The following is a 144,179-nucleotide window of genomic DNA, read 5'->3' on the forward strand; positions in this document are numbered from 1 at the left end:
AAGCCAAGCCCTGCACCTTTCATCCTTCATTGTTGCACTAAGTACTTGTAGTCTCGAATGGCAAAGGGGAAGATAGACAATCACCTGTGGGGATTGTGCACAACTTGGACATGCCACAGAAGTGTCTTGTATGCACTGGCATCTGTATGTGTGATAGTGAAACACAGTTGAGAAACCCAGTGCTAAAGATCTGGGTACTTCCTGCACCAGCCCATGTTGCTCTGTGGCCACGGGCCTCTGGGGCTTGTGGCTGGGCTTGCAGCCCACAGACTGGGTGCCCTCCCTTGATGAGGCTCCAGGGCCAGAAACTACTGCATAACTGATGTCAATAAACTTACGCTTATTCAAAGCATACTCCTTCCACTGACCTCTGGACAGTCGGTAACTTCATCTCCAAAAACTTCTCATGCATACATGTCACCTCTTCACCATACTCCTTTCCAGAGCCCCGGCACCATTCCTAGCTACTGTTTTTCGTCCCAAAGCAGACAAAGCTCTTTCCTCCTTACATGTACTAAATTTTCTTCTCATCTTGAGAAGAGCTGGTAAACTAATTTTCCCTGGTGTGCCCAGTAACAGCCAAGAGTGTCTGACCTAGAGTCCCTCCTGAGGAAATATCAGACTGTTAGATGCAGCCACATGGTATTTGGGAGCTTTCTCAAGTTGGAAAAACTTAGGGATCCTCTAATCCCAACTGGTTTTGCAGATTTAGGAGGCTAAAGCTCAGGCAGGAAGAGGGATTTTCCCAAGGACACACAACTGGAAAATGACTGTCCGTTAGTGCTGCTCAACAAAACAGCCCCAAACTTAAGGACCTAAAAGCAACAATCATGTATTTCGTTCACAATTCTTTGGACTGGAAATTTAGGTGAGCTCAGCTGGGATGACTCATGCAGTCTGGGACCACTTGCAGGTCAGCAAGGCGGCTCTTTTTCTGGGTTTGACGGTCAACTGGGTGGTGGAGACAGTTGGGCCGTGTATCTTTCACCATCTCAGCCAGTCAGCTGGTCTGGGTGGCAGCAGGGAGGCAGGCAAGCCTTCTGAGGACTAGGCTTGGGGCTGGTACGTCATCACTTCTGCCATATTCTATTGGTCCAAGTGAGTCACAGGGGAGCCCATATTTGAGGAGGATAGACATAGACCCCACCACTTGATGAGGAGAGCTGGGATGTCACACTGCAAGGACTGGGGGCACTACGGGGAGGAATAAAGGATTGCAAGCACTTCTTACAAACTTGAGTCAAGACCGGAACCCAAATCCGCTGAGTCCTTGCTCAAAGTATAGCAGCTCCTTCGGATCCCATCTGCATAACTCTTCTCTACTGAACATGCCAGTCTCCTCCTCTACAATTCAGAAACATCCTCAGTGCTAGAAGAAGAAAAAAAAAAATCCAGCATTGGATAGAGAGTCAAGCTCTTCTATGTCCTTGAGGAGAAACCATAGGAGCACAGCTTCTATGTAACTAAACCAACATCCCCTCAATGCATCCATCACTCCCAACTCCCACCTCCTCCAGGACACAGGCCAGAGTCCCCCTCCCTCTACCCTCAGCAAAGCCTCAGATCCCAGATTCCATTTTTTTTTTTGCAACTCTCCCACATCACTATAAGCTCTCCTCTGTTCCATCGTCCTGGAGCGGGAGATGGCAGCCAATTTTCCAACACTGAATAAGCTAGCCCCTAGAGTCACTTTTGAAACACCAACAAGGTGGTATGCCAACTTCTTTTCTGGGGGAGAACAAAAGCTATTTTTCTCTCTTTTCTTCCCTTGATGGAGAGAACCAAGACCCCTTTATGAATTCAACTTTCTCTTCTCTGGCATCAAAAAAAAAAAAATTTAAAAACAAATCTGTCAAAATTCCCACCCTGCTTTCCTAGTTATATTTTTTAATTCAGCTGGCTCCATGTGGGGGAGTCTTCTATTAATAGGTATACCAGGAGGCTTAGCAACTCAGGCAGAAGAGTACCTAGGAGAAGGCTGCAGAGGGCTGACACCGGAACAGTGAGCAGGAATCAAACGGGGCTTAATTAGGAAAACATGACTTCCCTATTAACGCCCCTGTCCATGTGATGCTGCCACTAGAAAAAAAAAAATTCCAAGAAGCTTATTTGTTTTGCAATTATGGATGAAATAAAAAATTACTTGGTCTAATTGGACCTCTTTTACTAAAAGAAGCGTGTAAAATAACCTCAGTTTCATTAGCAACTCAAAATGCACTACTCGGTGTGCTACATATGTTTAAGTGAAATGTGGAGGGTCAATTTGCTATGTAAATTTCCACAAATTTGGCTAAACTAAAACGATTAACCTAATGTGTATGCAAATTAACTTAATTGATAACGACTTTTCTCTAGGAACTTTAAAAGGGGGGAAAATATATTCCAATTCTAACAATCCTCCCAAGTGTTCCGTCACCCAATAGCGAAATGATATCTTGACAAATTAAAGAGAATATAATGAAATCAGATTAATTAATGCCAAGACCAATTAGCACATGCAAAGAAACAAATCTCACTAATAGACAAATCCAGCAATCATTTGAATGAGATTTTGAACGCTTTCCCTATTTGTCAATTTGTGTGTGTGTGTGTGTGTGTGTGTGTGTGTGTAATTCCACCTCTGAAATGTTCCCTTTTGTTTAGGGTATAGAATGTAAGCGGAAACAGACCACACACTCTGAAACCTCCACTTGGATTAAGAAACTGAGTCTCAAAGAGATGAATTTATTTGTTCAGTGTGGAATGGGCACATTGGCATTAGAACCCCTGTCTTTCTTCTTCTTTAGCACCCTGTCTGCAAGCAACACCCTCGAATGTAGGAAAACATTCCATCCATTGTCCCTTCCCAGGAAGGCCTTGCTCTGCAGAAAAGCATTCACACCCTTATTTTCCCCAGGATATGGTTGGCTTCCCAGGCCAGAAGACAGGGAAAACATTCTAGAAGGCCCCTTCAGCTCTGGGATTACCTGATCCTATAGTCTACAGTGGAATGTTTACCATATTAGAATGCAGTCTACATTAGAATATACCTATATATTTAAGAATTGAGGGGATTTTCATGTTGAGTCTCTTTTCTCTGACTCAGGCCACCTTTTTTTCACACCAAAAGCAATCATGGTAACAAGCTGCAGAGCTAACCTCAGTTCCCGCTGGGCTTGCCTTAAACCCCTGAGCAGTTAACAGTGAATTCTCCAGGCTGGTCATTTAGCTGGGAAAGTTTCAGCCCCTCTCTCTCCTTCCCCACTTTCCCATAGTCAAGGACTATAGGCCAACAGGCAGAGCTCCGACTTGGGTTTATTATTTTTATTTATTTTTTTCTTGTTATTCCAGATGGTTATTGCTGAAAGATTGAAGTCTGAATTACTTCCAGTGGGATCCTCCGACAATGGCAGAGTGGAAGGAGAAGCAACTCAGGATGCTGCCGGCGCACCAGGGAGCAGTTAAGCCTCTATCAAGCAGCCAGAGGCGGCAGGAACAATACCAACAGCGCCCACTGGGCTCATTCCATGGACTCAGACAACAGGCTGCCTCCTTTGGTCAGCTCCCAGCCTTGAGGTTCAGTTCTTGCCAGGACTTAGGCAGGGCGATGGCATGGCAAACCAGAAGAATAAGAGCAAGAGAAGAGAAACTGGCTGGGGAGCCCGGAGACCCATCACCAGGCCACTGGCCTCGCCCAAGCCGTCTCCCCTCTCTGGCTGTCAACTTCCTCCTCTGAGAAACAGCAATAGGGAAATAGATGCACAATCTCTTTTGGCTCTGACTCTAAGCACAGCATTAGGCTCAAAAAGGACATCCACCTCATAGAGTTGTTAAGGGGATTCATGACTATATACATAAAGTGCTTAGAATTGTGCATGGGACACAGTAAGTGATCAATAAATGTTAACTTGCACTATTTTTATCCAGCCAAGCGGTCCTTGCCTCTTTGCTTGAACACTAGTGAAAAGGATTGCTGCACAGTGGTGTGTGGGTAAATATTTAACGACCAGTGGAGGTTGTTAGTGGGACTCAACTTTGTCAAGTTTGCCAACTGCCTCAGTGTACATAATCCCACTATGGCTGAATGCTAGCTATAAACATTGAGTTAAACAGCTCACAAGATTTCTGAAAATTTAACAGTTTGTTTTTGCACGCCAGTATGAAATAGCTCCGGGGCTTCCCAGGTGGCACTAGTAGTAAAGAACCCACCTGCCAATGCAGGAGACATAAGGGACACAGTTTCGATCCCTGGGTTGCAAAGATCCCCTGGAGGAGGGCATGGCAACCCACTTCAGTATTCTTGATAGAGAATCCCACGGACAGAGGAGCCTGGCAGGCTGCCATCCACAGAGTCGCATAGAGTTGGACACGGCTGACGCGACTTTAGCACGCATGCACACATGAGACAGCTCCAGGGCCTTCCCTGGTGGCTCAGTGGTAAAGAATCCACCCGCACATCCACCTGCCAATCATAAACAATCCTATCCCTGGGTCAGGAAGATTCCTTGGAGGAGGAAACAGCAACCCACTCCAGTATTCTTGTCTGGAGAATCCCATGGACAGAGAAGCCTGGTGGGCTACAGTCCATGGGGAAGCAAAGAGTCAGACACAACTCATGTGTGTGAGCAAATGATTGCACACACACACGAGACAGCTCCAGAGCACTACTGAGATGCAATACCTCCCATCCTCGTTCTATTTAAACAATGATCTGCCTATTGCCCATCCTGCTCTTGGAGAGACTAGATGATAATTAAATAAAAGGTACTGGTGGCTATCCTCCCATATGGCCCTCTTGGGGGCCACCTCAACCTCAAATTTCCTCCCCATCTACCCACTCCCACCTCCTCCCCTCAACCCTCCAAGCCAAGCAGTCTCTGTGTGTACTCTGGAAGCATCAACTCACATTATCATTAATCTAAGCCAAGCATCATTGAGAAAGTAAATCTGCTGAAAAGAAACATTTATTCATTTTTAAATTTTGATGATGTACATATTAATCACTGTTGACGATTATCCTTTCTACACCCCCTTGGATGAGTCACCTTGTCCCCATCCCCTCTGTCCTCTGCCTTTGACCCCAGCCTCAATTCTCACCATCATAGCCTCTCTTTTGGGGATGGTTTCACCTAGATCCCAAACTTGACATTCCTCCTGCTCCCAGGAAGTTGGTTATTTACCGACTGAAAATGGAGAATTAAAAGTAGAAAAATAAAACACCCTTCCCAGCGGGGGCCATAAAAGGCTCATGAAGTCATAAAGACAATTACTGGCAGGCCTATATGGAATACCCTCTGCGAGTCATCTGTCTTCTGCTGGCAATAAAGACACGCAGCAAATTAACCATGAGGGAGGCCCGCTCACTTACCCTGTAATTAGACAGAGCTGCAAGATGCTTCCTTTCAAACTTCACGTGGGAGGGTCTGTTCCGGCTCCAGGCCGCCCTCCTCCCAGCCCAGCCAGGCCTGGGCTCCTTTGGCAGCTGCACACATGACCAGGCTTGGAGCGATGGAGGCAAAGGACAAGGCAACAGCCTCCCATAAAGGGGGCCTCCCCTCAAGGCCCTGGCGGTCTATTTAGGGAGGTGGGCAGAGTGCAAAGATTCAGAGAGGTGACCATAAGCTTCTCTAAGTGGCAGAAATACCTTTCTTTCCCACCACAGCTTTCACCACATACTCTCAGGCAATATGTATTTCAGCCACGTGAAAGGGCCTGTTTCTCAAGTTCACCATCTGCCTTCTGGCCTCCAGACTTTTGAATGTCCTGTTCCCTCTGCCTGGAATGCCCCAGTCCCTACAAGGTCTCGTCTTCCAGACAGACAGTGTTAGTCATTCAGTCGTGTCCGACTCTTTGTGACCCCCATGGACTGTAGCCCTCTAAGCTCCTCTGTCCATGGAATTCTCCAGGCAAGAATACTGGAGTGGGTAGCCATTCCCTTCTCCAGGGGATCTTCCTGACTCAGAGATTGAACCTGGGTCTCCCGCATAAAAGGCAGATTCTTGACCCTCTGAGCCACCAGGGTGCCCCCATCTTCCAGAGGCTGAATGCAAATCACAAGTCCTCCACAAAGCCTTCCCCAACCCAATCTCTGAGCAAATTAACAAACTCTTCTCTCCCTGCCCACCTTTGTGCTAAACTTTTACTTTGTACTCAACCCATCGATTATAAAACCACATTTTGAAATTGTTTTCTTCACCCCAGATTGTGACTGGGGGCATGGAGAAGGCTGACTAATGTCTTGAAATCCCATTTGTCATCCTACCCCTAATCCCAGCTCCCAGCCCTATGCTCTCACCCAAGTATGTGCCCAATAAATATTAACCAGAAGAATAAAGTACACACACACAAAAACTACCAGCTGAGTCTATGATGTATTGAGAAGAAGGGGTAAGAGCCAAGTCAAGACCATGGGGGGACGGTTGGAGCTACAAGCCTGGTCCCTGTGTTTGGCGGAGACAGCATCCATTCCACACCCTGTGTTCTTGGTTCTAAGGTCCTTCCTCTCCACTCTGGACCCTGCTTTTTTGCAATCATCACCTCAATTCTGGCTCTGCATTGAAAAGAGGAAAATGAGAAGTGGTCAGGGAGCATCCTTGCATCTCAGGACAATCATCTAAGACGTTCAGCTCCCAAGGGCAGAGTCTGACATGCAGATGAGCATTGGCCCATGGGCCCTACGCTGAAAATAAATCTGCTGGAAGCAAGATGAGTTATTGGTTAAAAATAAAAGTTAAGGTGGTGCTGATGCTGTGTTTTCCTGAGTCCAGTGCATAGGCAGCCAGAACCTTCTTCTCCCAGGATGCTGGTGAGTGGGCAAAGAGCAAAGAATCATAGGGAAGAGGAGAGAATTTGCAGTCTGGTGGTTGGGCTCTTTGGGGAAGGAGGAGAGGAGAGGGAGGAGCAGAAGATCCAGGTGCCCAGGTGAGCATTTTCACCCTAGTGCCTTTGGTGGATTTCCACCATTCCACCACTTCTGCCCTTTCAAAAGGGCTATTGCAACTTAGAGAATGAACTTACAGTTGTCAGGGGGAAGGAGGAGAGGAAGGGATTGTTAGGGAGTTTGGGATGGACGTGTACACACTGCTAAATTTAAAATCTGCTATATTTAAAATCAACAAGGTCCTTCTGTATAGCAAATGGAACTCTGCTCAGTGTTATGGGGCAGCCTGGATGGGAGGGGAGTTTGGGGGAGAATAGGTACATGTATATGAATGGCTGAGTCCCTTTGCTGTTCACCTGAAACTATCACAACATTGTTAATCAGCTATACTACAATACAAATAGAAAGTTTTTTTTTAAAAAAGGCTGTTGCCAAGTCTTGCCCCAAACTTCCTGCTGGACCAGCAAATCAAAAGGCCTTTCAGTCCAGCAACGAATATTTATTTATCAGGTGTCCACCATGTGCCAGGCACTGCTCCAAATGTTACAGATACCAAGGTAAACAATATAGCCCCAGCCCTCATGGAGTTTTAGTCCAGGCATGGGGTAGGGGAAGGCGGCAGCATGGCAGATACACAAGTATCTAGTGAAACTGCCTAGAATGACTGTCTGTCACCATAGTGTGTGATGGGGCCCTGTTCCAATCTGAGAGGCCAGGAAAGGCCACCTTGAGGAAATAACATTTACGTAGAGGCCAGTGGTTGGATGGCATCACCAACTCAATGAACATGAGTTTGAGCAAGCTCTGGGAGATGGTGAAGGACGGGGAAGCCTGGCGTGCTGCAGTCCATGGGGTCACAAAGAGTAGGACACGACTGAGCAACTGAACAACAACAACTGAAACCAATAGGGGTGGGTGGGAGCCAGTACAGAAGGCTCTGGCCAGCAAGGACACCTGAATGAACCGGTGTGGCCACCGTGGGTGGGAGGGGAGGCTGCTGGTGGCTAAAACCAGTGGTTGCAGACCATGCTGAGGAATTAGACTTTCCAAGGGGACTGATGGGGACTGAAGTCCCATCCACTCTCCACTCCCCAAGCCTGCATCCCGGCACAGGGCGGCGTTCCCCAGGGGAGGGTGTCTTTTCGAGCTTCATGAAGGCATCATCTGGGACCAAGCCTGCAGCACTGAGACCACCCAGAGGAGTACCAGCTCAAATCCACACATTTGGGCACTGGGCGCTGGTGAGTGTTAGACCAGGCATCTCTGAGGCCCCTCCCACACTTGCCTTCTGTAAGTCCTTGAAAGAAGGGGGCAATTGTATCACAGGGGAGGGACCTGTGAGGGAAGAGACCTCAAACCTGAAGAGCCTTCCATCTGGACCACCCAGCAGACCTCCAATGGTTTCCTCACTGTCCAAAGCCTTGTGGAGGGGAGGGAGCTGATGGGAGAGCTGAGCAGGACTCGGGCCGGGGCTGCTGCAGGAAGGGACATCTTGCACAAGCAGCCTCTGCGGGCCGGGTCTTGCAGGCTCTGTGCTCTCGCTTCCTTCAGAGGACAGCTCAGGGAGCAGAGTCCTTGGGGAGAAGGCACTGTTTGCACAAACTGTCTGTCATTGCCCGAGGCCTGCAGATCCCCTGGACATGGTCCCCAGCTGGCTGGCACTCATCTTCCCTGCGCTGGGAGGATGGAGGGTGCTCTGTCAGATCCCATCCGTCAGGGTGTCGTGGGGGCACTGCAGGCACTGGCCCAGGGCTCTGCCTCCAGCCCCAGTGCCTGGGGAGGAGAGGAGGCTTCTTCCCTTTCGCTGCTCTATGGTCCTGCAGCAGCTGCCCCCAGCCTCCTTCCCCATCCACGTCTCACCCCAGCAGCAGATACCCAAGCTCAAACTTCTGACATCTTCCCCTCCTACCCCCACCTCATCTTGGCAGGCTGAGCCTCTCAAAACCACCCCCTGGATTCAGTTGCTGGCATTCCAGTAATAATAACTGTGTCCCTCTCTGGATGCTATCAGTGGCAGGCCCTGTCCCAGGGGGACAAACAGAGCAGGGGAGGAGTCCATGAACAGACATATCCTTGCCTGCCCCCAGCATTGTTTAAAATGATGTGACATCCTACTGTATAGCACAAGGAACTATATTCAATATCCTGGGATAAACCGTATGGAAAAGAATATATATATATATAAGAATATATATATATATTATATATATATATACACACATGTGCTGTGTGCTGTGCTTAGTCGCTCAGTCATGTCCGACTCTTTGTGACCCCATGGAGTGTAACTCGCCAGGCTCCTCTGTCCCTAGGATTCTCCAGGCAAAAATACTGGAGTGGGTTGCCATGCCCTCTTCCAGTGGGTCTTCCCAATCCAGGGATTGAACCCAGGTTCTGCATTGCATTGCAATCCTGTATCGCAAGTGGATTCTTTACCATCTGAGCCACCAGGGAAGCCCATGTATATATGTATGTATACATGTATAATGGAATCATTTTACTCTCCAGCAGAAACTAATACAACATTGTTAATCAACTATACTTCAATAAAATAAATCTGAAAAAAAAAATCTATGTTACATTTGACAACGATGTAACATGCTGAGCCTCAGTTTCCTCATTTATAAAAAGTGTAAGGGATTATGGAGAGAAACTGATGAGATTAACATGGAAATAACTTCATATGGTGCCTCATGCAAAGTGAATCATCAATAAATATTAACTATTACCACTGTGCTGTGCTCAGTTGCCCAGTCGCGTCCAACTCTTTGCAACCCCGTGTACTGGAGCCCGCCAGGCTCTTCTCCATGGGATTTCCCAGGCAACTATACTGGAGTGGGTGGTCATTTCCTGCTCCAGGGGATCTTCACAACCCAAGGATTGAACCTGCATCTCTTGTGCCTTCTGCATTAGCAGGCAGATTATTTACCACTGCGTCACCTGGGAAACCCCAACTATTACCATTAGCTACTATTTATTGGGCATCTCTGGTTGCCCAGCTGTGTGCTATAGGATTTACACACATGACATTTGCTCTGCTTCACAACTGGGCCAGGTGTGTGACAGTAGCCCACGTCACACAGGTGGAGACAAAAGCACAGGGAGTAGGATTTAATCTCTCTGGAGTCTGTGTGACTCCAGCACACCACTGAGCTGTACTGCCCATTAGGTCTGGGACCCCAAGGGCCCCATCTGTTTTCTGGGGTGGCATTCTTTCACTCAAGTTCTCTTAGCAATTCCTGAGAGAGAGCTTCAGGAAGGGGAAAAGAGACCAAGGAACCCCAGGCTTCCCAATCAATACCAAGGGCAAGAGCTGTGACTTTGAAATGTTTGGGGTGGACCTGGGATGCTAACCTTGTCTGCATCTAAACCAATGGGAGGCAAAGAGAGAGGCTGGAAATGGCAAGAAACTGGAATTCAAAGTGCATAGCCTAGGCCCACCATTTATTAACCATGTGACCTCGAGCCTCATAAGAAATATCTCTGATACGTGCTTCCCCATCTGTGAAATGGGCTAACATAACACCTGTTTTCTCAGAGATACTCCGAGGATGGAATGAAACATTATCTGTGAAAGTGATCTTTCTCTACCATAAAGTGATGGTCAGTTATAAAGAATTGTCATTGAGGCACACTGGCTTAGAAGGAATAAGTCAAATTGTAAGAGGACTTTGGTTAAATTTAACACATGAATACTGAGCTGTATCGAAAGCATCTATTCAAATTCAAAGATGAGACCAAGGAAATGAATATACTGTCTTATAGTGTTCTATGGGGCTCACAGACCAAGTTCAGAATAGGGGCAGAATTTCCTGGAGGAATGTTTGCACACTGAGCTTTTGAGAGAAGAATGAGAAGGATGTTGATGCTGAAGGAAGCTGCTCCAGCAGAATACAGATCGATCAAAGGCAGAGGTGGAGAAACCAGAAACAGGCAGAGTCCAGGGTGACTGGACTGCTGTGTACCCATAAGAGAGCATAGGAGAGAGGCTGTGAAGGGGGCACATTGAACAGATGGAGAAACAGGCTCAGAGCAGTCATAGAATTCATACAGCAAGTGAATGTGGTTGCAGTCAGCCAGGGGTCTGGCTCCATGTTCTTAACTATAATCTCAGGGTGGGGCCGTGGGAAGAAAGTGAACAAGGGGCCCTGCAGATGTCTGGGCACTGTGTGGGATGAAAAGATGAAAAAGGAGTTGGGAGGTTGGAGTTATTGGGAAACTTAGGTGAATGAGACCCTTGATAAGAACCAGTCATCCCAAGTCTGGCCAAATGTTGCTGAGGCCTTTTCTAGCCTGCGTTGTCTAAAACCCCTCCAAGTGCCTGCTGGGCAGGGGTCAGGAGGGCAGATGATACTATTACACCCCAGGCCCCAGCGGTAAAAGCACCCCTGGGAGGGTCTCATGACCCTGGGCCACAAGTTTTGGTGTCCAGATGCCCTCCTCACTCTTGACCTTTTAAGATGGCAGCCTCCCTCAAATTCCTGCTCTATCTTTGCTCTGCAGGTTGGACCAGGTGTAGCCCTGCCACATCTCTGTGCACTTTATCCAGGATGGGCCACATTCCTTCTAAGAGGATATAGCAACCTGGCCTTCTCACTTACTGAGCACAGGAGGTGCACAGACAGAGGGGCATAATGGGGAGAACTTGCATTTTGGAGGCAGACCAACACCAGACTTGAATCCTGGATGTGCAACTCACAAGCAGTGAGACCTGGAGAAAACTCCCTTAGTTTCTGTGGGTCCCAGTTTCCTAGTTTGTAAAATGGGGGCAAATGATACCTACCACGCAGAATGGAGAAGCACAAAGGTTAATTAGTGCCTATCCCAAAGGGAACTCTGTAAATGCCAGGCCTCTTTGATAACCACTCTTACAGGCCAGTGTTTAAAGAACCCACTCAGTGGCATTTACTCTTTGCCCAGAGCACCAGCCCAGATAAAGACAAGTAGCTCTAGGCCCTGCCCCCAAAAGGCACAAACGGAGGGGTCTCCTGGCTACCTCAGAAGATAACTCCATCACCAGTTCCTACAGAAGCCCTTTGATGTGGATACGATCCAGGCCTGCAGCCTCATTGCTTATGAAGACGCTGGTGAAAGATTTATAGAGGAGCTCCATGGGGGACACAGCAAGAGGAGGGCAAGCTGGAAAGCGAGAAAGTGCAGGTGCCTGGGGACAGAGCATCTGAGAGACGTGATTACAGACCCGTCCGTGTTAACGGAGATGTGAGCAGGGCTACTGTGCACACCGGCTGGCAGGCTGCTCTCAGGAAGAGGACGAAACAAACTCCAGGTGTGCAAGGCCCCTTCCGTAGGTTGGCTCATTCGATCCTCACAGATCCTGCCCTGTAGGCAGGTGAGCAAACTGAGGCCAGAGAGGTTAAATAACTTGCCTGGTGCCACACAACATCACAGACACCAAAAAGAAGGTGGCATTTGGGCTGGGCCATGAAAAACGTGTAGGGTTTGTACAAACAGGAGGCTGACCTGGGAGGGGACTGCCCTCTGAGCAGGGTCATCACATGGGCAGAGGGCATAAAATGAGCAAAGACGGGAGGGTGACACAAACTAGGTGCTGCTCGGGACAGGGGGCTTGCTGGGAGCACATGTCTGGTGGGGAGCCTATACATATTAGGCATTCTTGGGATCTAAGAAATTTGCTCACGCCCATACAGCTAGTGAGTGATAGAGATGTCAAAATTTATCTCTTTGGGCTTTTTTACTAAGCCAAATATGACTTACTCTACCTGAAGAAACAAGATATCAATGCAATGCAAAAGATAAAAAAGAACTAAAAATACCCAGTTTAGAGAAGAGAAGACTGAAGTATGAGATGGTAAGAAATGTCATCAAAGCTGGTGACCAAAGGCTCCCATCCTTCCTCCCCAGAGACAGGAAGGGGGAGATGGTAGAAGTAGATAGTAGAAATGGTCCAGGCCTGACTTCACCTCACTGCCCACTGGCTTAGGCCCGAACTCCATAGCCTGACCCTTTAAGCATCTCCTTACTCACCTGGCCCCACACTCGCTCCAAGGCCTAATTGCCGCCTGTTCCCCAACATGCTCTTGCTTTAAGCAGAGTTCTCACCATCCCCTGAATCTCCAAGCCCTTCCTCCAGACACTCTCCATCCTTGGCTAACCCCTCTTCCTCTTCATTTACAAAATGCAACCAATACCAGCTACCTCACAAGACTGTCTCAGGATTCCATGAGATGACTCATTCTCAGAATCCATGGATATTTTTTGAGAATATTGAGCACCGAGATTTCCCTGGTGATCGAGTGGTTAAGAATCCGTGTTCCCAATGCAGGGTGCTCAGGTTCTGGTCAAGGAACTAAGATCCCCCATTTCACGGTCCAAAAAAAAAAAAGCAAAGCTGTGTTTTAAAATATATTAAAAAAAAAAAAAAAAAAAGAATATCAATCACCTGCTACATGCCAAGCACTGGGCTAAGCACTGGGGACCCTAGGGAGCAAAACCTGAGTCCTTGCCCTGAGGTGCTCGTGGTCTGGTGGGGAACAGAACAGTACCTCAACCGCTCAAGAGCACTGACACTCCAGAAATGCCTTGGTGGGATTAGGGGAGGTTTGCTGGAGAGAGTGACAGCTAAGCTGAGACTTGAAGGATCAGCAGAAGTTGGCAAAGGGCAAGAGTGTAGAAAGCAGAAGGAGCAGCATTTGCAAAGGCCATGAAGAGCATGACATTTGGAGAAAGTGTCTGCAGCTTAGTGTGGAGTCACTGGGAGCAGGTGGTTGGGGGCGGCCAGAGATGAAGCCAAAGGGTGAAGCAGGGGCTACATCCAAGAGGCTTGAAGACAGCAGTCCTTAATCTTTTGGGGTATCATGGACCCCTTGGAAAGCCTGGTGAGGCATTTGGACCTCTTCCCAGAATAATATCTTTAAATGCATAAAATAAAATACTTGGGATTACATAGGAAATAAATTATACTGAAATGCAGTTAAAGAAATATTTTTTAAAAACTAATTTGTAATATAGTAATGTATGAGATTTTTATTAATGCCGTAAATAATCAGATCTAGTGGCAAGTCTAATTACATAATTTTGAAGTAGTGCTGGGAGAAAACAATATTTCAAGATTAAGTGTAATAACTATAATATGATATAAAAATATCTGTGATTTCCATTGATGACAAAGTCACGGTACCGCCAAAATTGCTATGGATTAGATGCTATGCATGGTGCTTACATGTATAATTAAAGGAAATGTTAACTTCAGTGAGAGTTTAGTAGAATTGAAGATTTTTTTCTTCTCATCCATGTTTATAATCCCTTGGCTTTAAAGACTTGTTAAGGAGCATTCCCTTGACCCCTAGCTCTTGAAAAGTCCCTGCCATGGCCACAGTCACTTGTCTAGTCCTCATCTCCTGCCACCTGTCTGATAGATCCCTCCTTTTCAGCTGATCAGACTCCTTGCTGTCCCCTGAACATCCCAAGCAGACAGCTGCCTCAGGGCTTTTGCACATGCTGTTCTCTGCTTGGACTGCTGCCCTCCAAAATATGGACGTGAATCCCTTTCTCCTTTCTTTTAGGACTCCACTCAAACGTCACCTTATCAGAGAAGCCTTCCCTGGCCACCCTATGAAAACAGCAACACTACTTGCCCCCCTGTACTCATATCCTCCATTCTCTGCTTTATTTTTCTCAATCATATTTACATTATCTGGTGTTTGTAAGGTTTTGTTTCTTGTCTTCTTCACCCCACTAGAATGGAAGCTGCATAATAACACAGGCTCTATTTTGCTCACTGTTGTCTCCCTAGCATTTGGAGCAGTTTACACTAGGAGACTTTTAGCCCCCACTACCTTCTACTCATCCAAATCCTTCAAAGTCCACCAAGGCCCACCAGCAATGTGAAGCCCCCACTGCTACTCCAGCCTTCTCTGGATACCTACTCTTAGGGAGACAAGACTATTGAGGATGGAAACCACACCCTGTGGTTTCTGCATCTCCCCCACCCAGCATGCCCGGGTATGGAACAGAACATTATGTGCCATAAAGAAAATGTGGGGTGTGTGTGTATGTGTGTATATATATATATAATTGAATATTACTCAGCCATAACAAGGGATGAAATTGAGTTATTTGTAGTGATATGGATGAACCTAGAGTCTGTCATACAGAGTGAAGTAAGTCAGAAAGAGGAAAACAAATAATGTATATTAATGCATATATATGGAATCTAGAAAAATGATATTAATGAACCTATTTTCAGGGCAGGAACAGAGATGCAGACACAGAGAATGAACTTGGGGACACAAAGGAGGAAGAAGAGGGCGGGAGGAACTGAGGGAGTAGCACTGACATATACACACTACCATGTGTAAAACAGAGAGCCAGTGGGAAGCTGCTGCATAGCACAGAGAACTCAGCCTGGTGCTCTGTGATGACCTAGAGAGGTGGGATGGGGATGGGGGTGGGAGGGAGGCTCAAGAAGGGAGGATATATGTATACATATAGCTGATTCACCTTGATGTACATTAGAAACTAAATCAACACAGCATTGTAAAGCAATTATACTTCAATAGTAACAATAAAAATTTAAAAAATGCATGCACTAGCCAGCCTAGGCAGTTTCATGAATGAATGGAGCTGGCCGGAGGAGACTGTGGAATCCCATCCATAGTAGGCTGAATGGTCACCCCCAAAGATATATGTTCATGTCATAACCTCCAGAACCTATGAGTGCTACCTTATTTGGAAAAAGTGTCTTGGTAGATGTAATCAGGGTAAGGATCCTGAGAAACACAGACGATCTTGGATGATCAGTATGGGCCCTCAGTGTTATCACAAGTGTCATTCTAAGAAAGAAGCAAAAGGAGATGGCATAGATGCTTAGAGGGGAAAGTGATGTGAGGATGGAGGCAGACAGAGGTTGGAGTGATGCAGCCGCAGGTCTAGGGATGCCAGGGCGGCCACCAGAAGCCAGAAGAGATGAGGGGTGCATTCTCCCCTCAGGCCCTCAGAGGAACTGCAGGCTTGCTGGATTTTGGAGTTTGGGCTGCCAGAACTGCAGGGGAATAAATGTCTGTTGTTTTAAGCCACCCAAGTAGTGGTAATTTACTAGAGCAATCACTGAGGAAACAATGCCCCATCTATAGGCCTGCTATAGGGAAACACAGACTAACACTAGGTCTTAAAAGAACCTGAAAATTCAACCTTTAATGTACAAGCTCCTGGTTTCTATGTCTGGGTTTTTGTTGCAGAAGCCAACTCTGGCTAACATGAGCTAACATGAATGCTGTATTAGAAGGAGTTGGATGAGCTCACAGAACTGAAAAGAGGAAACAAAACCTGGAAAATGTGCAGGATCCAAGGGAGACCTGTGGTTTCCAGACCGCGGTGACATCTGATGGTACTGGTCATTCATAACCACAGCACTGGCGACCACCAGACTCCAACCCCGAGGTCACAAGGAAAACATGGGGAGTGGGCTACAAAACCAGGCAGTCGGACTCCAGAGCCTGCACCCTTCCCCATGCACAAGGAGCCCACTGAGGGAAGCTCCGTCAAAGGACAATTACCTGAGAGATGGGCACTCCCTGTGGGAGCAGCTTTTAGACTTGCTGTTTAGGACCCACAAGAAGAAATGCATTTTAGATCACAGACCAGCATAGAAACACATCACATATAAACTTGAAATAATATTTACCTTACTGTGCACAATTCCTGAAGACAGCCTTCTTTCCTCTTTTCACTTCTTTTCTTTTATTTCTTCTTTTCTGTCTCCTCTCTCCCATCTCATCCCATCCCATCCTATCCTCCTCATTCTGTTCTATTTTCATTCCCAGAGTGATGTTCATTTCTGAAAGGAAGAGAAAATATTTCCCATGCACTGAAATACTCAGAACAGATAACCACTTAAAAATTTACTTAGAGATAAATTTTTCCCCAAATCAAAATTTAAGAATGAGCAACTTGGGATCCCTCTAAGCTGATTTCAAGATCAGCTAAGGGATCATAAACCACAGTTTCAAAAACACTGCACCAGAGCAACTAATTCTATTGAGAAGAAAATTCAAAATACAAACAAACTAAAACAATAAACAACCAACAGTATTGAAAGTGAAAGTCGCTCAGTCATATCCGACTCTTTGTGGACCCATGGACTATACAGTCCCATGGAATTCTCCAGGCCAGAATACTGGAGTGGGTAGTCTTTCCCTTCTCCACGGGATCCTCCCAACCCAAGGGTCGAACCCAGGTCTCCTGCATTGCAGGCAGATTCTTTACCAGCTGAGCCACAATGGATGCCCAAGAATACTGAAGTGGGTAGCCTATCCCTTCTCCAGGGGGTCTTCCTGATCCAGGAATCGAGCTGGGGTCTCCTGCATTGCAGGTGAATTCTTTACCAACAGGGCTATCAGGGAAGCCTCAAAAGTATTGGGGACAAATAAAAAATGGTTTTGAGCTGGAAACAGTCATGGGCTGCCAGTTTATGGCCCTTTCATTAAAATCTTGATCTATTGATCAATGGATTGATTGATTCAACTGTAGTAAGATAATGTGGGGAGAGCTCTCTTTGGCTTAGAGTTTATAATGACAGCTTTAAGCATCTAGCACAAGCCTGGCACACAATAGGTGCTCAATAAATATTTAAGTTCTATAGAGGAAAAGAATTGAATACACACACACATACATGTATAGCCACTTTCCCAGGTGGCACAATGGTAAAGAATCTACCTGCCAGTCTGAAGGAGAAGCAAGAGACCTGGGCTTGATCTCTGGATCAGGAAGATCCCCTAGAAGAGAGCATGCCACCCACTCCAGTATTCTTGCTTGGAGAATCCCATGCACAGAGGAGCCTGGAGGGCTACAGTCCATGGGGTTGCAAAGAGTCTGACACGACTGAGTGGCTGAGTGCACACACACACATTCACACACACACACACACATATATATAATTCACTTTGATGGACACCTCAAATTAACACAACTTTGTAAATCAAGTGTACTTAAATTGTTTAAAAGGAAGGAAAAAACAAAATAAGTATTTAAGTGCAACTGAAAACAGATCTCAGTTCCCTTGTCCTGTAGCATGTCCGGCTGGAGTTTGGGTGTGGCCATGGGCAGAAACGGACCCACATCCACAGGTGGCCCAGAGCCCAGAAGCACCTCCAGGCTTGGTGCCTGCCTGTCGCTCCTTCCCAGGCTCCATTTGTCACCATCCTCATAAACACTCAGCCAGAGGAGTGCTTTGTTTCACAACAACCAGCATCATCCTCCCCTCCCCCTCTCCTTCTCGCATCTCTGTTTTGGCAGTGCTATTTGTTAAACTGTAAAAAAAAACAACACCGAACGATGCTCTGTGGTTACAGGGCAGGAGAAGAGCAGGGGATGGGACAGGCGGAGAGGAAAGAGGTGCTTTTTCAACTTTGCCTCTAATGTCTTCGTTAATTGAACTCATCAGCTAAAATCATTTGTAGAAATTTAAAAAAAAAAAAGGAGAGAGAGAAAAGGAACTGATCATATGCAGGAGAAATAATTCAGATGTGAAAATCCTTCAGACTGGGAGATTGCACTATTTATTCACCCAAGTGTCCTGCTGTGTCTCTGAAATGCAGTGATTTAATGAGGTGCTGCAAAGGTATTTGTTATTAAGAAATTCTGTCTCTGCTTATTCTCCTCCGTGTGATTAGGACGGAGCCGGCGGAAGCTCCTCACCGGCACGCTATTAAAGATTTAGGAGGCTGTTGCTCTCCCCCTGCTCCCCTCTTACAAGCGCCTTTTGAAATGGTTCCAAAATTAAATATTGTACAAGCCGATCAGCCTTGTTTAACGCAGATGCTGAGTGAGATTTAAAAAGAAATTAGAAAAGCATTTGTGTTAACAGATGTTCTTCCTTTTCTCTCTTGGAGCTGAGATGATTGGGGCTGGGTTCCTCCCGAGCCATGCAAGAGCCAAGAGGGATAAGCCCCAGTTTGCACAGGGGCAGAGAGGAGACACCTGGGTTCTCGATCCCTCTGTTGGTGAGGACCTGGGGGCTCTGCAGGAAGGAGAAAAGCAAGCCGCTGACCTGGCAGACTCTTGCCCAAAGTTCCTGTATCCTCCCAGAGCCTCTTCCAAGGCCAGGTTCTGCAGGTGCTTGCTGGAACTCTGCAGCCATGCAAACACCATAACCCAGAGCTTCAGAAAATCAGCAAGTGGACAGAAATCTCTGTCCCCGGACTCATCCAACTATTGCCTTTGATGTTAGACACAGTCTTCTTAGAGTCTCTAATCCAGACCTTTCATCCAGGCAATGCCAGCTGTGGCCAGCCCCTCAGTAAGTTAGACGCCCTGCTTCCCCAGAGTCACACTGTTTCCTCCCTTGACGTCCGGTTAGATAGACCATGCTAACTTGGTAAGCTCTGGCTGGCATCTTAAATCTCTCTTCAACAGACTTTCTGCTCTGTCCTTAGTTAAAACTAATGGGGGCCATCTCTTGAATAAGTAAAACCATCCAAGCAGATAGCAAGCCGAGGCTTCTCAAAGTGCCTACCCTGCCCTGTAAATTGATCCCCACGCCCTCCCTCGAGGCATGAAGAAGAGGTTCAGTGACTTCAGCGATGGGGGTACTAGTAAGTGGCAGACCTGGATCTAGTGCCAGGCCCCCCAAACTTAGTCAACTGTCTCGTCTGATATGCCACAGAGATGGAGAAACAAAGGGCTTCTTTGCAGATGTACGTGTTTGTTTATTGTTGTTGGGGAAATGCAAGGCACAGAGAGACAGTGACTTGCTCACAACCCCACAGAAGCATCAGGGACAGAATTAGGCAAGAATCTGCCTCCCAAGGTCCAATTGAGTGTTTCCCCATCGGTCAGTCCATTGTACCATCTACAAATGTTTGTTTAGTGACTGCTGCTTGCCGAGCTCTGTGCAAGGCTCTAAAGACATTTAGGGGAGGGGGTGAGGGGAGGAGCAAACCAGAGCCTCAGGAGGAAATAGACATTGAGCAAATTATTGCAGATATGGACAAAAGAATTTGCAAGAAGGAGGATGGGGGCCATGGGACTATAAATGTAGAGAAGTAGAACCAGTCAGAACTCCACGGCTCCCAAAGAAAGACAACGAACAAACCAGAGCCAAGAAACCAAATGCAGGTCTGAGGTCGCCACTATCTCTCCATTTAACCCTGGGGTATCCTTCACTGCATTCAACTAGCTCCCCATGGCAGGATCCTGCTCAGTGGCTCCTGCCAACTCTCACGACATTAGTTGTGGAGCACTGCCCTTCTTTCTCCCATCCCCTCCAGCAACAAGGATGGCAGAGTAATAATCTCCACCCCACCATAACTCACCACTTCCTCTACGAAGTCCCAGCCCCACACACACACCCCAGAAGCAATATGAAAGACAAGTAAAAATGAGAACCAGGCAACTTCCTAATTAACTCTCTCAGAAACAGCCAGCCCTCCCCCGCACGCAATGAAGATCCCCGTTTAAAGACTGGGATGTGGACATCCACGTGGGGAATGAAGGTGTCTCTGGTGCCAGGAGAGGGGGTCAGGGAACAAACACAGTACTTGCTGTGACAAACTGAGGGGCGGGCCTGGACAAAGCTCCCCCCTGCTCTGGGTCCCTGTCTCCCCATCAGCAGGGGGCGGGTGGGGGAGGGCTGAGCCCAGTGCAACCTGAGGTCTGGTGGCCTCCTCCTCCTCTTGAGGTTCTCCTGTGGAACTCCCCTTTAACACCCTACAGCTCCCCTACCACCCAGGTCAGGGCATCGCTCACCTCCTCCCTTAACTCTGAATGTCCCATGTTACATCCAAATCACCCAGGGAGCTTTAAGAAGACAGACACCTAAGAACCACTCCTAGAGATTCTGGCTCAGCTGGTCTTTGTCGAGACCCAGGTAGTGTTGGGTTTATTTCAGGCACTCGAATGGCCAAGGATGCTGCTCAACAAGTTAGTTGAAACTAGAGCTCCTCCCTGGAGACAGAGGAGACCCTTCTAGGCTTTCCTTCTTTGGATCCTACTATCAAGCCCTTCAAATCCCAGTGACAACACCCAGGGCAGGGAGGTTTTAGCTTGTGTTATGACTCTAAGTCTGTCTGTGCCCTTCCTCTAAGCTAGGTTACCTCTCCCCTCAATCTCCATCTTCTTCAAAGACCCCACCACGGGGTCCTCCACAATCCCCCACCCCAGCCAATCAAGCTGCCCTCCACATCATCACTTAGTATCTGTGCAACACTTAGAGCCCAACGTCTGGCCTTACCGTTTGTTGCTGCTGATGCATCTATGGTCCTCTCTAGATGGCAAATTCTTTGAGAGGAACTGTGTTTTATTTATCCTTTTATCCTCCTCACACTAAAGCCTTGCCTAGTGCTTTGAAACATAATAGGGGTTCAGAGTCTTTAGTTGGGGAAACAATAGTAACACATGAAATGGCTAGAGAAGCGTATTAAATATGTATATTCAGAGAGGCAAAACAGCCTTAGTCTAAGAGTCAGAAAGGTGGGATCCTGGTTACAGCTCTGTATGTAGGTACGTATGTTAGTCACTCAGTCGTGTCCAACTCTTTGTGGTCACATGGACTGTAGCCCGCCAGGCTTCTCTGCCCATGGACTTCTCCAAGCAAGAATACTGGAGTGGGTTGCCATTTCCTCCTCCAGGGGATCTTCCCGCCCCAGGATTGAACCCCGGTCTCCTGCATTGCGGGCAGATTCTTTACCATCTGAGCCACCAATAACTTTGGGGCAAGCCTATAACATCTCTAGGTCTTGAGAGTTTTGTCCATAAAAGCAGGTGGTTGGAATCAACCGTCTCTAGGCTGTGAAGAGCCCCTAATTGCCTCCAGATACTCACAGAAGCAGCCCTGACTCCTCGTAACTTGAAGAACCAGCACAGAAGCAAAACCAGTATTTCATGCTTTTTCAGCCTGGGACATGATTGGCAAAACACCAGGACACGTAACAGTGGAGATTCCTTCCCCTCAAAAAATACGTGTCTGTACTTGCCACACTCATATACATCCCGTCTTCCTTATCCTCAACCTCTACCCTCATGTCTTACAAAATCCAGGAAGGCACCAAAGCAATGTTGCGCTTGAAGTGAACCAAAATAGACGTGTACCAAAGGCACTAGGCTAAGTGGCATTATATTAAAAAGTCTCATGATGCAAACTCTTTCAGAGCTAAGCGCCCGGACTTTATCTGGAAGAGGAAGGAGGAAAAACAACTTGTTTTTCTGCCAATCAAGATTTGCTGTTTCAGCTCCCCTCTCAGCTGGGAATTCCTAGAGCTACAGACTAGGAAGTACAGTAATGGCCTCCGGTTTAGAGACTAAGGAGCTGTAGTAAAGGCTGCTAGCTGCTTTCTGGTAGCCACTCCCTCCTGTTTTCTCAGGAATACAGAACGTCTGATTTTTCACTAGGAACCCAGCTAAAAGATGACATTTTCCAGCTTCCTATTGAACTAGTGTGACCATCAAGTAGTAAATAGTAGCCAGTGAGACAGAAGTACTGTGTGACACTTCCAGAAAGTCTCCTGAAAGGGAAGGGCCACCTCCTTCTAGCTACTGGGTGTAATGGCTGGAGCTCCAGATGCCATTTTGGACCATGAGTTAAACTTGGGAAAGAGGCCACACAGTAACAAAATGTCAAGATAGAGAAAGTCTTGGTCCCTAACTAATACTGTGGATCTGCCATACTTTCTTTTGATTGATCTTACATCGGATTTGCTTGCTTCTGATTTATTTTATATCAAGGAGGGAAGTCACTGTTTGCAGTGGTGTCTATTACAGCCAAATCTAATCCTAATTGATACCACAAAGTGGGCAGAACACTGGACTGAGAGGGAGGGGACAGGTTCTTGTCCTGAGTCTACTATTAGTAACTTTGGGCCAGTCCCTAAATTCTGTAGGCCTAAGCTTAATCTGTAAAATAGATCCAGATGAGAAAGGGAATGAATTACATAGTCTCAAAGGTCTGTTCAATTTTCAAACAAGACACTCCTGTTAAAATTTCCAGCTGTCCCGGTGACTTAGTATTGACCAGTTGGAGAATGAAGTCAAGAGTACACTGGGGAGTGTACCAGTGAGGGCATCTTTCATCAATGAGACACAACCAGGGTACTCAAAAAACCCAAGACCACAGACTTTGGAATTTGATAAGCAACTTCAAATCCCAGTGCCACAATTTCCTAACTCTGAGACCTTGGACAAGTCATCTATCCTCATCCTTAAAATGGGCAGACAATATCCAATGCTGCAGGGATGTTGAGTGGATTTGTGGGAATGTGAATGGCAACCCACTCTAGTATTCTTGCCTGGGGAATCCTATGGACAGAGGAGCCTGGTGGGCTATAGCCCATTGGTTCACAAAAGAGTTGGACACGACCTAGTGACTAAACAACAACAAACAACAAACATCAAGCTTACCCAGGGCACTAGAGTGGCACAGTTAATCTCTGTAGATTGTGCCAAAGTTAATTGGATGCCTGGGGAAGAGGCCAAACACCCTGAGCAAACATCCTCTGTCCTCCTGGGTCACCAGCATGGGAACCCCGATCCCCCCTAGGCCCATGCTGAGCCACGTGAACGAGGAAAGACAGCCAGGCCTCACTGCTCTCATGAAGGAAAGAGGGTGGGGATCACAAGAAGAGAAAGAAAGACAAAATTGAGGAGCTGAGGGTGTGTGAGCACTTCAGCAAGAAAACAAATATCTTTATTGGCTCTGGACAGTCTGCCAATCAGCCACGAAATTACCAGCTTCTCTCTCCTCCCAGAAGGGCCTCTGCGGCTGTACACAAAAGCTGCCAAAGGAACTTCGGGACCCAGAGAATAAAAGCCCCTCTCTGCCTGGTGCGGGCTGATTTGCAATGCATTGCTTCAGCATAATTTCCCAACTCTGCAGCCACACAAAGGCATTTCTGTCCCTATCTGCGAGTTTAATAATTTCTGTTTCCTACACCTTGCATTCATAATGCATCCACCCAACATGGGTTTGGGCTAGGCACTGGCCTCAGGCCTTGGCCATGTCAGATGCCCTCTCCAGGGCCCCAGGCTGGAAAAGCATATATTAGACAATTTAGCATCTTCGAAGGATATAGCAACAGAAGACAGATGGCCTGACCTCCGTGATATGTAGCTAAAATGTTGTCATCTGGCTCTTCATGGTCCTTTACCCCACTTCATTAATTTATTTATTCTATGCAGCAACTACTAATGGTAGACATTCTCCCGGACACACTAAGAACTGGTTTCCTATCACGGATAGCACAGTACTGAGAAGGTGTGATGTATATACGGGGTAGGCGTGATTTGATGTAAGTACACTTGCCCGTAGGGCTTCCCAGGTGGCACTGGTGGTAAAGAATCTGCCTCCCAATACAGGAGACATAAGAGATGCGGGTTCGATCCCTGGGTTGGAAAGATCCCCTGGAGAAGGGCATGGTAACCCACTCCAGTATTCTTGCCTGCAGAATCCCATGGACAGAGGAGCCTGGTGGGCTACAGTTCATAGGGTCACACAGAGTCAGCCACAACTTAAGTGACTTATCACACACACATGCTCTTGACCATAACTCTGGGAAGGTTGGCACCATGTCCATTCAAGTTCATTCTTGATATCTTTAGCACTTGACAATATCTGCACATAATAAGTGCTCAATTCTATTTGATTAATATTGAGTGGAAATGTAAATGACTATCAAGATATGTAAGTATAATGAAAAGAGATTTTGTTCTTTAGGTCTTGCTCTGTTTGGCATGACAGGGTGGGAGTGGGGAACTGCAGGAGGGTACTGGTCACAGGACATCTAAATGCCAGAGTCGCTGTGGAGATGACCCTGGAGGAGAGCAGAAGTGTGCTTTCACAGAAAGAGGCACAGGTGAGAGAAGTCGCTCCCTGCCGGGGGAAAGAGGCTGCGGAAGCAAGAAGAACATTATGAGTTTGGGGTGGAACGGTAGGCCCGCCAGCTGAAGGAGTAGGTTGGCCCCAGTGATCTAAGGCCTCACTCACAGGCCAAATTAGGAATGATATCAGACAAACTCAAGCTTGGGTAGGTCCCAGCTTCATAGTTTATCAGCAGTGAGATATCCATCATGACCTCTCACCTTGGGTTTCCCTGGTGACTCAGCAGTAAAGAATCCACCTGCCAATGCAGGAGACACGGGTTCAGTCCCTGATCCAGGAAGATCCCACATGTCTCAGAGCAACTAAGCCCGTGTGCCACAACTATTAAGCCTGTGCTCTAAGAGCCCAGAAACTGCAACTACTGAGTCCACAGGCCACAATTACTGAAACCCACGCACCCTAGAGCCCATGCCGGCAAGAATAGAAGCCACCACAGTGAGAAGCCTGCGCACCACAACTAGAGAGCAACCCTCGCTTGCTGCAACCAGAGAAAAGCCCGCACACCAACAAAGATCCAGTGCAGCCAAAAATAATAAATAAATAAATTACATATATACATATATGCACATATACATATATAAAGACCTCTCACCTCCATGTTCTTTTCTGATAAGTATTATCATTGCAAATCCCTCCCTTCTATCATTGCCATGAAGCTGAAAAGCAGTGGTCCTGCACGTAAGGCAGGGAGCATGGCCAGTTCATGAGGTTTGGGTGGAATTCATATCTGCTTTTCACAGGGATCCTGACACTTCTGATTCAGGCAGAATCTGAGCCTCTCATGCACTCCCAAGCTCCCCTCTCCTCTCTGTTTGGGAAATGCCACAAGAGCACTGTGCCCCCACCCCTGCAGGGAGAGCTAATTCCATCAAGTAGAGTGAGAGGCACAGAGGGCATGATGGGCTGGAGCAAGCCATCTGCAGCTGACTCTGGTCACAGAGGGGTTAGGTGAGTGGCTGATGGGGGACCATGTGTCCCCCAGATGCTTCCCTGAGCAGGTGGCACTCGCTATATGCTCATTCCTGCAGACAGTGAAGGAGAGCCCTCCTCTTCCTCTTGCCCTCCACCAGCCATATCATGGATGCCTTTCTCTCTGACTCTAGCTTTTGTGCACCTTCCCCTGCAGGATACCTATGCCAGTACTGAGTTCAGAGTAATATCAAAAGGGTTAGATTTGGAATGGATCCTTATCCCCACCAGCATTTCACATATGAGAAGACTGAGGCCCAGAAAGGTAATGAGACCTGCCCAAAGTCACACTGAGTCAATAGTGGAGGCAGTGGCAACTGAGTGCACACACACTGGCTGACTGTTTCTGCCTATACAAGTTAGGAAACTTCTAGTTGCAAGTAATAGAATGCCTAGCCCCAAAGAGCTTAACAATGAGACTATGTATTACCTGATATAACAATGAAAGTGCAAGTGAAAGTCACTCATTTGTGTCTAACTCTTTGTGACCCCATGGACTATTCAGTCCATGGAATTCTGCAGGCCAGAATACTGAAGTGGGTAGCCTTTCCCTTCTCCAGGGGATCTTCCCAACCCAGAGATCAAACCCAGGTCTCCCGCATTGCAGGTGGATTCTTTACCAGCTGAGCCACCAAGGAAGCTCAAGAATACTGGAGTGGGTAGCCAGTCCCTTCTCCAGTGGATCTTCCCAACCCAGGAATCAAACCAGGGTCTCCTGCATTGCAGGCGGATTCTTACCCAGCTGAGCTACCAGGGATATAACAATAGGTACTCTTAATTCAGTTGATCAATATCAAGAGCTGGTTCTTCTGCTCTCTCTGCTCTGACATGCCCAGCATGTTGGCAGTTGTCCTCAAGCTTATCTCCTCACGGTGATAAAGTGGCTGCAGCAGCTCTCAGCATGTGCCCTCACAAAATAATACCCCCCAAAAATAAAATGCCCCTCTTTTGTGCTCAATTCAGGGTGAGAAATCCAAGAACCCCTGCAGGCTCTATTGTGTCTCCTTGGTTAGAACTGCAAGGCGAATGAAGTGAAAGTCACTCAGTCATGTCCAACTCTTTTCGACCCCATGGACTGTACAGTCCATGGCGATTAGACTGAGTGTAATTGCCTGGCTGCCTGTATGACTCACCCCCCCGGGCCTGGGAGAAGCTAGCTTTCCCTGAGGTGCACAGGTACAAGAGACCTAGACAAAGTAAAGTTCTGCCAGTAAAGAACAATGTGGAGGCTGAACAGAGTGCAGGCAACCAATATCTGGCCACGCTGCCCATGTGTGATGCTAATCTTCAGCCTCCCAGGGACAGTGAGGAGACAGTTTTCACAGGAATGCAAGAGTCCGTCAACATTTGTTGCAGCATAAGTCTCTGCTTTGCTCCTCTTTAAACTCAGTCACAGGGCTAAGCACCCAGGATTGAATCCGTACTAGCCCTCTGAGATAAAACGACCAGCTTATCAATGAAGCTTCAATTCACTCAGACACTTGAGAGCAGGAGCTGTACTCCTCAGCTCTGCACCCCAACATTTACCCTCACACCCCGACACATAGGAGATGCTCACAAAATGTTGCTGAGCAAATGAATAAAATCTGTAAGTCTAGGATAATTATCTCTTGTACAAGGCTGTAATTGGAATCCAGTGTAATAACATAGAAAAAAAAGGCATTTTGTTAAAAGTACAAGTGTTACTATTTTCATTATTCCCTTCTCCTCTCTCCCCTCTCTTTTCCTCTCAGAAAAATCTGACTCTATACACAAAGTTCGCCCACTGGAAGGCTTGAGGATGTGTGCAGAGAACGTGAGAAAACAAGTGCCTAATTCAAGGTCTGTGTGAGTCAGCTCAGGGTCCATAACAGAGCAGCACAGACTGGGGATTGGGGTGGGTAGAGCAACTGAAATCTACTTCTTACTGTTTTGGAGGCTGGAAGTCCAAGACCAAAATTCCGTCAGGGTTGGGCTCTGGTGAGCCCTGTCTTTCTGACTTGCAGACAGTCACCTTCTCGCTGTGACCTCACATGGCCTTTTCTCTGTGTACCTGTGGACACAGAGAGAGCACTGGCATCTCTTCCTCTTCTTATAACTATACCAGTTTTACTGGATTAGGGTCCCACCCATATGATCTCATTTAACATTAATTAGTGCTGGTGTTAGTCACTCAGTCGTGTCTGACTCTTTGCGATCCCATGGACTGTAGCCCACCAGGTTTGTCTGTCCATGGAATTCTCCAGGCAAGAATATTGGAGTGGATTGCCATTCCCTTCTCCATGGGATCTTCTCAACCCAGGAACTGAACCCAGGTCTCCTCCTTTGCAGGTGGATTCTTTACCAGCTGAGCCACCAGGGAAGTATTAACATTAGTTACCTACCTCTAAATACAGTAGGTTAGGAGGTTAGGACTCCAACATACGAATTTTGGAGATGGGACACATTTCAGTCTGCAAGTTCTGAGGAGTGTTCTGGAATTGTTCCTCTGGTTTTAGGAACCAAACTTCAACATACCCTGCCCTTCATGATCTGTGTCACAGCAGAATGTCAGAGTAACTGTGGCATCTGTTCTGGTACATTCTCGGATCTCATCAGCTGATTCCACCATTCTTAGTATCACTCTCAGACTCAGCCAGCCCATTGTCACTTCTTTCCCTGCCTAGGTCATAGGCACAAAGGCCTAACAACCCATTCGGACTCCAGTTTCTGGTTTGCTAACCCTGGCCTTCCTTTAAAGCTAAAAGACCTGCACACGTGTTTGATTCTGGCATCATTCATCAGGATCGATAAAATCAATTGTTGCAAACAATTCCAAAACCACAATCACTTAAGAGATTTATTTCTCACTAATCTACATGCTCAATGCTGTTGGGCATGGGACTCTGCTCCAGACAGCCACTCAGGGACCCAGGCAGATGTAGGTTCCTCCAGACTGTGATATCACCACCTCAGGATTTTCTAAAGAGAGAGAGAAAAAAAAAACCATGGAGAAAAATGCACACCAACTCTTAAATGCTCACAGGTCATTTCTGGTTACACTCCATTGTTAAAACTGGTCACATAATAGGGATTAACTCATTCATGCGACAGAGAAGGCAATGGCACCCCACTCCAGTACTCTTGCTTGGAAAATCCCATAGACGGAGGAGCCTGGTAGGCTACAGTCCACGGGGTCTCTAAGAGTCGGACACGACTGAGTGACTTCATTTTCACTTTTCCCTTTCGTGCACTGAAGAAGGAAATGGCAACCCACTCCAGTATTCTTGCCTGGAGAATCCCAGGGACGGGGGAGCCTGGTGGGCTACCGTCTATGGGGTCGCAGAGAGTCGGACACGACTGAAGCGACTTAGCAGCAGCAGCAGCAGCATTCATGCAAAATGGAAAGGAAAGAGATTTTGAAATATGAGCAAGAGTAATGTCTGTCAAACTCACTCCCTCAAATAACCATGACTTCCCCCTAGCCAGGAAAGTCCACATGTTCCCTTCTTCCCCTCGAGGGTACAGAATATATATGTACTTACATATTCTCAACATATGCACCCAACAATAGGCAAAGGGTCACCAATTATTTCTGAGTTAATAATTTCAACATTTTTCTACTAAAGTCCCCAGAAATGGGAAAGGATGACTCTCTAGCTTTCATCTGCTCAGAAACTCACGGTGCCTCTGCCCACCCACACAGACTGCCCTGCGCTCTCCTATAGCAAGGTATTCAGGACTGATATCATCATTAGCCCACCGCGGCTCCCAACCCCCATGCTGGGCTGTGCTGGAGAGCACTTACAAGCACCCAGTGCTCCCCCTCCCCCGATGGCCCTAGTCCAACCCAAAGATAAATAATTCAAGACAAGACATTCGACCGTGCTGCTGCCGTGCCAGGAATTTAGTGTGTATGCTCCTTTTGCTGCCACAAGAAAAATTACAAATTGATCCACAGGACCTGACTCCCTGCTCATACTTCTCCCGGGCTGCCACTGATGCTTCTCTCTAGAAGTAATGGCTGGACTGGTGACAGCAGGATTTAAGTCTGGTGTTGGGGGGTGAAGGAGGTGCTGGGGGTGGTAAGCTGAGACAGTGAGAAGGGTGGACCGTGGGAGGAGAGGCTGGGCCTTGACAATGATAAAAAATGCTAGATGTCTTCACCTAGAGCCCCTATGGGGACATAATACAAGCCCTTTGCAACTCAGTAGGCAGGATCTTTGTCTTCTGTCTCCTTTAGAGTAAGGACCAAAAATACTAACACAAGCCACCAGTTCTTGAACCTTTATTATGCGCTAAGCACTAAGTACTTCATATGCGGCAATTCATTAGAATTAGGCTCAGCTTGAAGTGGCAGTAAACCCAAAATAACAGTAGTTTAGGTAAGATGTTTATTTTAGCTTCCGAGGTGAGCTGTCCAGGGATAGTATGCACATCACAGTATTCAAAACCCAGGTTCTTTCTGTCTTGTTGCTCTGCTTGCCTAACCTCCACTTCCAAAGTTGCTTTATGCCCCAAAATGACTGTTCCAGTTCTAGCCACTGTGCCTGAATTCCTGCCAAGGATAGGATAAGGGGAGAATAACAGCTTGACACCTCTCTTGAAGGGCATATCCTAGAAATCACTCATATTACTTCTACTTGAATTCCATTGGCCCAACCTTAGTCATGCAAAGGAGGCTGGGAAATGTAGTCTTGATTTCAGGCAGCCATGTGTTCCAGGCAGCTTGAGTCTGAGCAAACTCCAGGAGATAGTGAAGGACAGGGAAGCCAGGTATGCTACAGTCCATGGGTTCACAAAGAGTCAGACACAACTGAGCAACTGAACTGAACTCAACTGTACAACTCCCAAATGTTGTTGCTATTGTTCAGTCACTCAGTCATGTCTGACTCTTTGTGAATGCATGAGCTACAGCATGCCAGGCTTCCCTGTCTATCACCAACTCCCGGAGCTTGCTCAAACTCATGTCCATTGAGTTGGTGATGCCATCCAACCATCTCATCCTCTGTCATCCCCTTCTCCTCCTACATTCAATCTTTTCCAGCACCAGGGTCTTTTCCAATGAGTCAGTTCTTCGCAACAGATGGCCAAAGTAATGGAGTTTCAACTTCAGCATCAGGCCTTCCAATGATTATTCAGGACTGATTTCTTTTAGGATTGACAGGTTTGATCTCCTTGCTGTCCCAGGGACTCTCAAGAGTCCTCTCCAACACCACAGCTCAAAATCTCCAACACCACAGTTCAAAAGCATCAATTCTTCGGCACTCAGCTTTCTTTATGGTCCAACTCTCACATCGATACGTGACTACTGGAAACACCATAGCTTTGACTATACGGACCTTTGTCAGTAATGTCTCTGCTTTTTAGCACGCTGTCTAGGTTAGTCATAGCTTTTCTTCCAAGGAGCAAGCAAGACACAAGACCAGGAGCTGACAGTGGCTCAGATCATGAACTCCTTATTGCCAAATTCAACTTAAATTGAAGAAAGTAGGGAAAACCACTAGACCATTCAGGTATGACCTAGATCAAATAGCTTACGATTATACAGTGGAAGTGACAAATAGATTCAAGGGATTATATCTGACAGACAGAGTGCCTGAAAAACTATGGACGGAGGTTCATAACATTGTACAGGAGGCAGTGATCAAAACCATCCCCCCGAAAAAGAAATGCTAAAAGGCAAAATGGTTGTCTGAGGAGGCCTTACAAATATGAGAAAAGAAGAGAAGCTAAAGGCAAAGGAGAAAAGGAAAGATATATCCATCTGAATGCAGAGTTCCAAAGAATAGCAAGGAAAGATAAGAAAGCCTTCCTCAGTGATCAGTGCAAAGAAATAGAGGAAAACAATAGAATGGGAAAGACTAGAGATCTCTTCAAGAAAATTAAGCAATACCAAGGGAACATTTCATGCAAAGATGGGCATGATAAAGGACAGAAACAGTATGGACCTAACAGAAGCAGAAGATATTAAGAAGAGGTGGCAAGAATACACAGGCAATATACAAAAAAGATCTTAATGACCCAGATAACCACAATGGTATGATCACTCACCTAGAGCCAGACATCCTGGAATGCAAAGTGAAGTGGGCCTTAGGAAGCATCACTACAAACAAAGCTAGTGGAGGTAATGGAATGGAGGTGATGGAATTCCAGCTGAGCTATTTCAAATCCTAAAAGATGATGCTGTGAAAGTGCTGCACTCAATATGCCAGCAAATTTGAAAAAATCAGCAGTGGCCACAGGACTGGAAAAGGTCAGTTTTCATTCTAATCCCAAAGAAAGGCAATGCCAAAGAATGTTCAAACTACCACACAATTGCACTCATCTCACATGCTAGCAAAGCAATTACTGTACAAGAAGGAGAGAAAAGTGACTGAGGGACCATTAGCAGCATCAGTCACATCATTCATCTCACATCAATTTCTTGAGGCAGTACTGTTGTTAAATGTCTTTTTAATAAGGTAACTGGCATATAAAATTTTTGCATGAAACTCCCTGATCAAAATTATTCTTATCCTTCAAGTTACTTACCTTGTCAATGACCTTCCACTTCTCGTTAAGTGTTTATCTCTCAGGCCACACAAGAGGGGCTGTGTAACACCCTTGAAAGCAGGGCAGTATATTTAATTCATCTCTTTCTCCCTGATGCCTGATACCGTGCCTGGTATAAAGGGGACATTTAATAAACATTTGTGAAACTGGATCAAATGTAACTCTTTCCTTTGCTCTGTCATGATCAACCTTATTATCAAAAACCAATTAATTCACTGTAACACACACTTGGCACTCAATTCAAGATAAACAGATGTGGCATCCACTGCCCAAGAACTAATCGTCTAAATTCGGGAGAATCTGATATAGAAAGAATAATATCCACCTCTTCCCCCACCCTCTTATCTGGATGAGACACCCTGCTCTCCTGTTGGGAGGAGCCCTCATGGGCTTTTTGACCAAGAGGATAGAAACTCCTGCCTCCCCAGGGAAGAGACGCAAGGCTGCACCCAAGAATATGGAACTGCTGATCAGCAGCGTTTGCAGACACCCCCACCCCACCCCCGATGCTGACGAGGCTGAGCAGTTCAGGCAGAGTTCATCTCAAGCAACTCCATCACCGCCCCACTCTCAGCCCACTCTTCGCGGCATTTGCAATTTCTCTGCTCTGGGGGTCAAGTCTCCAGTGTGCCCTCCCTGAGTAATTGTGAAATTATTATGGTTGGTGATTTTAATTTAAATTGGATGGAGAAATGTCATACCGCGGTCGACTCATTTGCTATGGATTTTCACTTAACCAAATTGATTAGTCAACCAACTAGACTTAACTTGAGAGTTGTAATCATTCATTATTAGATCTCATTTTTTCCAACGCACTCAGATGATGTCAAGAAATTAAAACTGCAGCAAAAACTTCAGCAGTGTCTTCTCATCAAGGAAGTGGGGCCTGATTGAAAGTCTCTGGAGATGAAATAGGCTGTGGAAATCTGTGGGGTGCCCCCAGGGCCAAACTCCTCAGTGTTGCCCCAGAATGGCCAGAAGAAATGAATTGGGAATTCACAGGGGAGGAAGCCAGGCTATCAGAAACTGGGTTTCCCTTCTTCCCTCTCCTGTGTGTCAAACTTCTAGTCATCCTTCCAGAGTCATCTCAAACACTACCTCATCTTTGAAGCCTTCCATAACTTTCCAGGTAGAGTAATTTGCCATCTTATCCACTCCTGTATACATCTCTATTACAAGAACCAGTACATTTTCATGTAATTATTGTTTAAATATATTTTATCCTCTAAATTAAAACTCTTTTAAGGCCAGGGTAAAGTTTTAGCCAATACTGTATCCTGCCTAAAAAAGAATAAATAGACATGTTTAACCAAATCATTTTGCTATACACCTAAAACATTGAAAATCAACTATACTTCAACTTTTAAAAAAAATATGGTGTGTAAAATATTGTATTCTGACTCCTATCACTGTACTAAGCACATAGTGGGCCCTCAGTAAATATTCCTCTGTGGATTGAACCAGTAAATAAGTATACTGCCTAAAAGACAATGCCCATATTCAAGCACCAGGAAAGATCCTTATTTAACTTATATGCAGTACATCATGAGAAACGCTGGGCTGGATAAAGCACAAGCTGGAATCAAGATTGCCGGGAGAAATATCAATAACCTCAGATATGCGGATGACACCACATTTATGGCAGAAAGGGAAGAACTAAAGAGCCTCTTGATGAAAGTGAAAGAGGAGAGTGAAAAAGTTGGCTTAAAGCTCAACATTCAGAAAACTAAGATCATGGCATCGGGTCCTATCACTTCATGGCAAATAGATGGGGAAACAGTAGAAATAGTGATAGACTTTATTTTGGGGGGCTCCAAAATCACTGCAGATGGTGATTGCAGCCATGAAATTAAAAGACGCTTGCTCCTTGGAAGAAAAGTTATGACCAACCTAGATAGCACATTAAAAAGCAGAGACATTACTTTGCCAACAAAGGTCCATCTAGTCAAAGCTATGGTTTTTCCAGTAGTCAGGTACGGATGTGAGAGTTGGACTTTAAAGAAAGCTGAGCACAGAAGAATTGATGCTTTTGAACTGTGGTGTTGGAGAAGACTCTTGAGAGTCCCTTGGACTGCAAGGAGATCCAACCAGACCATCCTAAAGGAAATCAGTCCTGAATATTCATTGGAAGGACTGATGTTGAAGCTGAAACTCCAATACTTTGGGCACCTTATGCAAAGAACTGGCTCTTTTGAAAAGACCTTGATGCTGGGAAAGATTAAGGCAGGAGGAGTAGGGTACGACAAAGGATGAGATGGTTGGATGCCATCACTGACTCAATAGACATGAGTCTGAGTAAACTCCGGGAGTTGGTGATGGACAGGGAGGCCTAGCGTGCTGCAGTCCATGGGGTCGCAAAAGAGTCGGACACGACTGAGCAACTGAACTCAACTCAACTGGGAAGGATCCTGTGTGGGCAAAGCAAAATTCATCACTGTGGATTCTTGCTACGGCCCACAAGTGGGAAGGAGATGGCTCAGCTGCTACAGGTAGGATTCAAACCTAGAGATTAGAGTGGACAACGTGCTGAGTGTGACTCACCTGTATGCTCTGACTGCCAATAAAGCTAACGTGATCAATCAATTGCTTCAACAACACTGGAGGATACATCTAGAAAAAAAGGTGATAGTCACTATGCTTCTGCCCTGAAGAGTCTAGTCCTAGAACATCTCTTAGAAGGACACTTCAGACTGATATCTGGGAAAAGAGGTACCATATGTTTGGGGCTGGCTTCATGGGGCTATAACCCTGAGCTTGTTTTAACCCTACCTACTGTCACCATCTTGAAATTCTTAGTCATTTTTGAACAAAGGGCCCCACATTTTTACTTTGCCCTGGAGACCCAGGCAAAGTATGTAGCTAGTCTTCACATAGGGGAGGAAACCATGGTCTATGAAAAATAGCTAAAGCACCTAGGGTGTTTTGCCTGGAGAAGGGAAGCCTCAGGGAGTGTAGACATCCTAATTATCTTCAAATGTCTAAAGACAGTCATGGAGAAGAAGAATGAGACTATTTCTGTGCTGACCCAGAGGACAGGACTGGGACCACAGGGCTGAGGCTCATTTAGGCTTGGGGTTGGTGTCGGCAGGCAAGGGGCAGGGGCACTCTGACTTGACTAGAACTATCTAATGGCAAAAGACTCCTGCGAGATGACAGTCCATGAGTTATTCAACTTGCAACTACATTTGGCATAGATCATTGTAGAAGCAAATGAGGAAGCATCAGGGTGGGGCTGGATGGAAGGATTCATTAATCCCTCCCAGTACTTTGATCCTATGCTTCCAGGGCTAGGCAATCACCTCTTTAAAGCAGTGTGGAGAGGAGCAGAAGGGAGTGAAAGAGAGAGAATTGCTGTCTGGGTTAAGTGGATGCAGACCATGACCCTGGACTTAGAAGAGCTGCAGCCACAGGTGAAGAGAGACTTCACAAGTGACCCTCCTCTAAGTCCCAGCAGCCTTCCCCCCTGTTGCTGGTGGAGGAGGTTTAGTTGCCAGGGGCAGCGTTGTCTGGGCAACTGGTCAGCATCCTCTCTCCCCCATGGCCAACACCCTTCCCCTCCCCAAATGGATTTAATCACCCACCCAGGGTGTATCTGAGGGCTAAGAAGGTAGGAGTGACTAATGAGGAGTTAACTTCATGATCAACCCTTCAAGTGGACCTAAGAGGCTTTGATCTAGAAAGATCCAGGGAGTCTCAACACATGAAAAATAAGTTCCAGGCCAATTGCTTCCTTCCTGGCTCCTGGAATCATTTTTCCAGCTGTGCTGTCTACATACCCCATGGGAGCTATTCATTAATAAGGGTGAGAAATGCCTAAGTTATGCCTCTGGTTCATGTCCAACTCATTCAGAAGGTAAGAAAGTGAGATAACTCACTCCTGCACCATTTCAACCATTATCATCAAGTCATTTCCCTTCAGCACAGAGAGGCCATTGACCAAGAGACCCAAACCGGCACACTCTCCCCCTCATTTCTGCATCTCACAGCAGACCCCAGGGCCCCTCCTTTCCTTTGCTATTTTCTTCATCAATGGAAACTTTGTTTTCCTTTCTCTCTGCCCCTACCTGGACACCTGATCTTATCTGTCTCTGTCTGGTTTTGAAAGTAACCACATCGAACCCTTTCAAGGTTCTCTTCCCTGGAGAGGTGCAGTTTTACTCTCCCACTCGATGCAAGGGATTGGCAGGGCAACGGGTCCCCTCCTCTACTCCCCATCCCACCCGCCCACCACCACCTCCAACTTCAGATGGGCTCTGCAAACTGCCACCACTTGGGGGAGAGCAGAAGGCAGAGAGTAAAGGGCGCCGAACAAAGGCTTTATTCAAACTCTTGCATGCTAACATCTCCAAAAAGCTTTTAACAGAGGCCATCATTTCCCTCCAAGAATCAATGCATTTTAATTCATACGAAGATATTTGTCTGCTGCTCCGTTCCTTCGAGGCGTAGAGACACGTTTAACAAAACAAGTCAGCCTCGCGTGGAGACGAATGCGCCAGCTTCTCCCTGAAATTACTGGAAGTTCATTTTCAAAAGCCGTCCTGTTTTCTGGGAATCAATGCATATCAACTAAAATCAATACTTCTCTGTGCGGATGGGCTGAGACACCAAACTGATCTAGCGTTCCAGTGCATTTGTATCCAAATCTAGACGTTCTCAACAAGTCAATGAATTTAAGCGTCTGCCAGTGTCTTTTCACTTAAAACTAATCTGTTTGCTGATCGGACTGCACATTTCCAGAGCGTGCAGTAATATACTCTGTCTGTTTACCAGATCCAATGTACATTAGCTCGAATAAAAATATTTCCACTTAACTTAAAATCGAGTTTGTCCGAACTTTAGCAGTGCTCATGGGAATGAACTCCAGCCAATCAGCCGGCTCACCCAGCTCTCCTGGAGAACAAAGCTCCCTCTCCTCCACCTGGCACCAAGGATGTGGTCCCTCTGTGTATTCTGGAATAATGTCCTTCCTGCTTCTGGGGACCATCAATTCCAGGACTAGGAGGAGCACCAAAGGACTTGTTCGGTCACCCTTGCTCCCAAACTGGAGAGTTCCCCTAAGCCACTCTGCAAAAGAGGGTCCCTCTTCGGTCCCTAGAAATCACCCAAGAGTGTAGCTCTGCACTCACTCATTCCTGCATGGCATGATGCACAACCAAGGACCAACAGGTTACTACAGAATATTGACATTGCTGTACACTTGAAACTAACACAACATTGCACATCAACTATATTCTAATATAAAATAAGAAATCAATTCAAGGAAAGGATCATTCTCTAATGAGTCACTTATTGGGCACCTACTATGTACAAGACTGAATGAAGATTCAAAGAAATGAAAGAGTGACTGCAGTCTAGAAACCAACAGTCTCAGATGGAGGGGCTGTGATCCGTGTGCAGATGGTCAGTCAGTAGATGTTTCCGGAGCTTCACACTGTCCAGATTCCATGCTAAGCACAGGGAGACAGTGATGGACATATCAGACAAAGCCCATTGCCTGCAAACTCCCCAAGAGAAAAATCAAGCGAATCAGTACAAGAAACCAATGATTAATTATATGTATGCACAAAGCACTGCTGGGGAAAATACAGGCTGCTGGGAAGCGAAGAAGGGATGACAGAGGATGAGATGGTTGGATGGCATCACCGACTCAATGGACATAAGTCTGAGTGAACTCCGGGAGTTGGTGTTGGACAGGGAGGCCTGGCATGCTGCAGTCCATGGGGTCGCAAGGAGCCGGACACGACTGAGTGACTGAACTGAACTGGGAAGCAAACAGCAGTATCTAAACTAGTGGTGGGAGAGAGGCAGCCGGTAGCGGCCACACCTGCCACTCTCTATACCAGCATTTCATTTACCTCATTTCATCCTCACAAGTTGATAAGGAGTTACAAGCATCCCCAGTTTGCAGATGAAGAAATCGAGGCTCACAGGTTGCTTATCAGCAATGGGAGAAAATCAGCAAGTGGCAGAGGCAGGATTCAAGCCCAGGACTGTCAGAGGCTGGACCCGTTCCTCCCCCACTGCCTTCCCTGCCCCTCACATGCAAAGTGATTAACAACACAAGCCATTATGTGTTCCTAGGAGCGAGCTAGACCCAGAGAGGCAGTGGGTGTCTGGATTTAGAAGAAGGGGAGAGCCCTGGGGGTTGAGGCTTGTATCAGGGAAGGCTTCCCAGAGAAGGTGACTCTGGAACCAAGTCAGAAAATTACTGAGGAAGAGAAAGGTCCCGGACAAGAGGCACAGCTGGAGAAAATACTCAGAGGTGGGAATAAATACTGGTTTTTCCAGGGGGATTGGGGAATGAGGAGACCAGAACAGGCTTATGTACCAGTTCGTGTAGAGGAGTCATAGGGGATGAACCTACATGGGGAAAATGAAACCAGATTCTAGGAGACCTTGAATGTCACAGTCCAGGTGTGTTCCTTACTGGATCTCAGGTTCCAAAGCTGCTGCTGGTCTTAAAGAAGCCGAAGGTCAAGAATACACATACCCAGTGTCCAGGCCAACCCCATCTAGACCTCCTTTGATCCCATGGGGTCCCTCTCCCCACCCATCTCTGATACTAGCAGCTCAGGGAACGCTGCTGAGGGAGGCTGGTCCCCAGCTCTGAGAAGCCTCAAGGCATCACCATGGCGACGCTACAGGCCGCCAGCCACACAAAAGGAGCTGTGAGCTCCCAGTTCACCTGGGACTTGGAGCTAATGAGGAGGTGGCAAAAGTGTTTCATTTTCTCTCTTCTTCTTGCTCTCTCTCAAAAAGAAGAGGCAATTCACATAGGCAAACAAACCCCACCCTGCCCTGAAAGGAAGCTGCTCAGTCTACCCTTCCATGGTGGCTGGCCTCCTTCTGAGAAAGGAAGGGGGAACCCTGTATCTGAGGGACTGCAACAGAAGGTCCCTGGGAGAGAAAGATGCTGGAAGGACCAACAGGAAACCTAGGGCTGTTCACCTTTTCTCCTACCTGTATGGACGGGCAACTCAGCCATGAGTGTAAATGTAAGTTGATATCTTCCAGTTCATTGGCTTTGGGGTTCTGAACTGCAGACAACCTCTATACTTGCCTACAAGCCTGGGATCCTCTATATCAGGGTAATTCAAGGAAACTGGATGCACTGGAGTGGTTTCCACAGCATCCTCACTCAAGAGCTGCCTCTTGGATTATACATCCCACTGCAGCCTGTCCCCATTTAGCAGCCCAGGGAATCCTGCCTGTGCACAGAAGGGCAGGAGGACAAGAGGGCAGAAGGGATGGAGGTGCTGAGATACCCAAAGCGGGATGGGGAAAGGAAGGCTTTTGCTTCTGAGTTGGGAAGGGAGGAGACCGGAGCATCTCCAGCCAGGAAGCAATCTTCACACATGCATTGTCGTTTTCGTCTGCAAAGGGGTGAGAAGAGGGGAGGGAGTAAGTGGCAGCAAGAGGGGGAGCAGGCGGGAGAGGTGAGAAATCCAGCATCTTCAGACCTGCCCACACTGCTGGCTTCTCTGCTGTGTGCAGTACCTCATCTCACAGTCATTAGAGAGCCCACGGGAAGGGTGGAAGCCGGATGCCCCGAAGAGTGGGAAAATAGAGAGAAGGAATGCTCACACAGAGACATGTGCCTGGACCTCTTGGAGAGAAGGCCCCGGAGCCTGAAGCCGTCCCAGCCCCCAAACTCCCAGAATCCTTAGAACACCAAACGGACCTTAGAACAGCAAACACTCTGGTCACTCCAAAAGCCCCAGGAGTACCCAGTGGGCAGAGGCCCCATGTCTGATCCACACTGTTCCTCTCTCCTTGCCTTCCTCTGGAGCAAAAAGGGTCTCAGCTTTCCCTCCAGTCTGGCAGAGCCCCTTCCAGCTCACGAGCAGAGAGCAGTAAACTGGAAGGCTGGAGAGGGGAACGGTCCCCAGAATAGCCCTGGCAGGACAGGACGAGCACTTGCTACTGAAAGGACAGGTCAGCTCCCGGCACCCCTCTCCTCAGAGCTTCCCATGGCTTCCAACTCCCTCAGGGTAAAAGCTAAAGCTCCTACATAAACGCCCTGAGTAATCTCACCCCTCCAACCCACAACTTTTATGAACTCCCCCCGAGCATTGCCTCTCACCTGCTCTGACCAAGTTCACAGCATCTCCTTCTCCCTCTCCAAACACATAAGATGCCCTTTGGGCCTCAGGGCCTTTGTACTTGCTGTTTCCCCTGCCCAGAACATTTTCTTTCTTTCTTTCTTTTTTCAGTCAAAGATTTTTGTTTGTTTGTTTGTTTTTTAATTATTTGGCTTCTCAAGGTCTTAGCTGCAGCATGTGGGATCAAGTTCCTTGACCAGGATTGGACCCAGGCCCTGTGCACTGGGAGCAGAGTCTCAATCACTGGACCACTAGGGAAGTCCTGTAAAACATTTTACTTAGATGTGTTCACATCTTACTCTCTCAGGCCTGAATTTCAACATTACTTTCTCAATGAGTCTTCTCAGTGCCTCTCTCTAGATATCCAGCCATCCCAACACTCCCCACTCCTTTTCCCAGTTTTACTTCATCTCACCTTTTATCTGAAGCTGAAACTCCAGTATCTTGGTCATCTGATGCAAACAGTTGACTCATTGGAAAAGTCCCTGATGCTGGGAAAGATTGAGGGCAGAAGGAGAAGAGGGCATCAAAGGATGAGATGGCTGGATAACATCACCAATGCAATGGACATGAATTTGGGCAAACTTCGGGAGATGGTGAGGGCCAGAGAAGCCTGGCATGCTGCAGTCCATGGGGCTGCGAACAGTCAGACACGGCTGGGCAACTGAACACCACCACCACCTTTTATGATCATCTTCCCTGGTGGCTCAGATGGTGCAGAATCTGCCTGCAATGCAAGAGACCTGGGTTCAATTCCTGGGTCGGGAAGATCTCCTGAAGAAGGGAATGGCAACCCACTCCAGTATTCTTGCCTGGAGAATTCCATGGACAGAGGAGCCTGGTGGGCGATAGTCTACGGGGGTCACAAAGAGTCATCAGACATGACTGAGCGACTAACACTTCCACTTTAATTGCAGTACAAATTCATCTAGTTCATTGTCAGGATCCTTCACGGGAGTGCACATTCCATTCCGTGAAGGCAGGAAGTTTTGACTGTTTTATTTTCTATTGTATCCTCAGCACCTAGAAGCATCTTGGCAGATGGTGGGTCCTCAATAGCTATTCACTAAAGGAAGGAAACATCCCTATGCTGTCAGCTCCTCCCACTCCCCCGGAAGTGCCTGCAGCAATGTTTCTTCCAAATACCTCTGAAAACACTCACCCTCTTAGCAAATCACTTGTTCTTTGGACTCAGACTGAGACTGCCAGGAGAAGGAGGGCAGGGAAGAACAGAATGGGGATTTCTGCCAGGTCCAGAGTGGGCAGGATATGGGCAAAAGGACATGGTTCTGGGTGGGAAATGCCCTGATCACCATGGCCCCAGTGCAAAGTCACCATGATCTCTAGCCTCTCCTTTGGTGAGGACATACCACACACACACACACACACACACACACACACACCCTGGTTTCCTCCCCCAGTCATTGACGTTTGAGAAAAAGAGCTCCAGAGACAGAAGATGGATTCCATTCCCTGCTGTCACCGTCAGGCTCTGCAGAATTTAGTGTCTACAGTCACCTCACCAAGCTGCTGAGACAGAGTACCCTTCCCTGTTAAATGGGGACCAGAAGTGCTCCTCCTCCTACCTGCTCATCATGAGTGAGGTGAGGGTCTCAGGTGTGGCCACCTTTGTAAATACCATCCTACTGAAAAGCATCCTCAGTACTCACACAACGTTTGTTGCTTTCTACCTACAGTTGATGAGGGTGAGGCAGGGGAGGCTGAAGAAACAAAAGCAAAGGATGAAAACTGATGCCCCTGTCGCAGGCTGTTAGGCAAAGCACCAAACCGTTCCAGCCAAGTTCATTTTCCGCTGGAGGAAAGGCCTTTTGCAAGTTTGTGTGCTGAGTCACTTCAGTCGTGTCTGACTCTGAGACCCCATGGACTGTAGCCTGCCAAGCTCCTCTGTCCATGGGATTCTCCAGGCAAGAACACTGGAGTGGGTAGTCATTCCCTCCTCCAGGGGATCTTCCCAACCCAGGAATCAAACCTGGGTCTCCTGCATTGCAGGCAGATGCTTTACCATCTGAACCACCAGGGAAGCCCGTTTGCAAGTTTAGACTAACAGTGAGAATCACAGACAACCAGGTAGCTCTCGGGTACCAAAAGATCCCTGTCTGCCCACCCTGATCTGGGCAGGTGGGACCCAGGGCAAAGCACACACTTTTCAGGCAGACCAGCCAGGTGCCCATGACACTGTAAAGGTGGTTTGGGACTGGAAGGCACTGGTCTGGGAGAGGCAGCCTGGCTGTTGCAGCCGGCGTCCTGGCCCCAGCTTGATGAGCCCGTCATCATTTATAATTGAACTTATCGCGGGCCGTCCTCACTGTCGCTGTCGCTTGAGCCATTGATGTCGTTGAGCCTTTGGAAAAAGGAGAGGGATGGGAGGGAAGAGGCAAAGGCAGGAGAAACAAAAGGGGTTTCGTAACAGGACTTCAAAAAAGCCAAGTGTTTGAAAAGATCTTTGCTAAGGTTCTGACCTACTTTACATGCGGATAAGCCATCTCCTTCGCTTGCAAAGGAAAAGAAAAAAAAAAAAAACCCGCACAAAGTGGTCGCAGCTCTGTTCAGCAGAGCCCAGGCTGCATTGCAGACAGGGGCTTTAGTGCTGTAATCAGAGGCCATTTAGGAGCCATGATTTGGGTATTGTATAAGATTTCAACCTCTCTGATGTAACCCTGGAACAAGGGGCTGCCAGAGAGGGACGGCTGGGGCTGAGAGAGGAGGTATCCAACAAGTACAGCTGTAGGGAGCAAATCTCTTCACTCTGGAACACTGTTACACCCTACCCCAGGTGCACACCTGGGCTCTGACCACACCCCTCCCAGCCAGGTAACCTTGTGTTTTCTCCCTGTGCTTACACCTCAGATCATGAGTCGGGGCAGCCAAGAGTGAAGGTTCCTGATCTAGCACCTGGCCCATAGCAGGTACTCAGTCATGGTGACTCTCTTCTCTGTTTCTAGAATGAGTTGGGAGGAATCATCCCATCCTGCTCACAGATTCTTGGGACCCATGAATGCCATCCGGGGCCTCCAGAACCCAGTGATTAGGACATACACATGAAGAGTCAGGCCCACCACGTGAGGGGCCAGCTCAAAAGCTGGAGATGCCCAGCCTTCAGAGGGCACCAGGGAGAAGGCAATGGCAACCCACTCCAGTACTCTTGCCTGGAAAATCCCATGGATGGAAGAGCCTGGTAGGCTGCACTCCATGGGGTCGCGAAGAGTCGGACACGACTGAGCGACTTCACTTTCATGCATTGGAGAAGGAAATGGCAACCCACTCCAGTGTTCTTGCCTGGAGAATCCCAGGGACGGCAGAGGCTGGTGGGCTGCAGTCTATGGGTTCACACAGAGTCGGACATGACTGAAGTGACTTAGCAGCAGAGGGCACCAGGCCATCTGAAATCAGAGCAAAGGGGACACAGAAGGGGCAGGACAAGAAGCACAGGACATGGGGCTGGAGGAACAAGGGATGCTCTGCAGAGAACAGACAGGGACGGTGGCCGTGCTCCTTCACCCGCCACCTTGCCCCACGGTTTCAGAGCCCCATTGGTCTAGAGGGTACCACACCCTGACCTTGGTCCCCAAGAGAGAGAAGAAAGCATGATGTGGGGGACATTCTAGGACAGCTACAGTGTTTAAGAGAAATGGGTCAAGCTGGGAGAGCTATCAGAAGGAAGAGAAGGAGAAACTCAGAAGTTGGGCTGTTTGTTGTCATTAAAATAACAGATGTTATTAATGATTTTATTATATCGTCCTCACATCAGTCCTATGAGGTTGGTGCTTCTAGGGAGCAGAGCTTCCCCAGCAGTTCAGCAGTAAAGAACCCACCTGCAGTGCAGGAGATGTGCGAGATGTGGGTTCAATCCCTGGGTGGGGAAGATCCCCTGGAGGAGGAAATAGCAACCCACTCCAATATTCTTGCCTGGAGAATCCCCATGGACAGAGGGGCCTGGAAGGCTGCAGCCCATGGGGTCACCAAGAGTCAGACACTGAGCATGCATGCATGCACCTACTGTTAGGGAGCATTAAGACCCCCATTTTAGAAATGAGACGACTGAAGTCCTTTAATATTTATGTATTCTTTTGGCTGCTCTGGGTCTTAGCTGTGGCACTTGGGATCTTTCTTGTGGCATGTAGGATTTTTTTTTTTTTTTTTTAAGCTGCAGCATGCATCTTGTTCTCTGACCAGGGATCGAACCCAGGCCCCTTGCATTGGGAGAGCAGAGTCTCAGCCACTGGACCACAAGGGAAGTCCTAAGAGAAACTCTAAACTGTTCAGAATCTCAGAGATAGTCTGTGAGTCTGTCTGAATCAAAAGTCTGGGCTCTCAAGTTACTTGATATTGCCGCCAAAGCTTTTGTATTCATTCAATAAATATGTAATAAGCACCCACTGTGGATGTCAGGCTCTGATCCAGGCTCCAGAGATACAGCAATATACACAAACAAATAAGCCTGCGACCACACGGCACCCACACAGGTCAGACCTGTGGGTTTCGACATCACACCCCTCCTTATCCCTGCTTGAGGAGGGATACTCCAGGAATGTACACAAGGGAGGAAAATAAACCCTTTTGATCTCAGTCAAATTCAGGCATCTAAGGGTAGGTCAGTGTCTTTTGAAAATCTAATCATTTTGTGAATTCCAAACAAAGACAAAATTAATTGTGGATTATCCTTTGGCTTCAGGTTGCCCTCTGAATGCAGTTCGCCAGCAAGTGAGCCACCGTTGGCTCCCTGGGCCTCAGTCATCAGGGCTTTGAGGATTCAAGTGCCCAGTGCCTCCTCCAGCTCCCTCCTCCAGGTCCCTCTTCCTCCAGGTCACATTGACTGACTGGTCTAGTGGTGGGGGTGGGCATCCTTTGCCTCTCACCCCATTGCTGTTCATCTGTGGGCCATCTAATCCAAGGGCATGACAAAAAGGCCACAGCTCAGCCAATCTCTAGCCCTCCCAATTCAGGCAGGACTAAACTCCCAGACAAAGAATGCTCCAACATCTCAGCTCAGGGCAAATGTGCAGAGATCTCACAAGCTAAGAAATGCACATGCTTTTTGTTCTCATGTACCACTCAAGGCAGAGAAGGAAATGGCAACCCACTCCAGTATTCTTGCCTGGAGAATCCCAGGGACAGAGGAGCCTGGTGGGCTGCCGTCTATGGGGTCACACAGAGTCGGACATGACTGAAGTGACTTAGCAGCAGCAGCAACAGCAGCACTAGTCAAGGCATTATCACATATAATCTTTACACATTCTGCACAAAGACATATGCCTAAGGATGTCTGATTCAGCCTTGTTTATGATAATAAAAATGAAAGCTCATATATACATATATACAAAGTATATATATATATACAAAGGAATAATGAAATACACCATAGTACAGCCATGCTGTGGAATACTATATATCTGGCAAAAGAAATCAAGTGGAAAAATAGACACTGCCATGAAAGATGCAAACACATTCAGTAAAAAAGCAAGCCACAGGGACTCCCCTGGTGGTCCAGTGGTTAAGAATCCCCCTTCCAGTGCAGGGAACCCAGGTTCGATCACCGGTTTGGGAACTAAGACGCCACATGCCTCGGGTGAACGAAGCCCACACACAGCAGCCACTGAGCCCACATAATCTGGAGCCCACAAGCCATGACTAGAGAAGCCCACAAGCTGCAACAAAAGATTCCACATACCACAGCCAGGACCCAAAACAGCCAAATAATTTTGTTTTTAAAAAAAGGCAAGCTACAGGACAATGTGTATGATATTTGTTGTTGTTGTTCAGTCACTCAGTCATGTCCGACTCTGCAACTCCATGGACTGCAGCACGCCAGGCTTCCCTGTCCTTCACCATCTCCCAGAGCTTGCTCATGTCCATTGAGTCAGTGATACTATCCAACCATCTTGTCCTCTGTTGTCCCCTTCTCCTCCTGCCTTCAATCTTTCCCAGTGAGTCAGCTCATCGTTATCAGGTGGCCTAAGTATTTAGTCCTATATTTTGTAAAAACCTGTGTGCCTGTTGGTGGGGTACACAATTTCAAATAAGATAATGCATATATAAAACTTTAGCACATTGTCTTGCATATAGCAAGTTCTAAATATATTTGGTTATTATTTCCAAATACATTATTAAAGGTGGGGCATAAGGAAAGACCTACACCAGGCTCCCAGCTGGTGCTTGCCTCTGGGGACGGGAGTGAGATGCGGATGGTTCTGAAATACAGCGTCCACCATAGGCTGTTCTCAGTGTATTGTCTGAATGCCTCACGTCAGCATGCATACTTTTTGCAACTTTCAAAACATAAAAGGGGGAGCTTGAGCTTCATTTTCCCAAATACTGTCAGAAGAGGAGTTTTCCTTGATCCTAGGTCCTTTGGTCTTTGAAAGTTCTTTCTGGTGTGCTCTCTGAGCGCCTTCTGAGCAGCTTCAGGCCATGACTTTGCTTATACCCGCCTTTGCAGAGGAACTGAGAATGCCTCACCATGCCTCGGAGCTTCAGCCACTCAGAGCCCGCCCCCCAACCTCCGCCGCCCGGGATGCTCAGTATCACACTGGACACTGGACCACAAGGGGCCAAGTGGTGTGAGCTCTTCCCTTCCCCCAGTTCAGGCCATCAGTTTGGTTGAGAAGCCTTTACTTTGTCTCCTGGGTTTTTGCCTGTGTCCTGACTCTCTTACTTTCTCTCATCCTCACCGTTCCTTTCAACTCCAGCTTCTCTGCTTCTTCCTGACACATCCACCCCGGCTCATAAACACACCTCTACAGAGGAATCCATGCAGAGCCTTTTGACCATCACTTCCTTGGTCCAGGGGTCTCTTTGCCTAAAGATGGTGGAGAGGGTCAGGCAATTCTGAGAGAAGGGGATTACCTGGGCTGTAACCCTTTACAATGAATGACCCAGTCCTGGTCACTCCAGCCCCCTGACCTCTTCACCTGGAGAGGGTTGAGAGTTGGGGAGTGAGGGTAGGAAGAGAGAATGGGAAGGCAGGCAGTCCCAAGCAACCAGCCCACTCCAGCCTCCTGCCCACTGGGAAAAGCTCCCTGCCTGAAGGATGCTCCCTGCTGCCTCAGAAGCCTCTCCCGACCTTGCAGACTTGGCCCCACCCAACTCCAAGCATCCATGAGAATCGGGGTGTTTGGGATGACGCTCAGCCATTGAGTGCAGTCCTCAGCAGCTCAGGGGCTTCCTATGTGGCACAGCAGTCAAGAATCCACCTGCCAAGCAGGAGACAGGAGTTCAGTCCCTGGGTCAGGAAACAGCAACCCACTCCAGTAGTCTGGCCTGGAGAATTTCATGGACAGAGGAGTCTGGGGGGCTACAGTCCACAGATAGGGTCGCTGAGCAACTAACACTTCCACTTTCCACTTCCACTCAGCAGCTCAGACCCCCAGGAGACCCAGAAATGGATAAAGCAGATGGATAAGTGGATAAATAGATAAATGGATAAACTAGTCATCCTTTGGAAGCTGCCTGGAGTTGGGGAGGGGGAGAATCTTGGAAGGCGCCTGCCGTGTGTGCAGTCCCAGCTTCAGCCCCGGTCCACCAGGACCCTGAGTGGGTGAGAAGACGCAGGTCCTGGCTCAGGGACATGGCAGGATCCGTTCCCAGATGATCTACCCAGACAGGGGAGACCCAGGACCTGTGCCAGCCTGTCTCTGCCCGCTCTTCCCTTTCTAACTGGGAGTCAAAGGAACAGTGGGCCTTTAGTCACTGTGAACCAACACAGAATTTTCAACATTTCCAAAACCTTACTATCATCTTCACTGGCTCTGAGTGAGTTATTTCAGGTAAATGCAATGTTCCCATTTTACAGAAGAGAAATAGATGTCACAGTTGCAGTCAGTCACACAAGAGTCAAGGCGGGACCAATGACCAATTCTCCTGACTCCCAACCTCCTTCCATCAGACCGAGCTGGCCTCTGGTGAGCTTGCCTCATCTGACCCTTGAAGCCAGGCCCTCCACCAGGGTCACCTGTACCTACCACCCAAGGGGTCAAACCATAGACATCCATTAGAAAAACTTCTCCAAAGGCTTAGAATCATAGCCTACTAGAGATTTTCTGATCCTTATTTTACATGTGAGGGAGGTGGGATCCAGAGAGGGGAAGTGCTTTGTCCAAGGCCACACAGCAAGGCAGAGCTAGGATTCGCCCACCAGCTGGACCCAGGGACTCGCCAGTCTCAGGGTGAGTCCACCCTTGCCCGCCTCTCCCGGCAGAGCCTGGGCGGGCTGGGGCAGACGGTGTTTTCTTGCGCTGTAGTATATGGGGGATTTCAAGGGCGAGGCGACTCTGCACTTCCCTTGCTCCTCTCACTTGCATCACAGAGACCATGAAGGATTTTCATCCAGAAGATTGTAAGCGTCTCCAGCTGCTCTTGTGATGAACCTCACCTACCCTGACTCCAGGCAGAGCCGCCCCAGGAAAATGCCAGGATGTAGGGACCCCTGGGAGGTATCACAGCTGCTGCCCACAATCTGGGTGCCCTGGAGGCGGGACTGAAACTCAGGTCCCACTTTAGCCTCTGTGTCATTGGTTCATCATACATTAGCCTAAACTGAAAACTAAAAGCTTTTCTCTGCCTCCTGAGCAGAGAAAGCTCTGGAGTGGGAGTCCAGAGGCCTGGATCCAGCCTCAGCTCTGAACTAACTTCCGAGATGCCTTGGGCAAGTCTCCTACACATTCTGGGTGTTGCGGCCCCACCTGTGCAGTGAGGACATCAGGCCAGATTATCTCTGGCGTCCCTCTAGCTCTGCCAGGCCCAGCTCCGTGGTTTAGGAAGCAGTGAAGAGTTGAGTAAAACCATTAGGAGTAGCGAAGAGATGGGGGTTGAGTAACAGTCATAATGCAATTTTCCGCAAACAGGGACTATGTTCTAGGAACTCACCTAGGGGCTGGACACCTGTTCTTCCTTTTGATCCTCACAAGGATTTTTCAGATCCTACTATAATCTTATTTCATAAATGAGTCAACTGAGGCTCAGAGAGATTAGGTAATTGTCTGAAGTCACACAGTCTGTAATCAGTGAGGTCAGAACTGTCTGACTTTTCTCCCTCACTTTCCCCCCACCACACACACACCCCCAGGGGGTGGCAGCCTCGGTTCTCAGGGCCTGTCTCTCCAAATCGGCTCTAGGGTTAGTGGGGCCTCCATCTCCCTCCTGTGATGTCATCATCACAGCCCTAACTTTCCAGCACTTTCTCAATGTCAAAGACTCTTGTCAGACCACAAGTCCCAAATTTTGGTCTAGAGAAAATGGCTCTATCCCACCTCTCATTCAAGCCCTTACTGTTTTTTGCCCCCAGTTTACCCTCCCCTCTTTGAGGTCCCTGCCCATGACTCATCCCCAGCCCCTTTCCCAGGGACCCCACATTGCCTAACTCCTGTGACTTTAATTCCTCCCCAGCTGCTTTTCTCAGCTTTGGGGCTCATGGTTTCTGGGGCAGGGGTGTATCCAGCCTGCCTCTTTCCTGTGCATCTTCTCAAAGTTATCCGGTATCAGGCTGGGTGCAGGAGTGAAGGGCAGGTGCCTGGATGTCCACAGGTGAGATCACAGCAGAAGACAGAGGAGACACCCCGATGGGCTCTACTGCAAGGGATTTGTGATAGCACCCGGTGCCAAGGAGAGGACCTATGAGTCACTGACGCTGCTCAAGGTGGAGGAGAGTAGGCTAGCCCCCGGGCGTACCCCAGGGAACAGAGGGGAGGGAAAACTGGAAGGAAAAAGCCAGAGGACTTGCTGACTCATTATAACCTGGAAGACCAGAAGAGGGAGCAACAGAGGATGGCACCAAGGCTTAGGGAAAACGGGGTGAAGGGAGAGGTGTGGTGAGCCATCTAGAAATCGAGTTGTTAGGAGAAAAATGTGTGTGTGTGTGTGACTGTGTGAGTCTGTGTTTGTGTGTGTGTGTGTGTGTGTGTGTGGTGGGGCAGGAGACGGTGGAGATCTTGTTTCAAATACTGGTTTTGAAATGACAGAGGGATTTTCAAGTGGAAATGCCTATTGAGTGATTAGAAAAACAGGACCCAGAGCAGCAGGGAAGGCAAGGGGCAGATCATATAATTACTGTGCCCTGAACTCTAAGCTGAGCGTGGGGGCCCCAGGCTGTCCCCTCCCCGGACACACCTGCCCCACCTGGAGCCTGAGTCAGCCAGCCTCAGTGGAAATTTGATGAGTGAAGCCAGGTGACAGCATCCTGAGAGTGACCCTATAGAGATGATCGCACCTGAAGGCAGCCAGGGCGTGTGGTGTCCACAGCAGCCTGCACTGCAGGGAACAAAGGGAACGAGGAAAGCCAGGAAATCTGTGGCTGTGAGAGGAGGTGAGCCTGCAGAGGATCAGATGGGCTGGTGGGGGTGGGGGGCAACACTGGGTTTAGGGGAGAGAGAGGGGGAAAGGTGGGTAAGCTAGAAGGGGGAGTTGGGTAGGTCAAGACTGGTCCTCTGTTCCAGTCAACAGCGTGGATGCTGGGGGGGACCTGGGTGTGGATCAAGGCCCTGTCTGAGGAGGTGGAGGTGTGGAGGGTGTGGGGAGAGGAGCTGTGCGCCCGGCAGTGACAGTACCAGGAGGCAGGGGCTTTCACCAAGACAGGGAGGAGTTTCACTCTTGAAACGGGGGCTGTGTGCACATCGGGGGAAAAAGAGACGGACTAAAGATGGCCACACAGGTCCTGGGAGGGAGGGGGTCCCAGTGGTGCCTGGAGACTCAGGTCTCTGGAGACCACAGCCTCCTCTGGCCAGAATCACAGCTTTCAGACAACGCAGCAGCGTCTAAGACTTCAGGCGTTCGGGAACGCAGGCAGAAGCAGGAGTGTGCCCAACATTCTAGCTGTCTCTTCCGGTCCAGTGAATTCTGGTGTCCCTCTGGTGTCCCCCCTCCAACACACACACACACACACACACACACACACACACACACACACACACACACACACACACACCCAGAGTCCCTTCTGCTTTCAGCAAAGGCCACGCAGCAAGTCACTCTCTGAATCGAGGAGGAGTGGCCAGCACCCCCTTGAGAAGATATTCCCCAGATGGGTAGGGAGGAAGGGACCAGATCCCCCAGGGAGCTGCCTTCACTCAGACCCCCCAGAGCTTCCATCCCTCTCCTAAAGGCACCTTCCCTTCCCTGGCCTTTTCCAAAATCAATCCCGACATCTCCTTAAATCGAAGTCAGCCACAATGAAAGGGTGGTGCGGAATTTTGTTTACCAATCCTGGCATCTAATTAAAATTAGCTGATGGTTCTTCTAGTTGGTTTTTTTGTTCTGACTATTTTTAAGCTGAAGCTGCTAGATCAGTGCAGCCACTAGTAAGCTGTCAAATCAAATTTTCAAAAGCAAATTGCTTTTATAATTAATTTAATTATTATTACGGCTCCCAGTTTTGTGTTACCTTAATGAACACAAGCAGGTTTCACCCTCTGCTTCTCCCCCACACACTCACTTAGCACCCCTTTGCTTCCCCAGACCCACCTCCCACCTCTCCAATCCAAGTTTTGCAAATGGAAAGGCAAGAAGAAAAGCAGACACACATGCCCAGTCCCCCTCCGTGACCACCCGCCCCCCAGCAGCTACCTCTCTGACTCACGCCCTCACCCTCAGAGTGAGTAATTAAAGTTCTGCTCCCTGTTATGGAATAAATGGTACATGTTTTAATTACCCCGAGCCTACCCAGGCATCCTCACACCCCCGCCTAAGACTGTGAATCTGGTGGAGTGGGGGGAGGGGTGGGGGGACAGTTCGGAGAAAGAGAAAGAGCTTCTGTGACAGTGACAGCGGTCTGTCACCCGGGGTCTGAAATTCACTGGGGAACCGTCAGTTACTAAGGAAACTAGGAGGAAGAAAAGAAGGGAGAAAGGCGGTTGGATCCAATTTTGGGCGACAAGTGTGAGGCATAAAGACGTTGGACCCTCTGCGCATCCTAGGCTCAGTGGCAGTGTCTTCGGGGGTGGGCGGGGGCAGGTCATCAGAGAGGGGTCACCTGGAGGCCACACCCTTCTCAGGGGCCCAAGGCAGGTCAAGGGCCTGGAGACACAAAGGCAGGAGCAGCAATGGGCCGGGACAGTGACCAGAAGCTGTGTGTGTGTGTGTATCCACCCACAAGCACACAACCATTCACACCCATGCACATGTTTGTGCATGTCCATGTTTTTATCCTTTTCGGTCTTTTGGGTATTTTCTTTTTGTTTTCCTCCTTCCTCAGTTTGCAACTTATCTCATTTCCATCTTTTCTCCTTTTTCTGGCAAGCATGGTTCTGTCCCCTTCTTTTCTTTCTCTCCTCTCTCCGTCTCTCTGTCTTCATGTCTGTCTTTCGCTTCCCCTGCTTCTCCATCTGCCACCCTACCCTGCATCCCCCAGTATCTCTTTCTCTGCTTGTCTAGTTAACCCCCTCCCAGGACCTCCCTCTCTGCTTCTCTTTTCCTGTCTCTGTGTCTGTCGGACTCTGGCTCCGATGTGACCCTGTGAACTGTAAGGGCAGGAGACCTAGGGACACTGGGGCATCCCTGCCTGCCTTGACTCCCCTCCCAGGCATGGCTGATTCCTCCCACCCCAAGGAGCCACAGCACCCAGGGCATCATCCAATCAGCTCTCAAAATCCGATGCTGTGGGGAGGGAGGAACTTGGCCCATACAAGTCCCCATTGTTTCTGAAATGGAAGCAGAGACCAGGAGAGAACGGAAGGGCTAGGGGTGGGCCCTGAACCAGCCCAAACAAGGGGAAGGGGGAGCTGCGGCCAGGTGAAGGAGACAGGGTTTATTTCTGGGGTTTTGAGCTGAAGGACAGACAGGAAGCTGCACAGAATGAAGGATGTGAGTCACCAGTGCAGTGGGGCTTGGGCCTGGCTGGTGGCAGGGCATTCTGGAAGCCACTCAGGAATCCCACGAGCATGCCAGGTCCTGGGGAGAACCTGTCATTCCCCCGAAAAAGCCATTCCAGGTGAGGCTGGGCCCTCCTTCATCCTCTGATGGGCAGGGGGGAGCCACACCCTTTCTCCAGGAAGCCTGGGCCTGGACTTCTGCGGCCTCACTCCTGCTGCAGGGCCGGCTCCTTCTCCACCTGTCTTCTCATCTCTTCTCCACCTGTCTTCTCATCTCTTCTCCTCGGTGTGCAGCTGACCCAGGCTTGGATCCTTTCCTGTTCCCCCTCCTGGTAAAGAGAGGGCCCAAGTTCCGTGTGGCCTGACGCCTGGCTCCCAGGGTCCCTCAGGGAGAGCCCAGTGCTCCGGAGGGATGGAGCCCCGCACCCCACATCCCCCAAACCCCCACACCAGCTGCTCAGAGGGGCCAGCAGGGGTGGAGGACCACTCAGGCTGCCCTGCCCGGAGCAGGAATAGCCTAAGAGGCGGGTTACCTTTCTCTCCTGAACCAAGACTTTGGGAGGCCTGGGAAGATAAGAGGTCGATTTCTGTCCCACCTACATATCCTTACACACACACACACACACACACACACACTCACTCGAAGGGTGGCAACTCAGCCCTCTCTACTCTAGGGGGCACTCTCAAGTCAGATGCCTAACAGCCGCCTGGAGGCACTTCCAGAAGACCAAGGTCCTCTTTGAGCTAGAATCTCAGCAGAAGTCCAAGGCCAAGGTGAAAGGCCTCAGCCCTGCTTCTGAAGCCACCCACAAAGGCCTCGACACTGCGGGCCACAGGCTGATTTGGCATCCTCAGACACACCTCGCCATTGCCAGGCAAATGCTCCAGCCAAGGCATGTGTGTAGAGCAAGCCTGCCACCTGGTGGTGAGGCCACTCAACTACAGACCAGGGCTCTTGAGGGGGTTCGGTGGGCATGGGGCCCCCAGTCTGTGGCCCCTCTAGGGCTGATTCCTGAGGCAGTGCTGCCATGTGGAGGCTACGTGGAGCCCTTTCCAGAGCCCTTCCAGAGGAGCTCATGGGGGCAGAAAAGCAGAAACCAGGGGTGGGGTGGGTTCAAGAGCTAAGGCAGGGGACCCAAGGGCCAGGCCTGAATGGACTCAGAGGAGAAGAGATTTCATGTGTCTCTGCCCTGAGGAAGCAGCAGCCTAGGGCACTGGGAAGCTCGAAAATCCAGGTTTCTCTCCTGGTCCACCAGCACCCAGCTCTCAGGTTGATGGTGGGCCTCTGCATGGGGGACCCGGCAAGACACAGCCCTGCTCTTGAGGAGCTCATGGGCTTGAAGCAATTCACACCACAAGCCAGGAGCTGACAGTTTGGAGATCAGCTGCGATTAGGACAGGAAGAACCTCAGGGGTCAGCCGGCCCAACAGAGGCTGCAGGACAGGTTTTGTGAGCCCCTGCCCCCACATGCAAAAACGTCCATAATAAAATTGCACTTTATTACTTTGGTATAAAGATGAATATATTTATACTACACAAGTGGTTCAGCAGTAAAGAATCTGCCTACGAGGGGGGAGCCACAAGAGACCAGAGTTTGATCCCTGGGTGGGGAAGATCTCCTGGAGGAGGGCATGACCACCCACTCCAGTATTCCAGAGAATTCTCTAGATAAGTATGGCGAGCTCCAGCCCATGGAGTTGAAAAGAGTCAGAGTCAGACACGACTGAAGCGACTTAGCACACATACACACACACCCTATAACATTTCTACAGCCTAAATTTTGGGGGTTTTTTCCTTCTGAATTTAGAAGAAATTAAAACCTTTCCAGATGCCTAATGGAAACATGAGCCCTGAGTCCAACCTCTTCATCTTGCTGATGATACAGAAGCCCAGAGGGGGACAAGGTCTGCCCGCCATCACACAGCAGGCACTGGCTGGGCTGAGGGCCACAAGTCAGTCCTCTAAGCCAGACTAGGGTTTTCTTCATTACCCATTTAACCTCTTTCAGGAGACAGAAGAATCCCTGCTACCTACACTGCAAGCCAAGGAAGAGACCCCTTGCCCAGCCCCTCCAGGCCCCTTCGATTGCCCACCACGTAGAGAGACACTGGTTGGGTTCTACCCACTCCTCCCTGCCCTCCCAGCAGAAGCTTTCCCTCCCTCAGTCCTGGCCAGGCAGCCATGTCACCACCACCACCACAGCTCTTTGGCCTGCTGTCTTATTAATTCCTAATTTCTAATTTGCAAGAAGAGAGAGCCTTAAACCTCCATCTCACCAGCCCAGCAATCACACAGATGTACCAAGTATCTCTGGACAGCCTTTAATTTATCTCCCAGCACACACGGGCACTGCTGAGAGACTTGATGGCACCAGCTTAAACATAATAAATTACTCAAGTACCAGAGATTAGTTAATAAAGCTCCAGGCTCCCTCCAAGCCCCTGCTGACTTGGTTGATGACACCAAAGTTTCCTTTGATGCTGCCCAGTGTGGGGGAGGGGGCCTGTGATAGGTGTCCCCTGCTCTGAGCCAGCTGTCCAGTCCTCCTCAGGACCCTTGTTTCCAGGCAGAAGTGGTGACGTGGTAGAGAGGCAGGGGCCCCAAGAAACGCCAGGGCAGACTCAGGCATTTCCGACTCCAGGCCTCAGTATATCAATGGGGTCATTATCAAATGGTGGCAAGTCTGACCCTTGCTTGGGCACAGCTTGGAAGACCAGGAGTCAGAGGATGCCCAAGAATGAAGCAAGATGTCGGCTACCTTTGGAGCCAGGTGAAGGGAATGGAAATGTTTTCCTTGAAGACACAAAAGGCTAGAGATAGTCTTTAAGCATTTGAAGGTCCATCCCTGCCCCTCACTCCAGGTACCTGCCAGGTGTGTCTTCACCGGGCCTCGCATCCATACCATATCCCATCTTTTCATCCCCGACCACACAGTAGTCCTCCAACAGTTCTGCCTTGTCCATATGGACATAGTCCACCCCCTCTCTCCACCAGCATGATCTTTATATAACCCAGCTCTAGCCACATCACTCCTCTGATTACAATGCGTGATGATCTTCCGTTGCCTACCTAATAAAACTGACTCCATACCTTGGAATGCATTGTCTTCTCCTGTTGGTCATGAAAATTATCAGACTGGGAAAGATGCTCGAGGGAGAGGGTGCAGCTCACCTTCAAGGTGAGATGCTCATTTATCAGGTGGTTCCGCAAATTCCTGCAAGAGACAAAGAAATGGGCAAAAACACTCACAATTAGTTCCTAGACCAAGATACTGGGAAAAGGGCTTCCAAGGAGGGTAGGGGGTATGAAAAGTCTATCTGTAAAGTGCTAAGCATTGCCAGAACCCTGAGCTATCTTGGAAAACCCCTCTTCCTTAAGAATCTCTCCCATTAGTCTCAGCTGAGGCATCCCAAGCCCCAAATGATATCGAGAAGGATAAACCAAATAACTACATCTTCTTCATTTCTCCTGATACCAAAGCCAGAGCTCCTGGCTCCCAGGCCCCACCCACCCCAGGCTCCCGCTAGGGTCCCCCTTGGTCCCAAGTCAGACCCGAGAGCAGGGAGTGGGACTTCTTCCCCAGTCCCCTGGCACTGAGATGCTCTTGAAGCTATTAAAAAAAAAAAAAAAAAATTGTGATCCATAGCCATCTTTGTTTCCAGGCACTAGTATTACTCATTGTTATCAGCAATAAAAACCTCTTTGGTATCTCTAATTCTTTCCTTCCATAATGCTTAAAATACTGTCTACACATGCTCTTGTTTATGCAGAGATGGCCTCCCTCACACAATAGGTGGTGGCTGAATATGGGGCAAATTGAATCACATTATAAATGTGCAAGGGAATCCTAACATGAATCCTTTAATAAAGAGAATAATCACCCCTTAATTTTTCATTAGTGTAAACCCAGGTGTTCCCAGAATGAGTATGTTGGATGTGAACAGAACCTATGTGTGTACACACACACACACACACACACCTGGGGAGTGCAACCCACTATGCCCAGAATAGCCCCAGGCCCAAAGCAGTCTTAATATTAATAACAACCTGATAGAGATACCGAGAGTATATTTTTTATAGTGACACTGGTGAACAGGAACACCAAAGATGATATAAAATGATATAAGATTGCTTCCCCTTAAGGAAAAAGGAAACTGAGGCCCAGGAAGGAGCAATGCTTTTACTGCTGTCATCCACCTCCATAGAGAGACGTTCCAAGTGTTTATAAAAATTTCTGCATCCCTATAGCACAGAGAACTCTGCTCAATGCTATGTGGAAGCCTGGATAGGAGGGAGTTTGGGGGAGAATGGATCCATGTATATGTATGGCTGAGTCCCTTCACTGTTTGCCTGAAACTATCACAGCATTGTTAAACAGCTTTGTCACTGTCGCTGTCGTATCCACTCAGTCGTGTCCGACTCTTTGCAAGCCCATGGATTGTAGCCCACCAGGCTCCTCTGTCCATGGAATTCTCCAGGCAAAAATACTGGAGTGGGTTGCCATTCCCTTTTCCAGGGGATCTTCAAAACCCAGGGAATGAACCCAGGTCTCCTGCTATACCCCAATACAAAATTAAAAGTTTAATAAAAAATAAAAATGAAAAGAGCATGATGATACTTAAAATTTTTAGAAAAAGAACTTCTGGGTCCCAAGAAGATGGTATATGCTAGAATTAATTTATTAATGCTATCATTATTATGGAACTAGAAAGGAAAAGGCTTTTTACTCTCAGCCTGGAAACTGGGATGAAGAGAACTCTCCCAGACCTCTCTCACCCACAACTGATTCAGATAATCCCAACTTTCATCCCACAAACCTAGTGGTTGATATCTAGATCCTCAAGCCACTGGCCACTGTTTTATGTGTGGCTCAGATGTCAGCCGAAGACTTGCCTTTCCCTCCTCCATATCAGTAAACCTGACCCCAAATCCTCAGCCTGTGGGAATCCAGAGCCTCTGATTTTCACGTGTCCCCCATGTCTGGTTAATCCCCATTCTCACTGTCTTTGGCCTGCGTTCACACTGACCACCTCCATCCCGCTCTGAGCACCCAGGACACAAAGCTCAGGCTCTCTGCAGGGGGTTCACAAAGGGCACATGTGCACCAAGCGCTCCCCGGTTTGGAATCGTTCCTGGGAATGTGCATCCAGCAGAGGGGCCCCGAGGGACAGCACAGCATTCTGGGGTCTTGCTGGCTCTCTCATCCCTCACTTCCCTGTCCTCCTGAAAAAATAGCTTATTCTTCTCCTTGGTCTGCACGAAACAGTTTCTTTAATACTCAGGTTCCTTAGAGTCTCAGCTTCTCTCCTTTCAAAGCCTAAGAAAATAAAATACCTCAGTGACACAGCTGAGAAAGAGCTCAACCCAACCCAACTGTAAGCCCCATGAGGTCAAGGATTGGGTCTTGAGATGGACTGTAAGTAGCCCAGAGTTCACTTTAATAAATGCCACCATTACAGCCAATTCTCATGACCCACAGTAGTCATGTTCCATGAAATCAGCTCAAACACTGAATTAGCAAATGCTAAACCTTTGTCCCAAAGGGAAATACAGGGGTAGGTTTTGTGAGCCTTTGGTCACATTTTCATCAACTGATCAACACACCACCTTTTTTAAAGCTCATTTCTGTTTAAAGACACCTTATTTAACATCATTGTTGATTCATTAACATTGAACTCACGGCCAATGGCGCTATAACTCATGCCTGATCAGAGCTTATCTAACACGTGTTTTCTCCATAAGGCACTTCACAGCCTTCTGCGCTCGGGACACCAGACAGCACTGTAGCACCACACGTGGGGGCCATTTTGCAAGATCACCAAAAAAGCACACCAAAAAATGTAGAAAAAGGTGGCACAAAAGAGCCCACGAGAAACACTTGTTTACAGGCTGAGAACTGAAACAAGAAGGCAAAGTGTCGCCTTGTGAGACCTCCACTGAGAATGTGCGCATCAAGCAATTCCAATTTCTCACCATTCTGCACATGTCTGTGAGTACCCTAGAAAGCACCATGAGGATCCATGGGGGAGTCGTGCATTTTAGCAAGCAGGTGAATTTGCAAACACAGAATGCACCCACAATGAGGATGAACTGTCCCTGTGTGCTGGGGAGTACTACCCAGCCATAAAAAGGAACAAACAGTGGGTGCAGGCAGCTGCCCGGATGGCTCAGAGGCCAGGCTCAAAGGCTCCATGCCATACGGTTCCACTTATGCGATACTATTGAAAAGCCAAAACTGTAGCAATGGAGAATGGATCTGTGGGTGCCAGAAGACAGAAGTGCGAGGCAAGTGTGGCTTAAGTTAAAGGATATAGCTCAAGGGAATTGGGGAGGGGGTGTGATGAAACTATTCTGTATCCTGATGGTAGCGGCGGTAATGCAAATCTCTGCATGTATTAAAATTCATGAACTGTACATCAAGAGAAAAAAGGTCATGCTACTGTATGGTGATTTAACAAATAAAATAAATATGTAAGCAAATATCATAATAAGGATAACCAGAGAGGCGACACCACGGCTGCCTTGCTGCAGGGAATAGGCCCTCAGGAGAAGGTGCATGTGGCCATGTAAGGCCCTTCCTAGTGGCCTTGCTGGAGGAAAGAAAGTAACCATGCATGCCTGGGTTGTGGTCTCCTGCCCCATGCAGGTGACTCCTACGGCCTGCTAGTCAGCAAAAGAGGGTTGCCAGGTCTGGAGGCTTCTCAGCCTCGTTCCATGCATGGGCTCCTCTGAGAGAGGACCCCACTCCTCCAGGGTCCCCAGGGCATTGGCTTCATATCCACACGCAGAGATTCCCCCTCAGAAGTTAGTGTTGCCCCTAGCAACCAGCTCTCTCTCCAAAATGCTTTGAATACAGACTGCCTTAGGAAGACTGCTCCTCAGAACTGATTTCTAAAAGACCTCCTATCACTATGTGAACAAAACATTTTTAAACAGAAAATTTAACAAGGTTTTAAAACAAAGATTCATCCTTTTCATCCTCTTCTGACTATGTGGTTGCTGAGTGGCTTGGGGGAAACGGGGGATTTGCTGTTCTTCCCAAAGAAGAGGGAGTGATGGTGGCAGACTGTCAAATGCTACCTGTTCTGGGAGACCGATGAGAGGTAAAATAGAGATAGTGTGATGTCTGTCCAAAATCTGATAGTACAGGTCTTAGCACTAGTAGGTGCTTAGTAAGTCCCAGAAAATCAAGACGAATCCCCAAGAATAACAGAGCTGTACAGTACAATGGTTAAAACACAGACATGCCTATTGAATATCATCAATAAACACTGCTGGTATCCAGTAAAGAGCTCACAACAAAGATGGGTTTCAGTGAATAAATAAGATATGGCCCACATCTTCCGAGGTCTCCAGGTCTAGTGGAGAGAAAGATATGCATAAATAATTGTACTATCAGGCAGAGACGCTTGATGCTAGAATAAAATAAAAGATCATGCCATGGGAAAATGGATAGGGAGGAGAGTATTAATCAAGGTTCTTTGGTTGCAAGTGACAAAGTATCAACTTAAATGAACAGAAACAAAACAGCCAATGCATTGGTTCACATAATTGGAGAAGACCTGAGTGTATCCAGAGACTCAAATGTTGATGTTGATAGAACGATAGGCTGTTAATAGAAAATTCAGCTTTTCTGCAATCCTTTGTCCTCTGCCTTCACGAAAGAGGTCTTCAGTTTAGAAATGAATCTGGGTTGAATCCCAACTCTACAATTTACTAGCCTGAGCTTTTCTGAGCTTCAGCTTCTTCATTTGTAAAGTGGGAATAATAATACCTACCTCACAGATGGTAGTTGAGGGTTAAAGATAAACTATAACTGTAATTTTTGTTGTCGAACAAATCCTGTATCCCCTTTTCAGCGCAATGATCTTATCTTCTAATCCCAAGTACCCATTCATCCATTCATCCATCCATCCATCCATTCATCCATCCACTCAATATGTATTAAACACCTGCTCTGTTCCAGGCAATATGCTATACACTGAGATTAATATGCCTACCCTGATATTAATAAGGCAGGCTCCCCTACCCTCCAGTTACTTACAGGTAAGTGAGACTGATAAGACGAACACAAAAATGTGAGGAAGCGCATAGGATGAGTGCAAACAATCCCTAACATCTGTATAGTGCTTTTCATTCTTAAAGAATACTGTTATATTCAGTCACTCCACTAAAGTCTCATAAGAATCTCATGAGATACATTATCATTCCATCTTGCTAATGAGAAAGCTGGGGCAAGTTTTCAGCGATATGACTAAAATGCTCTTAGTGGGTGGGAGGCAGGAAAAAGTTCTCCTTTCTGTGATGTTATATTCATGTGGAACATAAAAGGTTTACTGGGAGAAGAGAAAAAAAAAGATTTGTTTTAACATTATTTTGAAATATAGTGACCAATAAAGAAGCCGTAACCAGACATCAGAGAACTGAGGATAGAATGAGCCATATGACACAAATACCACCAGCGTGAACGAGGGGGAAAGGGCTGAGGCATGAGCACAAGCAGTTTGCCATCTGGGTAGAAATGTCTAGATCAGAGCATGAGAAGTGGAATCACACCAAAGTGTTCACACTTTTCTTTTCAATCTTGAGAGAAATCTTGCAGGACCATAGAGCTCTAGGCACTGGTGGTAAAGAACCCACTGCCAATGCAGGAGACGTAAGCGACACGGGTTTGATCCCTGGGTCAGAAGATCCCCTGGAGGAGGACATGGCAACCCACTCCAGTATTCTTGCCTGGAGAATCTCACAGACAGAGGAGCCTGGCAGGCTACAGTCCATAGGGTCACAAAGAGTTGGACACGACTGAAGTGACTTAGCATGCACACACAGAACTCTGAGAACTCTGATGCAATACGGACCCTGTGTCTATTGCATCTTCAGATTTCCATATCATCTTTTAGGGACATTAAGATGATCTTTGGCTTCCATCTTCTCAGTCTCCATATTACCTTTATTGGACACAGATACTGTAAGTATTTGCCCAAGGTGATACGGTGAGCAGGCCGAAAACCTGGAAGTTGAACCCAAGTCTTGAGATCTCAGTTCTGGTGGCTAGTTGGTCACATGAGGCTGCTCCCTGTACCAGATGCCAGAGGGAGAAAAGGACTCCTGAGCGTCTCTGTGCCCCACCTGGATCTGACCTGCCTCGAAGAATTTCCCGTCGTGATCTGAACCATTTCCCCTTCTTTCCTTTTCTCCCACCAGGGTGAAACTGACCCACTTCTTCAGGTCCCTTAACTCACAGGTGATGTATACCTCCCCATTGTGTTGGATCAGCAAGGGAGAGACTTGGGTGGGGACTTGGATCCCCCAAAAGTCTACCTGCTCCACCTGTAGGCAGAATGACGTCTGCTGGCCATGATCAGAACACTTCCTGCCAGCGAGTGAGGCAGCCACCACCTGGACTGAGGGTGGGGCTTGGAGGGTTGGACTAGTGCAGCACTTTGGAGTCAGTTACCTGGGTTTGAATCTTGGCTCTGCTACTTCCGAGATGTATGATCTCAGCAAGTCCCTTAATTTTTCTAGACCTCAGTTTTCTCATCCACAAAATGGGGATGCTAAGAGTGATATCAATAATAACATTTGTGCTACAGGATTATTGTAAGGCACAAAAGAGTTTATCATGCAAATGTATTTCTTCAGTCTTGCATGTGTGCCTGCTTGCTTAGTCATGGACGGTATGACTTGGTGACCCTATGGACAGTAGCCTGCCAGGTTCCTCTGTCCACGGAATTTTCCAGGCAAGAATACTGCAGTGGGTTGCCATTTCCTACTCCAGGGAATCTCCCCCAATGCCTTATGGGTATGTAAATTCTTACTTTTGTTACCTTTGTTTTACTGCTGACAGGTGAGTGTCAGGGAGGAGAGCGTGAGTGTTCCCAGAGATCCCACTAGGAACTTCCAGAAATTTCCTGGGGTACAAAGAGCAGGAAAACTTTGCACAAAGTAAAATCATAGAGTCCTGTAACCAGGGGCAGCGGAAAATTTGGGTCTTTAGGCTTGCTTTTTTTTTTTAATCCCAGAAAAAATATAAAATAGTTGTAGAAGAAAGAGTAGATAAAATGGAAGAGTAAATGGGACATTTTCCCAGCTGGGCAGGAGGGTGCTGATTGAGTACAATCAATGCCACCAGCCTGCTAACGAGACCCAATCAGGCGGGGCGATTAGAGATATTCTTCAGGGAAAGAAGCCTGACAGCTGCAGGAAAGTTTCAGCTTTTCTAGAAAAGGGAGAGTGGGAGAGACAGGCAGAGTGGTGTAGCAGGAGCGGGTGGAGGGGTGGGGGGGAAGCAAGAAGAGGGAGTCAACAAAGCATTGGCACCACCCAGTCCTTTCTTGAAGTCGAAGAAGAAAGAAGGCAAAGACAAGAGAGGAGGATAAAGGTTTTAGGGAGAATCTGCCACTGCCTCCATTTTTTCAGAGGTTGATTTTCACAGTCGTTCCAACTAACTTCCCTCCTCTTGCTGGACTAGAGAGTCCTGGGCTAAATAATCATATGCATTGAGATGGCCGTGGCTTGAGTTCTTAGCAAAGATCACAGCTCACATCTGCAAAACCTATTACATGTTACAAAGCTCCTTCATGTACAGAATCTCATTTTGACCTCACAGAAACCTTTGAAGGAGGGTTTTTTTTTTTTAATTAGTTTATTTATTTTTAGTTTTGGCTGCACTTGGTTTTCATTGCTGTGTGCAGGCTTTGTCTAGTTGTGGTGAGTGGGGGCTACTCTCTAGCTGTAGTGCACAGGCTTCTCATTGCGCTGGCTTCTCTTGTTGCAGGGCTCTAGGGTACACCGGCTTCAATAGTTGTGGTGCATGGGCTTAGTTGCCCCAAGGCATGTGGGATCTTCCAGGGCCAGGGATAAAAACCATATCCTTTGCATTGGCAGATGGATTCTTAACCACTGGACTACCAGGGAAGCCCCCAAAGGATCTATTTTTAATAAATTCCTCACTTAAGGGTGACTTTAGTATAGTTCATTTTATATGTATTTATTGAGCATCTACTTTGCATGCAGTATTGGTATTAGCTTGAATAAAATAGTGCCTGCTTTCAGGGAGCTCTTAGTCTGGTAAGAGAGACACATATCATTTCAATTAAGTCTGGCAGCTATTCTTTTCAGCAGAATGATAACTAATAGATGCAGGAGGAATTGCTCATTTAAAAATCATTATTTTGCAAATTTCAAAAGAATAATTAAAATTTTAGGCAAGAACCACTGGGATGTTAAAACCATGGAGTAAAAATTTGGTGAGGACTAGGATATTGACTGGAGAAGGTCTATGGGGTCGCACAGAATCGGACATGACTGAAGCGACTTAGCAGCAGGATATTGACAATCTTAAAGTGTCTCCCCACAGATTACTTATTAATTACAAATGAGGAAATGATAAACTTCCAGTAGATAAATTTGGAAGGTAACACTTGACAAAGTAATCAAATTAAACAAAACCAAAAACAGGACAAAGAGGCACCCTGTGCCTCTTGATATAGTGCACTGAAATGGATGCAACAGAATTTATGTAATACACCTGCCAGAAATGTTTACTCTGAAGTTAACCAGGAAGAAACCATCACACATATCCAAACAGAAGGGCATTCTACACACCAGCTGTCCTGCACTCTTCAAAACTGTCAAGGTCACGAAAGATAAAGAAAGGCTAAAGAACTACTGTTCCAGATTAAAGGAACAGAAGCGATCTCACAACTGAATGCAATGTGTGACAATGGCTTGGGTCCTGTATCAGAAAAAGAATTCCTCTAAAGGACATTTTGAGTATAATTTGGTGACATTTGAATAGGGCTATACAAGAGCAGAAGCCTATTGAGAGTGGGTAGATAAGTGAGTGGCAGAATTCAACTGCCTACTTGACATCCACACAATGATGTCTAAAAGATTTCTCATCATTAGTTCTTGATTCTTCCCACCCCCAAACCTGTAACTATCATATTTTCCATGTGAGTTAATGTCACCAGCATCTACCCAGATGATCAAGCCAAACATCCAGAAGACATCTGTTTCTTTCTGCTACCTTCACAACCAATCTAGCAGCAATTCCTGTTGACTGTACATTCAAAGTATATCCCACACTGACCCACTGCTTCTCACCTCTACTGCTGCAACTCTGCTCCAACCCACTACCATCTTATGGGAGGACTACAACAATAACTTCCTCATTTTATCCTACAAGTCCTCTTTAACACAGGGGCTAAAGAAATTTTCTTTGCTTATAAGTCAATACATGCCACCACCTTGCCTTAACCTCTCCAAAGCACCTATTGAGCTTAGAACAAAATCCAGGAACATTCTATCTCCTCCCTGAAAGAAACCCTTATCTCCTATATTCTCTGTGCTGAGCTTTCTGAAAATCAAACCCAGAGTGGTATCCTGTGAGTGGTTGAATTACTGTACAAATTGTATTCCCAACCTTGCAGGGCATCCTATGGTAAAACCAGGACATGGATTGAGAAGAAATGAGATTCTGAAAAATGGACTGGAGACATATGAGAAGTTCCCAGTGAAGTTAAGGGTCCCTACATTCTGTGAAGTTTTCCCTGTAGAAGCAATTCTTACATTTCCTCCTTACATTAAGAAGGTCTGCTGGGTTTTTGTCTGAAGAACCCACAATGGTCTTTCCTAATGTAGTTGCCTTGCAAGGCAATGATGATTCTCCTTAGGACCCCTGCCAACCCTCTTTTCTCTCAAACCTATAACCAGTCAATCCTAAAGGAAATCAACCCTGAATATTCATTGAAGGACTGATGCTGAAGTTGAAGTTCCAATACTTTGGCCACCTCATGTGAAGCACTGACTCATTGGAAAAGACCTTGATGCTGGGAAAGATTGAGGGCAGGAGGAGAAGGGGGCAACAGAGGATGAGGGGTTGGATGGCATCACCAACTAGATGGACATGAGTTTGAGAAAACTCTGGGAGACAGTGAAGGACAGGGAAGCCTGGCATGCTGCAGGCCGTGAAGTCGCAAAGCGTTGGACACAACATAGCAACTGAACCATAGAAATCTGGAGGATATGTGTGGAAATGAATATTATGTGTGGGAGCAAGGTGAAAGGAACATAAAAGTTGGGTCAGGACAAATTTATTGATTTGAGCCCACTAAGCAGAAATTCTGGATTCTATGCTAGCTTGAAAGGCTAGGAAGGACTCTGTCAGTTTGTTTGGTTAGTTGACTTAAACATGGACGCAAACATCAGTTCAGTTCAGTCGCTCAGTCGTGTCCGACTCTTTGCGACCCCATGAATTGCAGCACGCCAGGCCTCTCTGTCCATCACCAACTCCCAGAGTCTACCCAAACCCATGTTCATCGAGTCGGTTCTGCCATCCAACCATCTCATCCTCTGTCATCCCCTTCTCCTCCCGCCCCCAATCCTACCCAGCATTAGGGTCTTTTCCAATGAGTCAACCCTTCGCATGAGGTGGCCAAAGTATTGGAGTTTCAGCTTCAACATCAGACCTTCCAATGAACACCCAGGATTGATCTCTTTTAGGATGGATTGATTGGATCTCCTTGAAGTCCAAGGGACTCTCAAGAGTCTTCTCCAACACCACAGTTCAAAAGCATCAATTCTTTGGCGCTCAGCTTTCTTCACCGTCCAACTCTTACATCCATACATGACCACTGGAAAAACCATAGCCTTGACTAGATGGACTTTTGTTGGCAAAGTAATGTCTCTGCTTTTAAATATGCTATCTAGGTTGGCCATAACCTTCCTTCCAAGGAGTAAGCGGCTTTTAATTTCATGGCTGCAATCACCATCAGCGGTGATTTTGGAGCCCAAAAAAATAAAGTCTGACACTGTTTCCACTGTTTCCCCATCTATTTCCCATGAAGTGATGGGACCAGATGCCATGATCTTAGTTTTCTGAACGTTGAGCTTTAAGCCAGCTTTTTCACTCTCCTCCTTCACCTTCATCAAGAGGCTCTTTAGTTCTTCTTCACTTTCTGCCATAAGGGTGGTGTCATCCGCATATCTGAGGTTATTGATGTTTCTCCCGGCAATCTTGATTCCAGCTTGTGTTTCTTCCAGCCCAGCGTTTCTCATGATGTACTCTGCATATAAGTTAAATAAGCAGGGTGACAATATACAGCCTTGACGGACTCTTTTTCCTATTTGGAACCAGTCTGTTGTTCCATGTCCAGTTCTAACTGTTGCTTCCTGACCTGCATACAGCTTTCTCAAGAGACAGGTCAGATGGTCTGGTATTCCTGTCTCTTTCAGAATTTTCCACAGTTTATTGTGATCCACACAGTCAAAGGCTTTGGCATAGTCAATAAAGCAGAAATAGATGTTTTTCTGGAACTCTCTTGCTTTTTCGATGATCCAGCGGATATTGGCAATTTGATCTCTGGTTCCTCTGCCTTTTCTAAAACCAGCTTGAACATCTGGAAGTTCACGCAAACATGCAAACATGGCATACATTAAATTAAGCTGAAATACCAAAACTGCCTTAGTATACAGTAAAGTATCTAAAGACTTAAGGATATAGGAATATTAAAGTGGATTTATTGAAGTGGCAAAAAAATTCATTTGGGTTTTTTTGGTAAGATGTTACAGAAAAACCCTAATGAATTTTTGGCCAACCCCAAATTATGTAAGACCTATTCACCCACCCTAGGATGGTCTAAAGGACATGCCTTTCCCCACAACTATGAGAAATCCATTTATGAGAAAATCCCAGTCTCATTAAAGAGTTCATTAGTCACCCTTCTCTGTGGGTTGGAAATTACAACGAGAACTGGTACTGTTTAACAAGGATCTCTAAATGGAATGGATATAATGGAATACTGGGTGGCAGGGCCAAAGCAGGGGCATTAATTGCCAGAGACCAGGCAGGCATTGTTACTGTGATGGACAGCAGAGTCAAAGCACTAATCAGAATATTTCTGACTCTCAGAGACCCATGGCATTGACTAGTTGATCATGATGCCCCTAGAAGAGAAACATATATAGACCATTAAATTCTTATAAGCAGAGGAGTTCTAGGTCTATGAAGTTTAATATGAAAGAAACATGGTCACAGCCCCTCAGTCAATCCCAGACTTGAGTCAGTTTATAGACTTAGAATACTTTGAATAAAAGGGAGCCTGGGTCCACTTTGTTTCCTTGCCAAAAACCTAGACTGTTAGTCTTCCTCCCAGTCTTCTCCAAAGAGATCTATAGACATTTACCTGAGTAACTGTGCTTTGGAGGAAGAGAAATAATTGTATCTTTTAGAAACTGCTAGATATTGGCTCTAAATTGACACTAATTCCTAGAGACCCCAAACGTGTGGCCCACCAGTCAGTGTAAGAGCTTATCCATGGAAGTTTAGTTCAGGTCCCTCTCATAGAGGGACCAGTGGGTCTTTGAAGGCTCAGTGAATCCTTGAACCCAGTCTGTGGTTATTTCCCCATCTTTGGACTGCACAACTGGAATCCAAGCTCAATAACTGACAAAACCCCCATATTGGCTCCATATAGAGAGAGGGTTTTTCTAGCAGGAAATGCCTAGGGGAAGCCACTAGTACTGCCTCTACCTACACAAATAGTGAACCAAAAGTAAGACAGCATCCCTGAAGGAAACGCTGAGATGAATGCTACCATTAAGGACTTGAATGATGCAGGTGTAGTGATTCCCACCCCATCCCCATTTAACTTACCTAAGCAGAAAACAGATGGATCTTGGAGAATGACAGTGGATTATCATAAACTTAGTCAGGTGATGACTCCAATTGCAATTGCTCTTCCAGATGTGGTTTTGCTGCTTGAGCAAATTAATATATCCCCTGGTACCTGGTATGTAGCTATTGAGCTGGCAAAGGCTTTTTTCTCTATCCCTGTTAGTAAGGACCACCAGAAGCAATTTTCTTTCAGCTGGTGTAGGCCAGTCATATACATTTACTGTCCCACCACATGGGTGTAACAACTCTCCAGGAATATGTCATAATTTAGTTCACAGTGAATTTGATCACCCTTCCCTTCCATAGGACATTAAACTGGTCAATTACATTGACTATATTAATAGACCTGGTGAACAGGAAGTAGCAACTCTCCTAGACATATTGGTAAGATATTTGCATGTCAGAAGATGGGAAATAGGGACTTTCCTGGTGGTGCAGTGGATAAGAATCCTCCTGCCAATACAAGGGACATGGGGTCAATCCCTGGTCTGGGAAGATTCCACATGCTGTGGAGTAGCTAAGCCCATGTGCCACAACTACCGAAACTGTGCTCCAGGGCCTGCGAGCCACAACTACTGAGCCTGTGTACCACAACTAATGAAGCCTTTGCCCCTAGAGCCTGTGCTCCATAACAAGAGAAGCCACCACAGTGAGAAGCCCATGCAACGTTAATGAAGAGTAGCTCCTGCTCACAGCAACTAGAAAAAGTCTGCATGTAGCAATGAAGACCAAGCGTAGCCAATGAATAAAATAAAAATTTCAAAACAGAACATGAGAAATAAATCCCACAAAAATTCAGAAGTTTTTCTACCAGTAAAATTTCTATGGGTCCAGTACTGTGGGGCATGTCTACACATCCCTTCTGAAGCAAAGGAGAAATTGTTGCATCTGAACCCTTCTACCACACACACACACACAAAAAAACTGGCATAACATCTAGCAGGTCTCTGGATTTTGGAGCCAAAGTATCCCTCATTTGGGAATGCTTTTCTAACCCTCTAACCAAGTGACCCAAACATCCACTAGTTTTGAGTGGACCCAGAAGAAAGGAAGACTCTACCACAGATCCAAGCTCTTCTGCAGATTGAGCCACACGATCCAGAAGAGCCAATGGAGGCTGAAATGTCAGTAGGGGACAGAGATACTGTTTGAAACCTTTGATGGGTATCTGTAAGAGCCTTAATATTATGAAGCAAAGCCATGACATCTTTTAAGAATAACTGCTGTCCTTTTGAGAAATCCCTTTTGGCTTCTTACTGAGCCTCAGTAAAGATTGAGCACCTGACCATGGGCCACCAGAATAACCGTGGGTTATTACGCATGCCGCCTGAGCTGCCATGATGAACTGGGTGTTACCTGACTCACCACGCCATAAAGTTGGGTGTGCCCACTAGCACTCTATTACCAAATAGAAATGGTGTATATGAGATCAGGCTCAAGCAGGTCAGAAAGTCAAAAGTAAGTTGCATGAGGTTGTGTCCCAAGTGCCCATGGCCCCTACTCCTTCTACATAAATTTCTTTCCCTGGGCCTGCACCTTGGCTGCATGGGGAGTATTCCTTGGCCAGCTGAGAAAGAGAAAACGCAACCTAGACTACAGATGATTTTGCATGATATACAAGCACTGCCTCAGAATAGACAGGTGTAGTATGAAATGCCCTTTTCTGGAACATTACAGAAGGACAGTGGTGAGAAGTCCTCCCAGTGGGCAGAACTTTGCACCTGATTGTTCATGTTGCCTGGAAATAGAAATGGTCAGAGGTACAAGTCTATGCCCAGTCTTGGGCTGTGGTCAATGATTTGGTTGGGTGGTCAGTGACCTGGAAGTAACACAATTGGAAAATTAATGACAAGGAGGTTTGGGAAATAAGTGTGTGAATAGATCTCTCTGAATGGGAGATAATGTGAAGTTATATGAGTGCTCACCAAAAGGTAACCTCGGCAGAGGACATTTTAATAATTTAGTAGATGGGATGACCGCTCCACAGATACCAGCAAGCTTCTTTCCTCATTGCTAAACAGCTCATGAACCAAGTGGTCATCATTCAGGGATGGAGGTGATGCATGCCCTCAGCAACATGGGCTTCATTCACTGAGGCTGACAAGACTACAGCCACTGCTGAGTGCCCCATCTGCCATCAGCAAAGACTAACACGAGTGTTTGATATGGCACCATTCACCAGGATAATCAGCCAGTTGCCTAGTGGCAGATTAATGACATTGGGCCACTTTCACTATGCAAGGTGCACCTTTTGTTCTTACTGGAACAGACCCTTACTCTGGACAAGGATTTACTTTCTCTGCCCCCAATGCTTCTAACAAAACTACCATTCATGGATTTATAAAATTCTTACTTACCATCATGGTATTGTACACAGCACTGCTTATCAAGGAACTCACTTCACAGCAAATTAAGTGCAGTAATGGACCTGCACTCATGGAATTCACTAGTCTTACCATGTTCTGCATTGTCCTGAAGCATCTGACTTGATAAAACTGTGGAAGAGTCAAGGTGCAAGCTAAGTGGAAAGACCTTGTGGGGCTGGAGCAAAGGTCTCCAGAAGGCTGTATGTGCTGTAAATCAACATCTAGTATATGGTGCTGGTTCTCCCATTGTGAGGCTTTATGGATCTAGGAAGCAAAGAATGGAAATAGGACTGGTTCTATTAGCTATTACCCCTAGTAACAAGACTCCACTAGGAGATGCAACAATGATTCCACTGAACTGGACTACTCAGGCACTTGGGGCTCCTCACGTCTCTGAATCAACAAGCACAGAAGTGGGTCACCATACTAATGGGATGATTGATCCTAACTATTAGGAAGAACTAGGTTGCCACTACAATAATGGTGAAAGTATGTCTGGGATACAGGAAATCCTTTAGGGCTCTCTTAGTACTCCCATGTGCTGTGATTAAATTCAGTGGAAAACTGCCATAACTTAGTTCAAGCAGGACTGCTAATGGCCTAGACACTTCAGGGATGAAGATTTGGGTCACCTCATGAGGCAAAGAAGTCCGACAAGCTAAAGCGCTTGTTAAGGACAAAAGGAAAGTAAAATGAGTAGAAGAAGGAAGTTAATATACCACTTGTGAGCATATGACCAGTTTTAGAAACAAACATTATTAACATTCATAAGTGTTTCTTCCTTATTTTGTTATGAAATATATATAATACTTGCACAAAATATTTTAATATAGATATTTAACTTTACAATTAATGTATTATATTTATAATAAATTGTTGTTCAGTCACTAAGTCATGTCCAACTCTGCAATCCCATGGACTACAGCATGCCAGGCTTCCCTGTTCTTCTCTTGAAGTTTGCTCAAATTCATGCCCCTTCAGTCAGTGATGCTATCTATGTTGCATCAATATATACTACATTGCACCAATGCATACTACATTGATTCAATTCATACTACACTGAACCATTTCATCCTCTGCCCTCTCTTCTCCTTTTGCCTTCAATCATTCCCAACATCAGGGTCTTTTCCAATAAGTCGGTTCTTCGCATCAGGTGGCCAAGTATTGGAGATTCAGCTTCAGCAGCAGTCCTTCCAATGAATATTCAGGGTTGATTTCCTTTAGGATTGACTGGTTTGGTCTCCTTGCTGTCCAAGGTGCTCTCAAGAGTCTTCTCCAGCACCATTTGAAACCATTATTCTTCAGCACTTAGGCTTCTTTATGGTCCAGCCCTCACATCCACATATGACTAGTGGAAAACCATAGCTTTGACTATGCAGACAGACCTTTGCCAGCAAAGTGATGTCTCTGCGTTTTAATATGCTGTCTACCTTTGTCATAGCTTTCCTTCCAAGGAGTAAGTGTCTTTTAATTTCATTGCTACAGTCACCATCTGCAGTGACTTTGGAGCCCAAGAAAAGAAAATCTGTCACTGCCTTCTACTTTTTCCTCTTCTCTTTGCCATAAAGTGATATTTTTATAATGAACTTGGGCAAACTCCAGGAGATGGTGAGGGGCAGGGAGGCCTGGCATGATGCAGTCCATGGGGTCGCAAAGAGTCAGACATGACTGCGTGACTGAACAACAATATGTAATATATAATTTATATGTAATGTATATATAATATATAAACAACCATACAATATATAAATTATATATATTTATAATATGTTATGATAAATATAAATATGGATATAACTACATAAATATGGCATATAATATTTTCTCTTATTCCTTTATCTCATCTAACATCAGATATATTAATAGTAGTTAACTTTATACGTCAATATGTAAGATACAAGACAAAGAATGGTGAATACCATGCAAGGGCTTTGAAATTTCTTCTGGGGAAAATACTGGTATGTTTTTGTTTCTTCTCAGGATAGTTCTTTCATATTAGACAGAAGTAGGACATCATTATTATCTTTATTTGGATATTAGGTTTGAGGAGCTGTGTATGGGTACCAAGTTGGTAGGGGGTGGTCTGTGATGGTCATCTCAACATGTCAGCTTGGCTAGGCTGCAGTCCCCAGTTATCTAGAAGTTGGTGCAAAGATATTTTGTGGATATGATTAAAGTCCATCATCAGTAGCCTTTAAATAAGAAAGATTATCCTAGATAATCAGAGTAGTTTTAATTTAATCAGTTGAAAGGCTTTAAAAGCAGGACTGAGGCTTCCCTGAGAGAAGAAGGAATTCCGCTTGTAGATGGCAGCTTTAGCTCATGGCTGAGAGTTCCAGCCTACCTTTCCTGATATCATCCCTATGGATTTCAGACTTGCCTAGCCAGCCCCCACGATCAGGTGTGCCGACTCCTTATGATAAATCTCTTGCTATGCATTTCCTCTTATTCAGCTTCTCTGACTGAACCTTCACTAATACAATTAGGGGGTCATGGGATTTTATATGTCATAGGACAAGTATCAGCACTTAAACGTCAACAGCAAAATGGATGTAATTACCAAAAGAATTTGCAAGGTCCGAAGCCTTTGGGGTAGGGGAAGTAGTGGGGGGAGCGTTGAATAGCAGGGATCTATGGTATTAGTTAACTGATCATGAAGAAAAAGGAAGTTCCCCATGGTACCATGCTGCCTTTATAATTTTTTTTAATCAAGTGTTGGAAAGCAGAAGGCTGTCATCAGCTATCACAGTGGAAATTTCTCAGCCTTCACCCCACTTTTAGACTGGGCAGACCCAAAACCATAGATGAAGTGAAGTCTATATTATATTGTGGAAAGATCCTAGAAGTGGAGTCTATATTATATTGTGGAAAGATCCTACAGTGTCATCACAAGTATATACTGTCTGCACTACACCAATCCTTCCCCAGAGTGACATGAGGCATTTACCAGGATGATCGTACCCCAGGGAAAAGGAAATATCTTAACTGTTCAAGGACCATTAGATGTAGGATTTGAGCTGACTCTGATACTAGGGAATTCAAAATGCCATCAAAATCCGCTGATTAGAGTAGAGGTTTTGGGGGTGGGGTGGGGGCCCAGATGGCAGAGTAGGAAGATCGTGAGCTTACCTCCTCCTGCAGACTCACCGAAATTACAACTATTAACAGAGCACTTATTGATGAGAAAGACCTGAAGAGTAGCAGAAAAAAAATCTTCTACAACTAAAGATATAAAGAAGGAACCACAACAAGCTGGGTAGAAGGAATGGAAATGAGGTATAGTCAAGACCCAGAGTCCCAGGTTAAAAACCCACAATGGGAGGATAATTATGATTGCAGAGGCTCTGCCTAGCCCAGGGGTCCTACAACAGGAAGATGAGCCCTCAGAACCTTTGATTTGAAGGACAGCAGGGCTTACTTTGGGGAGAGCCAGGGGACTGTAGGAAATAAAGACTCCACTCTTAAAGAGTGCACACAAAATCTCATGTTCCAAGACCCAGGACAGAAGCAGTAACTTGAAAGGAGTCTGGGTCAGACCCACCTGCTGATCTTGGAGAAACTCCCAAGGAGGCAGGAAGTAACTGGCTCACCCTGGGGACATAGACACTGGCTTAAGCCTTTGGGGGGGAGTTTCTTCTACCGTAAGAACACTGGTGCTGGCAAGTACCATTTTGGAATTCTCCTTCTAGCTTAATATCACTAGGATTTGGCCCAACCCACCAGCCTATCAGCACCTGTCAGTACTAGGACACGTCATACCAACCAGGTAACTGGAGGTGGGGAACACAGCCCCACCCACCAGCAAGCAGGCTGCTTTAGAAAATCTGAATTCCCAACCATCAGTGGGCCAATGCCAAATCCAGTACCCTGGGGCCCTGAAACCACAGGCTCCAGAATGCAACTTCACCCACGAGTGAGCTGGCACTAGGTCCAGGACCCCTTTGACCCCTCCCCTGACCACCACTGGGTCAACACCAGCCCTGGGACTCCCAGGGCCTTGCAACCACCCAGCCCAGGACCCAGCGCCACATACTAGAGGGCCAGCAACAGTCCCAGAACACCTGGAGCTCTATAGTCAGTTGCCTTATGACCCAGCCCTGTCCGTTAGTAGCCAGCAGCCTCAGCACAAAACAAAGCTTGGCAACCAACCAGACCAGGAGCCAGCCATGCCCAGAGTAGTCAGCCCACCACAACAGAAGGGGCCACACAGCCCACATAGAGGGCAATCCTAGAGCATATAGCTCAAGTTGCCAGAGGGGAGTGCACTGCTAGGACCCATAGGACATCTCATACAGAAGCCATTTCTCCAAGATCAGGAAGTATAATCAACTTTCCAAATACATAGAAATAAATAGCTAGTTAGGCAAAATGAGGTGACAGAGGAATATGTTCCAAATGAAGGAACAAGATAAACCACAAAAGAACTAAGTGGAAAAAGCAACCTAATAAAGAGTTCAAGAAAATGATCATAAATATGCTTAAATAATTCAAGAGAAAAATGGATAATAGAGTGAGAAGTTTGAAATTTTTAACAGAGTTTGAAAATATAAATAAGAACCAAGTAGAGCTGAAGAATGCAATAACTGAAATAAAAACTACACTAGAAGGAATAAACAGTAGATTGGATGATTCGGAAGAATAGATCAACGAAACGAACTGGAGGACAAGTTGTCAAAACCACTGAAGCTGAATGGAGAAAAGAACTTAAAAAATGAGAACTCTAAAAGATACAGTCAAGGGCCTCTGGGATACCATCAGGTGTACTATATTTATATTATATAAGTCCCAGAAGGAGAAAAGAAGGGGAAAGGGGAGCAGAAAACATACTTGAAGAGATAATAGCTGAAAACTTCCCTAACGTGGGAGGGGAAACAGGCATCTAGGCCTAGGAATCACAGAGAGTCCCAAACAGGATCAACTCAAAGAGAATCACATCAAGACACAATTGTAATTAAAATGGAAAGATCTAAATGTAAATAGAGAATATTAAAAGCAGCAAGGGAAAAGCAACAAATTATGTACCAAGGAACTCTCATAACTCTATCAGCTGACTTCTCAACAGAAGCTCTGCAGGCCATAAAGAAGTGACATGATGTATTTAAAGTGATGAACGGGGAAAACCTACAACCAAGTATATTCTACCTACTAAAGCTTTCATTCAGATTTGAAGAAGAGATTCAAAGTTTTACACACAAGCATAAGCTAAAAGAATTCAGCACCACCAAACCAACTTTACAAGAAATGTTAAATTTATCTGAGTGGAAAAGGAAAGGCCACAACTAGAAATAATAAAATTATGAAAGGGAAAAAAATCTCATTAGAAAAGACAAATACACAATAAAAGTAATAAATTAACCACATATAAAGCTAGTTGGAAGGTTAAAAGACAAAAGTAATAAAAATCATCTATGTCCACAATAAGTAGTTAAGGGATACACAAAACAAATGTAAAACATGATGTCAAAAACAATAAACAGATAGAGGAGGTACCTGTGAGGTAGAGGAGTAAATATGAAGGGCTGTTAAAATACACCCAAACTTAAGAGATTAGCAACTTAATCATATACATGTAAACTGCTACATATAAATCTCAGGGAAACCACAAACCAAAAATCTATAATACATATAAAAGGGAGAGGAATTCAAACATAATGCTAAAGAGTCACCAAATCACAAAGGAAGAGAGCAAAATAAAAAGAAGGAACAAAAAAGATACAAAAACAATCCACCATAATTAACAAACTGGCAATAAGCACATACTTATCAATAATTACTCTACATGTAAATGGACTAAGTGCTCCAATCAAAAGATATAGAGGAGCTGAATGGATACAAAAACAAAACCCACATATATGCCACCTACAAAAGTCAGATCTAAAAACACACACAGTCTGAAGGTGAGGGGATGGGAAAGAGTATTCCATGCAATCATTTCATGAAGTATGTAAGTCACATCATTATGCTGTATACCTTAAACTTATAGAGTGATATGTATCGATTATATAATCAATAAAACTGGAAGAAAAAGAGTAGAGGTTTTGGAGGACAGATGATGAAAGGAGTTTAGGCTCAAGTCCACCCACGGTGAGTTCATTGAGCCTATCAAGTCATTCTGTGGTTATTTTGACATCTGGCAGAACCCTTATATTGTTTCCCTGGCCTATGGATTAAAGGTTATTAAGATGGGGGGAAGGAATCAAGTGGAAACCCATGACTCTCACCTTTAATAAATATAGTATATCAGAAATAGTGCCGTAACTGGGGTATTGCAGAAGTTCCCACCACCATCAAAGGTATGAAGGTGATAGTCCACATCCTATTCCTTTTCAATTACCTATCTCAGCCCTGTGAAAACATGGCTGATCACGACAGATAATGGTTGGTGACTAAACTTAACAAGGTGGTAGCCCCAATTGCAGCTGATGTGGCAGATATGGTATGTATCCAAGATTAGATCAATCCAGTTTGGACTAGAGGTTTTGGAGGACAGATGATGAACAGAGTTTAGGCTCAAGTCTACCCACAGTGAATCCACTGAGCCTATCAAGTCATTCTGTGGTTATTTTGGCATCTGGCAGAACACATAGCTAATGATTTGGCAAATGTATTCTTGACCCCCGTCAGTAGGAAAGATGAAAAAATAGTGTGCATTTACATGGTCAGTGCAGCAATACACAGACATTATATTTCCAAAGGGTTTTATTAACTCTTTGCTAAAGTGTAGTGCCTTGGAAGCGAACAGAGATCATTCTGTCGTTTTTGAGATTGCATCCAAGTACTGCATTTTGGACTCTTTTGTTGACCATGATGGCTACTCCATTTCTTCTAAGGGATTCTTGCCCACAGTAGTAGATATAATGGTCATCTGAGTTAAATTCACCCATTCCAGTCCATCTTAGTTCGCTGATTCCTAGAATGTCAACGTTCACTCTTGCCATCTCCTGTTTGACCACTTCCAGTTTGCCTTGATTCATGGACCTAACATTCCAGGTTCCTATGCAATATTGCTCTTTACAGCATCGGACTTTGCGTCTATCACCAGTCACATCCACAGTTGGGTATCGTTTTTGCTTTGGCTCCATCCCATCATTCTTTCTGGAGTTATTTCTCCACTGATCTCCTTTAGCATATTGGGCACCTACGGATTATCACGGTAATCCAAGTCTATGCCCCGACTAGTAACGCCGAAGAAGCTGAAGTTGAACGATTCTATGAAGACCTACAAGACCTTCTAGAACTAACACCCCAAAAAAGATGTCCTTTTCATTATAGGGGACTGGAATGCAAAAGTAGGAAGTCAAGAAACACCTGGCGTAACAGGCAGGTTTGGCCTTGGAGTACAGAATGAAGCAGGCCAAAGGCTAATAGAGTTTTGCCACGAGAACGCACTGGTAATAGCAAACACCCTATTCCAACAACACAAGAGAAGACTCTACACGTGGACATCACCAGATGGTCAACACCGAAATCAGATTGATTATATTCTTTGCAGCCAAAGATGGAGAAGCTCTATACAGTCAGCAAAACAAGACCGGGAGCAGACTGTGGCTCAGATCATGAACTGCTTATTGCCAAATTCAGACTTAAATTGAAGAAAGTAGGGAAAACCACTAGACCATTCAGGTATGACCTAGATCAGATCCCTTATGAGTATACAGTGGAAGTGACAAATAGATTTAAGGGACTAGACCAGATAGACAGAATGCCTGATGAACTATGGACAGAGGTTCGTGACATTGTACAGGAGACAGGGATCAAGAAAATCCCCATGGAAAAGAAATGCAAAAAAGCAAAATGGCTGTCTGAGGAGGCCTTACAGATAGCTGGGAAGAGAAGAGAAGCGAAAAGCAAAGGAGAAAAGGAAAGATATTCTCATCTGAATGCAGAGTTCCAAAGAATAGCAAGGAGAGATAAGAAAGCCTTCCTCAGCGATCAGTGCAAACAAATAGAGGAAAACAACAGATTGGGAAAGACTAGAGACCTCTTCAAGAAAATTAGAGATACCAAGGGAACATTTCATGCAAAGATAGGCTCGATAAAGGACAGAAATGGTATGGACCTAACAGAAGCAGAAGATATTAAGAAGAGGTGGCAAGAATACACAAAAGAACTGTACAAAAAAGATCTTCACGACCCAGATAATCACGATGGTGTGATCACTCACCTAGAGCCAGACATCTTGGAATGTGAAGTCAAGTGGGCCTTAGAAAGCATCACTACGAACAAAGCTAGTGGAGGTGATGGAATTCCAGTTGAGCTATTTCAAATCCTCAAAGGTGATGCTGTGAAAGTGCTGCACTCGATATGCCAGCAAATTTGGAAAACTCAGCAGTGGCCACAGGACTGGAAGAGGTCAGTCTTCGTTCCAATCCCAAAGAAAGGCAATGCCAAAGAATGCTCAAACTACCGCACAATTGCACTCATCTCACATGCTAGTAAAGTAATGCTCAAAATTCTCCAAGCCAGGCTTCAGCAATACATGAACCGTGAACTTCCAGATGTTCAAGCTGGTTTTAGAAAAGGCAGAGGAGCCAGAGATCAAATTGCCAATATCCGCTGGATCATCGAAAAAGCAAGAGAGTTCCAGAAAAACATCTATTTCTGCTTTATTGACTATGCCAAAGCCTTTGACTGTGTGGATCACAATAAACTGTGGAAAATTCTGAAAGAGATGGGCATACCAGACCATCTGACCTGTCTCTTGAGAAACCTGTATGCAGGTCAGGAAGCAACAGTTAGAACTGGACATGGAACAACAGACTGGTTCCAAATAGGAAAAGGACTACGTCAAGGCTGTATATTGTCACCCTGCTTATTTAACTTATATGCAGAGTACATCATGAGAAATGCTGGGCTGGAAGAAACACAAGCTGGAATCAAGATTGCCGGGAGAAGTATCAATAACCTCAGATATGCAGATGACACCACCCTTATGGCAGAAAGTGAAGAAGAACTAAAGAGCCTCTTGATGAAGGTGAAGGAGGAGAGTGAAAAAGTTGGCTTAAAGCTCAACGTTCAGAAAACTAAGATCATGGCATCTGGTCCCATCACTTCATGGGAAATAGATGGGGAAACAGTGGAAACAGTGTCAGACTTTACTTTTTTGGGCTCCAGAATCACTGCTGATGGTGACTGCAGCCATGAAATTAAAAGATGCTTACTCCTTGGAAGGAAGGTTATGGCCAACCTAGATAGTATGTTTAAAAGCAGAGACATTACTTTGCCAACAAAAGTCCGTCTAGTCAAGACTATGGTTTTTCCAGTGGTCATGTATGGATGTGATAGTTGGACGGTGAAGAAAGCTGAGCGCCAAAGAATTGATGCTTTTGAACTGTGGTGTTGGAGAAGACTCTTGAGAGTCCCTTGGACTGCAAGGAGATCCAATCAATCCATCCTAAAAGAGATCAATCCTGGGTGTTCATTGGAAGGTCTGATGTTGAAGCTGAAGCTCCAATACTTTGGCCACCTCATGCGAAGGGTTGACTCATTGGAAAAGACCCTAATGCTGGGTAGGATTGGGGGCAGGAGGAGAAGGGGATGACAGAGGATGAGATGGTTGGATGGCATCACCGACTCGATGAACATGGGTTTGGGTAGACTCCGGGAGTTGGTGATGGACAGAGAGGCCTGGCGTGATGCAATTCATGGGGTCGCAGAGAGTCGGACACGACTGAGCGACTGAACTGAACTGAAAGTGTAGTGCACGAGGCCCATGCTCACCTTGACATTCCACAGACTTTCATGGTGGTCTACTATCTTAATTATACTTGGTGAGTTAAAGCAGCAAGTATCCTAGATGTATTCTAGATGAGTGCTTTCCAAAAAATCTGTGAAGAGCCTTTTTTTTTAATTCATCGCATCACACTGAATTTTATAAACTTCAGTAAAAATGAATTACCAGGAAAACAAAATAAAATACATACAAAAGAGTTTTAATTACCAGATTCAATAGACACAAAAGCACATTTCAACAAATATATAATCAAAAAAATACATAGGGAAAAGGAATTACAAAGCTTGTACACAAGTTCATTGAAAATGTACTTTAGATTATTAATACAAAAAATTACTGCTTCCCTGGTGGCTCAGATGGTAAAGCGTCTGCCTGCAATACGGGAGACCCAGCCTTGATCGCTGGGTCAGGAAGACCCCCTGGAGAAGGAAAAGGCAACCCACTCCAGTACTCTTGCCTGGAAAATCCCATGGACAGAGGAGCCTGGTAGGTTACAGTCAATGGGGTCGTAAAGAGTCAGACACGACTGAGCGACTTCACTTTCCACTTTCAAAACTTTTTGTCATTCTTCAAATGACAAATCTTTCTTCTTTATAACTAAATAAAAGGTAAGAGTGAATACTGATTCCCTATATTAAATACCTTTATGCTTACTTCCTTCTTACTTGTAAAATTATGTGAACTAGGTTGGATTGATTATAACCCTGCTTGAAGGAATAAAATATTTCTAAACCATTTCTACCTCTGGTGGTTCAGCGGTAAAGAATCTGCCTGCAATGCAGGAGACACAAGAGACCCAGGTTCAATCCCTGGGTCAGGAAGATCCCCTGGAGAAGGAAATGGCAACCCACTCCAGTATTCTTGCCTGAGAAACCCCACAGACAAAAGAACCTAGCAGGCTCCTATAAACCATTTCTATAATTTATTTAATTGTACAACCCATAGCAAAGGAACCAATTTTACAGAGGCTTTTGGCCAGAAATGAAAGAAGAGATTTTTAAATCATTTCAAGCAAGCTCAGGGTATTTATTTTTAATTTTTCTTCAATATGAAATAAGTGATGCCGTACTTTCAAGATCACTCTTCAGCTCTTCATGATGCAACCCCAATATTCTAATCCCATAAAATTATACTTAAACTGAGATTATCTTTTAATAAAAGAAATACATTTATGATTTATACACAGGGATTACAATTGACTAACTTAAAATATTATAAACCATATACACAAGTTTGTGTGAGTTCAAAAACACCCACACTGGTCTAACCTGGTAAAATAAAACACTCTACCAATCATGAACTTAGATATCACAGAAATGTCAAATTGTTGTAGAATTCTCTAAAAGCAGACCTCTCAATATCTGTGTCTATCTAGTTGCATAGCAGTAATAGACAGTTCACAAACTAGCACCAGCCCACACATTTTCAGTAGCCCTACTGTAGATGGCCTAAGGAAAAAATGTGTGGAATAAATAAGAAATTCCATGAAGATTAAGGATTCTACCTTAATCCTTATATTAAAGTTTTTAATATTAAAGTTTTTAGGATGCTGGTGGTCTGGGGCAGGTTGACACATTTTCTCTGAGATAAATGATATATTCTTGTATCTCATTCCTCCTACCATTTGCATTGGTATAAGAACTGCCCTTAGGAATACTGCTTTGATCCATTATCAGGTGACTTTTAAGGCTTTCAAAAAGAAAAAAGACTGTGGGTACAGGTTGTCGTGTCACTTAGACCATATAAACCAGAGGCAAAGAGAGGTATCCGTAGTGTATAGGGGTATTTAGTGGAATCTTCCGCAAGCCCCACCTGGTGAGACATCTGACATGTTCTTATCTTCCCTCATAGCTCAGTTGGTAAAGAATCTGCCTGCAGTGCAGGAGACCTGGGTTCGATTCCTGGGTCAGGAAGATCTGCTGGAAAAGGAAATGGCAACCCACTCCAGTATTCCTGCCTGGAGAATCCCATGGACAGAGGAGCCTGGCGGGCTACAGTCTATGGGGTCACAAGAGTCGGACATGACTGAGCGACTAAGCACAGTGGAGACTGAATCCACATGAAATCAAGGAACTGTGTAATCTGAGCTGCCCATTGTGGCATGAGTATTATCAGAGCCACCAAGTTATAAGGTTGAGTGGGCATAACCACAATCTATCATGCAATGCAAATGGCACGTTTCAGAATGAAGCAGAGCAGGTCCAGAAAATACAAGTCAATTATACTAGGTGAGTCAGACTGCCATGTCTCTGGACTGAACCTATGTTCACTGATTCCCTACTCTAATTCATGTGTATCACCTCACGGGGCAGAAGAGTTCTTAAACTAACCAAGGGAAAAAAATAAAAAGACCTCAAGCTGGTTTGTAAAAAGTATAGTATGATAGTACTAGCCAAAACTTGCTGTGGCATTAAAGCCCTACTCAAGAGTGACTAAAGGAAATTTTCTCAGTGGTAAATACTCCCAGTGGGCACACAAGGAATATTATGCTTCATCATTTACTGTGGGTGAAGAAAAAGAAACCTTGGCTGTATATATACATGGCTCCTGGGTAGCAGATGGCTTGATTGGAAGGAGCCTGGAAGAAAAACAATTGGAAAATCTGAGACAAGGAGGTCTAGTGAAAAGATACATAAACAGACCCATGGGCACATAGGTGGGCACAAAAGATGCAGATCTTTGCATCTCCTCATGTTCAAATGGTCATCTGCTATAGAAGCAACCCTTAACAGTCAAGTCCTGTGAAATCAGCCAACTCATCTCCTCATCCAGCCAGTGCTGATGCAATGATCTCATGAACAGAGAGTGTGTGGTGAAAATGGAAAGGACACAGGGTCCCCAAAGCATAGGCTTCCTCTCATCATGATTGATTTACCTGGTCTCAGTGATGCCTGCCTGGCATGCCAGCAGCAGAGACCTGTCTGAACCCTTAATATAGCACAGTTTCTGAAGGAGATCAGCCAGTTACTTGGAGACCCTCAATTACATCAGATTTCTTGCACTCTGGAGGCGATAGCAATTTGTCTTCACCAAAATTTATACTCTTCATATGTGCACCTCATGCCTATAAAATCCCCACTGGCACTACTATCCAAGGGTTCACAGTAGGCCTAACCTAACATGGTCTCCCATATAGCACTGCCTTGGACCAAAGCTCCTATTTTATGTCAAACAAGGTGCACCAATGGACACATGACCATGATCATGGGATGTACTGGTTTAACCAGGTACTGCATCACCCAGCCAGTCCAATAAAGTAGTAGATTAGTCTTTAATGCTCCAGCTAAGATGCCAGTTTAGGGTATCTTACGGATTGAGATTAATGTATATTCTATATGTTAAAATAATGACCTACATACATGTCTGTTCAGTCACTAAGTCTATTCTTACTGTTAGCAACCCCATGGAGCTCACTAGGCTCCTCTGTCCATGGGATTTCCCAACCAAGAATACTAGAGTGGGTTGTCATTTCTTTCTCCGGGGGATCTTCCCGACCAAGGGATGGAACCTGCATCTCTTGCATGCAATGGCAGGTGGATTCTTTACCACTGAGCCACTAGGGAAGTCTAAAGACTTACATAGAGTGTTGTAATAGCTAGAATTTATGGGTTGGGAATCAGGTAGAAGTCGTCACTTTCTCCATCACTTCCAGTGATCCACATACAGGATTTGTCCTTCCCAACTTCACAACATTACACTAGCTAAATTAGAGGTCTGGATTCCCAGGGGCAGAAAACTTTTGTCAGGGATCACAGTAAGGATTCCACTGAACTGAAAGTCATGAATTTGGCCATTTTGAGTTCCTCATGTCAATGAACTAACAAGCAAAGAAAAGTGTCAGTATGATGGCAAGGAGACTTACCTTGATTATCATGAGAAGTTAGAGTTACTGCTACACAATAAGGGCAAGGAGGAGGATATTTGGTAACCAAGGTATTTGCAGGTATGTCATTTGGTGCTTTTATGCCCAGATAATGCTTAATATGCAATTAAAGAAAACCACAACCCAACAAGGGTCACCAAGGGTTAAGACACCTCATGGATGAATGGCTGGGTGAATACTAGGAAAATCTAGAACAGTTAGTAGGAAAGGAAGATGATGAATATCAATTACAACTTTGGGACCAACTAAACAATAGCAGTTTCCTTTACTAACTGCTTGCTTTGAGTCTTTTCAGAGATTGTGACTAGCCTCTATTTTGAAGGGAACTCTGTAACTTATTGGACTTGTATCTCATCTCACGTAAGAAAGAAGACATCTTTTTTCATTAAAATGGAGAAGGTTCAGAATGAGCAAGGCATCCAATTAACATCAAGCAACTGTATGTTGATCAAGAAGAATATGTGATGGGGAGTGTGCTAAGACTTGTCTAAGGTCACATGGAGAAGAAGCCGAAGAGGAAGCCTCAAACCTGGGGCTTCTCATCTTAAATATCAAACTTTTCCATGCACCTTTCTATTTACTCCACTGAGTAAGAGCCACAGAGTGCGTCTCCAGTGATGTCAAGATGTTCTCACTATGGTTTCTACCCTCAAGTACTAATTTAAACTTGTCTTTAAGCATATATTTTCGAGTAAAGAATAACACAAGGCAGCCAGAGCTAAGTGCCAAAGACATTAATTATACAGTCAGATAGTACCACAGAGACTCTGGGGGAAAAAATACCTCCCCAAGAAGAGCCAGGTGGGCAGACCTCATCTACTGAGCTTGAACCCAGCTTTACCAATTCCCACTTAGACGCAGAGGTTGGGGGGGGCTCTTCTTGCCAATGCAGTGAACTTTTACTCGGGGTGGCCCTTGTGCTGACTCTGAGGCTAAGAGGATATTTGTATGCTATATCAACAATCACACTTACTCTTCCCCAGCCCCCCTAGGGCTTGCTCAGTTGACCTAGGTACAAAGTGGACCTGCTGGCATGGATAGAGGCTACTCATGGGATTGGCCACATCTACTTTGTGTCACCAAGGCTGATCTGCTTGTCACTCTTGCTGTGTCCAATTTGCCAAAAGCAGAGACCAACACTGAGCCTCCTGTGTGGCATCATTTCCCAGGGAGATCAGTGGCAGTTTGAATAACTGAACCCCTTCCATCATGGAGGGGACAAAGAGCTGTCCTCACTGGGATAGACACATATTCTGGGTCTGGATTTGTCATCCTTGCTTGTAACACTTCTGCTAGCACCATCATCCATGTGCTTCTAAAATGCCTTATTCACCATCATGGTATTCCTCACAACATTGCTTCTAATCAAGGAATTCATTTCTCAGCAAAAGAAGTGTGGCAATGGACTCAAGCCCATGGAATTCATTCTTATTACACAGCCCGTCAGCCAGAAACAACTGATTCCAAAGAATCTTGGAATGATCTCCTAGAGCCTCAGCTGTGGTTCAAGCTGGGAGATGACCCTCTGAAAAAAATAATAGGGTCTGTCTTACAGAATGCAATATGTACTTTGACTCAGTGACCAACATATGGTGCTACATAGAAAGCCGGGCTTCCCAGGTAGCTCAGTGGTAAAGAATCCACCTGCAATGCAGGAGACACAGGTTCGATCCCTGAGTCAGGAAGATCCCCTGGAGAAAGAAATGGCAACCCACTTCAGTATTCTTATCTGGGAAATCCCATGGACAGAGGAACCTGGCAGGCTACAGTCCACGGAGTCCCTAAAGAGTCAGACATGACTTAGTGACTGAAAAACAACAAAAAAATAGAAATCTTCTGTAACCAGGATGCAGAGATGTTAGACTTGAGGGCAAGAAGTGGGATTAGCTCCTCTCACTCTGACAACTAAAAACTCTCAGAATTTTTGCTTCCAGTCTGTGCAACTTTGAGCTCTGCTAGTTTGAAGTCTTGGTTTCCAAGAAAGCAACACCAGTGGCTCCACTGAATTAAAATCTGAGACTCCCCCCTGGCCGTTCTGAGGCCCTTATGCCATGGAAAGTGAAAGTGAAAGTCACTCAGTTGTGTCTGACAGTTTGCAATCCCACGGACTATACAGTCCATGGAATTCTCCAGGCCAGGATACTGGAGTGGGTAGCCTTTCCCTTCTTCAGGGGATCTTCTCAACCCAGGAATCAAACCAGGGTCTCCTGCATTGCAGGCAGATTCTTTACCAACTGAGCTATCAGGGAAGCCCATGGAAGCAATGGGAAAAAAAACTTGGGAGAAGGAATTACTCTACTATTGGAGTGATTAATACCAAAAGGGAATTTAATGGCAGAGAAGATTGTGTCTGGAGCCTAGGGGATTCTCAGGAATCCTTCAATACTTTTGTGTCCAAGAGTAAAGAGTAAATGGAAAGTCACAGCAACCACAAAAAGGTAGAATCCCTAAGAACTTGGAATCTTTGGGAATGAAGGTTTGGGTCACTCCAACACTCCACCAGGTGGTAAACACTGACCAGATAATACCCTAGATGAGGATGATGAAAACACAAAATATACGAACAGATAGTATATGAAATAATATATATATTAATATAATTCATTTATATGTAATGTATTTTTATAATTTACCCAGCCAGACATCCTAGAGTCTGAAGTCAAGTGGGCATTAGGAAGCATCATTACAAACAAAGCTAGTGGAGGTGATGGAATTCCAGCTGAGCTATTTCAAGTCCTAAAATATGATGCTGTTAAAGTGCTACACTCAATATGCCAGCAAATTTGGAAAACTCAGCAGTGGCCACAGAGCTAGAAAATGTCAGTTTTCATTCCAATCCCAAAGAAAGGTAATGCCAAAGAATGTTCAAACTACTGCACAATTGCACTCATCTTACACGCTAGCACGATTGAGCGACTTCACTTTCACTTTTCATTTTCATGCATTGGAGGAGGAAATGGCAACCCACTCCAGTGTTCTTGCCTGGAGAATCCTAGGGACAGGGGAGCCTGATGGGCTGCCATCTATGGGGTCGCACAGAGTCGGACACGACTGAAGCAACTTAGCAGCAGCAGCAGCACATGCTAGCAAAGTAATGCTCAAAATTCTCCAAGCCAGGCTTCAACAGTACATGAACCGAGAACTTCCAGATGTTAAGCTGGATTTAGAAAAGGCAGAGGAACCAGAGATCAAATTGCCAACATCCGATGGATCATCGAAAAAGCAAGAGAATTCCAGAAAAACATCTATTTCTGCTTTATTGACTATGCCAAAGCCTTTGACTGTGTGGATCACAATAAACTGTGGAAAATTCTGAAAGAGATGGGAATACCAGACCACCTGACCTGCCTCTTGAGAAACCTGTATGCAGGTCAGGAAGCAACAGTCAGAACTGGACATGGAACAACAGACTGGTTCCAAATAGGAAAAGGAGTACGTCAAGGCTGTATATTGTCACCCTGCTTATTTAACTTATATGCAGAGTACATCATGAGACATGATGGGCTGAAGCACAAGCTGGAATCAAGATTGCCAGGAGATATATCAATAACCTCAGATATGCAGATGACACCACCCTTATGGCAGAAAGTGAAGAAGAACTAAAGAGCCTCTTGATGAAAGTGCAAGAGGAGAGTGAAAAAGTTGGCTTAAACTTCAACATTCAGAAAACTAAGATCATGGCATCCAGTCCCATCACTTCAAGGCAGATAGATGGGGAAACAGTGGCAACAGTGGCTGACTTTATTTTTCTGGGCTCCAAAATCACTGCAGATGGTGATTGCAGCAATGAAATTAAAAGACGCTTACTCCTTGGAAGGAAAGTTATCACCAACCTAGACAGCATATTAAAAATCAGAGACATTACTTTGCCAACAAAGGTCCGTCTAGTCAAGGCTATGGTTTTTCCAGTGGTCATGTATGGATGTAAGAGTTGGACTATAAAGAAAGCTGAGCGCCAAAGAATTGATGCTTTTGAACTGTGGTATTGGAGAAGACTCTTGAGAGTCCCTTGGACTGCAAGGAGATCCAACCAGTCCATCCTAAAGGAGATCAGTCCTGGGTGTTCATTGGTAGGACTGATGTTGAAGCTGAAACTCCAGTACTTTGGCCACCTGATGCGAAGAGCTGACTCATTGGAAAAGACCCTGATGCTGGGAAAAATTGAGGGCAGGAGGAGAAGGGGACAACAGAGGATGAGATGGCTGGATGGCATCACCAACTCGATGGACATGGGTTTGGGTAGACTCAGGGAGTTAGTGATAGACAAGGAGGCCTGGTGTGCTGCGGTTCATAGGGTCGCAAAGAGTTGGACATGACTGAGCAACTGAACTGAACACAACACGAAGTGTTAAGTGCCTAAGAGATAAAGCAGTGTGAGAATATAAAAGACAGAAATTCCAATTAGCAGTAGGTGGGAAGGAGCCAGGAAAAGCTTCATGAAAAATAAGGCACTGGATCTGGGTTTGGAAATGTATTGGGTTGACCAAAAAAGTTTGTTCACGTTTTTCCTTAACACAGGCAATGTCTTACCAAAAAAATGCAAATGAACTGTTTGGCCAAATCAATAGGTAGAATTTGTACCTATTGGCAGGGGAGAAAGAAGGAAGGGCATGTAGGCAGGAAATGTGGCATAAGCAAAGGCCCAGAAGTGGAAAATCTTGGAGTATGGGTGGAGAAGAGTAAACAGAATTATTGGATGGAGCATCAGGTGACCAAGGGGATCTTCACCTCTTCATTTCCTCCCCCTGCAATCTTTCCTCCAGCCTCACTCCTTTTTGGAGCTCAGCTATCCCTCTAGCTCTTTCATCTAGTTACTTCCATTTCCCCATTCCTGCCCCCAGGGAGCCCTCTGTCAGAATGGAGGAATTTATGAGCAGTAACACTCCCTCACTCAGATCAATGGCCGAAGATCAATAGCTATAATGCAGAAAATTAATCCATATTCATTAGAGTTGAATCGAGCAAGTGATATTATAAAAAACTCCCTTGGAAATCCATGGAAGGGAATTAAAGAGAAAATTGTTCTAATGTCACTACAATCTGCCAAGTGACAGGTTTAAGAAATCAGGCAAAGGGAGCTCCTGTTAGTACTCAAAGGAAGATTCAAGATCACAGAAGGGCATAACTATATTGGCTACTTGAATGTAGAGAGTATGGAGATGGAAGAGATGTTTTCCTTCACGTGAACTTGGGAGATCTAGGAAGTAAATAAATTCACCGGTCATCTCTAGTCCTAGAAACCTGTAACTCCTAGATTCCTCCCTGATGTGACAAGGAGTCACAGATGAGCTTCAGGATTGTCAAGTGCAATCATTAACTTAAGACAGTAGCCTTGAGGACTTCCCTGGTGGTACAGTGGATAACAATCTGCCTACCTATGCAGGGGACACGAGCTCAACCCCCAGCCCAGGAAGATTCCACATGGGCATCTGCTCAGTCATATAGTTGTGTCTTACTATTTGCAACCCCATGAACTATAGCCCACCAGTCTCCTCTGTCCATGGAATTTTCCAGACAAGAATACTGGAGTGGGTTGCCATTTCCTACTCCGGGGGATATTCCTGACCCAGGAATCGAACCCACGTCTCTTGCATCTCTTGCACTGGCAGGCAGATTTTTTACCATTTTGCCACCAGGAAAGCCCAGGAAGTGCAACCAAGCTGGTTCACTACAACTATTGAGTCCACGTGCTGCAACTGCTGAAGTCTGTGTGCCTAGAACCTGTGCTCCACAAAAAGAGAAGCCACCACAATGAGAAGCCCATGAACCACAGCAAAAAGTAGCCCCTGCTCACAGCAACTAAAGAAAGCCCGAACAAAGCAATGAAGACCCAGCAGAATCAAAAATAAATAAATAAATAATTTAAAAAGAAAATAACCTTGACTCCTGAAGACTAGGCTCCCTTCCGGTCCCCTCTCCTGTCCCAGGGGGTCTCTGGTCATTCCTACAGGCAGACCAACCCCCACCCCCAGTCTCTACCCACCATACATCTCACAAAACAAGAACAGATACAGATTCACAAGAAAATCAGTCTAATGCAGCTGTGGAAAATGGAGCAATCTCAAAGGGAAAGTACAAGCCTGGCCCGGTTTGCAGAGCTCAGGCAGAAGGACTGGTCTCCAGTTCTTACTAGCTAAGGACTGGACTTCACCTCTTACTAGCTATGGGAAAATGACAGAATTCTTTGAGGTTCAGTTTGTCAGCAGAATAAGGACAATAATATAATAATTCCTTCCTCAGCAGGATTACTATGAAGATTAATTAACACAATGCATGGTTAAAGTGCTTTACGAACTGCGAAATGCTATTCAAAAACTTCATTATATTATCCTAAAAGACTAGAGATGTGCTTCTGAGGCAGGTATCTTGTTAATGGAATCTATGATTCCACAAGGTCCATAAATGCCCTGAAATTGTATGCCAAATTGTCTATGTATGTATGTATGTGCATTTTGAGGGGGAAGAGGGCCATGGCTTTTAAGAGGTTCTCAGAGAAGTTTGTGACTCACAGAGATTAAGAATTAAGACCCCCCACCCCCCTCCCAGGACTTCCCTTGTGATCCAGGGGTTAAGAATCAGCCTTCCAATGCTAAGCACTCGGGTTTGATCCCTGGTTGGGAAACTAAGATCCCACATGTCATGGGGCAACTAAGCCTGCGAGCCACAACTACTGAGCCCGAATGCCACAGTGAAGATCCCACATGCCGCAATTAAGACCCAATACAGCCAAATAAATAAATAAACAGAATTAAGAAGTCCCAATTGGTAAAGAATCTGCCTGCAATGCAGGAGACCCAGGTTCGATCCCTGGGTCGGAAAGATCCCCTGGAGAAGAAAATGGCAACCCACTCCAGTATTCTTGCCTGGAGAATCCCACGGACAGAGGAGCCTAGCAGGCTACAGTCCATGGGGTCGCAAGAGTCGGACACAACTTAGCGACTAAACCATCACCAATAGAAGGAGACTGAGCAGAAGTGCCACATCTCTGTGAAGATGGGACCAGAGTCTTTTATGAATGACAGAAAAAGAGACCTTACCTTAGCAGGAGTCACTGGAATACAAAGCATCAAAGCTTCATCTTGGTGGTCAGCCACACAAGTGGCCTGGGTGCTGGCTTGCCCTGAGGCAGGTGGAATGGTATTAACAAGTTCTTAACAGTTTTTCCACCATCCGTTGTGTCCAACTCCAGGGAGCCTCTGTTCAGCTCTTTGTAACTAGAGCCCTTTGGAGGAGATCCCCAGAGTCTGGCAGAGAGAAGCACTTGCCTCCATCTTACCTTCCTCTACCCTCCTTCCAATCTCAGTCCTCACAGCCAGAGAAATCACAGATTCTATGACTGCCCTTCCTGAAACCCTGGTTGCTTCCTTCTCCCCTGGGCATGTTGGGAGATTCCTGGCTGGGGGTGGGGAGGAGGAGGGGAGCATTTAGATTGAATCTTACTTTATAGTGTCTCATGTTTGGAACCCAGGCTCAGGTACAGGATGGTCCCATACTCCCTTCTTCTAACTCAGGCTGTTTGAAATCTCCCTGGTGTGTCTGGAATCCTCCAGGGGAAAAATTAAACAGGGCCCCAGTTCACTGGAGGCATGACTGGACAACTGTTGGGTTTTTGTTTTTATTGTTCATGTCATTTTATTCCCCACTGACCCCACTTGAAAATCCTGGAGGCCCCTGACTGGTATCTTTTCCACTGTTTACAGAATGAGGGCATAGAAAATGACCCACCCTAGGAGGAAATAAAGAGGTTATCTTGTCCTTGCCCATAGCCTCCTTCCCTGAAAGCCTCAAAGGGCCAGGGGTGGACTATACAAGCTCCCCTCCTCAGAAGACCAGATGCTTCTCCTGGTGTCTCATCCTAGTCCTGTGGATGGTGCTGTGTGAAAAAAGGAAAGTGATCCCACATCTAGACTCAGTCTCTTCCGCTCCAACTTTCTGCAAGTCTCAGGACCCTGTGAACTACTTTGGGTCTTTTTTCTTCCTCTGAGTTTTATTTATTTTTTTCTAAGAAACTGCCAAGCACTTGGGGGATATAGTGTGGACAGAAATGACCACAGAGCTAGAGGGAATGTTTAAGGAGACCAACAACCATTCAACACAATTTATTGAGCATCTGTCATTTTCCAGGAATGATGCAGTTCACACAAAGAGATGGGCTCTGGCCAGGTGAGCTCCTCCAGGAAGTCAGCTTCCTTCCAAGGACAGGGCAGCCACTCTGTAAGCCAGTTCCACAATTTTGCCTATCTTTGTGGAATTTATTCCAGCCTGTCTAATGGGTATCATGGTGATTTGGATAAATGACCTACTCCCCTACTGGAACACAAATGCCTAAAGGGCAAAGGAGTCGAGACAAGTGCTCTGCACTTGTTTGCTGAATTAAATTAAAACAGAGTTCATGCCCTGTTTTTATCTCTTTAGGTGGTAGAGAGCAAAAGGAAATAAGAATAGGACACTGAATACACATAGTGCTCCTGAAGAATTCTCCTCTATTAAACACACACACACTCACATACCCACATACACATATGTGCATATGCGTGCACACGTGCGCATCACATTCAGAGGAGACTCTTGGCTCCCCGCCACTTGCTTGAAAAGCCAGGCTTCAAGAGACAATTAAATATTGATATCTTTACATCTTAGTATCTTCTTTTCAAATCCAAACAGCCCCAACAGGAGCCATCACTGGCACTTATTTAACTCCTTAAAAATATCCACGAGGGGTTTTAGCCTTTTAAAATTAAATCGTTAAGAGCAGAGAAGACACAACAGGCTTTAGGGTGGGAATGAGCTAACTCCCCAGAAATAAGGCTCGTGGAACCCCAACTCACTCTCGTAGACTCGGTCTGGGATCCAGCACTCCTGGATCTGGGGCCCCATCTCCCAGTCCATACACCCCACCCCACCCCCACCATTGTCTGCAAAGGACAAAGCGATGCTCTCTTGACAGCTTTCCCCAACAGGTACTTGAGTGCCCTGTAATCAGGGCTTGGCAGATTATGCAAATTGTGCATAATGATGTCCTCACTGAATAGATTAACCCAGCAGAGGCCCTGCACAGAAGCTAGCAGGTGCTGGCTTCCAGGCCCTCAGCACTCAGCCCCAGCCCCAAGCATGGTGATGGTGGTTCTAGACCCAGCTGCCAATGGCCTTCTCACTACCCTACCTGCACCACCTGCCGCCAGGCTCCATCACACGCACACTCTTGCCTCTTCTCCCTCAGTCTTTCCTTAATGGTCTACCCTGTGGGATCTCCCACGTCAGAGCTGAGAGGCAAGGGAACAGAGCACTTTCCCAGGAGTTGCTTGAGCTAAGGGCAGGCAAAGGAGCTTTCATATGGGCCGAATCTTACCACCTTGAGTCACTGACATAGGTATTCCTGTCTAAGCCCCCATCTGTGGGCGGGAGTTACGTCCCTGTCCTCTCCGCAAAGCCCAGTCCTCTCCACAAAGTCCAGTCTAGGGCCTGCAACACAATAAGTATTCACTAAATGAATGTTTCTTGGGTAGAATAGAACTCCAAAATCACAGGGCTGGGAAAGCATCTTTGAAATGATGCTTTCAAGCAGTCAACAGACATATTCTGATTATGACTCATCTGCCAGGCTCTGTGTAAACACTGGCATAGGGATTTTAGCCTTGCTGCTATGAGTTCCTTGAAATTATAGGCAAATTAAATGATCACACATGTTTCTGTAGGGAGAGGGCCCATGGCTTTCACCACATTCTTCACTGGGCCCTGACCCATCCTTTAAAAAATGTTAACCACTGCCTGTCCTCCCTACCCAGGTGGCGTTAGTGGTAAAGAATCTGCCTGCCATTGCAGGAGACATAAGAGACTCGGGTTCCATCCCTAGGTCGGGAAGATCCACTGGAGGAGGAAATGGCACCCTACTCCAGTATTCTTGCCTGAAAAATCCCATGGACAGAAGAGCCTGGTGGGCTACAGTCCATGAAGTCACAAAGTGTCAGACACAACTGAACATCTGAGCACACACTGCTGTCCACAGGAAAGACAGCCATGAAAGCCAACATTCACAACGGGGCGATAACACCAGGATGGAGATGAGCAAAGGATGGTGTGGGGGCAGAGAAGAAGGTCCAATCTGTAGAAGACATAGCCCTGAAATCAGCATCACTCCCTCTAAGGTAGATATTACAAGTCCCATTTCGCCAGTAAGGAAAAGGAGGCTCAGAGAGGTTAGGCTACCTGACTAAGGTCACACACCAAAAGAACCAAAAGCGAACCAAAGTCTCTCTGACTCCAAACTCAGTTCTCTCTTGCTCCCTGCAGCTGCCTTGGCATTTGAGAGCCCAGCTTCGAGACCCCTCATGCTCTCCCAGGCATCCGGGGTGGAGAGACGGGTGGTGCAGAGAAATGGAACCCCTGCGATGGTTGCCTGAATTCTGATCAGCCGAGGTGCAGGCTTGGCGACAAGGCCTCTGGGTCCCCATGTGCATGCCTTTGCATGCCTCAGCGGACTTTGTGGAGTCTATTTACCACATCTAAGACCAATTTCCTTCCCTTCAGTTGCTTTGAAGATAATTGAAGGTACTTGCATTGTCTGCCTGGGAATGTAAAAAGCTAGCTAATGCTGAAATCGATGCTTCCTGCTTAATGCTGGGCCTCCGCCCGCCCGCCCGCCCTGAGAAGCCGCTCACACAGCCTTCAATGACGGCTTCTGCAGATCTTCCCGGCCAGCGACTTTGTTAATCAGAAAGGGGCTGGGGGATGTGGGGGCCCTCAGGATAATGGCAGGCAGATTGAGTTGTTAAGTCCAAATGAAATATTTAGTAGCACCATTTGCAGGATTCAGCTGGTTGGAACAGTACTTCAGCCCTGCTTGGGGAAGGGGGTGGGGGAGGGTACTCAATGGGGGCTCCCCAAACTAGGGGCGCTGATTAACTTGTTCTAGCCTGAAGTGAAGGATGGGGAAGCAGCACTGGATCAGGCTGAGAAAATGCTGCAGAGACAAGGGAGAGGGGAGAGAAGACCAGCCCCACATGACCTCCCAGCTGACTCTGGTCCCCAGGGCAGGCTGGGACCACTCAGAAGAGCAGGTGGCCACATTCTGCCAAACCTGTACCTGCAGCCCCCAGAGGGCACCCATCACCAAGGAGCTGGTTCTCAGAGTCTCCATTTCTCCACACCTCTTCCAGATGCCAGCCAATCCCCTGCACTGGACCTTCGCTTGTCATGGCAAGTTTAACTGGGACTTATAGGGCTGGCGTCTTCCCAGGTAGCTAGGTGGTAAAGAATCTGCCTGCCAATACAGGAAACGCAGTGCAGGTTTGATCCCTGGGTTAGGAAGATCCCCTGGAGGAGGAAATGGCAACCGGATCCAGTATTCTTGCCTGGATAACCCCATGGACAGAGAAGCTTAGTGGGCTACAGTCCCTGGTGTGGCAAAGAGTCAGACAAGACTGAGTGACTAAGCACACACACACACACATAGGGCTAGCTAAAGCTTGAGGTTGGAGAGGAGGAAATAGAAAAGATGGTGTTTTCCATGTTCTTCCTTCCTGAACTCTGTAAGAACAGAGCATTCTAGTCCTATGTGCTTTGTACCACACCATCCTGCTAAGGGCTTCCCAGGTGGTGCTAGTGGTAAAGAGACCACCTGCCAATGCAGGAGACATAAGAGGTGTGGGTTTGATCCCTGTGTCGGGAAGATCCCCTGAAGGAGGAAATGCAATCCACCCCAGTATTCCTGTCGGGAGAATCCCATGGACAGAGGAGACTGGCAGGCTACAGTCCACAGGGTTGCAAAAAGTCGAACATGGCTAAAGCGACAACACACACACAACACATCCTGCTAAAGTCATGGAACCTCAGCCTTAGGAGAGACTTAGTAGATCATATGTTCATTCAACATTTATTGAACTCCTCACCTACTATGGTCAGGTATAGTATATACCATGCCATCTTCCCATCCCACATTCAATATTTTAATCTCCTCTATAGCATCCCATTCCAACTTGGCCATCCATTCGAATGACTTCATGGATGGGGAATGAGTTAGTTCCCACTGATCTTCATCCCAACCAATCTTTATTAGAAATAACCCCCTTTATTCAAAACAAAATTTGTACCTCTTCAGCTTTTATTTATACCTTGGCCCTTGTTCCCCTGACCCATTCTCTAGTCTCCCACTCTCCTGCCCCCAACATTGCCACAGTGGCGTCCTTCAGATATCTGAACCATCTCCAGGTTTCTTCCAACCCAGCAGGAGGGCCAAAATCTAATTATAATCTGAGAAACCAGGTGGACTGTAGCAGTGCTAAGTCTTTTGGATGACAGTTTAATCTTTTCATAACTCTTCTCCCTCACATTTATTTGATTCTTTTTTACTTAATCTCTAGGTCTAGCACAAAGTAGCAGTCACAAAATTCCTTCATAAAAGCAGGTTACAAAATTTCTGCTCTTGTCTATGGCAGACTGGCTTGTATCAGACAAATTCTCCTGTTAATAAAAACTTTAAAAATCAAAAACAAAAAATAACTCTTTAAAAATCAACAGAGAGCTGCCAAGGCAGCCAGGACTTTTGAGCCAAAATTCAAAAAAGAAGGGAGATGAACTGAGAAGCACCCTACATTCATGCTTGCCTTCCCCTGATTCATATGCAGTAGCTCAGAGGCTGAAAGGACAAGCTGAGACTAACAAGACTAGCATAAGGTAGTAGCTAATACACAGTGAAGCCAAGCAGTACCTAGTCTGCCTCATGAGGCTGAGGAGACATAAATGGAGTTTAGAGCTACCAACCAAAGCATCCAGGATATAAAGGTTAAGATCTTGGAGACAAGAGAAGGTCAAAGAAGTGAGCCCCATATAAAATGGCACTTCCCCTAAAGACTTGTCATCCATAAGCAATAGCCCAGGGAATGAAAATCCTAAGCAAAAGTGGCTGTGAGGCTAGAAAACTAAAAAGAGCTGTTAGCTCTGGGTCCTTGCTGCTGAGATGCCAGAATGGGGCTGAGGTTGTCTGTGTTAAATGCCCTCCCTAACAGGATCTTCATACTGGTGTAAAACCAAGACGTAAAAACAGTCGTGTCAAAAAAGGGTTATGGCCACATGTAGTCTATGTGCTGAACTAATTGCACCCAGGGTGCGCCCAAGGCCGTTGAGAAGTTCATCATTCAAAACACAGTACAAGCCACAGTCATCAGAGACATTTCCAGAATGTCTTTAACATACATGTGCTTCCCAAGCTCTATGTGAAACTACATTACCATTCACAGCAAGGCAGTCAGGAACCATTCTCACAAAGCCCAGAAAATCCAAACACTCTCACCTAATTTAGATTTAATGGTGCTGCCCTGTGATCTCTGCCAAAGCCCATGTAAGGAGTTGGGTTCTAAAGACTGAAGGAAAACTGTCCTCTGGAAAAAAATTAAATGGAAGCTATACTTTAAAAAAAGAGATTTTAATAATCCCATAGTCTTAGGAAGATAAAAATGAAAGGTCACAACCAAGAAGAAGACCTGATGTACAGTCCAGGATTTCATCTGGAATCCCTGAAGTGCCAAAGCAAAAGAGTAACTGTGAGGAGGGAATATACCAACCTTCAAGAGAGACTGGAACCAAGCTTCAAATACAGGTGATCTTCCCCTACTTTAACTGGTGAAGCAAATCTTCACTGGAAGAAGACATCACCTAGAGATGATGATTTTCATAACAACGCCTGGCATTCAATAAAAAGTGACTAGGCATTCTAACACACAGAAAGCAATAACTAAGAACCAAGATAAAGATCAGAGCATAGACACAGCTTCATAGCTGAACCAAATATTAGTGTTTTCAGACATAGATTTTAATATAACTATTGAATATCTTCAAGAAAATAGATCAAAATGGGGAATTGTAGCAAAAAAAAGAAAAAAATAAAAACACCCCTCTGGAATATTTAAAATAAGAACCAAAATTCAAGAACTAAAAATATGTAATACCTAAAATCAATTATTTGGGTTTAATAAGAAATTAGACACTGCTGAAAGAAAGAATGAGTTGGAATGGTAGGTTGAAAGACAATAACCAGACTGACAAAAAGAGAAAATATTATTTAAAGATGGAAACGTAGAAAAGAGTACAAGACATATGGGACATAGTAAAAAAGACCTAACATATGTGAAACTGAAGTACCAGGAATAAAGGAGAAGAATTTAGCATAAACAATATTTGAAAAATAGTGGCTGTGAATTTTCTAAAATTCACATTCTTTTAAACTAAAGAAAGACATTAAGACACAGATTTTCAGAGAACCTCAAGTAGGATAAATGTGCAGGCATATCATGGCAAAAGTATTGTAAACCCAACCCAGAGAAACATTTAAAGCAAACAGAGGGGGAAAAAAAAACCCACATTACTTTCAAATAAGTAACAATAAAACAGAGATAACTTCTTGATAGAAATGATAAAAGTAGTAAAAGTAATTATTTCAATTTATTGTAATAAGCCAAAGATACACATTATAATATCAGGAGTACTCAATAAAAAATAGAAAAAGACTATATACAGTTCACACCGGAGATGCAGGTTTGATCCCTGGGTTGGGAAGATCCCCTGGAGAAGGAAATGGTAACCCACTCCAGTATTCTTGCCTGAAAAATCCCATGGACAGGGGAGCCTGGAGGGCTACAGTTCAGGGGGTCGCAAAGAGTTGGACACGACTTAGGGACTGAGTACACTTGCATACAACTAACACAATAATGGAAACAATAAAGTATATTTAATTAAATCAAAGAAGAAAATAAAGGAAGACAAAAATCATTATAAATAAGAAAATATACACTATAATGTGTTTAAGCCCAAATAGACCAATAATTGAACAAAAGAATAAATATATTAAATCCTTATACTGAAAACAAAACTTGCCAGACAAGTTTTTAATTTGTCAGATGTTTTTAATACCTATTAATTATTTATATTTTTCTAAAAACAAGCAAATATAAGGTTTCTGGATTGAGGCAGACTGTTATTACTTAGAGTAATAACTTCATGGGTTCTCCATGCCCAATTCTCCCCCTTAAGGGTGGTATAACAAGAGCCAGATGGTTAGAACTGTACATGCAATGTAAGTTCTGGCACAGAGGAAAGGAATTCAAAAATCATGAACCTAGGAGTTTATATAATAGGAACAGTCATACAGTTCCTCCCCGCTCTTCATCCTGAGAGAGGGAGAGGAATCTTATCTTTCTAAAGCAAACTATTTTCTCAGGGAAGAGAAATGACAAAGTCTCTACTCTGGAATGCAAGTATTTGGCTCTGAGGTTGATACATTTACTTACCCTTTGAATGGGAGCAGATGGCTCCATTATAACGCATAAAAGCAGCTCCAGGTTTATCACCCTTAGAATGTGAGGAGCAAATGTGACTGGAGGAAAGAGACATCTTTCTTCGCTCAGAAAGACTTAGAAAACTTTAACCATGAAGAAACATAAAAATATTCATATCGCTTTCCAACAAGTATGATGAACAAAAACAACTATATGCTGCTTATAAGCAATGCATCTTAAATACAAGACCAAAGAAAGGGTAAAAGAATAGAAAAAGCTACACTATGCTAACACTAACCAAATCTGGAGCAAGGAGAAGTAAAGAATTTCATATGTTTTTCTCAGTAACTGATAGAATGAGCACATAAAAATATAATAGAAGATTAGAAATATACACTTAATAAACCTAATTAAAATTATGTTACACTAATTAAAAATACACAAAAACAATATACTCAACATCTTTTTAGAGTAACAGTTATTTCACATCTGAAATAACCAAACAATTGAACAAAATTTATAAAACAATAGTTCATAAGTCTTAGGACATCAGGTGACAAAGAAAATTGATCCCTGAGAAATGGGAAATACAGGAGGTGAATGAGCCTTATTATTGTTCCAGCTTACTGCCTGCAGGAAGTTTCCAGGTTGCGGTGTAGAGAGGAAGCCCAAATGGAACTCAGTGCTCTCCCTGAGTTAAGAAAATAAATCCAAAAGTCTAGGGAGTTCTAGGCTACCAAAATTCATTCATACCACAGTTCAATAATTCCCTGATTATTTTTCAGTCTTTATTTCTATGTTTCTTTTCGAATATTTTCTACTTCATTGTTTTCAAATGTACTACTTTTTCTTGTACAATATCTAAACTACCATGATCCTGCCCAGTATCTTTTTCATCTAAAACATTGCATTTTCCCCATCTTTAGAAATTCAAATTTTCTTTCTTTTATGTTTCCATTAATACTTATGCATAGTATAACTAAATCTTTCCTCTAGTTTTTTGACTCTATGTAATACAGTTATGTATTACATAGTTATAATAACTGTTTTCATGCCCTTATCTATTAATCCTACTATTTGAATCAGTCTTGATGGATTAAAAATTCTCCTCATTATAGGTATAATTTTCTGCTCTTTATATATCTGATGATTTTTTTATTGGATGATAGCGCTAGTGGTAAAGAATCCGCCTACCAATGCAGGAGATGCAAGAGATGAAGTTTTGATCCCTGGGTTGGGAAGATCTCCCGGAGGAGGAAATGGCAACCCACTTCATTTTTCTTGCCTGGAAAATTCTGTGGACAGAGGAACCCTTCGGGCTACACCCCATGAGGCTGTCAAGAGCTGCAAACGGACTGAGCAACTAAGCACAGCACAGCACAGGAGCTAAATGTATCTGCGTTCCTAGAAATGTTCCTAACTTTCTCCTGGGGTACAGTCAAGTTATTTGGAAGTAGACTGGCCTTTTTGAAATTTGGCTTTAGCCTTTATTATGTGGGACCAGAGAAACATTTAACCTAGGGTTAGTTTTTACCTGGAGAAGGCGATGGCACCCCACTCCAGTACTCTTGCCTGGAAAATCCCATGGACGGAGGAGCCTGGTAGGCTACAGTCCATGGGGTCGCGAAGAGTCGGACACGACTGAGCGACTTCACTTTCACTTTTCACTTTCATGCATTGGAGAAGGAAATGGCAACCCACTCCAGTGTTCTTGCCTGGAGAATCCCAGGGACGGCAGAGCCTGGTGGGCAGCCGTCTATGGGTTTTCACAGAGTCGGACACGATTGAAGCAACTTAGCAGCAGCAGTAGCAGTAGTTTTTACCGCTACTGAGGCACAACCCTTCTAGTTTCTGTCCCTCTCAGGCTCCATGAATTATGATTTCTTTTCTGAATAGTGGGAATAGATAATATTCTTAGTTCTATGATTGCAAGAAATGATTGTTCCATTGAATTTTTTCAGGTGTTTCTTTCCGTGCCACAGGTAGTTTCCTCAAATGAATTTTCTCACCCTCTCTTTCTCTTTCTTTCTCTCTCTCTTCTCTCCTTCTCCTAAAGTTAGATTACAGTAAGTTTAAAATATATACTTTAAGCCTTTAAGGCACCACTAAAATGATAAAGAGTTATAGTTAAACCCAAGTGATAAAATGGAATCATAACAAGCACTCAGTATAAATAACAGCAGACATCTTAGGCAAATCTAATACAATATATAAGAAGATAATATATCACCACCAGGAATGCAAAATTGATCTAACATTTTAAAACCAATGTTACTAATTGAATAAACAGACCAAAAAAGACAAAGCATATGTAGAAAAGCACTTGACAAAATTTAATGTCATTCCTTATAAAGACTCTCAGAAAACTACAAATTAAAGAGAACTTACTCAACTTGATAAAGATTATCTACCAAAACCTACAGAAAATACCACACTTAAAGAAAACTTCAAGTACAGATGGTTTTTCCAGTGAATTTTAACAGACATTTAAGAAATAAATCTACACAAATTTTTCCAGAGAACAGAAAAACTTTACACTTCACAACTTACATTATGAGACCAGTATAATCTTATACTAAAACCTGATAATAACATTACAACAAGAAAAATTTCAGATCAATCTCTCTCATGAACATAAATGCAAAATTCTAAACAAATTATTAACAAATGGAATCCAATGATAGATAACAAGAATAATATATCACAATCAACTTGGGCTTATTCCAGGAAAGCAAAGTTTGTTAACTATTTGAAAAGTAATCAGTGCAACTGATTATAATTCACCAGTTAACAGAATAAAGGAGAAAAAATTTACATGATCTCTTCAATAAATGTAGTAAAGTCATTTAATAAAATTTAACACTCATTCATTTTTAAAATTAGAAAAAGAAAGCTTAACAAATTAGCCACAGAAGAAAACTTCCTTACTTTTATAAAGGATAATTATTTAAAAAAACTTGCAACAAACACCATTCTTATTAATAAATATTGAAAGATTTACTCCTGATATCAGGAATGAGGTAATGAGAGCCACTGTCACCCTCCTATACAACATTATATCTTAGGTCCTACCCAGTGCAATAAGGAAAAAGAAAAAAAGTATATAATGTTTGAAAATCAATAGTCACTTTGCAAAGGATGTGAATATGTATTTAAAAATCTAAGAATTCTCAGATAAACTGATAGAGTTAAAAAGTTAATTCAGCCAAGCCAAGCAAGGTTACAGTTTAACATGTCAAAATTAATTGTATTTCTATATACAACCAAAATATTAAGAAATATTTTTTAAAGAAAGCATTTTCAAAATAATATTTGGATATAGCATCAAACACATAAAATATCTAGAAATAAACCCAACAAAAAAATGCAAAGCCTCGAGGAAAAAAATACAAATTTTATTAAGATGAATTAAAGAAGACTTAAATGAACAAGGAGATATAACATATTTATGGATTGGAAGAATCAATATTGTAAGCAAAATACGTTAAAAAAATCAATCCTCTTCAAAATGATATAAAATTCAATGACATCCTAATCAAAATCTCACCATGTCTTTTATTTTGTAGAGATTGATAAGTTAAATCAAAAACTTACACGAAAATGTAGAGCATAAAAATAGAAAAGACAATCTTGAAGAAGAGTAACAAATTTGGAGGACATAAACTACACATATTAAGTATATTATTAAGCACCAAATAAGACACTGTTGAGCTGGCACAAGGTGAGCAAACGTGCAACAGAACAAAACAGAGAATACAAGGAGTCTCCATGTCCAGTTCTAACTGTTGCTTCTTGATCTGCATACAGATTTCTCAAGAGGCAGGTCAGGTGGTCTGCTATTCTCATCTCTTTAAGAATTTTCCAGAGTTTGTTGTGATCCACACAGTCAATGCATGCTTCATTTCTAGCAAAGGTGGTATGACAGAATGGTGGGAAATGAACAGTCTTTACAATAAGTGGAGCTCAACTAATTGGATATTTATTTGGGGGAAAAAAATGTTGATCCCTGCCTCACACTATACACAAAAATCACTTCCAGACTTATTGTAAACAAAAAAGTGAAACAATAAAGCTTCTAGAATATAAGAATATATTAATGACCTAGAACTAGGCAAATATTTCTTAAATTGAGCACAAAATACACTAACCATAAAGGACAATATTGATAATGGGACCAAGTTAAAGTTTAAAGGTTCTGTGTATTAAATGATACCTCAAAAGATTGACAAGGCAACTCACATAGTGGGAGAAGATATTTTTTGATATATATTTGAAACAAAAAACTCATATCCAGAATATGTAAATGACATGCATGCTTAATCACTCAGTTGTGTTCGACTCTTTGCCACCCCATGGACTATATAGCCTGCCAGGCTCCTCTGTTTATGGAATTTTCCAGGCAAGAATACTGGAGTGGGTTGTCATTTCCTGCTCCAGGGGGTTCTTCCCAACCCAGGGATCAAACCCATGTCTCTTGTATCTCCTGCCTTGGCAGGCAGATTCTTTACCACTGTGCCACCTGGGAAGCCCATATGTAAATAACTCCTACAATCAATTAAACACACACACACGGAAAATCCAATAGATAAATAGGAAAAAGATGAACAGGTATTTCACCCCATCAAAAAGGGGATATCTGTATGTTCAAGAGGGCATATCAAAAGGCACTCAATTTCATTAGTCATTAGGGAAACACAAATTAAAACCACAACAAGTTACTACTATACACTCATCAGAATAGATAATTTTAAAGCATTGATAATAATGTCAGCAAAGATAAAGAGCAAATGAAACTCTCATAGACTGATGGTGCAAGTATAAGTTGGTTTACCCACAAGTCTGTTCCTAAGTATATACCTAATAGAAATGTGTACATAAATGTATTAGAAGACATTTCTAATAACAACATACTGGGTTTGGGGATGTTGGGAGGAGTATCTATCAATAGCAAAATGTGTAAGTAGATTGTAATATAGTCATACAGCGGAATACTATGCAACAAAGAAAATGGATGAACTAATAACTACATACAACAGCATGAATGTACCTTACAAATATGATGTGGAAGAAAATTAATACAAAAAAGCATATACTGTATTATTCTATTTGTAAAAAATTCAAAAGCAAGCCACTTCTCTCTAGTGATGAAAGTCAGAATAGTGTTTAGTTGTGTTTGGTATGGTTAGTGACTAAGAGAGGCATGGAGAGGTTTTGAGGCACAGGTAGTTTCTTGATCTGAACATTAGTTGCTTACATGCTAGCGAAAATTCACTGAACTATACTTATAATTTGTGCATTTCTGTGTACATATTTTCAACTTCAATTTTTTAATGCTTACCAAAAAATAAAATAAGATTATAAACATCATCTGTAGCATGATTTTATATATGTAAACCTGTATTAAGAATATACACTAAATATACATAACTACATATGCCAAAATGCTAACAGTAATTATGTCGTGTTGGTTTATGAGTAATTTTCATTTACTTCTCTATACCTTTTGATATTGTCTGAATATTTTTGATGAGAATATATTATTTTCATGAAAAACTAAAAATAATAAAGCTTTAAAGTTCTAATTTTAAAGTGGAAAAAAAATGGCATTGTGGCTGCATTTAAAGAAGAAAAGAGTCCTAATCTCTTACAAATATATAATTGAAGCATTTACATATGAAATAATACAATGTCTAGGAGGTTGCAGGGAGAAGTGGGGAGAAAAGATTTTTTAATGGCCATATATTGGTAATTGTTGAGGCTCAACTATTATCCACAAAGGTTCATTATACTCTTTTTTTCCACCTATGTGGAAATAATATGTTTGAATAATAAAAGGCTGAAAAACAAACATTCTTTCATAAACACAGAATTTGTGTATGGCAGATATTACCCATAGCAAAAGCTATGCATAATCTGTACACAGGCAGAAAGGATGAATTATTAAAGATTTCCTCAAAAATTGGATGGAGTCTCAGCAGGACTCCAAAAGGAGTTTGACGTGAAGACTGCTTTCATGCCACATGGAAGGTCCACCAGGTCCCACATGTTGGTCAAGAGTTCAACTCAAAGAGCTACTGCTTCAAAGGAAGGGATGCCAATCTCCCACCAGCCTAGAGAGATTCAAACCCAACAGGGCACACAGTGACTTAGAAGATGGAGTACCCACAGCTGACCCTCACACTAGGGCTTCCCTAAAAGGAGACAAGAAGGTGACTTCTTTCATGAGAATTCAGGACCTAACAGAAATTTCAGAGAAGCTTCTTGCCCTTTCAGCTTAGGAGGAAGGTATTGGAGACAGCAATTGTGGGGGGAGGTGGGAAAAAGGAGAGAGGAAACATAAATTGCCTTAGATGGAAAGGCAGCAGAAGCTGTGAATTCTGGCCAAAGCGGGAGGCTTCTGAGTGCTGTCTGCAGTGGTAGCCCGGTAGATGCTTTATGGGACATTGTCTGGTAGGCTCTCAGCCTGACTTTTGTCTGCTCTTCACCTAAGCCTGATTAGCCTTGATGTGAGTATGACCTGCCTCAATCGGTCTTTTTCACCAATCTGGCCTTGACACTCTAGGATGCTAGTCTTTTCTATAATCTCTTTTTTGTTAATGGATAAAACCACCACTAGCTAAATTTTCCACAAATTTCAAGTACAGGTTGAAGACCTTAATTTCTTTTGGAGAAGGGTGTTCGGTAGGAGTAGTCAACACAGCAGCTGAGAAATCTTCTAAATGTTGGAAACACTTCCATACTTCTTTACAAAAATCAGAAGAATTACACTGTTACCTAAACATGTATGTTTCACTTTGTTTTTTAATCTGAGTGCAACCTAGAACTTGAAGATTGATTAAAGACAACAAACTAAGGCATTCATTCTCTAGAACAATGCTGTCCAACAGAAATACAATGCAAGCCACAAATGTGAACCACATACGTAATCTTAAATGTTCTTGTAGCTAATTTTTAAAGGTAAGAAAATAAACATGTAAATAATATACTTTATTAAATTTAATGTATTCAAAATATTATTTTAACATGTAATAAACATTAAAAATATTAATGAGATATTTTACATTTTTGTGCTACATATTTGAAATCAAGTGTATATTTTATATTTAGGGCACCTTTCAGTTTGCATGTGTGCTCAGTCATGTGCAGCTCTTTGCAACACCATGGACTCTAGCCCATGAGATTCCTCTGTCCATGGGTTTTTTCCAGGCAAGAATACTGGAGCCAGTTGCCATTTCCTACTCCAGGGGATCTTACAGACCCAGAGCTTGAACCTGCCTCTCCTGCGTTGGTTGGCAGATTCTTTATCATTGAGCCACCTGGGAAGCCCACCTTTCAGTTTAAACTGGTCGCATTTCAAGAGCTTGACAGCGACACATGGCCATTTCCTCTCTTATTAGACAAGCATAGTCCTAGAACCCAAGCCCATCATGACCACTGAAGACTACTATAGCTGAGGGCCTGGGTTTCAATCATAAGCTGCTCTAACACCCCAAAGCAACCAGCCATGCCCAGTTCCTTGAGAACCCATTGTCCTATTCAAGCCCTGGATAAGACTGGTTCTACAAGGAGCAGTAACTGACAATAACTATGAAATTGGTAAAAAAGAAATGTTATCATGCTTCGCTATTCCAATAAAGTTAAACAATTCATATATTTGAAGTATAATCAAAGTGTAAAGGTTTCCTAATATCTCTCAAAGGTCACTGGAAGCCCAGTGGTTCCAACCACATGACCCTCTGATGGTCGCCACCAAAGCACCCAGAAAAAAGTACAATCACATTCTTTTTTACTGCAAAACATTCAGTGCTAATCCTGGAAAATAAAAAGAGCTAAGTGAAATACTGAAAAGATACATTTAGGAAAAAAATATAACATGATGCAAATTCATTGGAGTTTTAAAGAAAGAGGGAAGGGAAAGGATGAGGAGATGGAGAGGCATGAACTTGGAGCCACTCTGTTTGCTCTGAGAGGTCTGCAGTCTCAATCCACTCCTCTACAACATGAAATAATGATGCCTACTTCTCAGCAGCTGTAAGGACTAAATGAGAGAAGACCCAGTGCCTAGCATATGCCTTGCCCAGAGTAGATGGAAAAAATGTATTTTTTAAATTTTTATAATCAACAAATATTTGTTCAACAGCCAAATATACAGCAGATGCTGAAAAACCCAAGTCTACAAAGAGGTGGTATCAGTGAACATAGAACAGTGAGTACCACTCAGAGATCTCATCTTTTCCAACAACAACAAAAAAGGCTTGTACCCAGCTCTGCGGCCCAAGCCTTTCCATCTGTTACTTGTGTCCTGCTCATTTATGAAATCTCTAGGGCAACACACTGGCCTCAGGAGTATTGGCTTTTCCAATCTGTTCACCATTATTCTGACTTTTGACAGACATGATACTCAAGGAAAAGGTGGGAAAGTTTCTGGAGGGCCTACCAAGCAGATGTGGGCATGTATACCAATCACCCAAAAATACAGAATCCAAGGAAACTCAGTTACAGAAGTGAAATGATGGCTATAGAGAGTCAGCAACCAAAAATCTTCTTTGTGACTTTCCAGATCACCACCACTTCCCTCATCTCCCACTGCTACTGCTTTGGAGGGCCCATCTCTTCCCAAGCTACACAAGGCTGAGCAAGGGACACACTGTCATGATGAGCCAGTAATTCCCAGAGAGCTCTGGTTAAGCAGCATATCACCCACTGCATCCACAGAAGTGTAAGTCTAGAGAAAGGGAGCGTGTGGTCAGGCCACAGGTGTGTGTGCACTGATGCCATGAGGGCTCCACTGCTGCCTACCAATGGAAGGGCTGGTGATAATGCTGCCTAGTAATGGTTGCTAATGTGCACAACCTTTTGTTTTGTCCTTGTCCCAGCCCATCTGGCACAGCATTGAGAGCCTCTATTCCCTCTATCTTCCCCTGTCTCCTAGGATCTGGATTCTCCCTGTGCTGATCACCTGTGGTCATCTTCCTTCACATACCTGCAGAGGGCAGGGCCTGTCCTGAGCTTCTCCAGGCCTGTCCATCTCCTCCAAGCCATAAGTCAGCACCGGCCCCCAGGGTCCTGCCTCCCACACAAAATGGGTACCTGTGACCAGACCATTGATACCAGAGACATCATGTAAATGAGACCTAGGAGGGGACAGTCAAAGGAGCTGATGAGAAAGTCTGGACTCAGGGGAGGTTGAACTACCTTTCATTGAGTCCTACCAGGTCTCACCACTGTGCCTGACACACAAAGCCAAATTTAGACTTCAACCCAGCTCTGTGAGCGAGAAATCATTATCCCCATTTCACAGAAGAGAAAATTAAGCAACTCCCAGAGTGGAAGTAATTTGTCCAAAGTCATCCTTCCAGGATGGCAGAGCCAATATTAGAAACTAGGTCTCCCTGACTTCACTAGTTTTTTCACTGCAAATAGTTTCTAAACTTTCTGTGAACATCTACTTGCTTCCTAGACCCCAGCAAGTGAGTGTGCACATGCTCAGTCGCTCAGCCGTGTCCAACTCTCTGCAATACCATGGACTGTAGCTGGCCAGTCTTCCCTGTCCATGGGATTTTTCAGCTAAGAATGCTGGAGCAGGTTGCCATTTCCTCCTCCAGGGGATCTTCCCAACCCAGGGACTGAACCCTTGTCTCCTGCATTGGCAGGCAGATTCTTTATCAATGAGCCACCTGGGAAGCCCCCAGCAATTGGAAGCACCTGCGTAATTCAATAGGCTGTGAATTGCAAGGGCAGTTCTGGTGGAAATCTCCTCTTTATCCTGGGAAAAGTCACTGAGCTAAAACCCTCAACCATGGTGATTCAGTGCCCAGTGCTCTGCCTTACTCACAAGGAACATTCCTCTCCTTGAGACCTTGCCCCACTTCTGTCAGGGAGCCTTCGGGAATCCACTGGCTCCCTCACACTATGGAGCAGGGCCTGAGAGCGCCTTGCGGGAGCCCCAACCCAGCCCGGAAGCTAAACCATCCGCGACCTAAATCTTCTCAAAACTGAGAATTTTCTCATTGGAAGGAGCCTCCAAAGTCATTTCATCCAACTCCTCAGATGAAGCTAAGGTCTTCCCGATAGGGAGCCCCTGTCTCTCATGCCCTTCCTTCCTCTTGTAGAGATTCTCCTTACCTCTGCGTGATGGCCGACGTCCTCCCGTGACCGGAACTCGCCTCCTCCCTAGGGCACCAGCGTCTCCCTTGGTCAGCGCCAGCTGGAGAAACCTCTTGTGTTGGGCCCCAGGCCGTCTTCCTGAGGCTTCTACACATGTTCTATTTCTACCCTTAAGGATGTGTAGAACAGGGTGTGTCCCCTCTCACTCACAATAGCCCTGGGAAGACAGTCCTCATGCTCCTTTGAATCCTTGGGCCTACAGACCAGACCTCCTGGTTTCCTTCCACCATTTCTCACAAGACTCCTTTCTCGCGAGACTCCTTTCTCGCGAGACTCCTTTCTCGCGAGACTCCTTTCTCGCGAGACTCCTTTCTCGCGAAGCTTTTACCTTCACACCATCTCCATCATCCTGCACTGAATGCCTTGCTACTGACGTGTCTCTTATAGTGAAGATACTGTTAAAAGGGGTCGTTATTTGCTGCAGTTCTCTCATCTCCCCTCTCTGTCTCTCTTCCTGTTTCTCTTTCTCCCAGGTTCATAATGAAAAAAAAAAAAAAAAAAAGACCAGGTCCTGCAGCCTCTTCCTCAGCAGCCCCGTGGGGCTCCAGCAGCCAATTTACTAGCATCTGCATCCCGGGCACACCTGGGGCTTCTCACTCCAGCCCCACCAATACTTCACAGAGACTTCTGCTACCAGCCAGCGCCAGAGGAGATGGGCCCACACAAGCAGAAACTTTCATTCGCCAGGACTTGGCCAGAGCTCAGAAAACCTTCACAACTCCTTGGGACTGGCTGTGGGACAAACTCTCTTCGATCCAACTGAATAAGCCAATATCCAAATAGCAGGGGACAATCCAGAGCAAATAAGGGCTTCCATGCCAATGCCCCTAGAGCAGGGAGGGGCACATGATTTTCAAAGACATTCCTGAAGCTCCCTGACACAGAACACCTCCTCCTTCTTGGGACACCATGAGTGAGGGAATTGTTAAGTGAAGCAGCAGAGACTTGGGCTGGATGTTGAGAAGACATCCTGGATTACAACCTGGGATGCTGAGACACGTGACAAAGTTATCTGAGGACCCCTAGGGAGGCTGTTCTTTGCTCAGAGTTGAGGGGGCAGCGTGGTTCTCCATTCCCCACGCAATTTGGGAAGATCTCTCAGACAGAGGGGATATCATGAAATACAGCCTGAACCCACACATATGTATCATTCCTGCTCCCCACAGCTACACAATTAGCCTGCATAACCGCTTGAGTGGAGGGAGAGGTACAAGAAGGAGCCAACCTCATCCCTCCTGTAACCTGACTGTGATATCACCCCAGTTCTGGCTAACTTTGCCAAGAAGTATGCAGGGGACACCAGGGGATTCTCAATGGGCTGGAGAAGCCCTGGAACCACTGCCTGCTCTATTTGTTTTATATGCTACCTAAGACCTGCCCCTATCCCCGAGATCTTACAGTCAGTTAGGGGACACCTCATACCTGGCAATAGAATGTTCAGTCACAATCCAGGCAGCAGAGAGCAAGGCATAGATGGTCCAGGGAATTAATCACATAGTAAAGGCTGGAGGAGGGATCCTGCAGAGAAAGTGGGATCTTCAAGGAGGACACATGTGGGAGGTCTAGTCAATCACTGGGCCAATACATTTGCTCCAGTAATTCCAATTATGTTGGCCCAGATCAGGCTGTAAAGGTAAACACTGCCCTGGATGGGCCGCTCAGGTCCAAGCACCGCCTCCCTCACAGCCCAGCCAGCACATACCAGCTCCCAGCTCTGGGCTCAGTGGCCCAAAGAACACTGTGCAGTGAGGGCCAGCCCTCTTCCCCAGCTGTGTCTCTTTCTCTCTCTCTCTCAGTCCCAGGTTTCTCTCTTATTGTATAGTTCAAGCGCTATCTATTCATACCCCAGCTAAAAGTATCAGGAAAGGTTCTGATAAGTCATTCACATCAACAGGTTGCCTTTTAAAGAACAAACACATGAAACATTGAAATGATAGATTCTTGGGCATCAGAACATGGGTAGAGGATACAGTTCTGGTTCAGAAAGCAGGAGGGTGAGCTTCCAAGATTCCAGGGTTCCACTGTGGTTGACAGCTTCCTCTGGTTCCCAGGAGGCTCTTGCTGCCTCCAGGAGCTGGGAGTCTCACTGAATAACAGCAATAGGAGAGAGCAGTGTCCTCCCCACCTCCATTCCCAGGGTGGTCCGTGGGCAGTGCCCATACTCAACCATAGGTACCCCTCAGCAGAGTCCATCGCTGCCACAGCATTGTTCTCTGTGTGACCCTGTGAAGAGACCTGAGAAGGTCTCTTCCCCTCGCTCTCCTTGTTTTCTCACCTGTCAGACACGGGACTCGACCTGGATGGCTCCGAAGCCCGCGGCCTCACAGACATCCTGGTCGCCTGGGTCTCTAGGCTGTAGCTGTAGGAAAGAGCACACTCATCTTCCCCCTTGCCCTCTCTCTCTGGTGACCCACCGTCATCAAGGAAAGAAGAGGCAGAAGCTGGGCGCTTAACGAACCCTCTTTTTTTCCTATCCCTTTCCTTGCAGGCATGCAGGAGGTGGCTGGAGGGACAAGAACTGAGTAGTAGGAAGAAAACCTAACAAGTCACTTAGATATTCTTTTCCTGGGCTAGGATAAAGGGGAAGGGAAAACAAGTACCAGAAATTGAACCCAATACCCTAACCCAGTTAGGTCCTAGTTTGAACAAGCGTGCAGTCCTGAGTCTACCCTAGAGCAAAACACATGGACTAGAGGAGGCCAGGATCACACTCTCCTTCTCCAGACTAGGCGGCACCAAAATAGTTTCCACTGAAAATTTGAGATGGCTTGGCAGGATGGTTGGCAAAGGGATTAAAGCTGCAGACAGGCAGCTAGACTTGCGGACCCATAGGGCCCCTTCTGGTTCTGGCATTCTATGAGAAGTTATACCCGGCCTGGGCCATTAGAGGTCCATGAAATGTCTGTGATGTCCACCTTGCCTGTCCCTGCTCAGAGCCCCCTGCCAGCAGAGGACCCAGTTTCCAAGGCTGGATGCCCATGCAGGTCACCATCAGCATCACCACCCACCCCTCTGTGCATACCCCTCCAGATCCCTATTTATAAACATGGCAGAGGCAGGCAAGCTGAGGAAACAGCCGTTTCTATGCTAACTGCCCACATGTGACCTGAGGGTTAGAAAAAGTAACCATAAAACTGCTCAGAAAGCCGGGGAGCTGGAGTCCCTGAGCCCTTAAGGCAGAGAAGAGCCCAGCCACCCAGGTCTAACCTGGATTTGAGCTTTGGCCTTGGATACTGAAGGCCAACATAGCTATAGAAAGGGCTGCTGGCCCTGGAAACCAGCCACCAGTGTGACTCCACTTAGAACACCGCTGTGCCCAAGCGTGGGGCCAGCATGTGACCCCCTTAGCACAGCCAGGACTGCACTCAGCCAGCCTGCCCTTGCCCCCTTCTTTCCAACCCAACCCTGTGGGAGGAGGCAGGGATGCCCAATCAAAGAAGCATGACCAGGACTCAGGAGATTGAGTTTTGGCAGCTGTGGACCTGATCATCTAGCTCATCCCCCTCTCTGAGCCTCAGTTGCCCCGTGACAGCCTATACGACCCCAAAGGCTCTTCCAACACATTGCCCTTCTAAGAGGAGATCTGGTAGACTCATTCACAGTGAATAGTGAATATTGTGAAAGTCGCTCAATAGTGTCCGACTCTTTGCAACCCCATGGACTATACAGTCCATGGAATTCTCCAGGCTAGAATACTGGAGTGGGTAGCTTTTCCCTTCTCCTCTTCCCAACCCAGGAATCAAACCAGTGTCTCCTGCATTGCAGGTGGATTGTTTACCAGCTGAGCTATCAAGGAAGCCCTAGTCACAGTGAGGTGTGTTGTAAATGATAATGTATAACAATTTCCTCTCCTTACTTAAAAGAAGAACCTCTCTCAGAAGGATGAAGAGACAACAATAGAATTTCAGATAGAAAAACAAGCCAGTCAGGGCACCCTCTAGAGACAGAAAATAGGCAAAGATGTCCTGTGACAAGAAGAAAAGGTTTGGCCTCACTATTTGGCTGCGTGCATGCTAAGTAGCCTCATTCATGTCAGACTCTTTGCAACCCTATGAACTGTAGCCCACCAAGCTCCTCTGTCCATGGGATTCTCCAGGCAAGAATACTGGAGTGGCTTACCCTGCCCTCCTCCAGGGGATCTTCCAGACCCAGGGATCAAACTGGCGTCTCTTTTGTCTCCTGCATTGGCAGGTGGGTTCTTTACCACTAGAGCCATCTGGGAAGCCCTGAGTCCCTCACAAAAATAGGCAGGAAAAAGGAGGTGGTCGTTAGCCCAAGCCCGTACCCTCTTGTAGGCAACTCCAGGACTGGACAAAGCAAGTACTACCAGATGCCTTCCTGCCACTCACCCAAAAACTGTTCTCTGACCATTTGGGCAAAAGAACTGGCTGCTTCTGGCCAGTGCCATAGCCTTTGGCAGGGGGGTAGAGAAGAAGTACCTGCATATCTATTTTGTATACAAAGGATACTAGATTATCAGAGCATCCGATCCCATCACTTCATGGCAAATAGATGAGGAAACAGTGGAAACAGTGACAGATTTTATTTTCTTGGGTTCCAAAATCACTGCAGATGGTGACTGCAGCCATGAAATTAAAAGATGCTTGCTCCTTGGAAGAAAACTTATGACAAACCTAAATAGCATCTGAAAAAACAGAGACATTACTTTGCCAACAAAGGTCCATATAGTCAAAGCTATGGTTTTTCCACTAGTCATTTACAGATGTGAAAGTTGGACCATAAAGAAGGCTGAGTGCTGAAGAACTGATGCTTTTGAACTGTGGCGTTGGAGAAGACTCTTGAGAGTCCCTCGGACAGCAAGATCAAATGAGTCAATCCGAAAGGAAATCAACCCTGAGTATTCATTTGGAAGGATTGATGCTGAAACAGAAGCTCCAATACTTAGGCCACCTGACGCAAAGAGCTGACTCATTGGAAAAGACCCTGGTTCTGGGAAAGATTGAGGGCAGGAGGAGAAGGGGACAACAGAGGATGAGATGGCTGGATGGCATCACCAACTCAGTGGACATGAGTTTGAGCAAACTCCAGGAGATAGTGAAGAACAGGGAAGTCTGATGTGCTGCAGTCCATGGTGTCTCAAAGAGTTGGACATGACTTATGACTGAACAAAAACAAGATGGCTCAGTGGTAAAGAATCTGCCTGCCAACACAGGAGATGCAAGAGAACTGGGTTCAGTCCTTGGGTCGGGAAGATCCCCTTAGGGAAGGAAGTGACAACCCCCTCCAGTATTCTTGCCTGGAAAATCCCATGAACACAGGAGCCTGGTGGGCTACAGTCTAAGGATTCACAGAGTGGGACACAGTTGAGTGACTGAGCTCACAAATACAAGAGCAACCTTACAAGATGGAAGTTTAAAAACAGTACATGCCTACCCAACTGGCGTAACTGGGTAGAAACAAAACCTACCCATGTGCTTCAGTGATTGAGAAAAAAGAATTGCAGCTCATACAACCCAGTAACAAGCAAACAAATAACTCAATCCAAAAATAGGCAGAAGCCCTAAATAGACATTACTCTGAACAGGACACAGAGATGCCCAACAGGCACATGAAAAGATGCTCAACATTGTTAATTATTAGAGAAATGCAAATCAAAACTACAATGAGGTATCACCTCACACCAGTCGGAATGACTATCGAATGACTATCATTAAAAATGTACAAATAATAAATTCTGGAGTGGGTATAGAGAAAAGGGAACCTTCCTACACTGTTTGGGGGAATGTGTACTGATGTAGCCACTATGGAGAACAGTATAGAGATTCCTCAAGAAACTAAAAATAGAGTTATCATATGATCCAGCAATTCCACTCCTGAGCACATATCCAGAGAAAACTCTAATTTGAAAAGATACGTGCACCTCAGTGTTCATAGCAGCACTATTTACAATAGCCAGCATGGAAGTAACCTAAATATCCATCAACAGATGAAAGGATAAAGACAATGTGGTCTGTATATGTAATAGAATACTATTCAGCCGTAAGAAAGAAGGAAATAATGCCATTTGTAGCAACATGGATGAACCTAGAGATTATCATACTATATGAAGTAAGTCAGAGAAAGACAAATACCATATGATATTATTTGCATGTGGAATCTAAAATGCAATACAAATGAACTTATTTACAAAACAGAAACAGATTATAGACATAGAAAACAAATTTACGGTTACCAAAAGGGAAAAGATGTAGCGGAGGGATAAATTAGGAGTTTGGGATTAGCAGATACAAGCTACTGTTTGTAAAATAGATAAACAACAAGAACCTACTGTGTAACACAGGGAACTATATTCAATATCCGGTAATAAACCATAATGAAAAAGAATATATACTACATATAAATATATACATATATATTTTTGTTACTATTGTTTAATTACTCAGTCGTGTCCGACTCTTGGCAACCCCATCAGCTGTAGCCCGCCACTCTCCTCTGTCTGTCTGTGTGATTTTCCAGGCAAGAATACGGGAGTGCATTGCCATTTCTTCTTCCAGAGGATCTTCCCAACCCAGGGATCGAACCCAAGTTTCCTACAAGTCTCCTGCGTTGGCAGGCGGATTATTTACTGCTGAGGCACTAGGGAAGCCCATGTATATATATATGAAACATATATATATATATATATATATATATATACACACACACACACACATAAAACTGAATCACTTTGCTCTACACCAGAAACTACACCCCATTGTAAATCAACTGTACTTCAGTTAAAAAGAAAAAAAAGAAAAGAAAAAAGAAGTACAGACTGATTACATGTGGCACTCAAAGTCCTGGTCTTTTTTGCTTCTGGCTGAACCAGCTGGTGGCCCTGCCCAGCTGCTTTCCCCTCATCCTCTCCTCTTTGCTCAAGGTAATAATATTCAACCTAATGAATAGAGACCCCAAATTTCATCCATACCCATTATCTCATTTAAATTTTGTTGCATTTTACTAATGAGAATATTAAGATTCATAAAGGTTAAAAGACTTAGCCAAGATCAGACATTCAATAATTGCACTTGAACCCAGGTCCCTAGAGTCTACAACTGGAATTCTTTGCATCTTGTAAAGGCTGCTGGGCAGGGCTGGGAGGAGTGAGGCCAGCTTGTGAGTGGGCATCAGTCAACTCCCTGGCAGCAGGAGGGCAGCAGGGCCAGTGCTGATGGGAGCCTAGGAGCCCACGGCAGGATGGGAGAGTTTCCCCACAAAATGAAGCAGGCCGCCAGCATGCTCATTACCCAACCTTATTCCATTTCATAATAAATGGAGCCCCTGGAGGGCCAGGCATGATAGGGTGGGGTGAGATGGGGAGTGAAGACTATTACGGGATTTTAACCTTCGTCTTCTCTTTCCGGGCCTCTGAAACAGCTGTTCGACAAAATGGATCTGTGCAGACAATCATTTTTGCTGCATTACTTAATATACAGTTGCTCTCGGCAAGAGATATAATTGACTTGCTTAACTAATCAATCTTTCTATAAGCATAGCTGCTTTTCCTCTCCCAGTGGGGGAGGAAAGCAGGAGGAAGGCGGGGGAGGAAAAGAGAAATTGCAAGAAGCAACCTTTGGCATGAATTACAGAGCTCCAACATCCAACTGAGGTTTGAGAGCTAGGGGGTAAAAACTGCTGCCAAGTCTTTCCGTCCAGTCTCGTTCTTGGTCCAGATGTGATCTGTGGTCACCTAGAGTAACGATTGCCCCACTGGAAATAGAGGCAGGAGTTCTGGAGGAAGTCAAAGGGGCTGTGGCCCCAGCCAACCAAATTCATCTTCAGTGGTGTTTGGAGTGGCTTGCTATATATTTAGAAAAAAAAAATAAGTGTGCCTGATGACCTGGGACTTGAAATACTCAAATGCAAGGAAGCCACGGATAAAGGCTCATTTGGGCTAAGTGTGAAAATATTCAGCCTCCCCCATACTCCACCTACCCCGCCCCCAACCTCAGCTCAATTTCTCCATCTCTCCTCTTTTGAGATGAGATCCATCACCCATCAAATTCCCCTAAAGCACAGGCCCAGACCACACTGCCCTCTCTCTAATCTCTTCTGCATCTGACTCCCCCTGCCCTCCATTCAAAAGAGGAAACTTCAACCTCCTTCCTTTTCTTCTCTTCCCCTCCACCTCTCATCTCCATCCCTCTCCATACCTACACACACACACACAAACACACACACATACCCCCAAGAACTAATGAATTGGGGGTTATCATTCTAAATTTATAGGAAATGAAGTTGAAGAATAAGTCACAAAGTAGAGAGGGTAACTGAGTTAAATATGATGATGACACCCAAAAGGCTACATGACAGAATCAAAAATACCCCCTCAGAGCTCATCCCCACCCTCTCCCAGGGCTCCAATCCTGGTAAGTCTATCTCCTTGTCTAACTCAGGTATACCAAGCTAAGGGAAGTGCCCCTTGGCTGGCCTCCCACCCCTCTGCATCTAGATGGACTAATCAGATGCTGTTATTATTTGTCTATGTGTTCATCATTCCAATGCCACAAACTGCTTTGTGAAAGCAAGGATTTTTTTTTTTTTAACTTGACCAGTATTTCTTCAGTGCCTAGTAGTTTACCTTAAAATTTTAGCCATTCAATGTAGGATTGATATGAAATCCTGAAGCCCAAATGACAATGTCTCCATTTCAAGATCCCTGAGTAGAAGATACCTCTCTCCAGAGAAGAGATCCAAGATCCATCTTTTGTCTCATTCAATGTTTTTATCAATGGCATGGATAAAGTTTGAGAAGGGGTGATTACCTAATTTGTAGATGACAAAGTTTAGAGAAATTAATTCCATGGCAGACTTAGACTTAGATATCTGACTGTCTAAGTAAGCTAGAATACAAGCCAAAACCACACAGATGAAATCCAAGAGTGTTAAGGTTTGCATTTAGGTTCAAAGAATCAATTGCACAAGTCTAAGGTAAAGGAGCTCTGGCTTGGCAGAGATCCTTGAGAAAAAGATCTGGGAATTTAAGCTGACCACAAGCTCAAAATGGTGCTGCAGCTGCTAGGAAGGGAAAGAAATCTTAAAAGCGCCCAAGGGAGAAGACTCTTGAGAGCCCCTTGGGCTGCAAGAAGATCCAACCAGTCCACCCTAAAGGAGATCAGTCCTGGGTGTTCATTGGAAGGACTGATGTTGAAGCTGAAACTCCAATACTTTGGCCACCTCATGCGAAGAGTTGACTCATTGGAAAAGACCCTAATGCTGGGAAGGATTGAGGGCAGGAGGAGAAGGGGACGACAGAGGATGAGATGGCTGGATGGCATCACCGACTCAATGGACATGGGTTTGGGTAGACTCCAGAAGTTGGTGTGGACAGGGAGGCCTGGCGTGCTGTGATTCATGAGGTCACAAAGAGTCGGACATGACTGAGCGACTGAACTAACTAACTAAAAGGGAGAAACAAAAGCCACTCGGTAGTTTACCCTGATGGAACCCATCTGGCTCATTGGGCTATGTTCTTACTAGGTCATTTTAAAGGGGCAGTGGAGACCGACTGCATACCAAGGCGTTTAGAAGCAGTGTAAAGGCTCTGGGAGTGTTTTACCCAGAACAAATGACAGCTAGTTTCAAACAAGAGACAGACTGTTCCTTGGAAGAGAGAAGAGTCAAGATTTGCCTGGCAGTGTAGAGGTTAAAAAAAACTGGTTCAGAAGCCAGAGTTTCCTGGGTTCAAATTTACCTGGGCTCTGCTGTTTACCAGGTAAACGAGCTAGGGCAAGTTTCCTGACTTCTCTGAACCCAGTTATCAATAAATAGGTATAATGGTTCTCAACTCATTTAACCTAGAAGCTCACACACAGATCTTAGAGAAAGGCACAAGGTCAAGCCTCCATGAACTCGATGAACATAGCATGTTACTATGCTGTAACTCCACCACACAGACCAGAAGGGAAGTGCAGAAGCTGGTTACCAGAGGCTTATTTCACTGGGGTGAGAAGCTTTAACAACCAGGACTGCTGCCCATGAGGGATGGAAGTCCTTGTGAGATGGAGAATTTCTGGTTGTTTGACTGCTAGACAGGCTAAGTGCTGTGGATGGGACCTTCTGAACCTGGTAAAGATTCCATTTAAGGTCCCTTAAAAAAAAAAAAAAAACTATGTATTTATTTATTTATGAATTTGGCTATGCTGCATCTTAGTTGCAGTATGTGGGACCTAGTTCTCTGACCAGGGATTGAACCCGGGCCCCTGGCATCAGCAACTGAACCACCAGGGAAGTCCCTAGGGTCCCTTTCAACTCTAAGACTCTTGGAGTCTCCAGGAAGTCTTCGTCCTTCCTTACCCTTTGGGGGAGCTGATCAAGTTTTTCCCTTTTATGTAAGGAGTATAAGAAATAGAGCATTAATAGGATTTCCTACTCCATAGAGGAAACTTCCAACACTCCCTGATCCACTGCAGAGCCCTGGAGCCCCACCCCATTGAGACAGACAGTCAAGGCCTCACTCCAGAGGCCCAGAGCACTGAGCTCCCCCAAGGAAGGAGAAGGTACCTTCCTGATGAGCCCCTGAGCCTCACAGAGCAGGCTTAGATCTTGGCCCCCACGCCATGAGCGAGCACCAGAAAAGGCCAGGTTCCCAGCAAGACTCAGAGAGGGACTAGAAATGAGATTTAATTACTAGAGCCACCAAGCTCCCCTGGGAACAGAAGCTTTGCAGCCAGGTCCGAGGGTGACATTTCAGGAGGTCCAGGGAAAATGGCTTGCTGTCCCCTTGTGCCTTGCCTCGCAGACAGCTGCCAGCGTTATTTTATCAAGAAGGAGGCCGTGGCCTGGCCCAGGCCCCAGCGAAAAGGCACTGGCGGGAGGTGTCGATTGAATTACTGACCCAGAAAATGGGGACAGGTGGGAGTGGTCAGCTGTCCTGGTGGCTGCAGCAGAGGTTTTGTACTAAGGAAATGCTGTCTCAGAGCCCCCTCTTCTTGAGATCCTGGCTCAGAATTAATAATAACAATGACTTTACCGTGTTCTGCCAGGATGAACTTGAGCCAAGTACTTCCATCTCTTTGAGCCTCATTTTCCAGATCTACAAGATGAGGAGCTGTGCTGGTTGACCTCAAACGCCTCTTCCTGATCAAACACAGTTTGCCAAGAAACCTCAGAGTCTTGGGTTATTTAAGTCTCCCGCTGAGGTCAGCAGGCCAAATTCTATAGTTTATACAATAGGACCTTTAAAGAGGTAAGTGACTTACCCAAGGTCACAGAACCAGGAAGCAGGAAAAGTGAAACCTTTGCCGGAGTCCAGTCTTCCCAGGTGGTGCTAATAGTAAAGAACATTCCTGTCAGTGCAGGAGACATAAGAGACAGGGATTTGATCCCAGGGTCAGGAAGATCCCCTGGAGGAGGGCACGGCAACCCACTTCCATATTCTTGCCCGGAGAATCCCATGGACAGAGGTGCCTGGAGGGCTACAGTCCATGGGGTTGCAGAGTTAGACAGGACTGAAGCGACTTAGCATGCACATGACTCCAAAATTTGGTGCCTTTTTCTTTCTACATCCAGTTTACTCTCTGCACCACGCCAGCCCCTGAAATGTGTTTCCATGTCCTGTAGGGTCTCCCCTCTGGTGAAGGGACTACAGGGATGCCCAGTGAGCTGGGTAGGGGCAAGGAAGGAGACCGAGACTCTGGAGGGTCAGGGCCAGCTCATTCCAGACAGAAGCTTGAAATTGATCCTCCCGAGGAGGCCGCTTCCTGGCCCCCAGGAGGAGATTGATCAGGGTTTGATGCTGTAAATGCACATCATTGTTTTGGCACCTTAGCACTGAACTTTGCTCTGCAAATGGATGTGATTTTTATGGCAGTGTTTATGGAGCTGAATATTCAGATTGATTCTCTTTTCCCTTTCCCAGGGCTCTTCTGGGAAGGAACAGACAAACACCCGCACCCAAGAGCGGGAAACCGCTCCCCGCCACCCCCACCCCCCAAGCAGACAATGGGCTTGTCTCCCCGCTCCCTGTAGGCCCCTGCACAGGTCCCCAACCACATTAGGGCCAATTCCCAGAGCCTCGGATGCCTCCCAATCCTTATCCGTTTACTTCCCTGAAATCTAGAAGCCTGTGATTAGGAAAAACAAGACAAAACAAATACAGCAAAACAGAACAAACAGAACTAGCAGAAGAAAAGGCAGCCCCCTGAGCCATTTCCAGGAGGTTTGGTCATCCTGGCTTCTGCTTCTCCGATCCTCCACGGAACGCCTGGTCATCTGCCAATCTCCGAGCAGGTGTCTTCCCATTAAACCAACACGCCCGGTTGCCTTTCCTTTACTCACTAACAGATCAGGGACAAGCTCCTTCCTTCCCTAGGACTGGAAGCCCTGCTCCAGGCCATGCTTAAAAGGGGCACAATTCTCACTCAGGGCTTCCCTCGTGGCTCAAACGGTAAAGAATCTGCCTGCAATGCAGGAGACCCAAGTTCCATCCCTGGGTCGGGAAGATCCCCTGGAGAAGGAAATGGCAACCCACTCCAGTACTCTTGCCTGGAGAATCCCATGGACAGAGGAGCCTGGTGGGCTGCAGTCCATGGGGTCGCAGTGTCAGGCATGACTCAGTGACCAGCACTTTCACTTTTCACTTCATTCTCACCCCACAGGCAGAGGCTCCCACCTGACCACCCACTATTCCTCTGTAGGAAACTGCATCCCTTCACCCACAGCAGAACTCTTCCCATCCAAAACCACTGAACGGGCCCTGGGGCTCAGAGAGGGCCTGAAAGTTCACCCCACCCACTGTTGCCACCAACTAGCCAGACTGGTTCACCCTTTCCCAAACCCTGATCTATGATTGCGTTCTTTCCCCTTAACACACAACCAGGAAGGTTCTGGAGCCAAACACATTTTGTTAGGGTTCCTGAAGCATATTAACACTGAAAGGCACCCAAAGACCTACATTTGAAGCAAGGTCTTTTATGCCTTTTATGTCTTATGGCAGAAAGCGAGGAGGAACTAAAGAGCCTCTTGATGAAAGTGAAAGAGGAGAGTGAAAAAGCTGGCTTAAAACTCAACATTCAAAAAACTAATAAGATCATGGCATCCGGTCCCATCACTTCATGGCAAATAGATGAGGAAACAATGGAAACAGTGGCAGACTTTATTTTCTTGGGCTCCAAATCACTGCAGATGGTGACTGCAGCCATGAAATTAAAAGACACTTGCTCCTTGGAAGAAAAGTTATCCATATAAATTTTTATAAGAAAAAGACAGAATATTAAAATTAATTATTTAATAATTAATCAATAAGAAAAAGACAGCTTATTAAAAAGCAGAGACATTACTTTGCCAATAAAGGTCTGTCTAGTCAAAACTATGATTTTTCCAGTAGCCATGGATGGATGTGAGAGCTGGACAATAAAGAAAGCTGAGCACTGAAGAATTGATGGTTTTGAACTGTAGTGTTGGAGAAGACTCTTGAGAGTCCCTTGGACTGTAAGGAGATCAAACCAGTCAATCCTAGAAAAAAATCAGTCCTGAATATTCATTGAAAGGACTGATGCTGAAGCTGAAGCTCCAATACTTTGGCCACCTGATGTGAAGAACTGACCCATGAGAAAAGACCCTGATGCTGGGAAAGATTGAAGGCAGGAGGAGAAGGGGACGACAGAGGATGAGATGGTTGGATGGCATCACTGACTTGATGGATATGAGTTTGAGTAGGCTCCGGGAGTTGGTGATGGACAGGGAAGCCTGGTGTGCTGCAGTCCATGGGGTCGCAAAAAGTCGGACACGATTGAGCAACTGAACTGAACGGAACTTTTATGCCTTTAAGCCAAAGTTCTCTAAATTTTTAAATCATGGATTCCTTTCTCCCTAGGATCATTATTGACATCTTGGAACTAGAGTTCTATGAAACACAGTTCCTGAAACTATGGACTAGCTGGTTCTCTGGGGGCTCTGTAAGCCCTGGTAGTTCATGATTCTTTTTTTTTTTTTTTTTATAAATTTATTTATTTTAGTTGGGGGCTAATTACTTTACAATATTGTAATAGTTTTTGCCATACATTGACATGAATCAGCCATGGGTTTACATGTGTTCCCCTTCCTGGACCCCCCACCCACCTCCCTCCCCATCCCATCCTTCTGGATCATCCCATTGCCCCGGCCCTGAGCCCTTGTCACATGCATCGAACATGGAATGGTGTTCTGTTTCACATATGATAATATACATGTTTCAATGCTATTCTCCCAGAACGTCCCACCCTCACCTTCTCCCTCAGAAGGTTCTTATGATTCTTAACTTAAACCTCTGCAGTATCATTTAATGTGGCCCAGAACCCATCCAGCCTCTGGGTCTCTGTGATTTGCCTCTATCATCATGTCTGAAGTGATGGAAGTTTCCTCTATTCTCAACACATGCTGAAAAGATACAGGCTTCAAGGGCTACAATCCCGAATCTCAACACTTTTCATTCATTGCCCCTACAGCAGCACAGCTGCCAAGGGCTCTAAGGAACCAGGTTTCACTCCATCTCTGTAGTTTACAACTGCAGGGCCTTGGAAAAGTTACTCAAGTCCTCTGAGCCTCAGTGCAGATTTCAGAATTCTAAGATAGCTCCCTAGGGCCCCATGCCTGACACACACACCCCTGTACTTCTACCTCCTCTGGAGCATGGGATCTTCTCCATGAGATTAGATCCCTAATCAGTTGACTTTGAGCTCATCAAAAGGGAGGTTCTCTTAGGTGGACCTGATCTAAAATAAGGAGGTCTAGAGCCTCACTTCCATTCTTCTTTTCTCTCTTTCAGGACTCTCCTTGAGTATCTTGGGATTAAGATGGGCTGAATGGGAACAAGCCATAACTTATCACCTGAAAAAAAAAAAAACCTCTCAAAAGTAGATTAATGGATTTGACCACCTGAAAGTTGGCCTTACCAGCTTTGTCCTAGGACTCCCAACCTCCACTCACCAGGTCAATTTTCCAACTTCTTGCCACCCCATGGACAGTAGCGCACCAGGCTTCCCTGTCCATCACCAACTCCTAGAGCTTGCTCAAACTCATGTCTATCGAGTCAGTGATGCCATCTTATCCTCTGTTGTCCCCTTCTCCTCCTGCCTTCACTCTTTCTGAGCATCAGGATTTTTCTAATGGGTCAGTTCTTTGCACCAGTTGACAAAAGTATTGGAGTTTCAGCTTTAGCATCAGTCCTTCCAATGAATATTCAGGACTGATTTCCTTTAGGATAGACTGGCTTGATTTCCCTGTAGTCCAAGGGACTCTCAAGAGTCTTCTCCAACACCACAGTTCAAAAGCATCGATTCTTCAGTGCTCAGCTTTCTTTATAGTCCAACTCTCACATACATACATGACCACTGAAAAAAACCATAGCTTTGACAAGATGGACTTGTTGGCAAGTAATGTCTCTGCTTTTTAATATGCTGTCTAGGTTGGTCATAACTTTGTTTCCAAAGAGCAAGCGTCTTTTAATTTCATGGCTGCAGTCACCATCTGCAGTGATTTGGAGCCCAAGAAAATAAAGTCTGTCACTGTTTCCATTGTTTCCTCATCTATTTGCCATGAAGTGATGGGACTGGATGCCATGATCTTAGTTTTTTGAATGTTGAGTTTTAAGCCAGCTTTTTCACTCTCCTCTTTCACTTTCACCAAAGGTTCTTTAGTTCCTCTTCACTTTCTGCCATAAGGGTAGTGTCATCTGCTTATCTCAGGTTATTGATATTTCTCCCAGCAATCTTGATTCCAGCTTGTGCTTCATCCAGCCCAGCATTTCACATGATGTACTCTGCATATGAGTTAAATAAGCAGGATGACAGTATACAGCCTTGACGTACTCCTTTGCCATTTTGGAACCAGTCCATTGTTCTTTGTCCAGTTCTAACTGTTGCTTCTTGACCTGCATACAGGTTTCTCGGGAGGCAGGTAAGGTGGTCTGCTATTCTCATCTCTTGGAGAATCTTCCACAGTTTGTTGTGATCCACACAGTCAAAGGCTTTGGGTAGTCAATAAAGCAGAAGTAGATATTTTTTTGGAATTCTCTTGCTTTTTCTATGATCCAGCAGATGTTGACAATTTGATCTCTGGTTCCTCTGCCTTTTTGAAATCCAGCTTGAACATCTGAAAGTTCACGGTTCACGTACTATTGAAACCTGGCTTGGAGAATTTTGAGCATTATTTTGCTGGCATGTGAGATGAGTGCAATTGTGCAGTAGTTTGAACATTCTTTGACATTCACCTTCTTTGGGATTGGAATGAAAACTGACCGTTCCCAGTCCTGTGGCCACTGCTGAGTTTTCCAAATTTGCTTTCATATTCAGTGTAGCACTTTAACAACATCATCTTTTAGGATTTGAATTAGCTCAACTGGAATTCCATCACCTCCACTAGTTTTGTTTGTAGTGATGCTTCCTAACGTCCACTTGACTTCACATTCCAGGATGTCTGGCTCTAGGTGAGTGATCACACCATCATGGTTCATGAAGATCTTTTTTGTATAGTTCTTCTGTGTATTCTTTCTACGTCTTCTTCATATCTTCTACTTCTGTTAGGTCCATACCATTTCTGTCCTTTATTGTGCCCATCTTTGCAGAAATGTTCCCTTGGTAGCTCTAATTTTCTTGAAGAGATCCCTAGTCTTTCCCATTCTATTGCTTTCCTCTATTTCTTTGCATTGATCAGTGAGGAAGGCTTTGTCTCTTATCTCTCCATGCTATTCTTTGGAACTCTACATTCAGATGTGTATATCTTTCCTTTTCTCCTTTGCCTTTAACTGTCTAGGTTGGTCATAGCCTTTCTTCCAAGGAGCAAGTGTCCTTTAATTTCATGGCTGCAGTTACCATCTGCAGTGATTTTGGAGCCCGAGAAAATAAAGTCTGTCACTGTTTCCACTGTTTTCCCATCTATTTGCCATGAAGTTATGTCATTCTGTCAGTTGTCATTGACAGTAACCAATTGAGCGTTCATCCAATAACAAGCACTAACTCTGTGTGGGCCTGGAAATAAGACAGCATCTTTACACTCAAGGAGTTCCCAGTGTGTTTGAGATGCAAACAGGTAGTGACATTAAGATTTCCATTAGGGTTCCAGCCTTGGATTAGAGTTCCATAAACCAACTTGGCCATGAGCATTAAAGGAAAGAAAATGACTATTTTATTCCATGGGCAGGGGAGGGGGGAAACCTTAGATGCTCACTTATAAAATTTTCGAGCAGTTCTGTTTCCAAGTGTGTGCATGCTAAGTGGCTTCAGTCATGTCCAACTTTTTGTGACCCCATGGACTGTAGCCCACCAGGCTCCTCTGTCCATGGGATTCTCCAGGCAAGAATACTGGAGTGGGTTGCCATGCCCTCCTCCAGGTGATCTTCCAGACCCAAGGATCAAACCCACTGTCCTAAGTCTCCTGCATTGGCAGGTGAGTTCTTTACCACTAGTGCCGCCTGGGAAGCCCTCTATTACCAAGGCTACCCCCTAATTTTGAGGCAGTGAGCACCCAGTTAGAGGAAGGACATACACTGAATGGAGAGCAAATACCTGAATCAGGTGTAGCGGCCGATCCCTGGAAGGTGATGGTTGGTGGGGTGAAAACCACCAAGAGAAGCACTGTGCGTGAGCCTTCACTGTCTCCTACCACTACTAGCCCCGACAAAAGATAATAAGAAATAAAACAGGAAAGATTCATATAAAAGATTCAGAAAGTCATCCTGGCAAATTCATTCAACAAACACCAAGAGACTACATGTGCTTGATCATTGTTCTAGATGCTAGGCATACATCAGAGGACAGATGATAATTCTCCTTTGATAGGGTTTACACATTTTAGCAGAGAGAGGTAAACAAGCAATAGACTAGATTTTTTAAAATAAATTCTATGTTCTTAATAGAAGATAATGGGAACTTCAGGTGTAGGATGATTTTGCAATTTTTAAGTAAGTGGTGAGTGTGGTCTCATTGAGAGGGTGAGATTGGAACAAAGACTTGAAAGAAATGGAAGAGTTAGGCAAGCAGATACCTAGAAAAAGAGTTCTTCAGATGAGGAAAGAACTGCAGCAAAAACCACAGGGCAGGACCTGGGGAGCAGCAAAGTGGTCAGTGATGCTAGATCAGCATAAGGTGCAGTGAGAGTAGTAGAATGTAAGGAAAGGGGGTGGAGAGACGTCCTTGTATGACTTCAGCTTTAATTCTGAGAAGGATAGGGAGCAGCTCAGGGCTTTGAGCAGAGGAGTGCCATGATCTTTTCTAGCCTCTAAAAGGATCATTCTGATTTCCACATGAGCAATTGCGGGAAGAGTAGAATCAGGGGAACCTGTTAAAAGGCTACTAGAGTGACTCAGGTATGAGATGAAGGTGGTTCCAGGCAGGGTGGGAGCAGTACTGGTATGAGAAATGATCAGATTCCATATTATTTACTATAAGTAAAACCAAAAGTAGAGTATTTCCTGGCAGGATTTTTTTGGTCTAAACAACTGGAAGATTGGAGTCATCATCAGCTGACATTGAGATGGCTATAAATAGAGTGGGCTTCTCAGGTAGCTCAGCTGGTAAAGAATCTGCTTGCAATGTGTGACCTGCATTCCATCCCTGGGATGGGAAGATCCTCTGGAGAAAGGAAGGCTACCCAATCCAGTATTCTGGCCTAGAGAATTCCATGGTCTGTGTAGTCTGAATTTCACTTTCACTTTCATAGATAGAGCAAATGTGGAGCAGAGAGGGAGGGGGCTGTCCAGAATTCTGTTTGGGGCACGTTGAATCTGAGAAGTGTACTACAATTTAATCAAATGTAGGGAGGTTTCATACTTATAATAGTTCAGAGTCAGTCTATTGAGGCTATTGGATACTTAAGTCTCAAACCCAGGAGAGAGGTCAACGTTGGTATCATCAGTAAACAGTCAGTATTTCAAGTCACAGCACAAGGTAAGATCATCAAAGAAATGAGTATATTGAGAAGGGGACCTAGGAGTGAGCTCAGAATAAGCCTGACATTAATACTGACCATGGCATTTTTGCAGAAAATAATGCCTGTGGCCAGTGATTTTTATTTTGGCCAGCCAAATATTGATTCTGTTATTTCATTAACACTTTATGGGTTATTACATTCAATAGTTACACCTGACACACCTGTAAAGTCTTCTCCAGCCCTGTGAGTTTCATTTTCACTCTTCATATCAGAATCAATCACTAAGGTTTCTTTTTATTGGTCTAATATTCACACTGTCTGAATCAGAGCTATATTCTGAAGAACTATCATCTTCTAGACGCTAGTATATATGTCACTGAGACAATCAGAGAAAGCATCTGAATAAAATTCACTGAAAAATTCTTCACTCAAAATTTCACAATGCATCATTTTTGAAAATTTTATGGTAATAAACTTGCATTTATAATAGACACAAAGTTGGAACAAAAACCTAACGGAGTAAAATGTGAATGATAATGGCAATCATAAGTTGCATAATGAACCCTTGATCAATTTCAAGCTCTAACAATTTTGCACAGTGATGCTAATTGTATCACTCTCTAAAAACATATTGATACATCTCTGGTCAATAACATTCGGGTAACAAAAGACATATTAATATGCCTCTGGTCAATAATGTGTAGAAAACTAGGAGAAGAGATGAGAAACCAAAGGGAGTGCAGAAGCACCCAGCAGCGAGATAGGAGGAAAACCCAGAGACTGTCATGGGTGGGAATTCAAAGTAGAAAGTGTGACCACCTAAATCAAAGCGTCCCTGACAATGTCCAGTCCACATCTCGCTTGACCTGTCCACTTAGCAATTGGAAGTCATTGCTGGCCTTGGTAAGAGCAGTTTCAGTGCAGTAGTGGGTGAAAGGCCTTCCTGGGTGGTATCAACTCTTCTTAGGAGTTTTGATGTAATAAGAAACAAAATATGAACAGTAATAAATGAGAAGTGGGATCAAGAGAGGATTTTCTTAACCTTGGAGAAGATCATATTTACATGCAGATGGAATGGTCTAGTCCAGAGATAAAAATGAATTAGGTGTAAAAGAGGCAAGAATTGCCTCTTGTGCACATAGGGGAGGGGAGAAGGAAATGGTTCTCATGCACACGCAAGTGTAAGAGTTGGCTTTAGCTAGGAGTATGGACTGTTCACCCATGCAACATGTGAGAAAAGCAGAGAAGGAGTGGAGAGATGCTGGTAGGTGGGTAGATGCTACAGTAGAAGTCTGTGGAAGACCTCTCTCGATCGTTTCAATTTTCTCAACAAAGTAGGAAGCAGTCATCAGCTGGGAACAAGGATGTGGGAGGTATCACATGAGAAACCTGTCATAATGATACGGTGTTATGACACAAACTTATTGAGCTTCTGCTTCGCCCTGTGTACTAAGCTCTTGACGTGCATCATCTTCACAACAACCCTCAGAGATTAGTCACTATATTAATATATCCTTTGAAGACAGAGAAATGAAGCTCAGGATGACTAGGCAAATTACTCATGGTCACCCAGCTGATAAGTGCCAGAAGATGCAAACTTCAGCCTGACTCACTGCAAAGACTCTGCTCTTAACCTGAGTGGGAGTGGAAGGTGGAAGTAGGGGGTACTCTGTAGAGGAGATAGCAACACTCTCCCTTCCTCAAGGCAGTGATGGGTCCAGAGGAAAGGGCTGGCTTGGCTGCTTCAAGACCCACGAACGAATAAACTGAGTTTATCAGTGAGGTGCTCAGATGTTCCCCATATCTGCCATGCCCCTTATTAGGCTCTTACTGCTTTGCACATACATTTATTAAAGACAGCAGGTTCGTGGTCTGTTGTTGTTCTTTAGTCACTCAGTTGTGTCCAACTCTTTGAGGCCCCATGGACTCTAGCCCGCCAGGCTCCTCTGTCCGTGGGATTTCCCAGGCAAGAGCACTGGAGTGAGGTGCCATTTCCTTCTCCAGGGGATCTTCCTGACCCAAGGATCGAACCCACATCTTCTGCATTGGTAGGCGGGTTCTTTACCCACTGAGCCACGAGGGAAGCCCTTCAGGGTCTATTAAAATCCATTATAATGTACCTCAGGCTTCCCTCCTTCACATCAGCCAGATTCAGGACACCTGAGAAACACACACCTCTGTATTCATTTTCTATTTCTGCTGTTAACACATTACTACAAACTTGGTAGCTTGAAAAAACACACATTTTTTATCTTATAGTTCCGGAGGTCAGAAGTCTGGAAGAGGTCTCACTAGCTAAGACCAAAGTGTTGGCCAGACAGTTGAGACTCTTGAGAGTGTTGCCCTCTTGAGACTCTAGGGAATAATCCATTACCTTGCCTTTTCCCACTATTAGAGGCCACCCAGTAGCATTTCTTGGCTCGTGGCCCCTTCCTCCATCTTTAGGGTCAGGAATGTAGGCTGAGTCCTTTTCACATGGAATCACTCTGACCTCCTCTTCTGCCTCCCTCGTTCACTTTTAAGTCTCCTATAATTACTTTGGCCCCCCCTGAAGAATTCAGGCTACTCCTCTTAAGGTCAGCTGACTAACTCCATATTCGCAGGTTCCAGGGATTAGAAGTGGCTGGGGTTATTACTGTGTCTATTACAATGGTAAATTCTGGAACACTAGCCTACAGGTCCTTATTGTTCTCATTCATTCTTTCATTGATTGATTTAGGAATCTGGGCTTTAGGAGCCAGCCGTGGTCTGGGAGTCATTCTCCTGACCTCTCTATAATACTTATTTTACTAACAGATATGTTCTTTTGCCAAGAAATCCCACAGAAAGTCTGAAATGAAGTTATTTTGTACCTAATCCAATACAATTTCTGTGCTTTATGGGGTTGGGAGGGATGGGATGTGGGAGCATTGCTCAGGAGGATGGAGGGAGTTGTGGGGGAACAGGGAGATCCCCTCCATTTCCCCAGTATATATTTTCCACGCCTTCCTTGTTCAGGATGCAATACATGTATTGAGGGAGCCTTGATGGGTTGTGGGGTTCTTCCTGACAAACTTTGTTAGCAGGGCTATTTAAATCATTCTAATTACTCCAGAAACACTCCAGTAGGTTTCCCAGTGAGGGACGCTGCGGAAAAGGACTAGGAGATATTGAGGAGGGGCTGAGAAAGGAAAACAGCAAAACAGCAGCAGACTCATTATTTGGCTCCTGCAACCTCTTCTGCCATTTGTTTCAAATAAGGAAGCAGGAGAGGGAGCCAAGGGCAAGAGAGAAAATAAACAGATACTGTCAGGTCCTGCCATTAGAAATGCAAAATTCATTAGAAAAACATTGATTGCAAAGAATTGATTTGGTAGTGATTTGATTGTCAGGCATACAGTACATCCAAGGAAAAATTTTCATTATGATTCAGAATTCGTTAAAAAGAAGATAAGACCAGAAGGTGGTGAGCAAGGACACACTGGCCGGGCTGCCTATTGTTAAAAACTCAAGCCTGGCCTGGGGGACTGCCCCCCAAGAGGACCAGGCCTATTATGTTATGGAGGAATTAGTGATTTACCTGTCACTTTTTCAGAATCTTCAGTCTGGGTACTCTACCGAGGGGCTCAGACTTATTGGACTTGACCCCACCTCCCAGTTAAGGAAGACCCCATTCCCAGCATCCCTCTACGGTGCTCCCCTGTCTCTCCCGTCCCTGCAGAGAGGTTGCACAGCTGAGCCTGGGACAAGTACAGGGGCTTTCAGGGTATCAAGGATGCCTGGCAATGTGGCAGCCTGGTCCAACTTCCCAGTCCTCGGAGAACTTTGCTAAGCCTCTCTCAATGCACTCCCTGCCTGGTGTTCTGAGCAAACCCCATCCCTCCACCTCCTTTCTTCTGACTCTTGCTCTGCTGCCACCATCTCACACCTTTCAGTTCAATTCAGTTCAGTCGCTCAGTTGTGTCCGACTCTTTGTGACCCCATAAACAGCAGCACGCCAGGCCTCCCTGTCCATCACCAACTTCCGGAGTCTACCCAGACTCATGTCCATTGAGTCAGTGATGCCATCCAACCATCTCATCCTCTGTCATCCCCTTCTCCTCCTGCCTTCAATCTTTCCCAACATCAGGGTCTTTTCAAATGAATCAGCTCTTCGCATCAGGTGGCCAAAATATTGGAGTTTCAGCTTCAACATCAGTTCTTCCAATGAACACCCAGGACTGATTTCCCTTAGGATGGACTGGTTGGATCTCCTTGCAGTCCAAGGGACTCTCACCTTTACATCCCTGGAAAAGCCAGGTTCTTTCTATTCAAGATCCTGGTATATTCCTTTTGGCTTCTGGTCTTAACTCCACGCTCCTCACCAGTGGAACTTCTCTAGGAAAACCTTTACTTTCCTCTGCCCCACCTTTCTGGCCCTTGATAGAAGCTGGGATTCCTCAGCTGATTCTAAAGATGGCTTTCCATCCACCAAAACCACTTGGGCATCTTTTAATTTAGTTACTGAGCTTTTTGTTCTAGCCAGCTGTCTCCACCCTTGCATATTTGCCGTCATCTTCTAGCTTCCTGCCTCTATTTCTGTTCCTACTTTCTTGTACCCAGTATTCTTTACATTTTCTCTCTCTTTTACCAAATACCAACCACTAACTGTTCTCTGCTCTGCTCCTTTAATCCCCTGGACAATTGGCCAAGTGTAGGATCTTCTCCATCTGTCGGCTGAGACATCGTCTCTCTTTACAAGGTTTCGAGACCTCCTAGCCTATACTCTCTTCTGTAAAATGAGCATGATGATAGTAATGAGCCTTCCTGCCTCAGAGGAGCAAATATAATCACATACTGTGTAAGTGCTTTGCAAACTGAAAGGGCTACTTAAATGTAAATTATTTTACTTCTCCAATTCAGGGATTCACAATATAATTTGCATTCTGAAGGCCATCCTCAATGATTAGCATTAAATATTTAAGAAATACTTTTAGCCAGTGACTCTCAACCCTAGACAAAAAATAGTGGCTTCATTGGTCCAGGTTAAAACTCAAACAACATCTGTTTGTTTGTTTGTTTTCTGCCGTGCTGGGTCTTTGTTGCTGCACGAGGGCTTTCTCTAACTGCCGCCAGCAGGGGCTACTCTTCCTTGCGGTGCATGGACTTATTGTTGTGACTTCTCTTGTTGCAGAGCAAGGGCTCTAGGCTCGCAGGCTTCATCAGCTGTGGTGCACAGGCTTCATTGTCCCGCGGCATGTGAGATCTTCCTGGGCCAACGATCAAATCCGTTTCCCCTGCATTGGCAGGCAGATTCTTAACCACTGGACCACCAGGGAGGTCCCAAAGCAATGTATTCTTGAGAAGTTCCTCCAATAAGGGCAACTGGCTGCCAGGGTTGAGAGCCAATGATTTGTACTTGACTTTCACATTTCGACACCTGTCACCTATCGACACCTACACCTATCCAGGAGTAGACTCTCCTTCTCTCCTGCCCACTTTCGCCTCTCTTCTCCTTCATCCAAAGTAGGTCTGTGGAGAGAGATCTGTAAGAGGGACAAAGAGGTCCAGAATTTGGGAGACGGACAGGAGACCTGGGAGGTGACTGTTGCCCCCATCCAGAGTGTCACTTCCTTCTAGGGGTGCTCACTGAGTGACAGGAAAGCTCTCCTCCTCCTTCAAAAAAGAAACACAGCAGGGGCTTTCCTGGTGGTCCAGTGGCTAAGACTCTGCGCTCCCAATTCAGGGAGCCTGGGTTCAATCCCTGGTCAGGGAACTAGAACCCAATGACACAACTAAAAATCCCACATGCTGCAATTCAAAGATCCTGGGGCAGCCAAGTAAATAAATAGATAAATATTTTTAATAAAAAAATAAAAGAAACACAGCAGCAGTAAGACACCAAACTATACCCCTGCTTCCTGTTTCCTCTGATGCCTCACCCACCTCACCCTAGCCCTGGATCTGCTTCCTTCTCATGTTCAAGTCTGATGCCAGTGATGACTTTACTTAGCCACCCTTATCTCAGTCCTGACCTCTGTTTGCAGGTAACTTAATCTATTTCAGCAAATCTAAGGGACATCCATTGTAACCTGCAATTTCTTTTCACTAAAAACAATGGTCTTTCATTTTTCATTTTTATAAAAATTTTAAAGATTATTTTTTCCACTTACAGTTATTACAAAATAACTGTATTGGCTGTATCCCCCGTGTTGTACAATACATCCTTGAGCCTATCTTATGCCCAATTGTTTGTACTTTTCACTTCTTCACCCTTATTTTGCCCCCCTCCCCTAGCCCCACTGGTAACCACTAGTTTGTTCTATCTGTGAGTCTGCTTCTCTTATGTTATATTCACTAGTTTGTTGTATTTTCCAGATTCCACATATAAGTGATATCATATAGTATTTGTCTTTCTCTGTCTGACTTATTTCACTTAGCATAAAATGCACTTTGCACTTACCTATCACTAAGAAAGAAAAGCATACCATCAAATAAACCGTAACAGGTTATCCATGGTCAGAACCTTTCTGATTTCAGAGATGCTAACACAGGAACAAATGCAGGAGTGATGAGATAAAGAGCTTCATCGACTGCATGGGTCACAGATGGAGTGTTCCTGTCACTGACTGATGTTCCCCATTTGGTCCTCTGGGGCTGCCCCTCTTCAGGCCTCTGGTCTCTCACTGTGAAATTCTCACGAGGGCCTGCGGCTATGTGGGGACCTCAGACAAACCCCACTGGGCAGCCTGAGGCCCACCAACATGAACAAACAGGGCTCATGCTGTTCAAGCAGTATTTATTGGCACATCCATACTAAGCGCCAAGGACAGAGCTCAATTCTGAGGCAGGAGGGTAATGGAGACTCGCTCCCTGACCACACACATTTCATCTCATTACATCTCTAGTGAGGTGTGATCTAAATGGGAGGGTAAGAGTCAAAGAAGGCTTCATGAAGGAAGTGACAAAGGGCCAGGTCCACAAGAAAAAGAAGGATATTAACAAGTCAATAAGAGGGAAAAATCTTTCCAGGCAGAAGAAAAAACATGAAGAAAGAATTCAGACATGAAAAGTCAAAGCATTCTGAGGAGCTGCTGTGTCCCAGGGGTGCTGCTATGAGAGGATGCTTAGACCAGGGAAGGGGTAAAGTGGAGCCTGATTGTGATCATCCTGTGTGTGTATTAGTCTCTCTGTTGTTAGACCCCATAGACTGTAGCCCACCAGGATCCTCTGTCCATGGAATTTTCCAGGCAAGAACACTGGAGTGGGCTGTCATTTCCTCCTCCAGGGGATCTTCCCAACCCAGGGATCAAACCCAGATCTCCCACATTGCAGGCAGATTCTTCACTGTCTGAGCCACTAGTGAAAATCCTGAAAGGCAGGCTAATGAATTAAGCCTGACCTCCCTGATGGTCCAATGGTTAAGACTTCACCTTCCAATGCGGGGGGTGTAGGTTTGATCCCTGATCAGAGAGCTAGGCTCCCACATGCCTCGTGGCCAAAAACCCAAAACATACAAACACAGAAGTAACACTGTAACAAATTCAATAAAGATTTTTAAAATGGTCCACATCAAAAATAAATAATTGGATGAATTTTTTTAAAAATAAAAGATTTAAGCCTGTGGCCTTAGCAATAGGGAGTCACAGGTATTTGAGCAAGAGTATGGCATATACCTGCAGGGCAGGAGACTCGGGGTCAATCCCTGGGTCTGGAAGATCTCCTGGAGAAGGAAATGGCAACCCACTCTAGTATTCTTGCCTGGAGAGTCCTATGCACAGAGGAGTCTGGTGGGCTATAGTCCGTGGGGTCTCAAGAATCGGGCACAATTTAGCGACTAAATCACCACCACTGTGGCATGTCTTCTGTGTATGCTTGCAGGATACTCAGTGGCTAAGGATTTCTGCTAAAAGAGCAGGTCTTGGTGATTGTCTGACCTCCGACCTTCTCCCATTACTGTATAGTGTCATAGACTCTGTCCCTTCCTCTGACCCTAGCAGAACTGAAATTCCAAGGATGGCATAGATGCCATCTCAGAGAACTCAGCTTGGGGGAAATCTTCAGAGGCATTTAATGAGATCATTGGCACTGACCCAGGTTGCAGCAACAGAACCTATTCCCTTCAACTCATGAGGCTGGGGTTGGGGGAGAACTCTCATCAGGCCATTTGGGATGAGGAAGGGGTCCTGAACTGAGAGAGGATTTGAAGAGGGAAAATCAATGGTGAGCTCCTGGTCACTAATGTCATTTTGATCCATCCTCCAAAGGGCAAGGCCATTCGCCCCATGGGCTGAGGTTACAAGGGGATCTGAATCGGTCTACAATTTTAAAGGATAATTCTCAGGCATCACAAGTAAAAGCCAGTGATCCTCCTGAAGAGTGAAATTTGCTCAAAGGACAGCCAGAATTACTGTAATGAGTACATCCATTAATTTTATTATACTCTGCAGGAATAGTCGCCATGGAGACTCGGGTTTTCCCTCTGAGGCTGGGCTGCTCTGGATAATCAAAAGGAGCCCCATTTTGTGATTTAAAGACAGTGACAATGAGGAGGAACCTAGAAGGTTTCTCTTAAGGGTCACTTCCTGAAAAAGAAGAGATAGTGTATTAATCAAGATGATGCTAGCTGCTGTAACAAATAAACATAAAATCTCAATGGTTTATTGCAATAGAAATTGTATTTCTTCCTCTCATGGGGAAGCACTCTGCTTCAAGGAGACATTCAAGAACCCAGATGGATACAAACTGTTCCACCATCAACATGTGGTTACTCTCTGGTCTCCCTGAGCAGTCAATTCCAGCCAGCAAATGGGGGAAGACCAAGAGAATATATGCCGGGGAGGTAATTGTGAACAAGACCCACAGCTGGCATATGTCAATCACTTCCACTCGTATCCCATGCTCAGAACTCAGTCACGTGACCCATGTAGATGCAAGGGGTGATAGAAATGTTGTCCCTGTATGCATGGGGACTTTTGCATGACAGCTCTCTGCACTATAGAAGGGATGCACGAATCTTTGGTGGACCACTACCCATCTGGCCCAGGACACCTGGTATAACCAGGGGAAAGACACTGGACCAGGGGTCCAGCAATCAATGTGTGAGCCACAGTGAGTCATCTTTCCTCCCTTGGCCTCAGTGTTTTCATCCCTAAAATGGGAGGGTTGGACTTTCTGGTCTCCAGCAGACTTTGACCATAATACTGAAGTTGAGACTGTCCTGTGGGAAATAAGCTGTTCCCTGAGCTCATAGAAAGTTCCACCAGCAAACTGCCTTCCCTGGCATCAAGTCACAGTGCTTTAGGAAGACTGTACCAGGCCACAGTCTCACTCTCAACCTGGCATCACACAAACTGGACCCCAGAGAGGCTGGAAATTGAGCGATCCCCACAGGAGAGGAAACATTAAAGGTTACATGATTTGAGCCCGCGCGGGGGTCCAAGTGACCTTTCCTTGAGTGGAAAGACACAGCCTGCCAGTCCAGTGACCAATGAGGCAGACAGCGCCAGGAGCTGGGCGGCCCCCAGGAACCATGACTGAGCAGAAGGGCTCACGCTGCCTGAGTCACAAAGGTGAGCACGCTGAGTGCAGGCAGGAAATGCTGGAGCTCCATGGAAACAAACGCACAACCCATCTGTTACACAAACACATGCAGCATTTACATGGCTGGATACCGAGGTCAGGTACACAGCAGAAATCAAGAATGAGGATGTGCAAACACGGAGTTAAGTATAAACACGGCCGATGCATACTTGCCCAGGGTAGATAAGGATGTACTGGTACACACCTGTACTGCTCTTCCTGAGTGGAGAGACACACTTAGACACACACAGAGGTGCATTTGTATGTTATACCAGGACCCATGCTGGATGCATAATGAGGTGTGTGTAGATGCATACATAAGCTCATTTATACACAGAATTCACTTCAGTACATTCAGAGCATTCACCTAGAAGTCCACATAGTTTCCCACATATGGAAACACACCACACACAGGAGCACATACACAGGAGCACACAAGCAGCTACCCAGGCATGCAGATATACACACATGTATACATAGAGTCCACACAGAAGAGCATCTCACAGCCAACCATCTAACCTCGGAGCTGCACACAAAGAGGCTGGGCTTGCCTTAGACCCTGGTGAAGTGTACTGACCCTCTAGGCAAATCCTTTCCTCTCTTTGGGCTTCAGTGGGCTTCCCTGGTGGCTCAGCAGTAAAGAATCCGCCTGCCAATGCAGGAGATACAGATTCGATCCCTGGGTTGAGAAGATCCCCTGGAAGAGGAAATGGCAACCCACTCCAGTATTCTTGCCTGGGGAATCCGATGGACAGGGGAGCCTGGCAGGCTACAGTCCATGGGATTGCAAGAGTCAGACACGACTTAGAGACTAAACAACAACAAACTGGTCAGTATGATATGGGGGCTGGGCTCGGTGATCTCCAAACACCAGTTCTAAACTTGCTGAAAGAAATTCATCATTAAATGAGGAGGCAGGGCCCCACTTCACGGGGTGCTTCCAGTCTAAGGAGAAGTGGGCAAGCACAGTCTGGAAATGCCTGGGAGGCACAGAGAGCTACCAGCTTATGATTAATGATGGCATCTATACAGATAGTCAGGGTCTGAGGAAATACAATAAAGGTGGCACCATGACTTCCTTTAAAAAAGACTTGGTTTCCTCCTCTGAACAACACCAAAGTGAACCAGATGGCCTCTGGGACTTCCAGAGGGGCCACACATGCCAGGCAGCCTGCAGAGGGCAGTCCCCCCTGTCAAGACGGACAGAGGGGGATGGGGGATGCTTTCTCCTGGCCTCAGGACCACAGAGGGTAGGCACATCTGTCCAGGAGGCCCACCGAAGGCTGAGAGCCCACACTAAGAGGCCCAGACTCAGGTGACCTTCTGTGAGCAGGAAGAAATGACCAAAGTGACAGGCTGGAGGCCAGTCACTCCACCCACACTCAGCCCACACAGCCCTCTGGCTTCAGGAACTCCATAAAGTGGCCTCTGAGCAGATCTGCACATTCTGTCTTCTGCTGTCAAATGGCTTACGGATTCCTGCAGGACAGCGCTGGCCAAGATCCAAGAAGGAGGGCTTCATCCTATGAACACCTGCATCCAAACTCGCCCACACATGAAGACCAGCATGCATGCATGTGGGCATGAGCGCTTGAGGCTCCCAGTTTGCACATGCGTGCCCGACAGTGGATACCACACAAGCGTGATTGTTTACAGGTAATCTCTGCCCACCTGAACCTGCTGTGTAATGCACACTTGAATATGCAAATAATTGTATGTGACGCTGTCTATATCTGTTTTTTTCCCACTGACCCCATTCATGGTGGGCTTTCCAGGTGGCTCAAGGGTAAAGAATCCACCTGCCAATGCTGGAGATGCGCGTTCAATTCCTGGGTTGGGAAGATTCCCTGGAGTGGGAAATGGCAACCCACTCCAGTATTCTTGCCAGGGAAACCCCATGGACAGGGGAGCCTGGCAGGCTACCCACGGGGTCACAAAAGTCAGACGTGACTTAGCCACTAAATAACAACAACCATCAACAACCATTCATGGTACCCAGGTGTATCCATCTCAAAGGGAAACCATTTCTTGTTTTCCTGTCCTGCTCACACAATGGGAAGTTCTTCCCTCCAGGAAACAGTGGGAAGAAATCTGCCTTCCTCCCTCCTCCTGCCTTCCTTCCCTGACCCACTCCTTTCCTGACTGAACTGGCAAGACTAGGGAGAGACCAGAGCATGGCACCTGCATCGCGGGGTCAGCAGGGACCGCATACACCCTCCCCTCCTCAGGAGGGTAAGTTGTGCCCCAAAGCAGAGTCTGCAGCTGTCTGGATTCTTGTCTTGTGACTCTGGACTATCGCAACAAAGGAGGGAGGGGTGGGAGGTCCATGTGAGCTTCATTTCTTTAAATCGCCTTTGCTAGCAATAGAGTTAGTATTCACAAATCTAATATGTGGCCAATTGTAAATCACACCCCATATTCAGAAATGTGAAACCATGTGTCTTAAAAAAGAGAGATGAAAATACAGGAATAATTTCTTGGTCACCATTAGTCTATTTCTTACTTGGCCTAGAAATCGTTAGAAAGAGGGATGCAATTAATCATCACTCTCAAATCTCTAGACATTTGCTCACTCTGGACACCGGGTACCTGGGTGTGGGCCACCATTCTAGCTGGCCTATGGAGCCTGCCCGTCTGTGCTTACTGACGTGTCCACTGATCACTGAGGATCTGCATTGACACGTGTGATTCACTGAGTCTGTAACGGCTGCACGTAGAGGTATTTCTATGTGGGTGTGGATGATTTCATAGCTGACTTATGTGTCAGTATTTGCGGTCTTCGTGTGTGAATGCGAATCATAACCCCAGGCCTGGATTCCCCACCCATCAACCCAGAAGGGTCACAGCTCTGAACCAGGAGAGACGAGAGGGTGCCGGCCCGTCTTCCTCACTCCTTTGCTCTCCTTGCACCGGCTTCTCCCTCTCCAGGAAGAGGTCACCCGGAGGCCCCTCCAGAGACAGGCCCCGCCTTGCCTGTCTGAGAACAACAGGCACAAAGCAATCTAGCAATTAGTAATAATCGTGTCTCTCTGACAAGCCATTATTTCTCCAGGACAAAGAAGGCACTTGGGGAGGTGATGAGGGCCAGGAACAGGAAGGATGGAGAAATGGCTCCTTCGTGTCTCTGGACTGGGCGGGAGTTTGTGACTCCTCAGGGGAAAGTGGGGCCCCCACACTGACTCCCCTTGATTTCCTCCTTGGTCCCCCATGTCTCCCCTCCATCCTCTCCTGCCCTCTTTCTCTCTCTCTTCTCTTCCTCTCTTTCTTCTCCTTCTCTCCCTTGCCCCCGAGTACCCAGGCAGGCCTCACTTCCAGTCTCACAAAAGGAATGAAATGATTCAGGCGTAGAGGAACCCAGGCCCAGCCAGCAGCTCAGAGAGGAGTGCAGGAGTGGCTGATGGGGAGGTCAGGGCTGACCAGTGTTTTGCAGGACTTGAGCAGGCACAGAACTGCCTTAGAAAACCAGCTTAGGGAGGATATGCCTCAGCATCCAGCCACTGCTGGTCTCATGGACGTTCCCTGAAGACAGGTGGTTCTTTTTTTTTTTAATTATTGATTTGGCTGCATGGGGTCTTAGTTGCAGCTTGTGGGATCTTTTGTTGCTGCACATGGGCTTCTTTCTAGTTGTGGCGAGTGGCTTCTGGAGCACACAGCTTCCGTAGTTGCTTCATGTGGGCCTAGTTGCCCTGGGCATGTGGCATCTCAGTTCCCAATCAGGGATTGAACCCATGTCCCCTGCATTGGAAAGCAGATTCTTAACCATTGGACTGCCAAGGAAGTCCCCAAGACAAGTAGTTCTGCAGTCACCAAGGCTTCTGGGGTATAAGGAACTTTGACAAAGGGACATAAATGTCCAAACAACATGATCCCTTCCCCTGAGGAACCTAAACCCAACAGGAAGGAAAGGAAATCTTCACAAATGGCTGTAATACAGAACTCGGTATAAAATGCCATGACAAAGAGGTCAGCAAGTACTGTGAGAGATAGAGACCCCTGGCACCCAGGGAGATCAGACAAACTTCCTGGGAGAGAAAATACAAACCGAACCAACCAGAATAGAGAAATAAAGGATTCTAAAGGGAGCAGAGGGGCACAAGGCCATCTGGCAACCAAGAAGTTGTGAAGATGAGGAGATGGACTCTGATAATGTCAAATAACATCAAAACTGTCCTTGTTACTTTTTAGCATGTTCTCCTGGGTCCAGTCCCACTCCGCTCATTACTGCCTGACCAAACCCAAGCCTCTTCACCTCTCCAGTGTCTGCTTCCTGGCACTGCTAAAATGCAGAGCTGATCCGATCTGCCCCCCATAACAGACAGAAGAGACAGGTCTTTGGTCTAGGCTTAGTCACAGGGCAGTCTGAGAATAGATGAGAGGATAACAAAAGGAAAGAAAAAGAAATGTTTTGCATTTGAATAATACAGCTTTCAAAGCACTTCGATACACACTATCTCACATTGGCAAAAAAAAAAAAAAAAGGTGATATCGATCACACTGCAAAGATGACAACCAGACTCAGAGAGGTAGGGGGTTAGGAAAGATTCCATAGTTGGCCTGGCTGTATTTGTGGCCATACCGCAGTGGGACCTGTGGACCCACTTGGAGCCCATTCAAGAGGAAGCAATAATATGCTCTAGGATTAATCTCCCCAGCTGTCCTGAAAATGGGAGGAGCCAGATGTCCAGCAAAGCCCATGGCCAAAGAACCCTTGCACCACACCCAGACACTATTTAACTCTAACTGGAAACCCACCCCTCGGTCAGCAAACCTTCCAGGAACTGCTGAGAACGTAGCCCTCTGCACCTGCTGGGGACAAAGCCAGCCGAGAGATGCTCCTCAAAACCAGCAGAGGACTCTCCCCCAAAGCAAAGCTGAGCCTTCCGTGATCTGGCCTAACCCAACCTCTCACTGCTCATCCCTGGCCATCTTTTCTTTTGTGATACTATTCAGCCCCCACGCTCCCTGCCTCTGTGCCTTTGCTCTTTCAGTCCCTCCACTTAACACACCCCCCACAGCCTCCCTGCCGACCTTCACAAGGTCTTTCTCGTCCTCTCATTCACATCAGAATCCACCTCTCCCTGCACCAGCAGTTTCTACCTCCATAATGCACTTAACCCAGCCCACCAGGCGGCAGGTTGATTGATGGATGCCTCTGCCTCCCTCCAGTGGGCTGTGGGCCACAGAGAACCACAGGGCAGGCCTCCTTTATTTCTGCACCTCCCCAGTCCCTGCCACACACACACACACACACACACACACACACACACACACACACACACACACACACACACACACACACACAGAGTAGGCACTTGGGTTAAATGTATTAACATGTTGCTTCCTCCAAAGGTCACAGTGACTCTTATCAGTGCCTCTGCTAAACTTAACATAGCAGGACGGGTTCACACCAGGGTAGTCCAGGGGGAAAGCCAGGCTGCCGGAAGTTATCCTGGGCTAGACACAGACCCAGCTGCACAAGCAATGGAGTGTGGATGAAGAAATGTGCCCAGCCACACAGGGATGACCCACCTGGGAAACCCCCATTAGCAAGCCCCTCTCTCAATTTGGCTGATCCACACAAAGAAAGAC

At 45.6% G+C, this 144,179-nt stretch overlaps 1 protein-coding gene and 1 non-coding gene across 5 annotated transcripts; both read right to left on the reverse strand.

Annotated features, from left to right (window-relative positions):
- Nucleotides 1-47,329: 47,329 nt before the first annotated feature.
- On the reverse strand, nucleotides 47,330-110,441 carry LOC145527939 (uncharacterized). 4 transcript variants are annotated; one of them, XM_081546413.1, is made up of 4 exons: nucleotides 110,163-110,441; nucleotides 56,279-56,321; nucleotides 53,275-53,435; nucleotides 47,330-47,499 (listed from the first exon to the last, which is right to left on the reverse strand). In XM_081546413.1, the coding sequence occupies exons 1-3, from the start codon at nucleotides 110,297-110,299 to the stop codon at nucleotides 53,313-53,315; spliced, it is 303 nt and encodes a 100-aa protein (XP_081402539.1). In that variant the 5' UTR covers nucleotides 110,300-110,441; the 3' UTR covers nucleotides 47,330-47,499; nucleotides 53,275-53,312. The 4 variants fall into 4 exon arrangements, with proteins under 4 accessions (XP_081402539.1, XP_081402537.1, XP_081402538.1 ...); XM_081546411.1 differs by having other exon boundaries at nucleotides 56,198-56,321; XM_081546412.1 differs by lacking the exon at nucleotides 47,330-47,499 and having other exon boundaries at nucleotides 53,028-53,435.
- On the reverse strand, nucleotides 53,460-53,538 carry LOC145528066 (Z6 small nucleolar RNA). The gene has a single exon (XR_014070138.1). It is a non-coding gene; the product is annotated as a Z6 small nucleolar RNA (small nucleolar RNA).
- Nucleotides 110,442-144,179: the final 33,738 nt, after the last annotated feature.

The sequence above is a fragment of the Giraffa tippelskirchi genome, chromosome 11, assembly GCF_054371585.1.
Source record: "Giraffa tippelskirchi isolate mGirTip1 chromosome 11, T2T-mGirTip1v1.2.pri, whole genome shotgun sequence".
NCBI lineage: Eukaryota > Metazoa > Chordata > Mammalia > Artiodactyla > Giraffidae > Giraffa > Giraffa tippelskirchi.

What these genes read in the sequence shown, in the direction of transcription:
- LOC145527939 (XM_081546411.1), bottom strand. Translation starts at nt 110,299, where the DNA reads ATGTGTAGAAGCCTCAGGAAGACGGCCTGGGGCCCAACACAAGAGGTT. An exon ending in ACGTCGGCCATCACGCAGAG is followed by an intron (nt 56,322 to 110,162) that starts GTAAGGAGAATC and finishes TGTCTCTTGCAG; the next exon opens with GAATTTGCGGAACCACCTGA. An exon ending in AGAAGACAATGCATTCCAAG is followed by an intron (nt 53,436 to 56,197) that starts GTATGGAGTCAG and finishes TCTCTTTACCAG; the next exon opens with GAGGGGGAACAGGAAAGGAT.